Genomic DNA, 144,179 nt, shown 5'->3' on the forward strand with positions numbered 1-144,179 from the left:
AAGTACATCTATAGTCTACAGTTGTCTTCTGGGCAGGCAACACAGAGATGACGTTGGTAAAGTACCCAGCACAGAACAGACTCTCTCCTCAAGAAATGTCAGTTTGCCTTTCTTCCCCCCTTGAATGAACACTTCCTATCCATCCATATATATATATGTGTGTGTGTGTGTGTGTGTGTGTGTGTGTGTGTGTGTGTATGTGTGTGTGTGTGTCTGTGTGTATATATATATGTTTGTGAGTGTATGTATATATGTGTATATATATACACACATTTTTTTAAAATTAAATGAACACAGTTCAGAGAAAAGCAAAAAATCAGGCAGGAACAGATTCCAAAAACCAAAGTCAGAAGATTATTGACCATTTGGATGAGTTCATGGTTTCTAACCTGTGTGATCATCAGAGTCACCTGAGATTTTACAAAAGGTTTCTGGACCATATTCAAGACCTAGAGTAACTGGGGCCCAGGGAAGCAGAATAAGTGACCAGGCCAGGAAGAAGCAGGACTGGACAAGGGCCTGGCCTCCTGCTCAGGTGCTGTGGCCTCCACACACCCACTTGGGCTGCCATGCCACCCCAGTTTTCTCTTCAAGGTACCCCATTGGGTCCAAGAAGTTCCAACCATGTACCTCTTTGGACAGTGCTGAGATTCAGTGCTGGGGCAGGGGGTGCTTCGAGTCCCACAGAGGCCAGCTCAGACTCATCTGCCTGCCCTCGGATTCCCCCAGACCCAGAGGAGCAGTGGAGCACTTTTGTCAGGTGGGCAGCTGCTCGGCTTCCCAAAATGCCCTCCAAAATGTGCCTAGGGGCGTGGGGTGTTGGCACAGGGCTAGAGCCACACAGTCCAGCTGCGTCAATGGCACGGCCAAACTAGTGCTGACGCCTGGTTCCAGCCAACTCTGATTCACATACTTCATCACTCGGACAAGATCCCACCCCCTACCCCCACCTCCTCTCCTCCCTCCAGGTCTCTCTCCCTGCCAGTGGCTGATGGGCTGGTCCAGGCAGCTCCACCCTAGGACACAGATGCCAGGATCCCCAGGTCAGCAAATTCAGTGGTATGTGGTTGCAGAAAATCGAATAGAGCCTTCTCTTAGGCCTGAACAATTCCCCCATCCTCCTGTTCCTATACTTCTATAGCATGGGGCCAAGAAAAATTCTGTTTAGGAGAAGGAATTGGAAATAAAAACAATCTCGCCTTACACTTGCATATCATTTTCTACATACAGGCTCTTTCATATGTAATTTTTCAGAGATTTGAGCCTCACAAGCACTCTTTACTTTTTTTTTGGTGGAGGGCTGGGGGAGCAGTTAACGCTATATTTACTTATTTATTTATTTTAAATTGTTTTTGTTGAAGTATAGGATCAATGATCCACCAGTAGCAGTGAGTGCCCCCTGTGTGCAGATTATGAATTCTAAATACCATTTTCCACCAACAGGAACCAGAGTTCCTAAAAGAGTGCTGGGTTACAGATCCAAGACAGGAAACATACAAGATAAGCCAAAAACATTTTATCATTCTTGAAAGCAAGGAAACTCATGGATTATCTGATTGCAAGGTCCGCTGCCCCTATGGCCTTGGTTCTATGGCAGACTCTCTGCCCAGAATACTCCTCCACAACCTGGTATGTTTGAAGCGATCCTTTGAATCCCAGATCAAATGCCACCTTCTTGTGGAAACTTCCCTGCCCCAGGCTACTAAATTGCCCCCTCCTCTGGGCTCTCAGGGCGCTTTTTCATCTAGTCACTTGTCAACTTCAGGAGTGTCTTCGGGAAAATTCATCTACTTCCCAAATCCTTAGGCAGTGCCTGGCAAGGTCAGATGTCCCACGAACATTTATCTAATTCATTTGGACGGAGAAAAATGTTCCCCAAAACGTTAGACCAGCAGTAAAGACCTTACCTGGGCAAAGAATGGATTTCAAATGAATTTGGGAGTCCTGTGACTCATAACAGAGACCTAGAGACCAGAAGTTTGAGGAACTCCCATTCCAGCTCTACTGTTTTCAAAACTTAAGTTGGATCAAGTGGTAAAGCTCTAGACCCCCAGGGGAGTGGGGGAGTATTTCTTGGGAAAAGTATAGAGAACAGTAGAATGATTCATTTACACCACAAAAGATGCAATACCAGATATGTAAGCTTCAGCTTTTCACCAGCTGAAGACAGAAGGACTGGGGGCTGGATGCTCCATGTCTCTCCACTCTCCTTTAGGACTAATTAGAATTTCAAAACACCTAGATGACTGTATAAAAGCAAAATCCTTACGCCCTTATCTTCTCTCCCCTTCTTTGAAGTAAGGTGTCCGTACTCTTATAACTAACTTCAGAAACACAGAAAACAATTCCTATGTTCTTCTTTGGAAAGAGAAAGTATAATCACTTTCCCTCCCTCTAAATCAGCTAAGCTCAGACATCCAACGGTGTCAGGACATAAATAGAAGATGAGAAGATCCTTATGTTTGGAATGTCATACCTTAGAAGGTATTTTAATGCGCAGAAAAGTGACTTCACCTGCAAGAAGAAATGCAGGTTGTTCCATTCTGGCAGATTTTCAGGACGTGGAGTTTTTGAAGACAGACAGCAGCAAGCTTGATCCTATCCACACAAGGAGAGACGGGAGGGGTAATGATGAGACGTCTCAGAATGGAGATGAGGCCTAGGCTGGGCGATGCTGAGCAAACCACTTGACTTCTGAAGGTCTCAGTTTCCTCATCTGTTTAATGTGCATAATAGCGAAGGGGCCTTAAGGATTAAACAACACTACATCTGGCACTATATATAGGAGGTGCTTAGTAAATGTCTGTTGTTTATTCCCCTGTTTCTGTCTTCAAAAAACTCCATGTCCTAAAAATCTCCCAGAATGGAACAATGTGCATTTCTTCTTGCAGGTGAAATAGCTTCTCTTTGCAACTGGAGAAGCAAATGTAGTCAATTACAAACTCATTGTCTCCATTCCCGGTTGCCTTTAAATAGCCAACCCTCCTCACTTATTTAGGATTTCTGCCATCAAAACGTCTTGGGAGATAAGAGATAAAAGACACAGTCCTTACTCTCTGGGAACGAGTAATTGCTTACAATTTACTTTGAGAAGTGGAAACATACAGGTCATTGCAAAGAACCAGGGAACAGAGAGAAAAAGCAGGTGACTCAGCCTAAAGATGGCTTCCTGGAGATATTTGAGCTAAGTCTTCAAGGATAAGCAGGAGTTGGCCAGGTCAAAGGAAGGGAGGGGACAGGTCTCTTCCCCAGGAGAGAGCAGCTGCTGGGGAGGTTACGGAGGTGACAGGAGACACTTGGTGCTCAAAGGCTGATCTTCAGCTGGGTAAGGAAGGACACCTAACCCTCTCTGTCAATTGAGAATCAAGAAGGGCCAGACGGTCCTGATGCTGGAGGCCCAGTCTCCATCCTTGCCCAAGGCAGCAGAAGAGCCCAGTGAGGCTGAAGGATGAGCAGTAGCAGGAGCTGGGTGGAGCCAGAGCCGTGCACACGCTCTCCGGGCCCAGGTTTCCACTTTGTCCTTCATGGGAGCTTTAGGCTCAGGTCTTCCCAGACCCTTTTTTGGGGTGTGTATGGAGGGAATAGGCACCCTGGGCAGGACCCTGTTCTCTCCCCACCATCCTGAAACTGCACACCCCAGACCGGGACTCAAACTCACAATCTCCCAGCTGAAATTGCACACCTGGTCTGAGGACTTAATGAAGCTCAGGTTCTTTAGTCTTTTCGCAGAAGGAATTCACTGAGAGGTAAAGTGATAAGAAGTAAATTTATCGAGAGATATATACGCTCCATAGACAGAGTGTGGGTCATCTTGGAAGGTGAGAGAGGCCCTGAAACATGGGGTGGTTAGTTTTTTGTCTTTGTTTTTTTTTTGCGGTACGCGGGCCTCTCACTGTTGTGGCCTCTCCCGTTGCGGAGCACAGGCTCCGGACGCGCAGGCTCAGCGGCCATGGCTCACGGGCCCAGCCGCTCCGCGGCATGTGGGATCTTCCCGGACCAGGGCACGAACCCTTGTCCCCCAAATCGGCAGGCGGACTCTCAACCACCGCGCCACCAGGGAAGCCCAGGGTGGTTAGTTTTTCTGGGCTGGGTAATTTCATAGGCTAATGAGTGGGAGGATTATTCCAACTACCTTGAAGAAGGGATAGGAATTTCCAGGAATTGGGCCGATGCCCACTTTTTGGCCTTTTATGGTAGGCCTTGGAATTGTCACAGCGCCCTTGGGTGTGTCACTTAGCATATGCTAATATATTACGATAGCGTATAATGAGGCTCAAGGTCGACTGGAAGTCGAATCTTCTGCCACCTTGTGCCTATTCGGTTCTCAACAGTTTATTCATATGTCATTCTTTTAAGGTTGTGCCCTGCCCACTTCCCTCCTGTCTCAATCCCAGCCCTAGTCAGGCCCTGCCCCTTCCTGGATCTCTCCAGCAAGGCCAAAGGTCGTCACCCCCGCACAACCCCGCCCAGGAAGAGGAGGGATTTCTCCCCCAAAACAGGCCCATTTTCAATCTCTCCAATCAGATCCTTGCAGGTCCTTCCTAAGCCCTGGTTGGGAATCTTGTCTTGTTCTCCAAGTTTGGGGCCTGGTGGGCCTGGGAGGCAGGTCAGTCATGTATGGATGTGTGTATGGGGTGGCAGGGAGGGTGAGGGTAGGCCATTCTGTTTGTGCCTACGACTGGGTAGCTCCCAGTTTGGGGCAGCCTGAAGCTGATACCGTTTGCCAGGAGGCCCTCTTTAGGAAAAGGTGCATAACATTACAAGTACAAAATTAGACACAGACCTTGGAAGGGGGTCTGTGCAAGTGAGGTGACCCTACACATTAAGCATCATTGGTTTCATGGCAAGCCCGCTAAGACACTCACCACATCCTCAACCCACTTGGGGAGTGGGGGTGGGCTACAGAAAGAGTACAGGCCTAGGACCCTGATTCAGTCCAGCCTCTGCCCTGGATAATCAAATCAGGGCATATCTCTGTTCTGGCTGATCTCTAAGGTACTTCCCAGCTTCATGAACAAGGCCACTTAAAAACCATCCAAGTCCCTGTTACCTTTTTTGGAAGCTCCAGCCCATCTTACATTAAATGCAATAAATTTTTTTTTTTGGCCATGCCACGTGGCTTATGGGATCTTAGTTCCCCAACCAAGGATTGAACCCATGCCCCGTGCAGTGGAAGCGCAGAGCCCTAACAACTGGACGTGCAGGAAATTTCCTAAATGCAGTAAAATGTATTTAAACATAAACCCATTAAATATATATTTGGATTTGCTGTAAAATTTGGAAGCTGTTTTTAAACTTCACTTTGGGAAGTGTCATTCATTCAGCAAATATGCATTGCATGCCCACTCTGAGTCAGGCACTGTTCTAGATATTGGGGTACAGAGTTAACAAAAACCCCTGCCCTTATGGAGCCTATGTGGGCTGGGGCCGAAGAAACAGATACAAAAAATAGATAGTGTGGCAGATGGTGATAAGTGCTGTGGAGAAAAATAAAGCAAGAGATTAAAAAAAAAAAAAGGAAAAAATAAATTAGAAAATAAAGCACGGATGGGGATAGGGCTGGCTTATTGCTCATAAAGGCCCTAGACTTTGGTGATCAGTTCTGACCTTTGGCAATGACTGATGAAAGACAATTGGGATTAGTGGTGGCCTCTGATGAGACAAAAGTCAGGGAGGGCTTCCCTGGTGGCGCAGTGGTCGAGAGTCCGCCTGCCGATGCAGGGGACACAGGTTCGTGCCCCGGTCTGGGAAGATCCCACATGCCCTGGAGCGGCTGGGCCCGTGAGCCATGACCGCTGAGCCTGCGCGTCCGGAGCCTGTGCTCCGCAATAGGAGAGGCCACAATGGTGAGAGGCCCGCGTACCACAAAAAAAAAAAAAAAAAAAAAAAGTCAGTGAGACTGGGTGTCTTGCCAGGAATACTCAGGACTCCGGAGCTCAACCTTAATTCAGGGATGGTTCAGCAGCTCTTTGGCTTTGATTAACTTAAATAGTTTACAAATGAGTACAATTTCTCAATAATCAATGCGCATTGCTAACTTAGAAGTTTGAAGTGAAATGTTTCTATGCTAAATCTAAGCATAAGGATGGCAGACTGCTATTACATTTGTAGACAGTAGTTGAACATGTATTTGTGTGCTGGTTTCTATTTGAATTTGGTAGCCCATCCATGCTTTTAAAGGTCTTAGTCATTTTGTCTGCCCTGGGAAAGCTGGCAGGAACTGTCCTGAATGGGTGACCTGCCCTGGTAATGACCTCCTCCCATTGGGGCAGGTGCTCTTTGGTCGTGAAATTGAATAAAGACACAGGCAGGCCCTGGGTGCAGGGCGCCCATTGTTTTTGTTCACATCTACCCTGGCCTTCACATCTCTAAAAGGGAGATTGTATTCATGAACTACCCCATAGGGTAGTTTGAGGTTTCAGCAAGGTCACACCTGGCCCTCACAGAGGCCTGCCAACTCTTTTTTAAAGTTTTTTTTTTTTTTTTGATGTGGACCATTTTTAAAGTCTTTATTGAATTTACTACAATATTGTTTCTGTTTTATGTTTTGGTTTTTTGGCCATGAGGGATCTTAGCTCCCCGACCAGGGATCGAACACACACACCCTGTATTGGAAGGCGAAGCGTTAACCACTGGACCACCAGGGGAGTCTCAGGCCTCCCAGCTCTTGGTGCCTTCATCCCTGTTATCCACAGAGCTCTCTTTGAAAAGCCATCCACCAGCTCCCCTGCTAGATCCTGCAACTCAGCAACCGGCCTCCGACCCCCTCCTGAAAGGCTGACTCCTGGAACTGCTGTCACGAAGCCCCGACCTTCCAGCTTTGTCACCGCGAATTTTCGTTCACTCTCAAACCCTTTCCCTCCTTTCCCTCCTCCTTAGCCAAAGGGGCTCTCCCCTGTCCCATGGGGTCATCTCCCACTGCCATCACACTCCATGGCCATGTAGGGAACTCTGCCTCGTCCCCTGCTGAGACCTCCAGGCCACGAACGCATCACCATCCCCTGCTCCTCCTTTGAAGTTCATCTGTTTCTGGCACTTTCAACTCCAGTGGCTCTGGCACCTGACCTGGTGCGGGGTGCTCGCCTGCCTGGGGATGCCCCCCCTGAGCCCACTCCCACCCTGACATCACCCCTGGGTCCATCTTCAGCAGCACGCAGCACCCCTTCCCCAGGCCACGTCATCACCCTACTCTGTGTCCATCCTCCCGGCCTCACGCTCGGTGGCTTCCCTTTCCTACCATAACCATAACCCACTCCCCTCTCCGCAGACCCCCAGTCACATCACCTGTCCCGTCTCCCCCGCCCACTCCACTTTCATGTCATCTGATTTCCTTCCCCTGAGGGCTGGAGCCCCTCAGCCCTTTGGATGCTGCCCATGCCAATGGCCTCAACTCTTCTCAATTTACCCCTCTGCCCCAGACTGTCCTGTCTTCTCTCTCCTGTCCTGTTCCTTGGCTGGTGGAGAAAGTTATCATTCCATGCTAAATGGACCGACTACGAAATCATTCTAACTCTGCCACTTCTTCGGCAATCTGATCCCTTTTCCAGTAATAGCACGCTTTTCATTACTCCAGGGACTATCTCAACCTTGGCCTTCCGCTCTCAAATTCTTAATACCGCGCCTATTGCCAATTTCTTAAAATTACTTCACCTACCACTTTCTGGAAGCCGATCTTTAAGAGCTTTGTCCTCTTCCCATCTCTGCAGTAAAATGCCTTCCTTGTCTTAGGGGATTAGTTGCCTCTGATTCTCTCCAAGTCCTAACTTCCTGGTCCACATCAAGGACACTCCAGGTATTAAAAACTTGTGAAGGGGGGGACTTGGACTCAAACAGCTCTCAAGGCTGTTTGAGAACTTTGAGAAATCACGGAAAGCAACAGGTCAGAAAACATAGTTCTGATTTTTCAAAGGTCGAAGGCGATTTCCCACAACTATAGGCTTGGTGAGCTTGCCCTCAATCTCCGACAAAATCATGGAAACCAAAAGGCTGCTTTATGCTCTTTAAAACACAGTAGAGGGGCTTCCCTGGTGGCGCAGTGGTTGGGAGTCTGCCTGCCGATGCAGGGGATGCGGGTTCGTGCCCTGGTCCGGGAGGATACCACATGCGGCGGAGCGGCTGGGCCTGTGGGCCATGGCCGCTGAGCCTGCGCATCTGGAGCCTGTGCTCCGCAACTGGAGAGGCCGCAGCAGTGAGAGGCCCGCGTACCGCAAAAACAAAACAAACAAACAAGAAAAAAACACAGTAGAGCAATTACTTGGAGCCAATACACGTTCTCCAAGCCTCATTTTGACAAGTCTGCTGGACTGGTAGATCAGGAAAATGCCATAAATATAGTTTATCTAGATTTCAAGCAAGGTTTTGTGCGGGGGGTTTTAATACTAAAATATAGTTGATTAACAATGTTGTGTTAGTTTCAGGTGTAGAGCAAAGTGATTCAGCTATACATATATATATTCTTTTTTAGATTCTTTTCCAGAATATAGTTCCCTGTGCTATATAGTAGGTCCTTGTTGTTTATCTATTTTATATATAGTAGCAAGGTGTTTTTTGATAATCATGTGAGCAAGCAGGAAAATATCGTCTGAATTCAAGTAAAACTAGGAGAATCAGTTACTGGGTGACTGTGCCCAAAGAGTGCTAAATAATCTATTAATCTCAGTCAGAAGGGATGTTTCTAGAAGTTTGCTGAAGGTACTATCCTGAGATTTACCCATTCAACATTGCCCAAAATTTTTTGGATGATAATATAGAAGGAATGCTTACAAATATGTAGATAATATTTATAAAGGGTTAGAGGAGATAATTAAAGCCCGAATTAACTCAACTCTAACAAGATATCTTTAATAGGGAAGATTAATTAAACACATACTATTGAGTGAAAGAAGCAAGTCATAGAAAAAAATCACAATAAGATTCCTTTTATATAAAGTTCAAAATAGGCAGAACTTAACAGTGTATTGTTTTGGGAAATGCGTGTAGGGGATAAAAACCACAAAGAAAAGCAAGGGAATGATAATCACAGAAGCTAGAAGAGTTGAGAGGGAAGGAAGGGATGTGACTAGGGACAGGAACTAAGGGTCTGTGGGGGGCTACAGGGGTTCTAATTTCTTAGCTTGGGCAACGGAACACAGTATTTATATTATTATTATCCTTGAAAATGAATATATCTTTCCATGCATTCTTTTGAGTGTTTGTTACATTTTACAGTAAAAAAAAAAAAAAAAAAAAAAAGTGAAAGGAATAAATCTAAAGTTCTCTGGTCCAAAAAACTCCCCCAAAATTCCAATAGTCTAATCAACATGATGTGTGGAAAAGACTTAGGGGACTTAGCTGATAATATAAGTCAAAGAGTCAGGTGATCTAGGCTAGGCGTGGAGAATGGTCTTTACCCTGTTCTGTGCGAGCCACTGGGGTCATGGCCAGGAACCGTGCACAGTTGGGGAGTTGCTATTTCCCTGGGAGGAGGGGACTTGACTCAGGTCATATGAGGTGCCATCATCTGTCCTCAGATGCCTGCTTTTCCTGCTAATGGGAGTTTAGGAGGAATCACAGGTGGCAGTTGACAGCTGTCATCAAACCTTTCAAGGCTGTTACATGGAAGAGGAATTCAACTTGCCCGGGGTAGCTGCAGAAGACAGAACGATGTGTAGAAGTTACTGTGAGGCTGACTTCGGCTCAATCAAGTAACTTTCTAATAGTCAAATGGCTTTAAAAATTCACGAGCTTCCCGTCTCTGGATGCATTCACGCGGAGAGTGGAGGAGCTCTGTTATGGGTGGTTGGAAAGGACACAGAAGAGTACGATCGGTTTAAATAATCTTTCAGGTCCCTTCCAACCTCCACGGGCTACGGTTCTATGAAATTCCATGATTCAGTGCAACTTGCACATTATGCCCGGGAAGGAAAGCAAGAGGCTGATTCTGAAACGAGAGATTTGTTTTCAAATATAAGCCTTATGTTTTGACAACTTTTTTTTTTTTTTTTTTTTTTGGCTGCACCACGTGGCATGCGGCATCTCAAACAGGGATTGAACCCGCGTCCCCTGCTGTGGAAGTGTGGAGTCTTAACTATTGGACCACCAGGGAATTCCCCCAGCTTCTTGTTAGATCGATACATGGCATTGGTTTAGAAGGTTCGGGCACCTTCTACTCCGCATTTCTGAGATGTCAATGGCCAAGAGCTCTGAGACCCCACCCCCACCGACAGAAGCATCTCTTTTCCTGATGTGCTTCAAGATTCTTGGCGCTGGAGGGGTCCCTGAGGTCCTGTGTCAACCTCCCATCCAACTGCAGGAATGCAATATGGGCTCAGAGGGACACCCGGAACTACAACCGAACGGAAGCTGACTCATGCTGTTCTCTCCTGCCACCTTCTGGTCCTTCCCTTCATCTCCTGCTTCTTCAGAATGCTGGAGGTGTCGACTCAGGATAAAACATTTCCAGGAGGCCTCTGCCACCCAGAATTCCTAGGGGGTAGGGACCCTTCCTATCAGGGGAAAAGCCTGGAGGACTTCCAGTGGTTCTTACTAAATCTAGGAAAAGCATAAATTCACAGATGATGAGGACTGGAAGAGACCTTAGAACTCTTCTAACCCAGAGCCCTCACACTGATAGCCCATGGGCGACGGACAGCCCATGGACAGGTCTGATTGGATCTGGCAGTGCTGAATGATTTTGAGCTACCATATACACATTTGGAGAGTTGACTTAAAAACCAGATTTGTAATGTAATTTGCTATCAGATATTCGTGAAGTCTCAAAACTGAGAGCAGTACGTAGTTGAGTATATCCACATCCTACCTGCAAGACACACTAATAGCCAGATTACAATAGTGCTTATCCCAAAGGACCCCTCCCATTGGCTCTTGTAAAGGAGGACCAAGTGGTAACCCTCCTTAAACCTACCTTTCTAGCCTCTGCCCCACCCCTAGAGGAGCCAGCTGCTGGGGGGCCAGGGAGAGCTGGAAGAGGCGGAATGAAGAATCAGACCTGAACTAGAAGCTGGGTTGAAGTTTGGAATCCTATTTGTGGTTAAAGTTTGGATTTAAATTATACTGGAATTTTTTATTATTTTTTTATTGAAATATAGTTGAATTACAATGTGTTAATTACTGCTGTTCAGCAAGGCGACTCAGTTATACATACATATTTTCTTTTTCCTATTCTTTTCCATTATGGTTTATCACAGGATATCGAACATAGTTCCCTGTGCTATACAGTAGGACCTTGTTGTTTATCCACGCTATATAAGACTGGAATTTTTAATACATAAAAGGAAACTGTAATTTAAAAATGTAACTGTTCCTATCCTGGGAAGCGGTCAGAAAGTCATGGAATCTGACCTATTCATCCAAGATGTCATCCAAGGGTAGGGAAAGCAGACCATTGTGGAAGGTGAAATTAAAACGCTCTTCTTTTTCCCCTGTCAAGTTCAGCTCCTTCAAGGAATGTTATTCATTGGCTTGTCTTATGGAACTTGATTTCCCTGGAGCAATTCGCAGCTGGAGCTCGGCGGTAGCTGCCCCCTTTAGAAGAGCGACCCACACGTGGTGCGCACACGCTTGCCCACCTCGCCTCACCGGCCCTCATTCCCATCCCTGGCCTGCCCCCCGGTAGCACTGGGATGTATAATCCTCCCTCTAGTCCTATTCCTTTCTCCAGTGGGCAACAGGAGGCCCAGAGGGGACAAGTGACTTGTCGTCAAGTCACACAGTAAAGGAGCTGAGTTACATCCTAAAATGCACACTCCTAAAGGTAAAATCTAGGGTGAAAATGGTGTACGGCTCCTGTTCCTTCATGCTACAGGCATATCCTCACCCACGCCAGATCTTTTCTCCTGTCCTTTCTGCCATAGTAAGAAGAGGCGCTGGGATGCAGGGTGGCTAAGGGAGCAAGCTGGGGGCGGGAGATAGAACCGAAGCGGGGCTGGGGTGCTGACGTCCCGAGTTGCCTGAGGCCAGTGCTGTTCCCACCCGCTCTCCACCCCCAAGCACCAACTGAGATGAAAGTAAGCAGTTTTCTTCTTTTCCTTTGTTCGTTCTCCACTGCGCTCAGATTTTAACTGGAACTCGGGAGTTTACTGAGAGAGAACCCGTCCTGTACCCCCGTGTCCAGACAGAGGTGGTTTCGTGGATGGGGACACCAAGACACCCCTCGTCCTCTCGTTCCTCTCCATTTCTGAACTCCTGAACTTCCCCCCTAAGCCCCAGCGAGGGGTGACTCTGGGAAGGGGCTGGGCATTTTCTCTTGGATTAAATGCCCCACGAGGCAGAAGCATAGAGCAGTCCCCCCACACTCCCCCTTCGCTGAGCCGCTGGTACATCCGGGCTGAGAAGCAGGCCGAATCCCCGAGCTCAGCTGAGTCCAGATCTAGACATTCTGCCTTTAATAAAAAACTGGTACTACTGGTAGCCTCCGAGAAGGGGAACTGGGAACATTTATCACTCTACCCATATTTTCTTTTAAGTAGACTTTATTTTTTAGAGCAGTTTTAGGTTCACTGCAAAATTGGGTGGAAGGTCCAGAGATCCCACGTACCCCCTGCCCCCCTCACGTGCACACAGGCTCCCCACCAACAGCCCTCACGAACGGTACGTCCATTACAGCTGATGGACCTACATGACGCGTCATCATCACCCAGCGTCCACAGTTCGCAGTTGGGTTCACTAGCTGTTGGACATTCTATGAGTTTGGACAAACGTATAATGACACGTACCCACCATCAGAGTATCATCCAGAGTGGTTTCACGGCCCTAAAATACCTGTGCCCTTTTCTACCTTTTAAATTCTGAATTTCTAATCATATAAAGGGAAATAGTTTAAACATTCTTCCCAACTCGGAATCCCTGGAGATCCAGCGGAGTTCACTGGTGCTTGGAGGGAGGAGTCGACACGCTGAAGTGAGGGAAGGTTTGTGGGTTTCCTTTATCCTCTTTAACCCCTGATATACGAGCAGTTGTCTGGACAGATGTGAGGGAGAAAAAGAGTCCTGGTAATCAGTGTATTGACCTGTTCACGAAGCTCTTAACGACAATAAAGCCCTAATCGATCACTGGACTTAAACACGGCAGCGGAACGCTTTCCGCCACGGCAGGAGCGGGACCCCGAAGGGCCTCGCCGAGGGGTGGGGGGCGGGAGGCGGGCAGGGACACAGGTTGCCCTCTCCTTTCTTATTGAAAAAGGAAACATTTTCCAACCCTAGGCACCAGGACAGCTTTTCCTGTGACTCAATGTAAGCCTTGACTATTGCAGACCTTCCATCCTTTTCCTAAGACTCTTCTTAAAGCAATTCTAGTTTGGAAATAAGTTATGTAAGCCTCACTGGGTGCAGAGTACATTAACCAAAGAACAAAAATTTCAGAGTTTTGAAGGGATTAATATAACGAAGCGAGGGGCTTCACAACTGAAGATAATTCTGGCAAGGCTGAGACGGATAAAAGGCCATTGCCTCGAACTGTATTTTTCTCTTTACATTTCTCAGTCTGCCATTTTAACCTGTTGACCTTGAATCTGACTAAGAGCTAAAACGTTTCAAGATCCACAGGATAGCCCTCAACACCTGGAAGATCCCGTTCTCATAAGCGTATCCCAGAAATCATAAGCAAATGTTGACCTTCTCTCTACAAGGCAAACTGCTGAGGCAGAAACCAAAATACCAGCAAACGCAGGCGGCTAAGCCTTCATCTAGGCAGGATGTGAAATGTCAGGCCATTAATCTTATATTTTTAATGCAATGGTTACAGGATGGGGTTGATGTGGGATTGAAAAACAATACTGACTTTGGAGAATTCCTTTTCTTTTTAGCCTTAAACACTGACACCCACTCACCAGGGTTGAGTATCAGCAAAAGCTACATGGGATTCTAGGGTGAGCATTCATTTCCCCGGCCTCTGTTCCTTGGCTGTCAACAAAAGCAGAAAATGCCTAGTCAGAGCCCACTGGCGCATGCCAACACAGAGACCTGTTTCTTATTTCATCTGGCACAGTACAGAACTGCAGTCATAACCACTAAGGTGGAGAGCTTGGTGTTCCTCCAATAATTGACACCATGAAATCAGCAAGACAAAACAAAGCAATCAACTGTGAGAAAATGGAGGTATGTATATTCTAATGGTAAGCCATGGTTAACACAGGGCGTTAGACAGCTATTTGTATTTTCAGTGTACTCCCGAGTCCACCAAGAATATACACGGATCTCTACATTTTTCTATAGGAAAAGTCTGGTTTCAACCTACGTTCCCCAGACAGGTTGATTTACTCAAAACCTTAAACCCCAGGATTCTAGTCGCTAAGGCAGTTAAAACCAAAAGGGCACAGGTATTGCCTTGACTAATGACAAACAGAACCCAGCATCCTCTAATAAACATTTAAGAAGTCAAACATGCTTTTTACAGCTGGGAGCAAAGCCTGACTGTTTCTGTGGTTCTTTCTATCCTGATACCTCCTGCCAACATACTGGGTCACATTAGAATAAGCACTGTCACAGAAGGGGTGACTCTATAAACAGAACGCTGGCCCAGAGATACGACATTCATCAGTGATACCATTCCAGCAAGTCTACATGTTTTGCACCTCATTCCGGGGTCAGGATCTCAGGCAGACCCCTAGGAACTCTAGGGGGGCGGGGAATGAGTTGTAGACTTCAAGTTCTAGGGCTCAAAGATCACGGCCCTCAGGCTCTGAGTTCTTCAGTTCTCTTCCTGGAACTCTTGGGCCATCTTCCCTTTACTGTAATTTGCTCTCTTCTTCCTGCTAAAGGGCAAAGCTGACTGCTCCAAGGGCATCATCTCAGGTAGCCGAGAACCTCCTTCTCCCTACTTGCCTGAAATCATTACACATCCCGTCAGTGAGACTGCGTCATGGAGGAGAAAAGTAAAAGTGAAATCCGCCCCCCACACTTGGTTCTTCTCAAACTATCAGCTTTTATTCTATTTTACATATCACTCATCCAGAACATGATGAATACGTGGGTGGCACCATGCATGGCGTTTGTGAAATGATGTAACGCACACGAGTCTCTTGCCCTGTGCTGGGCCCACATGCACGTGGCAGAGAAGAGCTCTCACGAAGCCCAACTTGAACGTGAGCCTGCTGAAGCACCAGCCGTGCCGTCCTCATTTCCCAGCTGTCACATACTTGCTGGAGTTAGATGGGTCAAGATGGACATTTAGCTTGGAATTTAAGTTTCTAATTTTACACTTCTGAGTACAGCGGGATATTTTCACAGTCTACTTTAAAATCCAAAGGTTGCCCACTCAACTCTACTATGATCATTCTGAGTATGGGATTTATTATTCACAATGCTGTACTTCAAATCAGAGAAAAGAGGCTTCAATACCACAGCTCGGGAAAAACTGGGAAGTGTTCCATTTCTCCATCCTGCTCAGTTTTTCCCATAACCTCTTCCAGCTTGGAAGACGAGTTTCCCGTCTCTGACGGACGCCAATGTGGGAAGAGGAGCTTTGCTCTTAAACAAGAGGCTAGAGCCGAACTCTCCTTCTCTATCTTGCTGTACGTGTAGCTCATACCTTCGTTCCCAAGTGGGGGAAACCAATGGCACTGAAGAGTTAAAAGGTTCACCAAAATTTGGGCTTCCGAAAATGTTAAAAACAGGACAACAGGGCTTCCCTGGTGGCGCGGTGGTTAAGAGTCCGCCTGCCGATGCAGGCGACGTGGGTTTGTGCTCCGGTCCGGGAAGATCCCACATGCTGCGGAGCGGCTGGGCCCGTGAGCCATGGCCGCTGAGCCTGCGCGTCGGGAGCCTGTGCTCCGCAACGGGAGAGGCCACAACAGTGAGAGGCCCGCATACCGCAAATACCCAGCACAACAAAGAGATACTGAAGGGGTTCAACTACAGCTTAGTGCCTACTTTGCTAAGGTCAAAATCTTCTGTGTTTTGGTAAACATCCTAGTCTGTTCCACCACAAGCACTGTGACAAACTTCCCTTGCCCAAAGATCATGACCCTAGGTCAACAAAGGTGGATAAGAAATAAATTCTCAAGCTACAGGAATACAACAGAGTCTGTGTAGTAAATTAAAGGATAATGTGAACCTCACCCGCACGCAGATCAGAGTGGGGAAAACTGAAGGCAGAGCTGGAAAGAGAAGTCCTCTTTATGCATGATTTGATCAAGGACACAGCTCATAAAATTGCCAACAATTTGGAATTTTCCTACAGAAAGTTGAGGAAACATGCCAACAGCAAGAAATGAGATGACTTCAGTGCCAACAGTTTGACCTGTTGGCACTGAACCGATGTCCTCAAAAGAAAAGGACGATGCTTCCTCTGGGACCACAGGAGCTGGGGAGAAAAACCTACCCATCGCACAGGCAGAGGTAGGAGGAGACCACCACAGAGCAGCTAGAAAGGTTTGAGCGCCGGGGATTCAGAAGAGAGGCCTTGACATTTGAAACCAGTGTCAGCTGAGAGTTAGGACATGTGTACGACGTGGACCCCAGGATCTCTCACACTAGAGTAAAAACAGATGTATTCTTCAGAAGCTCTCCCTGTATACATTAAAATGTGCGGTAGAGAGGAGTCCTTCTTAAGCAGCAGAGAGAGCTGAGGTGACAAAGGCGATGTTAGAAGCGAAGGCTCCCCATTCTAGACATTTGCAGCACTTTGCCTACAGTAACCAGGCAGGAGGGCCACCTAACTGAAGCAGCACAGTTACTAATTTACACTCAATCCACAGTGTGTCTGAGAAAGATCATCCACTCTGACCCAGTGGGCATCTGGGGGAGAGACACATTTATCGGTGAGGCAGGAAGATTACCCCGTAGAACCTACCAGTATAAGCCTATATAATAGATGAGGTTTTCACAGCCCGATCACCCTCAAAACTAGTTTGGGGAAGGAAATAACAAGCTAATTCTAAGAATTTATATATCAGTATCCTCCCAAATAAAAAAAACGAGTCTTTATTATTACATTTCCAACTCATAGAACTCCAGGCTGAGTATGATTGGACATATATACACACACAATCACAGATTTCTGGAGTCATCTCCCACACCCCTTCTCACAATGTGGCCGAGTTATGTCTCAGGAAATCTTCCAGTTCAACCCCATACACCAACTTGGGATAAACAGAAACCCCTGAAGTCTTGTGGTTTTACCCGCCACTCCAAAGTGCTGTTACAGGTGGAATATCTGTTGGAGGAGGTATTTTTGCTGGGTTAGCATACAGCTGCAGACTCTGCGTGTGGTTAAAATGCACATCTGCGTGCCTTCTGACCTGCGGCTTTGTGCCTTCCCCTTCCCCCCACACGGGTTGCCTTGCAGGCTGTGATAAAAATATATCTTCTATTCAGAATCATCCTGGAGGGCAGGTGGTGCAGATGGGTAGGACTGCTACATAATAAGTTACTGAGTCTACGATTGAGAAACCTGAACTCTGGGGTTCTAACTCAAAATAAATATTGTTTCAAGGTAAATAAACGACTTGGCTGGCTAGTGAAATGCTTAATCCTTTCTAAAACCATAACTGCCAAGTAGACTTGTGCTTTATGCTACATCCCAAGACAAAAATCAGATAACCTACATCGTCAAAATGATTCACAGAGCATCCCTTCCTATTTCTCCCCTCAGGGCTGAGAAATGACTCTGGAGCCTGAAGTTTAATATACGCAGCTGGGGTTACTTGGTGCTCAGGTAAAAATCGCCATAAGGCCCAACCTTGATTAACACCGATGATTTATTTAAGCCTGATGGTACCTGGATGGAGGCTCTCAATGGGAAAAGGAAGGATGTAGCACGTGGAAGCTTGGACAAGCTGAGAGCTGAGGGCAGCTCTGCTAACAGACTCAGATGGCACAATGGGACATGACCATTGAAGCCAGCAACCTTCTGAAAATATCACTATCACCTTCAAAACCCATGCTTTTTTTTTTTTTCTAATCAGGAAATCGGGGGTGAGAGGAACATTCCAAGAACAAGGGCTGCCAACCTTCATGAGGTACCAGGACATGCTCTGGCAAAAATGTTTTCACTTTCCTAAAGTTATATGCTGTCTTTAAGTCCAACTATATTGTATACGTGTGTGTGTATTTATCTGCTCCTTTTCTGAAAGCAGAAAAGGGAACAATTTTTTTTAACTCCAAAGTTGGTAATATTTGTAGAATATTTTGGTTGGCTGTTGTTTATGAATCAGAACACAGATGAAATCAAAACTTCTGCAACTGTCCCTAAATTCACATCTTTAAAAGGTCCTTTTCTCCATTCACATGAATTCATCTGAATCATTGCCGTCCTGTAGGAAACAAAACAGTGAAACCATAAAAGCCTTCGAAATAAATAACTTGATTAAAAAAATTTACAATTAGTATTAAGTAACAAGCCCCCTTATGCCAAACTGCAGAATTCAGAGTAAAAAGTAAAATAATTAAATTCACTCACTTCTTCTCTATCTTTAATTGCTAGTTGTTTAGAATAGCTAGATTAGCAGCTATATTCTCTAAGGTGTCATTACATGGCCTGGATTGCCCAGCAATAAGATACCAATGATTCCCAAATTATGAAGTAAGGCCCAGTGACTTAGTATAGGATGTAGCAAGAGTGACCAAAAGAAAATGTAACTCTTCCTTCAACACATATACCATAGCATGAAACCAAACAAATACTGCCTCAATGTTTTAATGCCAACAAAGCTGCAAATATGCAAAAATATTTTTGACCTAAATTCTATTACTTTGAGCCTCAGGGTTATCACGTATCTGTTACTTCACAAGATGGCTTCTTTTCTTTTTTCTTTTTTTTGCGGTACGCGGGCCTCTCACTGTTGTGGCCTCTCCCGTTGCGGAGCACAGGCTCCGGACGCGCAGGCTCAGCGGCCATGGCTCACGGGCCCAGCCGCTCCGCGGCATGTGGGATCCTCCCGGACCGGGGCACAAACCCGTGTCCCCTGCATCGGCAGGAGGACTCTCAACCACTGCGCCACCAGGGAAGCCCTTTTCTTTTTTTTTTTTTAACTGAAAAAGTCACCGGGAAACTACAGGCTAGTTATCACATTAGCTGGCTTGCCAAGCTTTTGATGAAAAGAATCTTACATGATGGTGGTATATAGTGTAAACAAGTCCTGAAGATCAAGTACAAAAGTAGAGCCCCAAACTCCTTGCTGAGCTACTGCACACCCTAAGAACACTGCTCTGGACGCCAACATTCACTAATAATGTGACTTCTGGGACATCTGCTTGAAAATGTCATAACTTGAACACAACACTGTTTTGACTCCTCCCTCTTTCCTGCTGCTTTATACCTGACTTGTTAGAGAGGGAGAGGACTTACGCTTATAGGTATGCTAGATGCCTGTCTCCTTAATAACTCGTATTAAAGATGGGCAGGGAAATAGGAGGAACAGGTGGAAAACAGTGATTTCTGTGAAGTCTGGTTTGATCTCTAGTTTCATTCAGCAGGCTTCTCTGTGCTTCTCTTCAATTAGCACAACGAACTGAGGCCACAGTAAAAATGCCTTGGACAATTGTACAAAAAGAAAACTAATGTTTGTAGTCTATCCACGCACCAGAACTCTGACTGCCCGAAAGTTCTAAACTGAAATAACAGCATTAGGGATGTTGAAAGAGTCAGCCTGCAACTTTGAAGGTCAGCTTTAGATGCCAAACACTGAGGATGTTTGTGTCCCCAAAACTCACTAAGATAATGTGGCTTGGGGCCAATCCAAGTGAATTACTCCTTATAAAGGCTGTGAGTTAGATCTGCAGAGTTGCCATGTGTCTGGGGATCTGTGTTTGGGATTAAAGTAACTTTTAAATATATAGCTGCGATCCAAGACTTGACTTGGACAATTTTTGTATTTGAGATTCCCTGTAAGAGTCAACATGTTTTTCAGCGTAGCAAAAGAGGTTTCTTGTCATCCACTTAAAAAGTGATATGCAAATAAAATGTCAAAAGTAACTGCTGATGGTTCCTGATGCCTAATTTAGAAAGATTAGAAAGAAATTATAGATTGAAGAGAATTATTCTACATAGGAGAGCAAAAACTCAAAATTAAAACCAACCTCAGAGTGGAAGACTAATATTTTTCCTGATGAACTTATATAAGCTCAATTAAAAATTAAGTCATATCTTATGTAAACACCAGCCTTTGACTGAAAATCAACTGATCATGCTGCCAAAGTGGATCAAAAAAAGGTCTGCGTCCCCTTAACAGAAGACAGTTACAAGGAGAATGAAAGTCCTTTCTTTTGAAGTATGGGGGAAAGCTGTGTGAGTCCTGCCACCGTGAGAGAGAGAGAGAGAGAGAATGGAAACACCCAATGCAAAACTTCCTCAGAAATTTGAACCCGATTCCAACCTGGGCCTCAGGAACAGAGGTAGCAGCAACGGGGGAGAGAGGAAAGGCAGAAGGGTTAATAATCCTTTGGTCTACAAATCTGACTTCCTAATCCTGGAACTTTTAACATCCGTAGCTATATTATGGTGTTGTTTGTATACATATGTATATTCGCGTGTGCGCGCGCGCGTGTGTTTATTTCTTAATTCCAAAACAACATTCAAACTTTGAAAATCCATGATGAAAATGCCTAAGGTCATAACATAATATACGTGCCAGATTTCTGCTGAAAAGTTGTCTCTAAATAACAGGAGGGCTTCCCTGGTGGCGCAGTGGTTGAGAGTCCGCCTGCCGATGCAGGGGACGAGGGTTCGTGCTCCGGTCCGGGAAGATCCCACATGCCGCGGAGCGGCTGGGCCCGTGAGCCATGGCCGCTGAGCCTGCGCGTCCGGAGCCTGTGCTCCGCAACGGGAGAGGCCACGGCGCTGGGAGGCCCGCGTACCGCAAAAAAATAAAACAAACTAAATAACAGGAAACTTCAATAGCAACAACAATCACAACAAAGACGTTAGATTTGGCTTATGTTAAAGACTTCTGCTCAACTGTTAAACTGTTTTCTAAGAATAGTTTCCAGAAGGGATTAAACACATCTCATCTTTTGATACTGATACTGTGTGTAAATAACAACTAAGGACTACAAGGATAAGAAATAGTAATGACCGTTTATATTGTCTAAGTCAAAGAAGAACTTTCACACACATGACCTTGTTTAAATTTCAGAACAGCCTCAGGAAGTAATATGTCTCCTTTTATTGCTGATGAATACTCCATCTGAGAGGTTAAATAACTTTATTAGTCTTATCCAATTAGTAAATGACAGTTTAAGTGTCTAAATTTCAAATTCAAGGTTCTATTTAATTACATAATGCTACTATGGAATTTTTCAGGAATAAATTATGAAGATACATCTCTGACTCATAAAGGAGACTCATAAATTTAGTTTTTCAAAGAGACAGGAACAAAAATATTGTTCTTATCCATTTTTAGAAGGACATATAGCTATGAACAAGGTGTAAAATCCTATTAACAATTATAATTCATGCACTGAATATGAGGTTTGGCTAGGTAACCCTTAAGGGACCTTCAATTCTGTTATTTCTAAGCATCTAGAGCAGTTCTGTTTAACAGTATTTTTTGCTGTGACGGAAATGTTCTATTTCTACACTGTCCAATATCATAGCCACTAGCCACACATGGCTAGTGTGACTGAGAAACTGAATTTTAAAATTAAATCAAATTAAATGTAATTTAAATAGCCACATGCAATGAGTGCCCGGTGCACTGGACAACACAGATCTAAAGCATCATACATTATACTATTAACATTCAACATAGCAAATATATCCACCTAATTTCAATTTTCTGCAAAGACTGTTTAATAATAGCTAAATTGTACTATCTCTAACACTTCAAAATAAATTTTGGGAAAGACATGTGGATCACCATTTCCCTTTATCGTAGGTCCTGAGGAACATGAAGACAACCAATACTGCTGTTCAGACTACAAATAAGATCTTTTGTTTCACTTAACTGAATTGTCCTCGCTCAATTACAATATAGAATCTAAGGTCACATTAACATAGAACAGTAACAGATAAAGGCACTTTTGCATGCCTGCAACTAGAAAAGAGGGGAATGGGGAATGGGAAAGTCCTATAAATACTAACAGACCTGCGCTTCACAACAGACAAGGTGTAACAATCTCCTTCCATGAGGTGACCTACTTAAAAACAAACACAAGGCAAAGTCCACAGGGAAGTGGGGGGGTGGTCAATGTCTAATAGAACCCACCTGAGTGTATGACTGCTGCCAAACCACGTCAAGCCATCTGCAACATGTGAACCAACACTGGCCAGAGACTCAGTCATTAAAACTTAGTGAATTATTTCAAGGCACAACATTAGAGGAAACAACTTGAACATACCTGATTTGAAGACATGTTCTCAACTTTCATTAGTGATGAATAGCTCCTAGAAGAAAAGACACATTTAAAGTAAGGTTATTTGGCTGCCAAGTATCTCATGAACCTTTACCAGGTATCTAGCAGTGCTGAGGGCCTTTCGAAGAAAATAGAATCCCTGCTGAGCTCAAGGAGACTGCAACATATAAAGGATAAATATCTATGACAATAAATGACATGTGCACTACACTTTATAGTTTACAAACACGCTTGCTCACTCATATCATGTCACTTCCACAATGACGGTGAGGTGGTGGCATTATTCAGATGAGGAACTTCATCTATAGCCAAGAGCAGACATGATTCAGAGCTGAAGTACGCTGTCCAGACTATAGATCTACAGGAATTCAAAAGAAGAAACACATTAGTGTGGAAAGGGCTGTCGGGGTACTCTTCTCAGGTGACGTGTAACCCAAACTGAGCCTGACAAGTAGGGAGGATGACTGAGGAGGGCAGATGCAGAGACTGGCATGAGCAAAGGCAAAGAGATGGTACTTACAATGGCATTTCAAACCAACTCAAGTGGAGTCTGAAAGCCAAGTAGTGGGAAACCAGGCCGGATGTGTGGGGCTGAATTACCTTGTCCTAACCACGTGAGTCAAAGCAGTACGATCAGCAGGAGGCCACAGTACACCATGGAGTAGACAGATGAGATTCAACAAGTATTTATTAAATATCCATGATGTATAAGACCCTGCGCTAAGCCTGGGGAGAAAATGGAATGGGAAGAAACGAGAAAATGATGAATAAGACGAAGCCTAACCCCAAAAAGCTTATCAGGAAAGGAAGTAAGACCTATTCAGTAGTGGCTACATAAAAAGTTCTAGTAAAAATACATAAAGGGACAAAGGAAAGTAAGACCACGTAATACCAGTGTTTTAAAAAGTGTAATCTGGGGACTTCCCTGGTGGTGCAGTGGTTAAGACTCCGTGCTCCCAAGGAAGGGGGCCCGGGTTCGACCCCTGGTTAGGGAACTAGATCCCACATGCATGCCGCAGCTAAGAGTTTGCATGCCACAACTAAGGAGCTGGCGAGCTACCACTGAGAAGCCTGCAAGCCACAACTAAGGAGCCGGAGAGCCACAACCAAGGAGCCCGTGAGCCGCAACTAAGGAGCCCATGTGCCGCAACTAAGGAGCCCACCTGCCGCAACTAAGTAGTCTGCCTGCCACGACTAAGAGCCGGTGCAACCAAATAAATAAATAAATATATTTTAAAAAAAATAAATTAAAAAAAATAGAGTAATCTGTAGCAGAGAGAAGAGAGGGAGAAGGGCAATTAGGACAAGGAGACCAGTTAATGACAAGGGTACTTACCATTTACCAAGGACCCTTTACTTGCTAGGACCTGTATTATGTGCTTCATAAATTACTGCTCATTCCCACAACCACCTCCTAAGGCAAGGGACAGCAGCAGGCCCACTTACACACAGGAGTTACGGAAGCTGTCCAAGGTGTCACAGCGAACAAGTGGGGAGAGAGGTTTTGAACCCAGATCTGACTCCCAAGCTTATAGTCAGGCCATCGTGCTCCAGTCCACCGCAATATCCCACCTCGAGGGCATGAACACAAGGGGTTAACGGCTGTGCCAGTAAGAAGGGATAAATCTGAGAGGAATCAACGATGACACCAAGGCTTCTAGCATGGGTGATCTGAAGGAAATAATGTTACAACTGAGAGAAATGGGAAAATGTTGCAAAGAAGATGTACTTGGTTTAGGACAATGTCCCACCTGAAGCGATGGTGGGACAACCAAGTAAATATGAACTGTAGAAACTGGAAACTGAGGACCAGAGGGAAGGAGACTTGTCACAGACAGAGACAATGAGCTGGGAGACACCCAGAGAGAGGTAGTAATGATGCTTGTAAGAGTCAGTGGTATCAATAAGATATAAATGGACAGATAAGATCAATAAGTTGCATGAGCGGAAAGAGAAAGCCATGTTGATAAAAAAAAAGAGTAGTTAAGAGAGAACCTCACTTCCAACTGTATTTTAAAATCACCTGTGAAGATTAAAATATCTTCAAGTGCCCAGCTGTGGGCATCTACGAGCCAGGTTCACAGGAACCACAGGGTCCGAATTCCCACTCATATGAAAGCAACACACAAATTACCCTTCTTTAGGCCACACGCCTCCTCTGTGCTCCATCCCATTAATCCAGCTGCCTGTCAGACTCTTTCGGGGGATGCCTCAATGACACTTTCAGATTCCTGTGTCCATACCCAACTTTCAGATTCCTGTGTCCATACCCAACTCATGGTCTTCCCCCCAACCAAAACCAGTTGGTTCCTTTCCAGCATTTCCTAGCTCAAAGAGGAGCATCACTATCCCTTCCATTTCACAAGCCAGAATCCCCGCAGTCCTTCTTTTCCCTGCCCTTCCTCTGAATCCAATCTATTTTCAAAGCCTGTAATTTTATCCAGGAAACTATTTCTCACTGGTCCAGTTCTCTTCGCCTCCACATCACCACCACAGCCCAAGCGACTAACTCTGTCACGTGGACAGCTACTGGCCTAGCCACACCCCTACCTGGCACCCTTTCCGATCAGGTCAGTCACATGACCTTTCCAAAACACAAACCTTATCACACGACCCCTGGCTTAACACTCTCCAATGACCTCACAAAACCTTCGGCCTGAAGGCAAACATGACCAACAAGGCCCTGCTGGACTAGCCCTTGATCCCTGGGCTCCTTCACCTCTGCCGCTCCAGATGTTTGGGTCGGCTTTTAGTCCTGTGATGTGGTCTTTGCACACACAGTTCCTTCTGCTTGCGGTACTATTTCCACTGGCCCTGCCCTCTTAACTAGCAAAATAGGTTGGATCTTAGCTCAAGCATCACTGCATCAAGGGAAGCTAATCTCAGTTACTTATTCATCTTTAATGTACTGACAAGTCACTCACTGCATGTGCAAAGCACAGGGTCACATTCAAGGAGATACAGGAACGCAGAAGTGCCTCTTCGAGGGAGCTTATCATTAGGACAAAGACCTATGGCACAACACAGCATTATTTATGGAAGGCAGCAGCAGTAGTGTGTGAGAGAGAAACAACAGGAGGTACAGTGAAAGCAGCCACTTCTACACCTGACCATACCATCCTTTCAGTCACTGGTCTCACCATTACCTCCTTGACACGTCGCCAATAAACGCTTCCGACAAGTATTCTTCTTCCTAATATCCCAGGAAACCTACAGTGGTTCCTTAGCACTTACAGCATGAAATTCTGGACTAAACAAAACCTTTTAAGTCACTCTCCAATGTACCTAATTTTTCATTCTTTTATTTGCCTTTGAATTGCCTTGACTCAGGTCTTGCCAACCTGGGCATTCTTTGCCTCACAAGCAAGCTACAGTAGAAGTGTGGACTTCAGAATTACAGACTTGAGTTTGAATTCCTGTTTTGCCACTGATCAGCTATAACCTTTCACACATTAACCTCCTTGCTAAAGTAATCTCTGCCCCCAAATCAAGTTCATGACAATTCTCAGACTGACAACACGCTTACCTGTGACTTGCCCTCTTACCTGGGTCTTGTACTTTCCTGACTTCAATCACCTGAACCTCAGGTTCCAATTCTGATCTCTGAGACTCCCAAATTTTACATATCCCCACCTCAGGTAAACTTAGGCCCTACCCTTGGTCTTTTCTGATCTGTTATTGACTTGCTTATTTCTTCCGGTTTCAATGTTCAGATGGTGAGCTTGATTTTGATGTTAATAAATATTTGTTACAGTATGACAAAAGCCAAGTAAGTGAATACAAGATTATACCCTGAGAAAACCATAATTCGAAAAGAGACATGTACCACAATGTTCACTGCAGCACTATTTACAACAGCCAGGACATGAAAGCAACCTAAATGCCCATCAACAGATGAATGGATAAAGAAGATGTGGCACATACGTACAATGGAATATTACTCAGCCATAAAAGGAAACAAAATTGAACTATTTGTAGTGAGGTGGACGGACCCAGAGTCGGTCATATAGAGTGAATTAAGTCAGAAAAAGAAAAACAAATACCGTATGCTAGCACATATATACGGAATCTAAAAAAAAAATGGTACTGATGAACCTAGTGGCAGGGCAGGAATAAAGATGCAGACGTAGAGAATGGACTTGAGGATATGGGGGCAGGGGGCAGGGGGGAAGGGGAAGCTGGGAGGAAGTGAGAGAGTAGCAATGACATATATACACTACCAAATGTAAAACAGATAGCTAGTGGGAAGCAGATGCATAGCACAGGGAGATCAGCTCGGTGCTTTGTGACCACCTAGGGGGTGGGATAGGGAGGGTGGGAGTGAGACACAAGAGGGAGGGGATATGGGGATATATGTATATGTATAATGGATTCACTTTGTTGTACAACAGAAACTAGCCCAGCGTTGTGAAGCAATTTTACTCCAATAAAGATGTATTAAAAAAAAAATAAACACAGCAGGTAAGCAGTCTGTAACCATGAATCCAACTACTGAGATGAGACTGCCTAGGACACACTGGAGGGAGCCATGGACACTCTTGCACAGCCCGTGTGGTGTCCCTTCGGAGACTCACAGGTATCTGCCTGAAGGACCGCTCCAAAAACGACATGGAGACCGAGTAGAAGCTGTTCTGCTTCTCTAACTTTCCAGGCAAGGTCACTTCTAAGGCTCTGACTACTTTCAAAACCTACGTAGACTCTCTTTTGCTCCATCCTCTTACTCTATGTATGGCTTACAGTGTAGCAGGTACGGAAAGAACATGCCATGTGAGGCTTCCTCCCTACACCTAACCCTATACAAAGATTCTCTAAACTAAAATCCCATGAGATCCTAGGCTGACAGGGCAAGTGTGAGCTAAAAAGCTGTCTAAAGAGCTAACAAACAAGATGGGTGAGAATTAATACGTGAAGCTTAAATAAGGGGAACTTTTCATTATTGTGTGAATGAATAAAATGGTTAATAAAAGATGTTAATATACTGCTACCATTTAGCCTCCACACTTTGGCATCCTCCCAAACAATCTAAATATTTCTTTAAAAAACTACCTAGAAGGACGATCTTTATGTAGACCTATCTACATTATCAGATCACTGGAATTTCTGCATGCTGAGGACAAGGGTGAAGCACTCATTTGCAAGAACAAGATGGAGTTCTGTCTCCAGGGGCTGCTGCTTTTTTCATCTGAGAAGGAAGTTGGTGCCTTCTGTGTTGTGGGCTTTGCTCTGTTCTGATACCGAGGCTAATGGATATACTCCTGAATAGAGCTCAGAGAACCTGGACTATACAATGACAATTCCATCCACTTTTTTTCTCCTGGTAGAAATTAGAAATGAAAAGCTTACTGCCATTCCTGTTCAGAAAGTTGAAAAAGGAGTCTAGAGTCTAAATAATGGCTTTAGAATTGGAAAGAAGTTGGGTATCTTCTGGGTGTGAGGCTGTTAAGGATTTCTTCCCTGAAATCATCTAGAAGCACTGCGGATACTGTCCAGGATGAGACTATCTTCTCAGTTTATCTGTAGAATCCCCTGAAGACTCAAAAGTCAATTTTCTTCAGCTTATCACAGCAATTAAATTGGACATTCCTTACCAGATGGTCCAAACAAAAGAATCAACTGTTGGTGAAATTTAATGGTATTTTCCTTGTCAGAAAGGCAAGTGAAAGACTTCAGAATGAGAAGATTTTGTAGGCATAGCATTTGGTCTCTCGGGTGGAAGAGTCAAAGACAGAAATTAAAGTGATGCTAGCACTGCAAGTGTATAAAAACAGGTTATAGAACAAGTCCGAAGCTTAGAGCTTTTTGCTGGAGTTTCACAGAAGCTGCGGAATAGACTGATCAGAGGGCAGAAAAGAGTGGTAACAGTGTGTGTGAGCTTGAGAATCAGACCGAGACAAGCTACATGCCTCTGAGTGAGTTACTTAACTGTTCCTCAGTCTGTTTCCTCTTCTACAAAATGCAGATGATCAAAACATTTGCCTCACATGGCTAAATGGATTAAATGAGATAATGCAGTAAAGCACAATACAGTGTTGGGCAGATAACAAGTGTCCAAAAATGTTAGCTAATCTTTCTTATTGAATGTTATAAGTAGGGACTGCCCTGGCGGTCCAGTGGGAAAGACGCTGCACTCCCACTGCACGGGGCCTGGGTCGGATCCCTGGTCTGGGAACGAGATCCCACATGCATGCCACAGCTAAGAGCCCACACGCTGCAACAAAGATCCTGAGGGCCACAACTAAGATCCGATGCAGCCAAATAAATAAATATTAAAAAATAATAATAATAAAATAAAGAGCCTACAAGTGTAAAAAAATGTTGTAAGTAAATTAAGTGACATTATAGTGACATTATATTTCTAACATATAATATTATGTCTCTAAACAACATTACGGTAGAGCTTTAAGAGGCACAAAAAGGCATGTTTTCAATTTTTTCTCCACTCTGCACTAAAAGCAAAAAGAATAAACTAGTCTAAATCCTGTATCACTCAAAATTCCACACGTTTCGAAACTAATGGTGTTGCTAATTTGTCTTTCACTCACAACACAAAATGGACTCACAATTCTACGTCAAATTGAACGTTTAAATCTCTGCATCAGTCTGTCTCATGCTGGCAGCTTATAACTTGGGGTAACACTTCTGGAGTTCTCCATTTGAATATTGTATTGTAAATGCAGTCACTCACCCTGTTTTAGCAGAACCCCCAACAGGGACGCATGCATATGGATAACGAATAAATACCAGTGCTTGATCATAAAACCTCCACTCTGGCCCAATGATCTCTCTAATAATCCAGGGTATTCCAAGGAAACTAGGTCAGGACAGGGCAAGATAGCTCATATTGATCCTATACCCTTCCCAAAGGAATCAATAACTTTTTTTTTTTTGGTATACTTATCACAAATGAAATCTATGGAAAATAGTGGGAAAAAATCTAGGAATTCTGTGACTAGAAGTGGCAAGATTAATTTCCTTCTTTCTCAGAGAAAAACTGAGGCCCCTTCAGGTATAGTACTATGCATCTATAGAGAGTCAGTATAGTAGGCAGAATAATGATCTTACCCAAATGTCTACATCCTAATCTCCAGAACCTGCGAATATGTTACCTCACATGGCAGAAGGGACTTTAATTAAAGACCTTAGATGGGAAGGTGTGGGATAGGGAGGGTGGGAGGGAGGGAGACCCAAGAGGGAAGAGATATGGGAACATATGTATATGTATAACTGATTCACTTTGTTATAAAGCAGAAACTAACACACCATTGTAAAGCAATTATACTCCAATAAGGATGTTTAAAAAAAAAACCCAAAAAACATAAAACTATACAAAAAAAAGCTCGTATCTTCTTTAGACTTCATCCTATGGAAATTTAGAGCTGTAATAAAGAGGAGAAGACTATAAATTGTCATGAAGACTGCTTGACACAGTGAGAATGGAGCTGATAACTTGGCAGTCTCTGAAAAGGCATGGAATCTGACTTGGTGAATAATAATGAGGAATGGAAAAACAGAGTGGATAAGGTAAGATGATGAAAGTACAATGGTTCATTGTGTAATACAAGCAGGAAGAGAAAAGTAGTTCATCTCTAGAAGTTCTTGTGAACCTGAGAGCATTGAGATAAATGACATTTGCAAGGACTTCTGGGAAGATGATGAAATGAAAGTGCCCGGAATGCTGTCCAGCTACTACTCGGCACTATTTTTCTAAAAATCAATAGATTCCAGAATTCATTCCCTTTCTGTTAATAGAGTTCCTGTGATTTCTCTCCATTTGCGTCCGATTCACTTATTTAAATTTAATTTAAAAGAGGTTTGATGTTCAATTTACAAAACTGAATTTTTATCATTTTAAAATAAAATAAAAAGATCTTAGATGGGGAGATTATCACGCAGTATCTGGGTGGGCCCAATGTCATCACATTGGTCCTCAGAAGCAGAGAAGGCTGTGGTCAGAGAGGGGGCCGTGACTACGAAGGGGCAGAGAGATGCACTGCTGCTGGCCTTGAAGATGAGGAAGGAGTCACAGGCCCAGGAGTGTGGGTGGCCTCTAGGAGCTGGAAGGTAAACAGATTCTCTCCTAGAGCTCCAGAAAGAAACACAGCCCCGCAGACACCTTGATTCTAGCTCAGTGAGAACTATTTTGAACTTCTAACATGAAGAACGGTAAGATGATAAATCTATGTCATTTTAAGCCACTAAATTTGTGGTAATTTGTTATAGTAACAACAGAAAACTAATACAATCAGTATTTTCATGGCCTTATACACTAGAATTTCAGGATCCAAGATGTGTTTTAACTACTATTTATTGTTTAAAAATGCTGTGTTTTGGAACAGGCCTCTCCACATTAATTACTTTAAACGTTCGAAATCTATAAAAAAGAGGTTTTAAAAACAGCTTTTAAGAGTTACTAGCACTCGCCTTTAGAGCGGAGACAATTTCATTCAAATACCATAGCTAATGTAAAACACTCAATATAGTATCTCTTCTTTACCTGAAGATGTTTACAAACCAAACTCTAAAGATAACCTACAATGGTTTATCTAAGATTAAAATTAGCTATTTTATTTTGCACACTCTCATATCCTGCCCCTATAAAAGGGCAACTCACTTGACCAACACATTAGCATAAATGCCTTATTCTAACTCATTTAAGGCTTGGAGCTCGTTATATGTCCCTTCATCTACCAGAATACCAGAATACACTTGTCCCTCGGAATCCGTGGGGGATTGGTTCCAGGACCCCCCTCAGATACCAAAACCTGCGGATGCTCAAGTCCCTTATAAAAATGGCATAGTATTTGCATATAACCTACATACATCCTCTCATATACTTTAAATCATCTGTAGATTACTTATAATATCTGACACACTGTAAATGCTATGTAAATAGCCATCATAAAGGTAAATGCTACGTCAATAGTTGCCAGCACAAGGGAAATTCAAGTGTTGCTTTTTGGAACTTTCTGGAATTTTTCCCACCCCCAAACATTTTTGATCCATGGTTGACTGGATCCGGGGATACACAGGGCCCACTGTACCATTCCTAAGGGTTAACCCCTAATTAAATCAGCAGTGAAGACTCTCCAAGCCAACGTCAGTGCCTTAGCTCCAACATACCTAAGTTCGTCCATCTCCCTTTTCTTTTTCATCTCTTCCTTTTCTTTCCTTTTCATCTCCTGAATCTGGGCTTTCTTCTCATTCCTCTCTTCGCGGTCTCTGCATTCTTTCTCTGCCTCTAGGTCTGGGAACCGCTCCATTTTGGTCTTTTCCAATCGGTTCAGGATCTCATTCACTTTCTTCTCTACTGTCACAATTTTCACCTTGAGGGAGATGGAGGGAAAAAAAATACTGAATCTTTATGGCTTTTCTCTTCCCCGCAGAATAGGGCAGGGCTTTCCAGCAGCTTAGCAACCCAGCTTGATTCCCTCTAGGAAAGAGACATCATGCTGAGCCCTCAACAGCAGAGACAGACACCCACTCAGCGCCAGGGCACTGCCACCTCCGGTGATGCTCACACTTACGTCCTTCTGCCTGTGAAAGCCTATCTGTCCCACATCCATGTCGGCCGTTTTCTTCAGGTTAGACCACGGGGTATAAACCACATTGACGTTGTTCATCTTGCAGCCTGCCAAGAGAGACTGTCTTCAACATGTGGGCAGGAGGACGCTGAGCAATGTGTTCCCTCACCCACAATTAAGTCACCATAATCCAACAGAGGAAAAGGCGGAGAATGAACAAGGCACCAAGTGTTTCAAACCACAAAATACTTTTTTTTTTTAAAAAAAAGAAGCCACCCACAAAGGCAAATGGGAAAGCCAACCAACAATTCAAGCTAAAGTATTCTGATGAAAAGCAGGGTCAAGAGATCAGCTTCAGGGATCTTTGAGACTCTAAAATTGAATGCAAATTTTATTGTATGTCTTTTTAAACAGGAAAGGACCAAACAGGTTTCCTCAGATTCTCAAAGGAGCCCTTGATCTAATAAAGGTTAAGCAGCAAGATAAAGTGATTCAAGACACCGGATTCTACCCTGCACTACCACAAACCAGCTGTGTCGCTTTGGGAAAATCCCCATGGCTCCTGGCATCTCGTCTGAAACATGAGGAAACTGGACTAGTTTAGTAGAGCTTTTTGGTTTTTGTTTCTTTAGCTGTGCAACCTCTTTTACCAAAGAAAACATAACGAAGTAATCAAAGCAGAGATGCTCTGGAGGGAAGGGGTGCCAGGTATCCTGCTCACTCCTCCTCCTCCTCTCCCCTCACCACCCCCACTTCGTGTTTCCCCTCCACCCCTGACAGCCTCCCAGGCGGCTCTGAGAATCACAGTTTAATCACTGGTCCAGTGCTCTCTAAGGCCCTTCCAAATTAGATGGCAATACACTTCAATGTTTATTAAATGACCAGGTACGCTGGGGAGATCTGGTGAACACGACCTTACCTAAGCGATCAGTTAACATCGCCAAAAACGAGGCAAACTGGCAGCATGTGCCTCCTGACTGTAAAGCACGAGACTTCACTTACGTAGTATTCCTGCCACAAAATGCGTAATGTGGTCCTACTGAACAGGAAGCATCGGACCAACCCAAAGTGGTCTCCACTCTAAAAGTGTCAACGTCTTGAAAGACAAAGAAGTGGCCAGATTAAAGGAGACCAGCAATACATGACAAGTGAATAGAATGTATGATCCTGGATCAAAAACAAAAAACTGCTATAAAGTGACAGTAGTGGGACAATGGACAAAACTTACATATGTACTCTGTATAACAGTATTGTACCCATGTTACATTTCCTGAGTTTGATCACTGTAATGCAGTTACTTACGACAATATACTTCTTAGGACATGCTGAACGGTCATGATGCCTGTGATTTTCTTTCAAATGCTTCAGCTAAAAAACCATTGAGTGAATTACAGGGAGAAGGCAAACAAATACGGAAGAACTGCTGATTCTAAATTTTCTTGCCACTTTTCTGTAGGTTTGAAATTTTTTTCAAAATTAAGTCAAAAAAAAAATCTCCATGTGCAAGGCACTGTGGGAGATACAAACATGGATCAGATAATGGATCCTGCCTTTGAAGATTAAAGGAAGGCAGATAAGTACATAAATAATTTCAATGAAAATTAGAAGTTATCAAGTGATATTGGAAAGATACAGGTAAAGAGTTACGGGAGTTCCGAGAGGGCAGTGGTCACTCAAAGCTGGAGGAAGGAAGAGGCTCCGTGGGAGAGGTTAAGTTCCTTAATTCTTAATTTCTTAAATTCAGCTTCCTCATCTATAAAATGAAAGTGATATCTTAATTCAGTAGAGCTGATCAATGAACAATTTGTAATGTTCCTGGCACAGTGCCAGGCATGTAATTAACATTCAATGCTAGCTGTTATTACTATTACTATAACTACAGCATAGCCCTTGAACCTGAGCTCGACTCTAGACATGTGATGACTGAGCAGGAGTGTAACACTGAGGGCAGAGGGAACAATACAAGCAAAGGCACAAAGCAGGAAAACAGCAAATATCTGCTTTGGCTGGAGTATGAAATACATGAAGGGAAAAAAAGTCTGTGGTCACATCAGAGATGCTTAAAGGCCAGCTTAGGAAGTTTGGGTTTAACTGTAGAGGCAAGGTGAAGGCTGTCATAGAAAGTGTCTAAGCTTTTAGAAAGTTTAATCTGGCAAGAGATTATAAAATGAATAAAGAAGAGGCTGACCAGATTCTATGACGACAAACAGCGCTGAAGGTGGTCAACCAGGGAGGGAAATATTTTAACACAGTGACGCAAATGTAGTGTACTTAGCAAATCTCACAGCAAAGACAATCTTCTTCACTCCTCAGCATCCTCTGCTATTGACTCCTGAGAGTGAGACGCTTGGGCTTAGCTCCTTATGAGTGAGCTATCCCTGTGGAAGGCTGAAGAGGAGAGAAGAGTGATTCAGTGATTCAATGGCTCTTCCTCTTTTCTGCTTTCTTTAGAGCTAGTAAACTATAAAGGGATTAAGAAGAAAGAGGCCGGGCCAAGAATAACGAGTCCAAAGCTCTTTTAATAAATTCACAATCTGCTAGCCAGGGGCACAAAAACACATTAAAGAGGTTGCAACACACAAGGAAGGAGGATAATGACGTAGTTTCAATTTTCATTATTTTTCTTTCCATAACCAAAGATTTCAACTGGAAATCTGAGGAGCTCTTCTTCTACTCATAAAAATGCAATGTCCTAAAACTAACTGCAATTTAATGACTTATGGAGTTGAAAGTGAATGGCTCTGTAAGACAAGACTTCCAGTTTCTTTGGCTAGGCACCTGATTCAGTAAAGCTGCCGAGTGAGATGCAGGCAACGCGGACTAAGTGATGGGGGAGGGAGCACACTGCCCAGCTCTTCTCCTAGAATCACCAGCTCCCGGGACCTGCTGTCGTCTCTGTGTCTGCCCCATGCTTATCTTCTATGCAAACCACATTTTTTCCGAACCCTCTGGATCACCCCTCAACTTTATATCAAACCAAACTTACCTCTACCTTATCTAGGTCCATGTCCTACAACTAAAATCCAGTCTACTAGCTCATTCCTGGCAGAATACCATCACCCAGCTCCCCTTCATAACTGCCACCTCCACTCCATTAATTGTCCTTCTTGACCTATACTGACTTGACAAATTAAATCTTGTACGTAGAACTAAACCAGCACGAAGGCCAATACTGCAGGTCCTACTTAAAACATGGAGGCCAATTGTCTCAACACTCTTTGCACATTAGAATCACCTGGAGAGCACTGTAAAGATACTGATTCTAATGCATCACCCTAGACATATTATTTAAGATTCTCTGGGAGATAACAAGATCAACGGACTTGACACCTTCACAATTTACAGGGAGAAGAAAGTATGGAAGGAGAGAAGGAAAGAAAGAAAAAGAAGGAAAGAGTAATTGGGAGACTTGGGTTCTAGAATCTAGTAACAAATGATGGAAACAAAGACATCGACCAACATTACAAATAAAGCCATGAGACACATCTCTTGCTTGGCAATTAACATCATGTAATTTCCAAGTCTTTCTACAAGTAACCTTAGGGGTAGGCAGGTCTAGACAATTTTCTTTTTTTTTTTAATTAATTAATTTATTTATTTATTATTTATTTTTGGTTGCATTGGGTCTGTTGCTGTGTACGGGCTTCTCACTGCAGTGGCTTCTCTTGTTGTGGAGCATGGGCTCTAGGTGCACGGGCTTCAGTAGTTGTGGCACACGGGCTTAGGTGCTCCGCGGCATGTGGGATCTTCCCAGACCAGGGCTCAAACCCATGTCCCCTGCATTGGCAGGCGGGTTCTTAACAACTGCGCCACCAGGGAAGCCCTAGACAATTTTCTATTCAAGGTAAAGAAAACTGGGTAAAAAAGACTTGAGATAGGGCCATGAAAATTAGAGGGGCAGGGAGGTTGGCTTTCAGTTCTCTGACAGGTAGTGTAACTGCCATCTTAAAGAACAAAACAGGGGAAAGGCATGTTACATGTCATTCCCTTGACTCAAGCTAAAGTCAGTAATATGTTCTCTAAGATGTAATCATTTCAGACACAGAGAAAGCGGTGTTAATTCTGAAAACACCTCTAGGAAAACTGACCTTGAATGCTATTGGCCTTCACAAGATGGGCACAGTCCATCAGTACTTCCTTTGGAATGTCTTCTATTTTCTCCCCCTGAAACACAAGAATAAACCAAATGGTCCACTACCTTGTTACTGATCAATACTGGAGGACTTTTATAGGGCTTTGCTACCTTACTAGGCACAATTTTATTAAAAGCCAGGGCTCTTCAACTGTATTTCAAAACATTGAAAAATGAAGTCCATTGTGGAAATGTTTAAGAGAAGGCAGTAATATGGAAAATCCTGACTTAATAAGTGGGGAAAAAAACAGGGTATGAAAGAAAACCACTAAAATATTAACTGTATTTATGTCTGAGTCATTTTTCCCTCTTCTCTCTCTTACTTTTAGAAACCTTGTGGAGAAATGGTGCCTATTTTTGGCAATGGGAAGTCTTCTTAGCTGAGGTCCCTACAAACTCCCTCTCAAGAGACATCTTATAGTTTTGGGTCTCCGTGATCTGGTAGGTCATCTACCCTCGGCATTAGTCAGGAACCAAGCTCCTGGTGTGTTAGATGTAACCTTCTACCATAAAAGAGAAAAAATACTGATTCATTCTCTTTACAGATACCGTATCAAAGTCAAAGCTGAATAAGCAAAGCCATTCCAAAAGAACAAAAATATCTGAGGCAAGAGCTAGTGGAAATCAACTCAGCACTTGGCTATTAGGCATGGGATTACTGAAGCACTTCTGTCTGGGAATGAAATGTTTTATCTACCTAAATATTTGAGATAAATTAAGTTTATTCCATTATGGTTTTATTTTTTTCCTTATTTTAAATGTCTCAACATGGAAATCTCAATTACCTAAATGTTGACCAAAAAATACGTGATTTAAGTTTGTCACTACTTTAACGCCATATCTCATCCTGTGAGATCCCCTGACCACTTAAATAGAGGATTCTGAATTTACCATCTTGATAACACAATGTCATCATCATGAATATCAACCTTTACACTAGGCTGTAATACAGTGATAGTGATGCCTTCAGGGGCATCTAAAATACACAGAAGCTGACTGACCCTATACTAAATAAGTCAAATAAATAATTAAAAAACAAAACAATAGCTACCACTTTTTGAATATCTGCTTTTTTTTTTTTTTTTTTTTTTTTTTTGCCGTATGCGGGCTTCTCACTGCTGTGGCCTCTCCCGTTGCAGAGCACAGGCTCCGAATGCGCAGGCTCAGCGGCCATGGCGCACGGACCCAGCCGCTCCGCGGCATGTGGGATCTTCCCGGACCGGGGCACGAACCCGTGTCCCCTGCATCGGCAGGCGGACTCTCAACCACTGCGCCACCAGGGAAGCCCTGAATATCTGCTTTTTGAGTGCTAGGTACACTAAATAAATGGCCATATAAAATGGATAGTACTACGCTCGCTTTGCCAATGAAGAAGATGAAGCTTAGCGAGGTTAAGCAACCAGGCCAAGCTCCCAGTATCTAGTAAGTGACAGAGCTGAGGGGTGAACCCAGGACTAACTAAAGCCATGCTCTAACAACTGGCCCCCGAGTGTGGTGCTTATGGAGTTTTTGTGGAAACGTACAGCTTCTTGGTGCTTGATATTAGGCTATGTCACAACATCCCTTCTTGCTACCTGTCCCTATTGCTATTCCTGAAGCAATAGCCTCTTCTTGTTTTGCTACTTCTAATATAATATGAGCAGACCAAATAAAATAAAATAAAATAATTCAGCTTAGCATTATGCATAAAGTCAGAGTAAACAAACTCTGCATGGAGAGTGTAAGGTACTCTCCATATGTAAAGGCCAGAATTTTGACTGTGGGCTTTGTGCCATCTGTGTTAATGAGATAAGCAACCTCTTGATAAGGGAGATTTTTCTATAGGTTTCCAAAAATCAAATAAGCCTAGGAAAAAAACACTTGTTGAATATCCATGATCTTCAAGGCTTGGGTTGAATTCACCTGAATTTGACAAAGAAAGAACGAACACACACAGCGCTTAGCATGTCCCGAGCATTATTATAAATGCTTCAGTTATGCTAGCTCATTTAATTCTCACAACAACCCAGTAAGACAGGGACTGTTAGCTCCCTTTTACAGATGAGGAAACAGGCACAGCTGAATAACTTGCTCAGAGTCGCACAGCTGATAAGCAGCAAGGCCAGGATACAAAGCTGGCAGTCTGGCTCCAGAGTTTGGGTTCTGAACTACTTATACCTAGTCTCACTGCATCTCCAACACTTACTTGGTACCTACTAAGTGCAAAGGGCTATGTTGTTTACTGCAGGAGTTTAACCAGGTAAAAGTTCCTTAAGGAGCACATATTTTTATCTAGCACATTATGTGCTTCTTTTTTCCAAAAGAAAATGAAATCAAACTCCTGTTCAAACAAGTTCTAACTGGTGGCAAGGTGAACCTGGGACTACCCACCGTTATTTCCACTTTCTGATGCAGCAGAACCCAAAGGAAAAAATTTAATCTGAACCAAAAGGAAAGTTGGGAACACCATACTTTATTTTCTCTAGACTTAAAATAGTTCCAAAATGGCAAGAAGTTGCCTAGGAAAATTCAGAATTTTGTTCCAGCAAAGAGTTCACAATCTTCCTCTTTTTTTTTTTTTTTTTTTTTACAACACAGTTCTCAAAAATATAAATAGAATAAGTAAAAATGTGGTAGAATGTTTTACCTTGTTAGTAAATAAAGGAGTAAATATTATAAGCATAATGAAGTAGCATCTTGTAATTATTAAATTGGTCAAAAGGCTGCTATTTTTCTGAAGTTATAAAACCCCAAAAAGTTTTTGGAAAACCTATATATATCAGGTAGCATTTTAAACCAGCATAATATTTTCAAAGGGCAATCTGGCATAAAAGGAGTTATCAAAATGTTTATATCTTTTGACCCAGTAATTTCATTTCTGAGAACTACTCTAAAAAAAGAAAAGAAAAGAAAAATAGAAAATAGTTCATTAAAAAAATATTTCTTGTTGGGGATTCATAATGCTGAAAACTGTAAACAACTTATATTCTGACAAGGGAGCTTTCAAATTAACTGTGGCATATTATCAACTCAAAGCAGCCAGTCAAAACAATAAATATGAAAATAATGCAGTAACATGAAAAAGTTTGTAAACTGTCACTTTAAAAGTAATACAATCTTTTTGATATCGAGCTCCATGAGCTGTTCGTGTATTTTGGAGATTAATCCTTTGTCCGTTGTTTCATTTGTAAATATTTTCTCTGAGGGTTGTCTTTTCGTCTTGTTTATGGTTTCCTTTGCTTAAAAGCAAAAGCTTTTAAGTTTAATTAGGTCCCATTTGTCTATTTTTGTTTTTATTTTCATTACTCTAGGAGGTGGGTCAAAAAAGATCTTGCTGTGGTTTATGTCAAAGAGTGTTTTTTCTATGTTTTCCTCTAAGAGTTTTACAGTGTCTGGTCTTACATTTAGGTCTTTAATCCATTTTGAGAAAACCGTAATTCAAAAAGAGACATGTACCAGTGTTCAATGCAGCACTATTTACAATAGCCAGGACATGGAAGAAACTTAAATGTCCATTGACAGATGAATGGATAAAGAAGATGTGGCACATATATACAATGGAATATTACTCAGCCATAAAGAGAAATGAAATTGACTTATTTGTAGTGAGGTGGGTGGACCTAGAGTCTGTCATACAGAGTGAAGTAAGTCAGAAAGAGAAAAACAAATACCATATGCTAACACATATATATGGACTCCAAAAAAAAAAAATGGTTCTGAAGAACCTAGGGGCAGGACAGGAATAAAGACGTAGAAAAGATGTAGAAAAGACGTAGAAAATGGACTTGAGGATACAGGGAGGGGGAAGGGTAAGCTGGGATGAAGTGAGAGAGTGGCATGGACATATATACACTACCAAATGTAAAATAGATAGCTAGTGGGAAGCAGCCGCATAGCACAGGGAGATCAGCTCGGTGCTTTGTGACCACCTAGAGGGGTGGGATAGGGAGGGCGGGAGGGAGGCTCAAGAGGGAGGGGATGAGGGGATATGGGGATATGTGTATGCATATGGCTGATTCATTTTGTTGTACAACAGAAACTAACACAGCATTGTGAAGCAATTATACTCCAATAAAAATGTATTAAAAAAAAGTAATACAATCAACCAGGGGAAGCCAAGGTGGAATGCAGACTGAGACAAAAGAACCTAAGTGTGTGACAGACATCACTGAAAGGCATGAGGTGGGGAGGACGGGGAGCAGCTGACAAGTAACTGTGACAAACAGCATTTTGAATGGAAACTGTAACTGCACTGTACTTCAGTTGATAAAGTTGTTTCTTATGGGGATACAGGCTAACAAACCTGAAACCACTTCCATATATACTGGATTCAAATAAGCAAATGATGGTGGATGGTGGGAGCCAGGCTTCCCACTGTCTGAGAAGGAAGGAATAGATAAGCAAGGAAGGAATGTGAGAAAGGCCCCTGTAGTAACGGGTTCATCAGAGACACCAGTCATGGTTAGCTTACTGTAGATACAGAAAAAATTATGCATACGAATGACTAACACGGGTTAGTATACATACATCTATTTCCTAGCTCTGTCACATGAGAGGGCCTAGAAGCAATGATACTCTAGTAGCAGTGAGCACACCCAGAGTCCAGATCTTGATTTCTAAATACCATTTCCCAATAAAAGAAACCAAAGTTCCTCAGAGAAATGGCTGATCCTAGAGCTGGAGCAGGGAAAATACAAGATGAGCCTGGAGCATCCTGAGTGTCAGAAAGTAAGGAAGTGCTCAAAAAGTAAAATGACAGGAGCATGTCCAGGGAACACAAGAGCCAAGCTGGCAGAGTGAAAGCAGGGACAATTTTAGCAACAAAATGACACAGTACTGGATTATAACCCAAAGTGAAAAGTAAATGTGTGAGTCCGTACTGATATAAGTAAATGACTGAATTAAATACATGGGAGAGAAGAGATGAATCTTCCTTACAGAAGAATTCCAAACAATATATGCAGGTACTCCCCACGTGGAGCTCTCCCCCTTGAGTACAGGCTGGACTTAGTGACTTGCTTCCAAATAATAAAGTATGCAGGGAGAAGAGCAACTCTCTAGTGAAGAAACCTGACAGACATTACCCTGGCCAGGAGGTCAAGGTTAACACCATCAGTGGTAAGTCCTGTCAATGCATATACCCCTGACATGATGGGATAAGAGCACTTCACCTCTGTGCTAGTGTTCCCCCAAACCTGTAACTCCAGTCTAGTCATGACCTGGTCAGTACTTCTCCAACTGTCAAGGTCATGACAAGCAGGGAAAGAGTGACAAACTGTCACAGACCAGAGGCTAGGCAGACATGACAACTAAAATGCAATGTGTGACGCTGGACCAGATCCTGGAACAGAAAAAGGACAATAATGGAAAAACTGGAGAAATCCAAATAGAGTCCAGAGCTTAGTTAATAGTGATGCATCAGTTCCGGTTTCTCAGTTCAGACAAATCTACCACGGTAACGTTAAGATGTTAGCAACAGGGAAAACTGGACATGGGGTATACAGGAACCTGTACTGCCTTTGCAACTTTCCTGTGAATCTAAAATCATTCCAAAATAAATATTAAAAAAAATACACATAATTATCCACACCCTATGATTCAACTACACAAAATACAACAGATGGATATAAAGACAGATTGGAAAAACAGTGGTTTTAGGTGACTAGGGAACATTAAATCTTTTCCCTTTACTACAATAATGCTGTTTTAAACCTCCCAAAGCAGCCCCTGATAACTAGGAACATATATGCCCTTGGTGAGGCAGGAGAATCACATGAGTCTGAGAAAAAGGAACTACAACATGATCTTCCTAGAAGAAGACAAAGTCCAGTAGTGTCAACTGAAATGACAGGGAGAGAGAGCAGAGGTGACACACAGCACACCTCAGCTGGAAGGACAAGGCAGTGCTTCTATCTGGGAAATATGTGCTATGTCCCCTTCCAAGCCTCAAAAATCACCAGAATTGCCCTTAGTGATTTCCTGGGTTGGGGGAAGACATCTCTTCATTTGCTAATTTGTAGATTTTGTACATATTTATTACTCTAAACAATTTATTTGCCAAAAAAAAAAAGGACAGAGGACAAGATAGGATGCTCATCACTACAGAAAAAGTCACGAATCCATGTTTAAATCCAGTTACCTTATGTAATCGAAGGTATACATGAGCCGAAGAGAGTTTGTCCACATGAAACCTACAAAGAATGAAAACCACTTTTAGCAAGAGGTACAAGATAACCATCTCCTCAGGCCACCTGCATTTAAAGCATTCCACTCCAAAAATATTAATCCAGTGCCTACTGCACACTGAGCACTGTGGGGGGCAGAAAACAGTCACCGCCTCCAAAGAGCTCACTATCAACTGGGAGAGGTGAGAAAAACATGGAATGTTCTGCAGCTGTGTGAGGCTAAGTCCCAAGATGAGTACAGGAGGCAATGAATGTTAAAAGCCCAGGGAAGGGTGATTTTTCAAGTGAGAAGGAGCTATCAGTGACCCAAGGCTTCACTGATGAACTGAGACTTGGTGGGTCCCAAGCTGAACCACGGGACTTAGAGCAAACACGGGGAAGGAATTTTAGGGGAGAAGAGAAGGGAATGAAAGAAGTCAGCAAGACTCCAGGGTTTCCAAGCCTGGGAGACTCACAGGACCACTGACAGTAACATCTTACAGTTGGAGAGGGAGCCAGTTTGGCAGAAAGATGACAGGTTTGGTTTGGGAAATCCTGAGTTTCAAGCAATGGCAAAACAATCCAAAGCAAATGTCAATCACAGAGATGGAAGAGTCAGGTGAGGACTGAAGCAGTAAGCAGACCACATCACCAAATGGGTCAGACCAACAATTCATCCAGCTGAATTACCTCTGACAATGACACTAATATGTGCCTCCTGGGAAAGCATGGTGATTGCCCTTTATGACGCTGTCCTAAAAATATTCAGAATGCCCTCTCACCCCAGTATCCTAAATTTACCTTTCATTAAGGCTCTATCATTCACCAATTTAATTAAATCTTTTAAAACTTACTTCTTTTTTCACCTAGTCCAACATTTGGGGATTTTAAGTTTTTCCTATTTACAATTCACCAAATGAAGGTGACCGCTCTCTCCAACACCCAGAGAGGCCTCCAGAATGCTAGCCAACGATGTAACATACGACTGTCACCTCGTGATTTCTGTTAACTTTTCTCTTCCTTAGTCCTTTCCTTTCCAGACTGAGGAATGTTCAGTAAAATCCTGAGGAGGCAACGTCACATCCCATTATGTATTTCTTTAGACATTTTCTTAGCATTAATGGATTTTTTAGAGCTGAAAATGGTTACACACTCATACCTGGTCCAAGACGTAGGCCGTGTGATTCTATATAAAGGTCAAGATTTGCTGTTTCTCATGCCCTCTTTAAAAAGGTTAAGCATCTTGCTAGTCACTTTGGATAAAGAAAATTTTTACACATTTTTGGCAGTCTATGATGACTCTCGGTTTTATTCCTAACCATTAGTGATAGCCAGAAATGAATATAACATCTTAGTTTGATTTATTTTTCTTCTGCTGGTTCATTTACTTATTTGCATTCCCACGTAAGAGATTGCTACTGATTATCATCTTCAGCTTGGCATTTTCCAGCCAGAAAATGTGTTTTTTGAAAATCTGGAAATTATACCTCACTACTCTGTTTCAGAGTCTTAGGAAAATACCCCATTAGTAAGCAGGCTCAACTGAGAAAACTTCTCCCATTCCAATTTGTTTTAAGTTCTCTATTTATAACAACTCTTTTCTACATACCCATAGTAGCCTGATTGTATTCTGATTTTCCTTAGAGGTCTCTGATGTGGAATTTTATCAAAAGACATACACAAGTAGTTTAATGTATATACACACTGGGTTCATACATAGGCAGTCAAAGTACTAAAACACACCCGGGAATATCACTGCTGATCTACACCAACTTCAGGCTTGTAGGTACACCTCTACAAAGTGCAAGGGGAATGCATGTCCCAACGGCGCTTTGGTTGAAATGTAAAACGAACAAAAAAGTCAGTTCTGTAAACAAACTATTTTGAGCGAGTTTCCTTAAAAAACCTTCCAAACCTCCCAAAATGCTCACTCCAAGTTTAAATTATGCCCACTAGTTCCCTAGTTCCCTCTCTTCCTTGTTACCTTCCTCTCCCTGCTTAATCACTATTACTCTTTATTGAATGCAGAGACTAGAAACATGAGCATTCCTGACCTGAGAATGCAGAGATGCACGGGACCCCAAGCTTGGTCGTTTAACTCCTTAAAGTGGGGTCTCTGGAAATACTACTCATTAGGGGGTTGGGAAGCAGTGAACGCACACTCTTTATATTTTCCTTTGTTTGAAATGAATTTAGTTCCATTTTCATTTAATCCTAGAAAAATTCTTTGCTTAAAAGCACCTTAGGAGGTTTCCTGGTATAAACTTAGATGCTGACATTCCCAGAGGTTAAGCTCCAGGTTGAAAATCTGCCCTGGAATGTAGATCAACTGATTCATTCTTTGCACACCCAGGAATGTTTCCAGGATTGACAGTTTATTAACCGTAACAGGTCTTGAAATTTAGGGCTCTGCCAGCTCAAACCTGACCTAGAATAGCTTCTGGAAGTAAAAGTCAGTCACTTCCGACAACAGACATTAAATCTCAAGATTAAAGAGTGTCGAAATGGCTATCGGGAAGCTATAGACACCAGTCTGATAAGTGCCTTCCAGAAGTCTACCTTAACGAAACGAAAAACCCAAGTCATAATACATGAGGTGTAGGTTGTAAATTGGAAATTTCTCTTCCACTTAATTTTTTTTTTAATGTCAATTAAAAGGCTGTAGTGAACTGACTTTCACGGTGCATCTGAGTATGTAACCTTTCCTATGCAGGTACTTTTGCCCCAAACCTTACAGCAGGTAACTGCGTAACAGGTGTGATCATCCTTATCTATTGTGTGACAGATCTGGAGATCTTTGGGGCCCTAAGGACAACTGAAATAATCCAGCCAAGGGTGACAGGTGCTCAAAATGGAGATGACCAGAATGCAGTTACTGTGAAGACATGTCCAGCAGAGATCATTTCCAGACAGGCAGAGAGCTAGTCAATTAGAAAGTCTACATCTATTGAACACTTACTATGTGCCAGGTCCTACGCTAGGTAGTGGGACAGAGTAGTAAACAAACCGGGTGGATCACTGTCCTGGGCTGGGCGGGGGAGGCAGGAGAGCAGAGCCTATAGTCAAGGGTCCTAGGAAGGTAAGCGGCACCCAATGCAGAAGCCCTGAGCAGTGCGACCTGCCCACCTGAGGTATGGGGGCACCAAGCAGTGTCCACCTTGATGACATATTTGAGTTCAGAAGATGGGCTGCTGTGCTGGAACAGGGGGCTGATAAAAAAAAGCCTTTAAACTTCCTCAGGTTTCTAGTGCCTCTTGGTTCCTGGAGTGTGGACTTCAGAGAGGGCAGACAGACAGGGAAGCACTTCCACGAGGTTAGGAGGCAGCTCCTTCCCAATGAGGTAGGCTGGAGCCAGAGAGGCGCCCTTCAGTGGGCTCCTGCAGGTAGGCCCGGGGGTTCCGAGAATGGCTACATCTAGGGAGTAGCTTAAGTTAGTCTCTGGGCAATATCTTTCCTACCAGATATCCAATGTTGCATACCTTATGGAAAATCAGTCAACTCTTCTAAAAAGTGGCAGCCTAAGCTCTGTCACTATAGGGAATTAAGTGAAGGATCTGGGCCCAAACAGCCTGAGGGAAGACAGAAACAGGGATCTAGAACCTGAGCTGGCTGGGGGCCAGCAACGACCCGAGTGGATCTGTTCAGTTTCCCTTAGCCTGAGTTTCCTCATCTGAAAAATGGGCATGATATTGGTAACTATTTCACAGGGTTGTAGTGAAATGAAATGTATTAGTGGAGGTAAACACTCAACAGGATCTGGCCTACAGTTTATGTGTTTGGTAAGTGTCCATTACTACTATCATTAAAGCCAACAGGATCCGAGTGCTTCTCCTCAGGGACGGCATTTGGTAGGGGGGTGTTAGGAGTTATAGAGACCATATCCCGCTCTATAGTAGGTCGAGTTAGGCTCCAGGAGAGAGACATCACAAGGGTCAGAGGGAGTGGTAGAAGCTGCAGCTAGAAAAAGAAAGCAAACTGAGTATGAGAGCATTACATGAAAGAAAAAGAAAGTAGCAGGAATCCATGAACTCCTCACAGGTTTTGGGTTTGAGTTGTAGAAAAGCCCATATAGCATCCCAAGGCAGTTAGAAAAAGAAAAGAATTCAACTAAAATGAAGGGTTTTTTTTTCTGCATTTGTTTTGTTGTTTTTTTAGACTGGGTTTGGTGAGCAGCAAAATAAAATTATCTTGGAAGGAGGCTAAGAAAGAATATATTATAATTTTTGAAATTTCCATAAATTCTTTTAGAAAGAGGGGGTAGGGGCTGGGTCAAGCCAGGGTTAAACTCTTTGTTGAGAAGACAAAGGGAAGCCAGGCTGTGTTTTCTCTAAAGCTGGACCTGGTCAGATGCTCCACCTATTCCACCAACATGGAAGCTTGAATCTATTTTCTTCACTGCTTCTTGTGAAGCCTGCATCCATCCACTCAGAAAGAGGGGTCTGAGTGTGTTAAGTGCAGTGGTCTCAGTAACCGACTATGAGGAGACACACAGGAGGTAAAAGCCTATGTTCCTGAGACCTTTGCAGTGAGGCCCGAGATCTAGCCCTAAGACCTCATTCCCAGTTAATGTGGTAATTATAAATGAAGGGAGCTGGCAGTCAGCTATTTACCACTGAATATTCATAGCCAAAACGCAAAGCATGAGTTCTAGTTTTAATCATAGGAGTCAGATGGTTGGTCAAGTCTAAGAAAGTAAATAATGATCCATAAAAAGCAGCACCAAAATTGCTACTTACCAAATATCTTCAGGCCAGCCATACTTTATCAGATCTTCATCTGCAGAGAGACAGAACAAAGAAAAGGAAAAAAAAGAGAAATGAGTCTTAAGGGATACAAACTACTATGTATAAAATAAACAAGCAACAAGGATATATTGTACAGCACAGAGAAATAAAGCCATTATTTTGTAACAACTTTAAATGGACTACAATCTATAAAAATACTGAATCAGTATGTTGTACACTGAAACTAATACAATATTTTATTTATTTATTTTTAAAATTTTAATTCAGTTTTAAAAGTATTCTTTGGTTCTTTTATTTATCTATTTATTGGCCGTGCTGCACAGCTTGAGGGATCTTAGTTCCCCGACCAAGGACTGAACCTGGGCCACGGCAGTGAAAGCGCCAAATCCTAACCACCAGACCACCAGGGAACTCCTACATATGTATATTTTTAAGGTTAATAATATATATCTCCACAGAAAGGTTATCTCAATATATACCTCTAATAGCCATATTAATAATTAGTAATACAGAAGCATTACTTAAATTATTAAACCTAAAGTTAAAAATTGTAAGGTAAAGTGATTCACATATGATGGTTTAAAATGTACTCAAGTATAATCTAACTTGAATGAAGTATTTATTTTCCAGAAAAGCAAAAAGATGATAGAGTACCCTCTTGGATGAGGGTACTCTAAGCAACTGCAGACACCTTGAGTTTTCTGAAGGGTTTTCTACTAGCTTAAGTAAGAAGCTGAGCAAATAGCCGACAAGTAATCAGAAAAATCAGAAAAGGGGAATTATAAAAACCTCTTTTCCTCATCTGGGCAATGTTTGGCTCCCTGGTGACACCTGCTGGCTAATAAAAAGAACACACCTGAAAGCTTTTTAGAGAACGTGACTCATTCAACTTAAAATTCATTTATGTTCCATCCACCCCTTAGCCTGAAGTCATCAAGGCTATTAGAAGTAAACGTGATGTGCTAGGAGCACTAGAGAACAGGCAACTTAAAAATGTAATACCGTTCTTACAAAGCAGACTAAGAGAGTTGGATAACTCTAAGAGTGCCTGGGGAAAAGTATTCTACGTACAGATTTTTTTTTCCTACATATACTTTAAGGAGAGCAAAACACCACTCCAGTGGGCTCCAGACAGAATCTAAATTTACATCTGCAGACATAAACTCTGTATCTAGATTTGTATCTGTAGAGAGAAACTCCTAGGTTTAAAGGATTCATTCTAGCCCATCCTAACCCACTCTTCCACGAAGCCTTCTCAGCTCTCCCTAACCACATTTACTCTCTGCTCCCTCTACTTCTACAGTGTTTGCTATTACTATTACTTCATTTTGCCCATACTTTTGTTTAATAGACTTTATTTTTTAGAGCAGTTTTATATTCACAGCAAAACTGACCGCTCTTTGGTTTTGTATGTGCCTCCACCTGAATGAACACTGTGAAGACACAGACTTAGAGGCTCAGAGGCTGGCACATGGCCTCACACAGATCAGCCCCAGCAAATAGGAAACTACAATGGAAGGGAAAAGAGACACGGTGGGAATGTTCCTGGCACAGCTGCCTGCGTCGGCAGCACTAGGAGCCCATCAGTGTGCACCGGAATCAAAGCAGCCCTTCGCTGTAAGACATACATAAAGCTGTCCCCGCCCCGCCAGGGCTGCACAGTGCAAAACCCGCACGATCTCGGCTTTAGGTGCCTCTCAGGAACCTGAGTCTTGGGTTCACACCCTTCGTGTGCTAGAAGGGAAAGTAGATTTGGTCAGGTTTGGATCCATATCTACTATAGATAACTAGGACTCCTATAACTGTGCCTTATTGTTCAATGTAATATAGGGAGACAGTATCCCCTCCCCAGCTATGTTCATCAGCAGGACGCTATGAGAAAACTTATCCATGACAATTCACGGGTTACTAGGAGAAATATAAAACTCAAGTATTAATATGCTGCAGACAGCTTCTCCATTAAGTCACAACCAGAGTCAATGGCATAAATTCATTATAAGGAAAAAAACGTTTAAAAATTAGTTATTTTATGCTATTGGTTTTTTCTCTTGGCTAGGATGTGATACCCTTGCTTATACTGATTCTGCTTATGGTTATAGCAGGGTTTGAAACTGTTATATAGATCTGATTTATAATTATATAGTTATATAACTATATCACATTATCGTATTTGTAACATTATATATATTTTATGTGATGTATGTGTATATACACCAAGTACATATACTTAGCATGTATAACTATATATATACATACAACTATATGTTTTTATAAAACTATATGCATAGTTATATCTAAGTTATATATAACTTATCACTGTTCTTTGACATCTTTTAATTTGGGGCCTTATTTCATTAATCAAGTGTCTCATACTAAAGAATGTTATACTTGTCTCTTTTAAAGGATCAAGTTTAAACTGTCAGTTACAAACTGCACCTAGAACAGACACTGATGGTTTTAGAAAAGGAAAAAAAAAAAGCAATGCCTGAGGGTTAAAGAAAAGTAACTGAAGTGAATCAGGCAGCTCTCAGACTACTGAGGCAGTCACCCAGGCCTGGAGTATTCCCAGGGGAGAAAGGAGGCAGCTTTGGGGAGCTCCAGAGCGAATCACCAGTTACTGAGCGCCCACCGTGGGCCAGGCACTCCCCCCAGGCTCTTTCATTTAACCTTCACAGCCCTGTAAGGCCGATACCGTCCCAGGATCCTCTTCTTACATCTAAGAACCCTGAGGTTCTAAGGGGTTAAGAAACTATGGCTAGTTTGCTGAAGAGCTGGGATTTTAACCCAGACTGGCCAGACTTCAGAGCTGTCTTTTCCAGAACATGATGCTACCCTCAAGAGAAGAGCAACTGTGCTTTTCAAGCTTGGAGAAGAGGAATTCTGTCACCTTCTCCAAGCTCCCTTGTTGCAGTTCTTTCCTCCCTCTTCAGTGTCCCACATCCTGAGGGTCAGTGCTGTCACCTCCCTGCTCTCTCTCTCTCTTTTTTTAAAATAAATTTATTTATTTTTATTTTTGGCTGTGTCGCGTCTTCATTGCTGTGCGAAGGCTTTCTCTAGTTGCAGAGAGCGGGGGCTACTCTTCATTGAGGTGCACAGGCTTCTCACTGTGGTGTCTTCTCTTGTTGCCGAGCACGGGCTCCAGGCGTGCAAGCTCAGTAGTTGTGGCTCGCGGGCTCTAGAGTGCAGGCTCAGTAGTTGTGGCGCACGGGCTTAGTTGCTCTGCGGTGTGTTGGATCTTCTTGGGCCAGGGCTCAAACCTGTGTTCCCTGCACTGGCTGGCGGATTCTTAACCACTGCGCCACCAGGGAAGCCCTCCTCCCTGCTCTCTTGATCAAGAAAGCTACAGTTCCCTTTCGGCGCCCCCCGCCACTCGTGCAGTCAAAAAGGCAATCCCTAAATCAGTGTTTTTCTTGTAAACTTTAGATCAAATGCATTAGTGAGTCAGAAAATTAATTTAGCAGGTTAAGACTACTTTTTTTAAAATGAGATACAACAGAAAATAGTATGGGTATTTTTTGGTAAATTTTTGTTTTAGTTAGGTGAATGTTTGTATCATTTAGTCATAGGAATGTGCATGGTATGAGATAACGTGTTTCATTCTGAGAGTGGTCAAGAAAGCACTGTTAACATTTCAACTCAAAAAGAACCATCTTCTGCCTCAAAACAACCAAGATATGTTTCTTTTTTTTTTTTTTTGCTGTACGCAGGCCTCTCACTGTTGTGGCCTCTCCCGTTGCGGAGCACAGGCTCCGGACGCGCAGGCCCAGCAGCCATGGCTCACGGGCCCAGCCGCTCCGCGGCATGTGGGATCTTCCTGGGGCACGAACCCGTGTCCGCTGCATCGGCAGGCGGACTCTCAACCACTGTGCCACCAGGGAAGCCCAAGATATGTTTCTTAAATGAGGTAAAAATGTACAGAAAATGATCTTTTCAAGCCACAGATTATTTTTATTTGATGAAAACCAGCACAAGTTAACCTCTAATTCCTGTCACCCCTAAATCAAATGATACCACAAAACTCTTTGTAAAGTAAGATTCTAATCAGCCACAGGTGGTCCAATTAGCTCAACTATTATCTGATATAATGAAAGTCTAAGAAAGTTAATCCTTTGGAATTCCTTATAACAGGTTAGTTAGTAGTTAACTGAAAACTCATATCCTACTGGGAGAAAAGGCAATTAACACTTACCTGCTGGAAATTTCAAAATCAAATGCTTTTGAAAACTTACTTTCATATTTATCCTTTCCCATGTAAATAGTGTAAGCAGATGAGTTAACTAAGACAAAACAAAAATAAGAATAGTTAGATAACTTCAACACCGACACAACTGTTTGATGGGAAAAACAAGTGACAAATGCTTATTAGGGGTCGGCAAAACATTCTTGGCCTGTAGGCCAAATCCAGCCCTGTTTTGGGACAGCCCTTGAGCTAAGAATGATTTTTACATTTTTAAAGGGTTGAAAAAAGCAAAATGAAGAAGAATAAGCTAGAGAGACCGTATGTGGCTTACAAACTCTAAAATACTGACCATCTGGAGAAGGTTTACCAGCCCTCATTAAAAATGGCTACTTTCCTACTTTCTCAGGGATTTAGTTCAACGCAATTCCAGTTCAGTCCTATACTTCTGCCTTCTTCAAAATAGTTTTAAAAAAACGACCAAAACTCTTCACCTCAACCATTTAAAAATAGGTTCCTATACTTAGGCAAGTTTTATTTTTCATAATTTGATTTAGCTATGTCCTAGGTGTGCTGCAAATTATAATAAGCTCCCTATTACAACGGCTCCCTATTACAAGGGGAAACAACGGCTCTCAAGCTTCTTCTAATCAGTGGCTCTGAACCCTGTTTACACGTTAGAATCACCTAATTTTGCCCCAGCTCCACCTAAGACCAACCAAATCCAAATCTCTGGGGATTGGGGTTTTGCAAAAGATCTCTTTTTACAGTGATTCTAATGTGAAGTCAGCATTAGGGACCACTACTCTAAATCAAAAAGAATATTCTGGGTATGGTTTACCTTAGAAATGACATTTGTTTTCCTGAGCTAGTGTGTTTTGATGTGGGCATCCTCCATCTGGAATCAGTTAGGTTTTGTAATTGAAATTCTAACTGGGTCCTGGTTTTCCGAGCTAGTCTACCAAAACCTGTTAGACCCCGTTTGGACCTAGACTCCTGAATTAACAGCCACTGAGCCTCTGCCTACAAAGCCTGGCAGACAGGTACAAGCTTGGGCCAGGCAGTCTGCTAGCTGTCGCTCCAGAGGACTACCGCGTGAGTGGAGCTCTGAAGGCTGGGAAGCAGCACTCTTCCATCTACAGATCCCTAAATTCAGGATTGCCTGCACATTCAGAATGAGAAGCTCCTTAAATGATCAACCATAGTTGCCTCTCTTGGGGACAGAAAACTCCCAATTCCTTCAGTTAGCAGTTATGATGACTATAGTCCATAATTACTTGGAAATAGTTGAGAAAAATAACTTGAAAGAAGAGAATTTTGCACTGACCAGTTGACAGAAATACTTGTCTATAACAGAGCATTATATTAGCTTGATAAGCCCTTTGCATAGCATATAACAAATGCCAAGTGCAGGAATACAACTAAAAAGTGTTTCAGATCCTCTCTGTACATTGTTATATGGGTACACCCTTTTGAGCCTATAAATGTCACCACTAGGAGTATATATCCTACTAATTAATACTCCGTCAAGCAGTGATGTTCTTTTTACAACTTAAACACTCATTAGTTAAGACTGGTTATACACACTATAGGATATCCATAAACAAAATACCATGTACCCATTAAAAAGAAAGGACAGGTGAAGAAATTAAACAGCCGAACAGTATTTTTGTGTATCTATATACAGTAATATTCAATTTGTAAAAAATAAGTAACTGTGTATACATAAACATGTTTACATATATATTTTTAATACACGCACCCATTTTCTTTATACTGTGGAAGGATATACATTTAATTGTTAACAATAGTTACCTTGTCTACTTGCTTATAAAATGTATAGATGGTTTTTGTAATCAGAACAAAGGTAATTTTTTTAAATGATCGAAATAAACAAAGCTGTCTCTGCAGGACAAGCTATCTAAATTACAGCCAAGAGAAGGACAGATGGTTCTTTGGATGGTTGACCTATAAAGTGAGGTGATTAAGAACATAACTGCTACAAGCCCAGACTGAGGGGCATTCTTCAACTGACAGTGTCCGTGTGAGAGACAAAGACTGAGCAATGCTCCAGATCAGAAGACGCTAAAGAGTAACGAATGACAGCGGAACGCAACAATGATTTGTAATTTTCCTTTGTTATAAATTCATCACTAGGACACTGATAAAAACTGAATAAAAGCTGCTGATTACACACTAGTATTGCTGCAATGTTAATTTCCTGATTTTGATAATGAAGAATGTCTTCTGATAAGAGAAGATCCTTGATTTTAGGAAAAACACCCTGAAATATTTAGAGGTAAAATGCAACTTACTAACAAACGGTTCAGAAAAAAAAAAAATCTGTGTGTGTGTGGAGAGAGAGAGTTGGAGGGGAGGGGAGCTGGAAAAAGAAAGGGGAAAAGAAGGAGATAAGGTATATGTGGTAAAATGTGAAAATTTGGGGAATCTGAGAGAGGCTATAAAGGAAATCTTTTACTATTCTTATAACTTTTCTGAAATACTGAAATTATATCAAAATAGAAAATTAAAAAGGAGCATGACTGCTGAGTAAGAAATCTGAATTAAGCTCCCATCCATGTTAGAGGGATAAAGGAAAAGTAAATTGAATTATTCTAGTATTTTTGTTACTCTCACCCAAATATTAAGGTTGATTAGTATGGGAACTAGTTATCTTGAAGATACCTGATACAGGTGTAGCAACCAGGCCAACTTTAGAGGTACTGGGGTAAGTTCATAATTTACAGAACAATCTATCTTGAGCCAGATGCTAGTAAAAGGTACTAAAAGTACAAGTGAAGTTAATGAGCCATGTGCAGGTAATTTGTGGGTCCACAAATCAGAGGGGCTTAAATGTGACACTGGAAATATAGCAAGGCTAATGTTTCATTATTCTATTATGAGGGCATGAAAGAATAAAACTAAGCAGATTTTAGTTAGAGATACTAATTTTAAAAGGGAAGGCAAAAACTTTCTATTGAGATTTTCAACCCATTTTTTAAAAAAGTTTTCTTGCAGTAAACCATCAGTTGCTTGAAAAGCTTGGCTATCTATACGAAGTCATTTCCTGCAGATTCTGTGTGTTCAACTTGTTTTCTGTACTAGGATATATAAAGTTTTACTACTAACTTACTGGAAGTTATAATTTTTCCATTAACTTTGCAATTTTAAAAGCTGCACAAGTGCAGGTTTATTAGACTTTGAGGCCAAATATTTTTCTGACAGGAAGCAACTGTGATGTTATAATGGAAGCCAATGAGAAAAACATGATCCACAAATCAACTGAAGCAGTCTGCTCTATTAAGGGCACCTGCGTGTGTATGACTAGCGCTCAAGGAATTTAGAATCACTTTAAGGAGAATAAAGCAGCCAGCATAAAATACATGTAGTACCTATATGGCCTGCCTATAGTTTTCATTGCATTGCTGGACTTGTACGGGTAACTATGGTGTCAGGGGCTCTCATGAGAGGCTACGAAGAGACGCTCCAGTTATCTGGAGGGGCAGGACAGGGCAGAGAGAGGATGAAAATGCTATTCGGGGCCTATAATGCTTTTTCAGGCTAGTGTGAATTTTGTTTCTAGTAATTTTAATAATATGGGTAAGACAAAACTAAGCCTATAGAGACAGAGAAATAGCTTATGGCACCCCGTGGAAGCCTAAACTACTGAGAAAAATGAGATGTGATAGTATGATGGAGTAGCGGGGGGAGGGAGTCTGTGAGTGAGAACTTCCCTGGGCTTCAACGTTCTCATCTCTAAAGAGCAAGTACCACTCTATTCAAACCCACACAAACACTGCGCAGCTAGTTTCACTTAAATCTCACCTTTAACAAGTAGGCAGAGACAGGAGCAACAGAATAGAGTGTGCTAGAAGTCAAAAAATATCATTCATCGATTCAATAAGTATTTATCGAGTAACTATCATGAGCCAGGCACTACACTAGAGAAACCAGGAGATCCTCACCCTGCCCTCAAGGGGCTTACACTCTATCTCAAGCAGACAGAGTTTAATATCATATGACAAGTGCAATGCCAAAGGCATACATGGGTGTTAAGGGGATCCCCGAAGAGTTATATTCTAAGCAATCCTGGGGTGGCGACAAGGCGGGAAAGGCATCTGGAAAAGATAGGTGAGGGCTGTCTCAGGGGAGAAGCAGCTAACTGGGGGATTGATTGTAGGCAAAGGGAACACCATAAGCAGAGAAATGAAGACAACAATATTTCCTGGGAACTAAACACACCCTTTCCTTGCCTGCCAAAGACAAATCAGAAACATTATCATGTCACTTTTCAAGATCTGGGACATCAACTCTGCCCAGTGAGTGGCTGTATCGCTATTCCAGAGTCTTTTTATGGCTTTCGGTAACATCCAGGCCCTATAACCCTTTCCTAGAAGGCTAAGGCGCACTTCCGGTAAGGCAGAGTTGTTGGCAGATGTCTCCTTTCTTTCTCTATGCGGGTAATTACCAGGGCGCAGCAAGATTAAACGTTACGGGGGTGGGTGGGGAAGGGAAGACTTGGGGTTGGGGTGCGAAGAAGTCCACAAACTGTCCAATTCCAGGTAGCGACAGGTCTTTCTGATTGAGAGAAAAGAACAACTCCCGGAGGCAAAGACAGCAAGGGGGATGGTGCCTCTACGCGCCCCCAGGCCCTGACAAGGGGGCGCACGGGGGGGACTGGGACGGACACGGTGGGGGGACCATGAGGACGCGAAGAGGCACCCACTGCCGAGGAGGCGCTCAAGGACCAGGCTCAGCGGCGGCCTGGGGGTCTCGGCTTCGGAGCCCCGCGGTCGAGCAGGGACCCGGGAGGTCTCGGCGCCCACTCACCGCTGCTGCTAGTGAAGTAGAACACCATGATCCCGGCGGCGTCACGGCGACTGCAGCGCCGAGCGGCGGCACTCAGCCCTGGAAGCTCAAGATACCGGAAGCGCGGAGGCCGCGTCCCCCGGAACTCCTCCGCGCACTTCCGGCGGACGTCGGGCAGTGTCATAAGGTCGGCTGCCGGCGCCGTTTTCAATCCTGGCGGGCTGCCCCATCGGCGCGCTGAGAGCTCAGTTTACTGGGGGGTTGAGGGGAAAGAGGATGGAGCCAGGACAATAGGTGATTGGAAAACTGCGGGGAAACTCCGTCTTCCTAAGAGAAAAATGTCATTCACTGACTTTATTTTCAGAACCTCCACCCCGTGAGCGGTCAAATCTTGAGGCTTAGCTCTTGGTCTTATCTGCTTCCTTTCACTCGCATCTGGCCTGCCTGAGAGTAGAAACCTTTTGTCTTCTTCACAGCTAGGCGTTCACTGAGCCAGTTACGGTACTTGGCACTTAGTAGGAGCTCATTAAATTTTGAGTGAACCCCAGTTCCTCCACTATTCTCATTCTAGGTCCATCACCTACTGGGCACATTTGGTGCTGCACTTAACCTTAGCTGTAAAATGAAGATGAATAGAGCTGCTAATTCACAGGCTATTTTGCCAGGGTTAAATAAGTTAATGGGCATAAAATGTTTAGGACATAGTAAATTGTGATATTCCCCGGAGGCAATATGCCTCTCTGCGTAAGGTCTGCCATCTATTATTACCTGTGAGACTGGGCAAATCTCTGAACCTCAGATATCTTCCAGATGTAAAGTGGGAATGATCTGACTCAAGGAAAGTTCCCACAGCACTTAGTTTTGACCTATTTCTCTTAACTTCATCTGACCGACTTCATTCTATGAAGTTAAGCACATCACTTAACGAAATTTATTTAGAACTAAGAAAGTGCCAGAGACTGTACCAGGAGCTGGTACACAAAGATAACAACAGTAGCTAATAATCAGTGAGTGCTTTAGGAATCTTTGGGCTTTGCAAAGGAAGAACCTAGCTCTGTCCTATAAATAGTCATTGTTTTCAGGCCCTCAGTTTTATTCTCTGTAAAATGGGAATGATGATACATATCTCATAGACTGTGGTGAAGAGTAAATGAAATAAAACACATGAAACGTGCAAGAATGCCTGGCGCATAGATGTTACTGTCATGATTTTTTAATTTAACTTGAAAAATGAGCTGGAAACCTAACGTATTACTAGTAAAAAAAAAAAAAAAAAGGTAATCTAACAGTAAAGCTTCAAATGTGAAAAAGAACTGCCTCGAAATCTTAGAGAGGCTACTTTACAAAAACATCTTACACTAAGTGACCTTAGAATGTGCCTGGAGTTCCGGAGGGCCTCAGTTTTATTCTGCTAAAAACTACAATTCCCAGAATGCATCTTAGATAAGGCCTCCGGAATGGAGCCCGGCGCGCCGCAAGGGATTGTGGAAGACTTGGTTTCTGAGAGAAGAGAGCTTTTAGCCTTGCAAGGGCGGGAGAATCTTGGAGACCGCCTTTCGGGTGGGCGGGGCAAACGTTAGTGCACAGCCAATCATCGAGACAGCCCCTGGACGCGCTTGGAAGCGGCCAATCGGAACTCACCTACTTCCGCCTGGACTGGCGCGCGAGAATTTGAATACAGTGGGGACCCCTGGCTCTGCTGAGGAGAGGTTGCCTGTCCGAGGGGCAGGTAAGTCCTGTGGAGGGTCGAGGCGTGGGGTGGAAGAGCCAGGAGACCGGGAGGTTCTGTGGAACGTGGAGGTGAATGTCAAGGAAAAAGAGCTTCTGCTCGGTGCTTGGCGCGTTCGCGGCTGGAGACCGAAGCCAGCGAGCGGGTGTCCGCACTTCCAGGTCACCGGGTTTCCATCTTTCTGACGCCGAGTTTTCTCGTCTTTTTGCCCTGACAGCGTTTGGGGACAGAGGCGCTTTTCTCTCCTACCTTTCCTCATTCAACCCCGGAAAGGTCTTCCCTTAAGCCGCAGCTCGACACGAATTCCCAGAGACCCAGGTCTTTCTGTTTGTTTGAAGTCAAGCTTGTGTAATTTTTTTTTTAAATACTTGATCCGAAGGAAAGGGAAGGGAAAACGCTTATTGAGCAACATACCATCTGCCCAAGAGTTAACATGCGTGATTGTGTTTACCCTCAGCCTTAGGAGGTCAGAGTATTTTGTAAATAAGGAAACAAGCGGCTCCTCGACTAGAAAAATGAGAGAGGATTATGCTTCCCCGTTTTCTTGCTTCTGATGAAAAAGCTAGAGACGGTCTCTGCCTTCTTTGAACATGCAGGCTGTTGAGAAAGACAGTCAAACGAACAACAAGAAAATGTGCTAAACGGATACCAAGGAGGTGCAGGATGGAATGGAAGCCTAGGGCAAGAGCATCTAACAGCGGGAGGGGTAGGGGTGAGGGCAGTGGCAAGGACAGCTGCCCAGAATATAAAGTGATTAAACTTGGTAGGGATTCATCAGGCTAATTGAGGGGAAAGTGTGTCCTGAAATGGGGTAAAATCCTTCCTCCTTGGTAGGATCATTTTCCGGCTTGAAACATGTACTATTCCTGCTTAATTAGTTAATTAAATTGTACTGTCCCTGCTGAATTAGTTGCTACTGTGATGTAGTGTTTTTCCTTTTCTTTTTTTTTTTTTTTAACCTTCATGGTTTAAACCTTTATTAAAGTGATTTGCTTTTTAAACCCATCCCCCCCTTTTTTGGATCTTTATGGACCATTACCCATCTGAGAATTCTTTCAGACTTATAAAGTATAATTTTGATTTACTGATTTTTATACACATTGGATTAGTTTGGTTATTATATTGTTCTGTTGCTTTTAGGAGTTCAGTTAAGAAGATGTCAACTTTAACTCCAAGGAAAAGGAAGCAGCATTCTTTGAACTGTGATAAGTGAGTCTCATCCTATGAGTAGAAACTGTTAAAAAAAAGAAAAAGTCACCATCTTGCATTTTTTATCTCCACTCTTCTATCTCTAAATATTTCCATTCTTCCATTCACCTACTCCTTATGGCTACAGTAATACTTTATAATCTAATTCTAGTCTGGAAATACTGTAAGCTTTCATAATTAATTCTTTAAGGCCTTTGGAGGGAATCAGAGAAAGGGCTGTTTCCTATGGCTTGGAAATGTGGGTCAGATCTTTTATTACCTTGCTCCTTTCTGCTCTCTTATGTAATATTTAACATACTGTTTTGCATATAGTAGATACTCATCCGTAAGCAATCCTATAAAGCTCTATACTCCATGTATGTCATACCAGAGATATATATTCTAGAACAGCCCTAAGTGGTCAGTTTATTACATAAAATTAATCATTTTAGGGAAATTATAGCAGGTATATAGCCAAAGCTTAGAAATAGGTTTTAAAATACACACACACACACACACACACACACACACACACACACATATACATATATATGCATCTCAAAGCTTCTTTGTAAACAGTGTTTGTTTTTACAAACATTGGAATCTTAGTTTTGAAAAATATTCAGATGCTTTGTTTGGTAAAGACAGAATTTGAGAATCCTGCTGTTAAACTACTAATGTATATATATGGATGGATGTTTGGTGGAGAAGATGCATTTTTAATATGCCTCACAGGTAGAGTTGTTTATTGCTTAGCAGTAAATTGACATAGAAATGGAAGCAAAATAACTATATTTATCAATGGACTGTGTTTCTTTTCATAGCCTATTATCAGAAATTCCATCAAAGAAATTAATTTTGGACTTCGCTGAAAATGTATTTCCATCACCTAATAAAAAGCACATTTGCCAAAGCAGTGATAAAAATGAAGAAGAGATTCATTGCTCTCCACAAGGCCATTTCATTTCAAGTCCACTCAAAACGACTAAAAATAGATTGCCATCTGCAAATCAAGGTTCACCATTTAAATCTGCTGTGTCTACCATATCCTTTTACAACAAAGATAAGTGGTACCTCAATCCACTGGAGAGAAAGCTGATAAAAGAGAGTAGATCTATTTGTCTAAAAACTAAAAATGAAGATAGATCATATCCCAGTGTGACAGAAAAAATGCAGGGAAAACCAGCCTGCTCCAAGAAGATGAACAAAAAACCACAGAAGAGTTTAACTGCTAAGTGTCAACCAGGATATAAGTACATCAAGCCTGTGTCAAAGAATTCTAAAAATTCCAAGCAAAATCGAGTGGCCTATAAGCCAATTGTGGAGAAAGAGAATAATTGTTACTCAGCTGAAAATAATCTGAATGCTCCTCGAGTTCTAAGCCAAAAGGTCAAACCACAAGTTACCCTCCAGGGAGGAGCGGCTTTTTTTGTTAGTAGGAAAAAACCCTCCCTGAGAAAATTGTCCCTGGAAGATAAGCCATTACTGGGACTCACCCAAAAGAATAAATCAGAAGTTATTGAAGAGTCTGATGTGGAAACTGTCAATGAAAGAAGTTTTGAGACAAGGCAAGTGCCAAAGTGTTTGTTAGCAGAAAAAGAACTGAACACTGAGCTGCTGAGTGAAAGAAGTAAAAATGATGAGAAATTAATAAAGGTAAATGTAAATATATCAATTTAAAAACTAAGCTGGCTATATAACAGAGCTTCAGTATACATTGTATATACGTAACTTTGAACAAAATTTTTCTTTTTTTTTTTTTAACAAATTTATTTTATTTTTAGCTGCGTTGGGCCTTCCTTGCTGCACGCGGGCTTTCTCTAGTTGTGAGCTGGGCTACTCTTCGTTGCGGTGCACGGGCTTCTCATTGTGGTGGCTTCTCTTGTGGAGCACGGGCCTCAGTAGTTGTGGCTTGCGGGTTCCAGAGCACAGTAGCTGTGCACGGGCTTAGTTGCTCCACAGCATGTGGGATCTTCCCAGACCAGGGCTCGAACCCATGTCCCTTGCATTGGCAGGCAGATTCTTAACCACTGTGCCACCAGGGAAGCCCAGAATTTTGTTATCTTTACAGTCTGTAGGACTGCTTTTATGAAGCCAAATAGTATCATCACTCTAAAGAATTTAGAGACAGGGTAGAAAGATGGGCTTTTCCTCCCTTTTTTGGCTTACGGAAGCCTACCAACATTTTCTTGGCATTAAGGTTTACATCTCATTAAGTTCCCTCATGACTGTGGTCCAGAGAAACTTAACTTTTACTTGGTAGTCAGTGTTTTTAGAAAGTAGAAATAACAAAATTCAGGTAGTAGATTTCCAGAGAACGAGCATATTTTTGTTTGTTTCAGCTCATTATTTAAAGTACTAACTTATTTTAGAAAATTTAGAGAATACAGAGAATATAAAAAATATGTATCTTCTGTAATCCCACTACTTGAGATGATCACTGAATGTATAGTTGGGTTTTTGTTTATTTTACATAGTATGTTTTCGTGGGTGCCATTCCATGCTTTTTTTTTTTTTGCTTTTTTTTTTTTGCGCGCTGTACGCGACCCTCTCGCCGCTGTGGCCTCTCCCGTTGCGGAGCACAGACTCCGGGCGCGCAGGCTCAGCGGCCATGGCTCACGGGCCCAGCCGCTCCGCGGCATGTGGGATCTTCCCAGACCGGGGCACGAACCCGTGTCCCCTGCATCGGCAGGCGGACTCCCAACCACTGCGCCACCAGGGAAGCCCTCTATGCTTTTTTGATTGTGCTCCTGTTTGTCACAGCTGGCCTAGACTAGTGCTGTCTGATAGAATACCAATACATGTAATTTAAAATCTTCTAGTGGCTACATTAAGATAGTTTCTAAAAAGTTTAACCCAATATGTTTTAAATGTTACTGTTCTTATGTCATCAATATAAAAAGTTATTAATGAGATATTTTGCATTATTTTTTTGTACCAAGTCCTTGAAATCCATGTTTATTTCCACTTGCAGCATGTATCACTTGGGACTAGCCATGTAGCAAGTTCTCATTAGCTGCTTGTGGCTGGTGGCTACCATAATAGACAATGCAGGTCTATACCTTCTATTGTTGCCCTCTTGTCAGTAAGGAGAGAAAGGTGGTTTTCTTCCATGTAGCCACGTGCAGAAAGTAGTTGAGGCAACAGGCCTTAAGAAGGGCTCCCAGTTTGGTGACTTCCATGTCTGTGGTGACTTGTTTATATTCATCACAACCCTTGCAGCTGTAGGCTTTCACATACACTCTGAGGCTCATATACTGCTGAGCAATTCACACTCTCTCTGTAGTCATTTCCCTCCTCACCTCCTCTTACTGTTCTCATTGCCTCCTCCCAAATCCAACCCCAGTTCCTACCTCTTGTCGTCACCTACATTTCAGATCTCAATGGCAAAGATTATAATTGGTGGCCAGTGGACCAAGTCCAGCCCATGGATGTTTGCTTGGCCTATGTAATGTTTAGAGCCAGCATTTTTTTTTTTAAATGTAAGGTAACAGATTTCTGGTGTTTCATGAAAAATTGAACTCTGGCAAAGCTAAGCCCACATTCCTGCATGGCAGTAATCTCCTGGAACAGAGTATCAGGCTACCATTTGACAGGTATGGGCTCTTCATTTCCTTCCACTGAATCAACGTATGGATACATATCTAGATCAGTCCAGTTTTGCTGCTAATTTCATTTACCTGCTGCCCTTGTAAGCATTTCTATCAAGTATTGCCAAGTATATTGTTAAATGGAGCATGTTCTTGCTTGCCTCAGCCATAACAGCAATTCTACTAATTCTTCATCTTGTTTCTGACAAAAAAACAAAACAAAACACCCCTATATCTTGATAGGGGTTTTGGGTTTGGGTTACATGATATATAAGTTTATGAAAAATTCATCAAACTCTACTTTATATCTGTACATGTCACTGCATATAAATATAACTCAGTTTTTGAAAATCTAGGGCACAACTCAAGCTAAAATTAACTCTCAATCCAATGAAGCAAAGTGCGTGTACAGGAGGGGTCCTGATTGGTATTCTCCATATCCATTTGATAATGAAGAGACAGGCTTGTTACAATGACATGATGATTTCTCTGCAGTACTCTTCTGACTTTTTTTTCTGAGCTTCATTTTAAGGGGTCAGGTTTTGGGTTCTACCTAGTTTTTAGTAGTTTGAGAAGCTGGGCTTTTTGTGAATCTTAAATTTGTGGAACTGGGCTCTGTTCTCTACCTAAGGTTTTGTTAAATACCCGCTACTAGTATTCATCTCTGCTAGATGAGGGTGAATCCCATTTTCATTAGAGGGTGCATAACTTTCCCCCAACTCCTTATGGACCCCTGAGAAGTGGCAAACTGATGGGTTGTCTTACCTTTTCTGAGATGTTATGATGTTGAATGAGTTCCTCTTTAATCAAAAGTTTTTTCCTTTTCCCCCAAGCTATATATTCTGAGTCTCACCAAATAAGTAGTGTTAGTCCCTGCTACTGCCCAAAAAGTGGGAGTTTAGAAGCCTCTCCAACTACCCCAGAATGTTTTTTTTCTTTCCTTGGCTCCCTGATTTTAAAGCTTGTGACAAAAGGTTGTTCCTTTTCAGTTTTGCAGCTGCTGGGGAAATTTTTGCTCTTTTCACTAATTTTTTTGTTGTTGTTCAATTCATTTTTGTAGAAGGGATGTTCTATAATCTTCATTCTGTCATCTTTGTCAGGAAATAATACATTTTTGACAGGATGACAAATTATAGACTTAAATATGTACACTCTGTCTTTTAAAATATTACATTTAGTAGATATAAAAGGAATTTTCCTTAAAATAGACTGAAAATTGAGAATTTAAAGTCATTATGAAATATAATTCATAATAAACTATATACTCTGTTTTAGAAGCAGATCTATTGGGATTCATTCACTAAATAGAAAATGATTAAGAATTATAGGTTTCCTTAATTTTACTTATTCATTATTTTCAGGATGCATCAGATAGAGTCATTTCTTCAAGGGAATGTAAAACCGATGAAAATAAGAGTTTTTCTTCAGAGGAGTCTTTCAGTGAGAACAAGGCAGGTAAGTAAGAGAAAAGTTTTCTTCTCAAAATGAGTTTATTTGCTTGTAATAATGCTTCATTACATGTGTCAATATAAAATTATATACAATAATATTTTGGGTTTTTTAAATATTCAGTATCTGTGAGCTGTATCTTTGTGTTTATCTTGGTAACACTGTTTTCTATGATAAGCAGTGCAGTGCATTTTATGGAGGAGACAAAGAGACCTTAGGCTGGAACTTAAGACAAAATACTGATGATTAATTGGTCTGTGAGATGTGGCCAAGTTACTTAAGCTCCCTAGGGCCAGGTGTTCTTATCATACATACCCTACCTACCTTTTACCCCAAATAATAGGAGGGAGTGAAAACAATTTGTTATATATCTATGATCAAAGCCCAGTTGTAAGCAGAATTTAAAAGGCCATAAAAGGGCACTGAATTGGGCATCAGGAACCTTGGGGTTTTGTCCAGGTCTGCCACTAATTAACTGTGTGATCTAGGGAAGAGATCTCTAAAGTAAGGGGTTAGTCTTCATTTTTAAATTTCTCTTAGTCCTGAAATCCTATTATTAACTTATGATGGCACTGTTCACTTAAACAGTATTTACTAAACTATGAATATATAAAGAGGTTGATTAACATTCTACTTACCAGCCAGATTCTTTGTAACTTTAACTTGTTCATTATATCTATAAATTTGGAAATAAATTAAAATTCTAGAAGTAGATATGTAGACTATAGTGAGAAACTGTAGCTCACAGGAAGAAAACAAAGATAAAACTAAAAGCAAAATGGCCCTTAAGAGGATCTAATGACATAAGGATATATAGAATGATGATTCATAATGGTTATTCTGAGATATACTGTTAATAACTAGTACTTATTAGCTGCTGAATATGTACCAGGCAGTGCTAAATGTTTAGTATGCTTTCTGTTTTCCATGGGTTGTGCTATCCCTGATACGACAGAACATGTAGCAGAAAAATAATAACGGCTTTTCATTTACAATAGTTATAAAATTTTATTTAAAAATAAATTTATTTTAGTACACTAAGTCCATTTAAGGAAAAATATTTAATAAATAAAATATAATACAGATGGTACAAGGGACTTCCCTGGCGGTCCAGTGGTTAAGACTCCGTGCTTCCACTGCAGGGGGCACAGGTTCAATCTCTGGTTGGGGAACTAAGATTCTGCATGCCACTCTGCATGACCAAACAAACAAACAAACAAAAGAACAGATGGTACAAGCATATGGCAAAATTCATAAAGGTAGTAAACAAATGATAAAATCTTATTACTTAATAACTAATTTATCATTTAATTCTTACAACAACCCTAGGAAATAAGTTTGTATGCCCATTTTATAGATGAGGAAACAGACTTAAAGTTAAGTAACTTACCCATAGCAGGTCAGATTCTCAACTGTCTTGGCCTTGTTTCTAGAGAATGCACTCTAATTATTTTTCAGTGCAAAGTTAAAAGTTTGCTCTTTTACTAAATAGCACACTTTCAATGTACTATTTTTCTCTAATCAATTACTATTTAACTTTTTTCTTTCTTTTCCTTTTTTTTTTTTGGCCATGCCACGCGGCTTGTGGGATCTCAGTTCCTGGACCAGGGATTACACCTGGGCAGTGAAAGCTCCAAGTCCTAACCACCAGGGAACTCACACCTTTTTTCTTTTTTTTAATAAGCTTTTTATTTTGTAGTAATTTTAGATTTACAGAAAAGTTGTAAAGATAATACAGAGAGTTCCTGTATTACCCTATTTCCCCCCTTGTTAGCATCTTAAATTACTGTGGTACCTTTGTCAAAACTAAGAAACTTACATCATTGGTATGTTCCTATGAACTAAGCTCTAGACTGTATTTGGATTTGATCAATTTTTCCATTAATGTCCCCTTTCTGTTCTACGATCCACCCTGGGGCTCGTATTGCATTTAGCTGTCCTGTCTCCCTAGTCTCCTCTGGTCTGTGATATTTTCTCAGTCTTTTCTTTGTTTCCATGTTTTTCATGACCTTGACATTCTTAAGGAGTCCTGGCCAGCTATCTTATCCGGATATTCCTGAACCTGGGTTTGTCTGATCATCATTAGACTGGGGTTATGGGTTTGGGGGAAGAATGCCACTGAGGTGAACTGCCCGTCTCACCACATCGTGTTGGGTGCTGATGTCCACATGACATTACAGATGACGTTAACCCCTGTCGCTTGGTGAAGGTCAGGCTTGCCCTATTTCTCCACTGTAAAAGTTACCCTTTTTCCTTTCCCAAACTCTGTTCTTTGGAAGTAAGTCACTAAGTCTGGCCTGCCCTTTCAGGGAGGGGTGGGGATTAAGTTTCATCTCCTAGAGAGGAAGATTTTTCATATATTATTTGGATTCCTTCTTTTTTTTTTAAACAATGTTCCCTTGTTTTATTTTTAAAAATAATCCTTTATTTTTTTTTCTAGATTTATTTTTATTTATTTAATTTTGGCTGCATTGGGTCTTCGTTGCTGTGCATGGGCTTTCTAGCTGCGGTGAGCGGGGGCTGCTCTTCATTGCAGTGCACGGGCTTCTCATTGCGGCGGCTTCTCTTGTTGCAGAGCATGGGCTCTAGGCGCGTGGGCTTCAGTAGTTGTGGCTCGCGGGCTCTAGAGCGCAGGCTCAGTAGTTGTGGTGCACAGGCTTAGTTGCTCTGTGGCATGTGGGATCTTCCTGGACCAGGGCTCAAACCCGTGTCCCCCTGCATTGGCAGGCGGATTCTTAACCACTGAACCACGAGGGAAGCCCAATTTGGATTCCTTCTGTAAGGAAGAGTTGTCTTTATTTTATTTTTTTGGCCACGTCAGGTCATAGTTATGGCACGCAGGATCTTCATCGCGGCATGTAGAATCTTTTGTTGCAGTGCACGGGCTCTTCGTTGTGGCGTGTGGGCTTCTCTCTAGTTGTGGTGTGTGGGTTTTGTCTCTCTAGTTGTGGTGCACAGGCTCCAGAGTGTGTGGGCTCTGTAGTTTCTGGCATGCGGGCTCTCTAGTTGAGGCGCACAGGCTCAGTAGTTGTGGCGTGCAGGCTTAGTTGCACCGCGGCATGTGGGATCTTAGCTCCTCGACCAGGGATTGAACCCTTATCCCCTGCACTGGAAGGTGGATTCTTTACCATTGGACTACCAGGGTAGTCCCTATTTATTCAATCTTTAAATAAATAAATGGACTCCTGGATATTCATCAGTGTGCACTCATGAATATTTTATATTTTGGTTAAAATTTAATACATTATTTATGTATTCTGTTGCTCATATTGTTCCAGCTTTGACCACTGGGAGATATTTTCAGGTCAGTTCTCTTTGACCTGTCCCCTTCTTTTGCTTTTTGAGCACTTCCTTCTTACTTTCTGTCACTACAAGATGCTCCCGGCTCACCTAGCGTTTGCCTTGACGCAGTCCTAGACTCGGCCACTTCTCCAAGGAACCCTAGTTCCTTCTGTTGGGGAATATAATTTAGAAACCAAGTTCTGGACTTGGTGTGCTTGTTGCTACTTGAGTGTCATAGCTCCTAGGCCCTCTCAGCAGACAGAGCTAGAAAATATCAATATATGTATGTATCCTAATCCATGTATATGCACACATCTATAATTGTTTGTGTATCTCTCCATGTGTACATATGCTAAAGAAACATAAGTTCAAACTTGATGTCTTTGACTAATCCAGTCCCCCAGGGGTTATCACTCCCTTCCTTCTTTGTTTATCTGTAGCTTCTCTCAGACAGTGAGAGACCTGGCTCCTCCCGGTCACTGTGCACCTGCTCAATTACGTACAGTCTCAATATACCTGCAGGACAGTTTCAGTATTAACTCATTCTGTGAGAAACAGATTTACCAGTGTATACCATTTAAGTACAGTCCTTTTGTCTTTAGCCTTCTAATTTCTAGTCAAAATGTTGTTTTGTAAAGTTGCTTAGGTCGTCTTTCCTTTCTTCCACTGTCTCCTTCAGTGCAGTTCTCCATGCAGTTCTAATGCAGTTAGATTCATTTGTCACAGTCTGCATTCCATCTTGGGATCCCTCAACATCATGGTTGATTTTTTTTTAATATATACATTCAATTTTACTCTTTGTTATATATAGTTCTATGGATTTTGCAAGTGCATAGAGCCGTGAATCAACCCCTCCACTACCCTACAGAACAGTTCTCTCACCCTAAAATTTCCCTTGTGTGTATCCTTTGTAGTCACATATTCCACCCTTCTTCATCCCCCTGGCAACCGTTAATCTGTTTTCTGTCCCCATGGTTTTACCTTTTCCGGTCAAAATGTCACACAAATGCAGTCGTGCAATAGGTAGACTTTGGGGTCTGACTTCTTTCACTTAGTAAAATGCGTTTAAGGTTCATGTGTGTTGTTGCATGTATTATAGTTCATTCCCTTTTTTTTGCTGAACTATGGAATTACCATACATAGTCTGTTTATCCATTCCTCCATTAAAGGACATCTTGGTTGCTTTCAGTTTTTAGCATTTATGAATAAAGCTGCTATAAACATTTGTGTACATGTTATTCTGTGGACATAAGATTTCATAACACTTGGGTTAACACCTACAAGCATGATTGCTGGGTTATGTGGCAAATCTATGTTAAACTTTATTTAAAAAACTGCCAAAATGTTCCATAGCAACTGTGCCATTTTGCATTCCCACCTGCAATGAATGGGAGTCCCTGTTACTCCCCATTCCCTCCAGCATTGTCAGTTTTTTGGATGTTAGCCATTCTAATAGGTGTGTAGTAATAGCTCATTGTGCTTTTTTTTTTTTTTTTTTTTTTTTGCCGTACGCGGGCCTCTCACCGTTGTGGCCCCTCCCGCTGCGGAGCACAGGCTCCAGATGCGCAGGCACAGCGGCCATGGCCCACGGGCCCAGCAGCTGCGCAGTACGTGGGATCCTCCTGGACCGGGGCACGAACCCGTGTTCCCTGCATCGGCAGGCGGACTCCCAACCACTGCGCCACCAGGGAAGCCCACTCATTGTGCTTTTAATCTGCATTTCCCTAATGACAAATGATGCAGAACATCTTTTCATGTGTTTATTTGCCATCTGTATGTCTTTGGAGGAGGGTCTGTTCAGATCTTTTGCCCATTTTTAATTGGACTTTTTTTATTATTATTGAGTTTTAAGAGTTCTTTTTATATTCTGTATACAAATCTTTGATCAGAAATATGATTGAAAGTATTTACTCCCTAGCCTGTGGCTTGTCTTTTTATTCTCTTAACAGTTTTTGCAGAGCAAAACACTTAAATTTGATAAAGTCTAACTCATTTAATTTTTCTTTCATGTATTGTGCTTTTGGTGTTGTATGTAAAAAATTATTACCAAACCCAAGTTCATGTGGATTTTTCTACTAGAAGTTTTTTTTTTTTTCTTTTTTATGGTTTATTTATTTATTTATTTATTTTTAGTTTCTGCTTTATAACAAAGTGAATCAGTCATACATATATATCTGTTCCCACATCCCTTCCCTCATGCATCTCCCTCCCTCCCACCCTCCCCATCCCACCCCTCCAGGCGGTCACAAAGCACCGAGCTGATCTCCCTGTGTTCTGCGGCTGCTTCCCACTATCTATCTACCTTACGTTTCGTAGTGTATATATGTCCATGCCTCTCTTTCGCTTTGTCACAGCTTACCCTTCCCCCTCCCCATATCCTCAAGTCCATTCTCAAGTAGGTCTGTGTCTTTATTCCCGTTTTACCCCTAGGTTCTTCATGACATTTTTTTTTTAATTCCATATATATGTGTTAGCATACGGTATTTGTCTTTCTCTTTCTGACTTACTTCACTCTGTATGACAGACTCTAGGTCTATCCACCTCATTACAAATAGCTCAGTTTCGTTTCTTTTTATGGCTGAGTAATATTCCATTGTATATATGTGCCACATCTTCTTTATCCATTCATCTGATGATGGACACTTAGGTTGTTTCCAGCTCCGGGCTATTGTGAATAGAGCTGCAATGAACATTTTGGTACATGTCTCTTTTTGAATTATGGTTTTCTCAGGGTATATGCCTAGTAGTGGGATTGCTGGGTCATATGGTAGTTCTATTTTTAGTTTTTTTTTTTTTTTTTTTTTTTTGCGGTACGCGGGCCTCTCACTGTTGTGGCCTCTCCCGTTGCGGAGCACAGGCTCTGGATGCGCAGGCTCAGCGGCCATGGCTCACGGGCCCAGCCGCTCCGCGGCATATGGGATCCTCCCAGACCGGGGCACGAACCCGTATCCCCTGCATCAGCAGGCGGACTCTCAACCACTGCGCCACCAGGGAGGCCCTATTTTTAGTTTTTTAAGGAACCTCCATACTGTTCTCCATTGTGGCTGTTCTACTAGAAGTTTTATAGTTCTACATTTTGCATTTAGATCTGTGATCCGTTTTGAGTTAATTTTTATGTGAGTGTTGTCATTTTTTTGAATGTGGATGTCAAATTGTTCCAGCACCATTTGATGACTGTCTTTTCTCTGTTGAATTAATTTATGTCTTTTTGTCAAAAATCAGTTGACTGTATCTGCGTGGGTGTTTCCGGTCTCTCTATTTTGTTCCATTGATCTATTTGTCTATCCCTTTGTCAATACCGTACTGTCTTGATTACTTTTAAGTCTTGAAATCAAGTAATGTGAGTATTTTGGTTTTATTAACCTTTAAACTCTTATGCTTTAAAGCTTTAAGTTTATTCTGTGATACAAATTATTGTCACCTTTTTCCCTACAAGTTTCTCCTGAGACCCTTGTCTATCCCATCTTCACCGTGTCTTCAGTCAACACAAAAAGGTAAGTGTCACTCTTATTTTAATGTTCAAGGTTTAATTGTGAGTCCACTGGGTCTCTTTTTCTTTCTTACACTATTTAATTTGGAGAACACTGTTTTTTTTCCCCATTAAAGAGATATTGAGAATAGGAGATGAAATCAGATCCTCTCATAGAAACTTCATAAGAACTTGAAGAGTTGAGAGAAGGAAAAGACCTTTGTGGACTTGAATAGTAATAATTGCTACATTTTTGTATAGTACCTGACCCATAATAAGTAGTTTATATCCATTATTTCACTTATCCCCACAACAACCTAGAAGATTGATGCTATTATTACCATTTTCAGCTGGGAAAACTGTTTGTAATTCAGCCACAGTTGCACAGCTATTAGTTGGCAGAGCCAGGACTAGAATCCATATTTTAACCAAAGCCCATTAGGCTGTATTGCCACCCCTGTGTGACAACATATTGATAATAGTTCATGTTCAATGGGCGTTTACAACCTCATGGTGTAGATACCATCATTACCCCATCTTATAGATGAGGAGACTCTGGCCAGAGGAGTAAGTAACTTGCAGCAGCTTTATGCTGTTATAAATCCCAGCTGAAGCTATCACTATCCTGGTCACAACTAAAACTGGAAGTGCGGGAGGCATGCGTACATGTGAGCATAAAGTGGAAAAGCTCTGAAAAAGAAGTTTCTTATAGTCTGAACGTCTCATCTAGCTAAGCAGCTTTGGTTCTTTTCTCCCTATTTGATGATAAACAACTAAAGGTATTGAGCAAGGTACTTCCTAGGTAAGTTCTCCTACTCTTAGGGCATCTCACCCTAAATTGCCTTGGAGATTGGGTTGGGTGGGCAACTTTTCCCCTTCAAAGGCCATATTCCTAGTTTTTTTCACCCTTCCCTTTTCTCATCTGTCTTCTTTCATGACAATCTATTGAGGATTGAAACCTACCACAATTAGCTAATAACAGTATATAAACTAACTTAACCTAGCATAAGGAGATATTAGGTGACTGTTGGTTGAATCATTTGAAATTTGTTCATTATGTAGGACCTAAAAAATCAGATATCATCAATTTCTTATGGTTTAATCTATGAGTTTTACTTTAGGTAGGTTACAGATTCTTTGGATTTGTGGTCTCACGTTTGGCATAGAGTATAGAGTATAGAGTACCATGTGGTATTGAACTACACCGTGTTTTGGAGATGGGAAGGTAAATAACACATGGTCCTGCTATCAAGGAAGTTATGGTTAGAAGAGGACAGGCATTTAAACAAATACGTATAATAAACTTAAAATTGCTAGGATAGAAGTAAAGTGATTGCAGTCACGCATGCAGAGGTGGGAAGAGCTGAGGTACTTAGCAAACGTTGTATAAGGGGTGGAGGGGGTCAGCGACCTAGACAAGTGTTTTTTATATTACAGGCATTAGTAGTTTATCAAATCAGTTTAAGGGCATCACATCTAGCATTTTTAAAAAATGGAATAATGCATCTCTCATGTAGTAAGTGTATTTAGTGAATCCTTTTTTTTTCAGTTATATATATATGTATCTGTATTGGTCATCACGTGAAATATATTTCTCACCATAGGTTTGTCAAGTCAGTTTGAAAGCCATTTTCTAGTCAGATACTAGCAAGACACCTTGGGTTAGCATAAAGCATTAGATAGGGTTTTTTTTCCGGTTTTTTTTCCAGTTTTTTTTCATTTGTCAGTGTCAGCTTCTATTTGAACCCCTTGCTTTGGGTACTTGGTTTTTTTCCTTGCCTCTACTCTCTAGAGATTTCTATTTCTTTGATCCTTGGAAAAAGGTCATTTCATTATAAGGCAAGGGTTACAAACTCAGTGCCTACAGAGCCAGCCAGGCTGGGCAGAGACTGGAGCCAACTGGAGAAGCATGCCCCACCTAAAAGAGCATGTGCTGTGTAGCTCCAACTAGTAGATTCTTCGATGAAACAGAGGTCTAATGATCTTACAGTGTCTCTTGCAATGTTGGAAATACACATTTTTAAGTGGACTCTCTAGTTTTTAAAATATTGGTAGCTACTCCAAAGTTTTAAACTCTGTGCGAGTTGATCAAAACATTTGCTAGCTGGTTTTGGCCAAAGGGCTCCTGTTTGCAATCTCTATAAGCCAGTCCCGGCGTTCTCTCCTAATGTGAAAAGGTTGCCTCAACAACATCTATCCAGCCAATTTTTTTATTTTTCTCTAAAAATTTGGGAATAGTAGGGTGCTGCTTTAGGCGTGAGGACTAGCGAGTGTATTAGCCTTACTCACTGCCCCAGTAAAAAGTTGTTGGATCATAATGTGCTGGTGACTGACTTCCTGTGGGTCTGTGAGATTCAGTATTAGAGTCTACGTATCTGCTATGGTATTCCAGGAGTTTCTTTATGCCTACATGGGTAAATATTGCCCTAAGGTTTGATAAAGCAAGAAAAGATTAAATTTTAAGGGTGACATCAACTTACAAAGAAATCCTGCACATATGCAGATGATACTGTAGATGAAATCCCTTCGATGTGGTATTAGAAGACAGGGATTTGAGTCTTTCTGCCATTCTTCACTAGTTACTTTACCTTGAGTAGTTTACTGATCCTGTCTGAGTGGGCCTCAGGTTTCTCATTGTTTCTAGCCCTATTACTTCATCAAGTTATGTCGATAGGGGCTTCCCTGGTGGCGCAGTGTTTGAGAATCCGCCTGCCAAGGGGACACGGGTTCGAGCCCTGGTCTGGGAAGATCCCACATGCCGCGGAGCAACAAAGCCCGTGAGCCACAACTACTGAGCCTGCGCGTCTGGAGCCTGTGCTCCACAACGGGAGAGGCCGTGACAGTGAGAGGCCCGCGCACCGCGATGAAGAGTGGCCTCCTCTCTCCACAACTGGGGAAAGCCCTCGCACAGAAACGAAGACCCAACACAGCCAAAAATAAATTTAAAAAAAAAAAAAAAAAAAAAGTTATGTCGATAGAAAGCCCTAAAAACTGCAAAGTCCTCTGCAAGTGTTATATACATTTCTTTTCTTTTCATTATAATTTGTCAAATATTTTTAAATTATTAAATAATACTTACCAACTTTCTACTTCAAGATCTCTAGTTGAAGAACAGTCTTCTGTGGGATGCATCACGTCTACTAACTTCTTGAAACAAATCAATACACAGAAAAATACTAATACCAGAGATGCAAATAAAGAAACAAAAGACCAGCTCGTCATTGTGAGTAAACTTAAAACAAAGCTCCTCCTGTACATGGCTCTCACATACAGAACCTGAAGTCTGACGTGTTGTCTAAGCATAGTTACCGGAGGATATAGATATTCTGAGTTTGTAAACGCTACCTTTGCTGTAGTGGCAGCATTTAAAGCTAGTCAGGTACATTTTTGAACTGACGGTGTTGGGCAGTCCTAGCAACGTAGTAGAATGCTGATGAATGAGTTGCCTCTGGATAAGGAAAATTATTGTTGATCTATAAAAGACTTAATGAGAATGGCAACATTGCATTAGACCTGGGTTTGGCAGACTATGGCTGTGGGCCAAATCTGGACCATGGCCTATGAGCTAAAAATGGCTTTTATATTTTTAAAGGGTTGGAAAAAAAGAATATGTGTGTTCTTCAAAGCCTAAAATGTTTACTTTCTGGTCCTTGGTAGAAAGTTTGCAAACACCTATATAGACAATTCAAAATTTGGTATTTTTCAGTAGCATTAAGCAAAGCCTTATGTGATACAATGAGATGATAAGCCTTGACATTGAATATCCTTGAATTCTCTATATTCATTAATTTATCTGTGCTTTTCCTGAACTTCTACTATGTATTTTACTTATTTTTTATCAACTCTTGGGGAAAAGACTTTCAGACTCCTAACCACTTAAGGAAAAAATACTATATAATGAATGTATAAGTCCTGAAATTTTTGCCCTGCCTCTTTGAAATGAGGCTTTTTTAGGCCTCTAGTATAAGAGCTTAATAAGGAAATTCCATTGTTCATCTTAGCTATAATATTTATGATTTAATCTTATTGCTTCCTAGAACTATGGGTCCAGCTAAAGAATCTTGATTTTTTTTTCCACTGTCCAAAGAGGCAGTTTCACTTCTTTCATCACTATTGCATGTTTAGGGCTCTTCTCATTCCATTTTGTTTGTGCAGAGAGAGAAGATAGAGTAACCAGACTTTCATTTAGTATTTCACCTGTGCAGCATAAAAACAAAAAGTGAGGACAAATTTGAATGAATGGACAAATTTACATGAACTAAATGTAGAGCTAACCTGTGATGTGTTTAGATAGGTTTTTTTTTTTTCTCTTCCAATTGTAGGACGCTGGTCAGAAACATTTTGGAGCCACCATGTGTAAGTCTTGTGGCATGATCTACACTGCTTCCAACCCCGAGGATGAACTGCAGCATGCTCAGCATCACCACAGATTTCTGGAGGGAATCAAATATGCAGTAAGTAAAAAAATGAGTCGTTTCCATTTGTTCTAAAAAGTGAAGTTGGGCTTCCCTGGTGGCGCAGTGGTTGAGAGTCCGCCTGCCAAAGCAGGGGACACGGGTTCGTGCCCCGGTCCGGGAAGATCCCACATGCCGCGGAGTGGCTGGGCCCGTGAGCCATGGCCACTGAGCCTGCGCGTCCGGAGCCTGTGCTCCACAACGGGAGAGGCCACAGCAGTGAGAGGCCCGCATACCGCAAAAAAAAATTTTTTTAAAAAAAGTGAAGCTGCTTTAAAAGATACATTTCTTTTGCCTAAATATGGAAAGATCTATGTGTCCAAAAATATTTCATCCTCTGCAATTTTGTTGTCCTTAATATTTGAGACTGATGGTATTTAAAAGTTAAGTTTTAGTAAAAATGCCACTTCAAACCTCCTGTCCTAATGTAAGAGAAGCTATTGTTCTAGGCTGAGTGAACATCCTGCATCCTTACCTCTAGCTTTCAGAGCTGAGCAGTCAAGATACAAAACTCAAAGACTTGAGGAGTTTCTCCTTTCCTCACTTTAGTTTCTTCTTTATCGATAACCTTAGAAAAACGGCTTTTCTACGACCTCTCTAGGCTTTTTCTTTACTGAGAAGAGAGGTCCCACCTCTTCATCAAGCAGCCTCCTACTCCAAATACATCCTATTGTTGGCCTTGTCTTTATGACTACACCTGCTACTCAGATGCACTCCCTTTGTTCCCTATTTTTATTGCTGTAGTTCATGCCTTCATAATATTTTTAGCCTTATTTATTAAAACTCTGCTTGGTGACTTCCCTGGCAGTCGAGCAGTTAAGACTCTGTGCTGCCAGTGAGGGGGTGCAGGTTCGATCCCTGGTCAGGGAACTAAGACCCCACTTGCCACTGGTGCGACCCCCCCAAAAAAAAAACCCTCTGCTTATCCCACCCCTCCCCCACCTTCACACCCCTAATAATTCATTGTTTTTTCTTTATATTCTTATGAAGGGCTCTTATTTGACTTCAACTTATTTTATAATAGATTGTTTACATGTCTCCTGATAGGGTGTCAGCCCCTGGACGGCAGACACTTTGTTTTAGGCATCTTTTATTTCCCTTACCACATTCCTGTAGTTGGGTTTTATCTTTTTTATATCATTCATTGTCCATCTTTTTGTTCTCTCCAGACCATATTAATTTTTTTCCCTCTTCAGATTAAACTGTGACTTTCTTTTTCCTTTGGCAGGGCTGGAAAAGAGAACGTGTTGTAGCAGAATTTTGGGATGGGAAAATTGTGTTGGTCCTGTCACATGATCCGAGTTATGCTATCAGAAAGGTGTGGAACATTAGTTTTTCTTTTCTTTTTTTAATTGAAGTGTAGTTGATTTATAGTCTTACTTTCCCAATCTTTGTTTTCCTCCTACTGTCCCCATTCGCTACCAAGAAATCAACCTATGTTGAACTGTAAAATACTTTTGCTTATAGATAATCCGCTGTACTTTGGTACAGTTGTAAGGAGGACTTTCATAGTACGTCATACAAAATTAAACTTACAGTTACAAGACAAAGGAGTGTCAGGGGGAGATTAAAGAAAACAGATAAGGCTCTATAGCTTATCTTTTACCTACATCTTCAATTTGTGAGAGAGAAACTAAACTTTTTAATACTGAGAAATTAATGGCTCCAGAGTCTAATTCTTATGTTGGTGTTGCCTTTGTCTCTTGGGCTGGATGTTTAGCCCCAGTGAACCATGAATAAAGCTGAAATAAAATCATCCTACTCCTTATCCCTCCCAAGGGTCTGAATTTCTGTCTGCTGAAAGCAATCTTTAAAATAGTTTCTTAAAACCCTGTTTCCAAAGTGGCAGAAACATGCATCAATAGTGAAATAATTTTGGAATTGTGTACATTTAGGAAGTAGAGATAAAAGAGGCTAAACTTGGTAATGGTAATCATACTTTTTGTGTATATAAATATGTATATTTTCTATTATACTTTCTAAAACAAATTCACATCTTTTGGTTTTTAACATCATTAGGTGGAAGATGTCCAGGAACTTGTCGATTATGAATTGGGCTTCCAGCAAGTTGTTCCCAGACATCCAGACAGAATCAAAACTTTTCTCTTTATTTCTGATGAAAAGAAAGTAGTTGGGTGTTTAATTGCAGAGCCCATCAAACAGGTATCGTATATGTCTAATAAGTTGCTGGTATAATTTGTGAGCAAAATAAAGTAGTTCGGAGAAGTCTCAAGCATTTAAGAATGCTACCATTAATGAATTTTTCCTTCTAAAATATCCTTGACCATATAGATCATTGAAGTCATTTTTTTCTATTATATCTGGTATTTTGCCTTATACAAGCAGGATAAGTCAGTCTTAAGTTCATGTTGTCTTTTATATACCTGGACTATAAAGTATAGTATTTTTTTTTTGTTTTGCGGTACGCGGGCCTCTCACTGTTGTGGCCTCTCCCGTTGCGGAGCACAGGCTCCGGACGCGCAGGCTCAGCGGCCATGGCTCACGGGCCCAGCCGCTCCGCAGCATGTGGGATCTTCCCGGACCGGGGCACGAACCCGCGTCCCCTGCATCGGCAGGCGGACTCTCAACCACTGCGCCACCAGGGAAGCCCTAAAGTATAGTATTTTAAATAAGCTCAGCTATTGAACATGTGGCTTAGTGCAGGTTAATATGTTTGGCAAAATAGTCCTTACTTGTGCCTTAATTAGAATCTACTTTGGATACTAATTAGCAGTGTTCTAGCAGAGGAGCAAACAGTAGCCCATGGGCCAAGTGTGGCCCTCCACCTGTTTTGGTAAATAAAGTTTTATTGACACACAACCATGCTCATTCATTTCCATATTAATCTGTGGTTGCTTTTGTGCTACAAAGGTAGGGTTGAGTAGGTGCAAAAGAGACCATGTGGCCCAAAGAGTCTAAAGTATTTACAATTTGACCCCATACAGAAAAAGGTTGCCAACCCTTGTTCTACAATAGAGCTATATAGTTTTTGCCTTTCAAGGAGCTTTCAGGGTAATCTTTAGCTAGGAAGATGTATAGTTCAAATGTGTTCTTTAAACCTGACTTTATAATGTCCCACACTTATGTCTCCTTCCTTTTAAAAATACTTATCTGTCTCAATACATCTTGAAATGATGCTTAGTCCTTTTTATTTTATTATTTGAATTTTATTTTTTTTATACAGCAGGTTCTTATTAGTTATCTATTTTATACATATTAGTGTATATACGTCCATCCCCATCTCCCAATTCATCCCACCACCAACCTCCCCCCACCCCCGCTTTCCCCCCTTGGTATCCATACGTTTGTTCCCTACATCTGTGTCTCTATTTCTGCCTTGTAAACCAGTTCATCTGTACCATTTTTATAGATTTCACATATATGCGTTAATATACGATATTTGTTTTTCTCTTTCTGACTTACTTCACTCTGTATGACAGTCTCTAGGTGCATCCACATCTCTACAAATGACCCAATTTCGTTCCTTTTATGGCTGAGTAATATTCCATTGTATATATGTACCACATCTTCTTTATCCATTCGTCTGTCGATGGGCATTTAGGTTGCTTCCATGACCTGGCTGTTGTAAATAGTGCTGCAATGAACATTGGGGTGCATGTGTCTTTTTGAATTATGGTTTTCTCTGGGTATATGCCCAGTAGTGGGATTGCTGGATCATGTGGTAGTTCTGTTTTTAGTTTTTTAAGGAACATCCATACTGTTCTCCATAGTGGCTGTATCAATTTACATTCCCACCAGCAGTGCAAGAGGGTTCCCTTTTCTCCACACCCTTTCCAGCATTTTTTGTTTGTACATTTTCTGAATGTGAAGTGATACATGCCCATTCTAACTGGTATGAGGTGATACCTCATTGTAGTTTTGATTTGCATTTCTCTAATAATTAGTGATGTTGAGCAGCTTTTCATGTGCCTCTTGGCCATCTGTATATCTTCTTTGGAAAAATGTCTATTTAGGTCTTCTGCCCATTTTTTAATTGGGTTGTTTGTTTTTTTAATATTGAGCTACATGAGCTGTTTATATATTTTGGAGATTACTCCTTTGTCTGTTGATTCGTTTGCAAATTTTTTCTCCCATTCTGAGGGGTGTCTTTTCGTCTTGTTTATAGTTTCCTTTGCTGTGCAAAAGCTTTTAAGTTTCATTAGGCCCCATTTGTTTATTTTTGTTTTTATTTCCATTTCTCTAGGAGGTGGGTCAGAAAAGATCTTGCTGTGATTTATGTCAAAGGGTGTTCTTCCTATGTTTTCCTCTAAGAGTTTTATAGTGTCCAGTCTTACGTTTAGGTTTTTAGAGTTTATTTTTGTGTATGGTGTTAGAGAGTGTTCTAATTTCATTCTTTTATATGTAGCTGTCCAGTTTTCCCAGCACCACTTATTGAAGAGACTGTCTTTTCTCCATTGTATATCCTTGCCTCCTTTGTCAAAGATAAGTTGAACATCGGTGCATGGGTTTATCTCTGGTCTTTCTATCCTGTTCCATTGATCTTTATTTCTGTTTTTGTGCCAGTACCATATTGTCTTCATTACTGTAGCTTTGTATCTTACTCCTTTTTATACGTGCCTTCCCTTTTTTCTCTCATTTCTACCATCTTTCTTATTTTCCTTTTTTCTGCTTTTCATCTCATATATATATATTTATACACACACATACACATATACATATATAGTCTCTTGTGTGTTTATCAGACAGTAGAGAGAGAAAAGCAGTTGGTTTGTACTATGGGCTGTAAAAGTGATTAACTTGACCTTTTCTTTCTTTGATCTTTTTCTTTTTTTAAAAATAAATTTATTTATTTAATTATTTTTGGCTGTGTTGGGTCTTCGTTGCTGTTTGTGGGCTTTTCTCTGGTTGCGGTGAGCAGGGACTACTCTTCATTGCGGTGCGCAGGCTCTCATTGTGTTGGCTTGTCTTGTTGCAGAGCACGGGCTCTAGACGCACAGGCTTCAGTAGTTGTGGCGCACGGGCTTGGTTGCCCAGCAGCATGTGGGATCTTCCCAGACCAGGGCTTGAACTCGTGTCCCCTGCATTGGCAGGCAGATTCTTAACCACTGCGCCAGCAGGGAAGCCCAAAATCTACATTTACCGGACGTAATCCCTCAAAAGTTGAGGAAGATCTCTATAGCCAACTAACTCATACATATACTCTTCTATTCATTCTCATTTCAGAAGCAAAGTTTTCTCAGTGGGAGTTAAAACTTAATATACACGTATCAAAACAGCTATAATAGAAAATAGTGACAATAGCAAATGCTGGTGTGGATGCAGGGAAACTAGATTTCTCATACATTGTTGGAGGAATGTAAAATGTTACAGCCCCTCTGGAAAAAGTTTGGCAGTTTCTTAAAAAACTAATCATACATTTACCATATGACCCAGCAATCATACTCCTGGGCATTTATCCCAGAAATGAAAACTTATGTCTACACAAAAACCCACACCTGAATGTTTATAGCAGCTTTATTTTTAATAGCCAAAACCTGGAAATAACCAAAGTGTCCTTCAGTAGGTGCGTGATTAAACAAACTGGTACATCCATACATGGAATATTATTTAGCAATAAAAAGAAGCAGACTGTTGATATATGCAACAACTTGGACAGGTATCAAGGGCATTGTGCTGAGTGAAAAAGAGCCATTCTCCAGAAACAGAGACACAAACGTAGAGAACAAACGTATGGACACCAAGCAGGGAAAGTGGTGGGTGGGATGAATTGGGAGATTGGGATTGACATATATACACTAATATGTATAAAATAGATAACTAATAAGAACCTGCTGTATAAAAAAATAAAATTAAAAAAAAAGCCATTCTCAAAGGGTCACATTCTGTATGAGTCCATTTGTATGATATCCTCAGAATGTCAGAATTTTAGAGACAGAGAACAGATTGTGGTTGCCAGGGCTTAGGGATGGTGGGGGGCAGGGAAATGGGTGGGATTATAAAGAGGTGGCAAGAGGAAGAGCTTCGTGATGATGCAGTAGCTCTGTATTTTGATTGTGGTGATGGTTAAATCAGTATTCAGGTATGATGAATTGTCATGGAACTATACACACACATTGCACCCATGTTAATTTCTTGCTTTTGGTGTTGTACTATAGTTATGGAAGATGTAACTATTGGGGGAAATTGGGCGAAGGATACATGTCCTCTTTGTACTATTTGTCAACTTCCTCTGAATCTATAATTATTCAAAATAAGAAGTTTAAAGAAAAATTTAAATACCCAATTTCATAGTTTATGTGCAAAAACCTTCTTTAATGTTATTAGTTTTTTAGAATATAAAATGTACATTTTAGGACGGAGAGAATTACACTAGGATGTGGGAATATCTCAACACCACTAGTAATTTTTAAGCATTGTGTGACTGTAAATGGGCAAGAATTCAAGAAATAGCAAAGAATTTTAACATTTTTGTGAAAGTAGGATAAGATTAATTTTAGATACTTAAATTTTGTTTAAAGAATGGTTTTTAAAAAGAAATGTGAACTCAGCTGTATTGTTAGCTCTAGATGCTTCTGTGTATCATTGCAGGCCTTCCGTGTCCTGTCTGAACCAACTGGTCCAGAATCCCCAAGCTCTAAAGAATGTCATAGGGCTTGGCAATGTTCAGATGTACCAGAACCTGCAATCTGTGGGATAAGTAGAATCTGGGTCTTCAGACTGAAGAGAAGAAAGCGCATTGCAAGACGACTGGTAGATACTCTCAGGTAAGAAATAAAATAAAATGGATTAGATCCAGCTTAGCTTTCCCAGAACCTTTCTCGGCTCATGAGCCAAAGGGAATGATGTTGGTAAGACACTTCTATATAAATACTACCAAAGTCAGGCTAAGGCAATGCTGGCATTGAAAAAAAAAAAAAGAACTAGATATACTCAATTTCGGGCACAACATTCCAAGTCTGAAACATTCTAGCCCAGTGCTTTTCAAACTACCTGTGGTCAAAGACTGGATTTTGTTACAGACCAACACATTAATAAAATAAAGTAAAGATAAATTGCTAGGAAACAAACAAATGGAAAAATGGAGGCCCAAATTTTTATTAGCTTCAACACATGTAAAATTACATTTAAATAAATCTATAAAAACAAAATATAAGTTAAAAAAAAGAATTTTGGGGACTTCCCTGGTGGTCCAGTGGTAAAGAATCTGCTTTCCAATGCAGGGGACGTGGGTTTGATCCCTGGTCAGGGAACTAAGATCCCACATGCCACGGGGCAACTAAGCCTGTGCACCACAACTATTGAGCTCATGCGCCTCAACTAGAGAGCCCGCGTGCTGCAAACTACAGAGCCCATGCGCTCTGGAGCCCACGCACCACAACTAGAGAGAGAAAACCCAAACGCCGCAACTAGAGAGAGAAAACCCATGCACCTCAACAAACAGCCCACATGCTGCAACTAAGACCCAATGCAGCCTAAATAAATAAATTAATTAAAAAAATAATTTTAGAAATTGTACATTAAAAATAAATATTTAAAAAAAAAGAATTTTAGAAATTGTACATATTTATTGACCGTGTGTGACTAGGTAATTAATAAAGACTTACTGCAACTCACAAGTGTAACTAAATGTAAAAGTAAATTAGCAAGACAGCCCACAGAATGAGAGAAAATATTTGCAAACCATTTATCTAATAAGAGTATAGTATATCCAACGTATATAGAAGAACTCTTACAACACGCAAAAAGACAACACAATTTAAAAATAGGCAAAGGATTTCAATGTATTCTATTTTCTTCCAAAGCAGAAATACAAATGGCTGATAAGCATGTGAAGCTATGCTCAACATCCTTAGCTATAAAGGAAATCACAAATCAAAACCATCATGAGATACCACTTCACAGCCACTCGGATGACTAAATGAAAACAAAGGGAAAATAACAAGTGTTGGTGAGGATGTGGAGGAAACTGTAATCCTTGTATGCTGTTGGTAGGAATGTAAAATGCTACAGCTGCTGTGGAATCTAGTCTGGCAGTTTGTCAAGAAATTAAACTGTTACCATATGACCCAGCAATTCTGCTCCTACAAGTATACTCGAGAAATGGAAGCATAGGTCCACACAAAAACTTATACATGAAGGTTCATAGCAGCATGATTCATAATAGCCAAAAAAAACCTGTAAACAACCAAATTCATGATTAATGGATAAACACAATGTGGTATGTACATAAAACACTACAATAGGATATTCAGCCACAAAAAGGAATGAAGTTCTGATACGTGCTAAAACATGGATGAACCTTGAAAATATTATGCTAACTAAAAAAAGACACTCACAAAATACCCCATATTATTATATGATTCTGTTTATAGAAAACATCCAGAATAGGCAAATCCATAGATAGAAGTAGACTAGCAGTTTCCAGGGACTGAGGGAAGGGTGAATGGAGAGTGACTGCTAATGGCTACAGGGTTTCTTTGGGTGATGAAATGTTCTTGAATTTTGTGCAATTTTTGAATATACTAAAACCACTGAACTGTGTATTTCTAAATGGTGAGTCTTTGGTATATGAATTCTCCATTTTAAAACTACAGTATGCACACTTTGTACTAACACTGTATGTTGGTACTTAGTTGATAATGGGACAAATGAGTTTGCTTCTTTCTTGCTTGTTAATTACCTAATCTAGGTTAGATAGATGAGTTTCACAACACTTACTCTCTCAACCTCTATCTTTTTTTTTTTTTTTTTTTTTTTTTTTTTTTTTTTTTGTGGTACGCGGGCCTCTCACTGTTGTGGCCTCTCCCGTTGCGGAGCACAGGCTCCGGAAGCGCAGGCTCAGCGGCCATGGCTCACGGGCCCAGCCGCTCCGCGGCATGTGGGATCTTCCCGGACCGGGGCACGAACCCGTGTCCCCTGCATCGGCAGGCGGACTCTCAACCACTGCGCCACCAGGGAAGCCCCTCAACCTCTATCTTTAAGATAACAGATTACAAACCAATGACTCCACTTTGACAAAACCAAGGACCACACTTTGAGTAGCACTCTTCTAGCCTTTGGGTTCCATACACTTCTTAAGAAAGGACACCAAGACCATGGCAGGGCTGCAGTCCTAGGCCTCAATCCTAGTCCCCCACCATACCTTACAAAGGGGAGCAGTGAGAGAAGTTGGTGTCTGTAAAGATTTTGTTTCATAGTTAATTGTGAAATACCTCCATTTTCTATATTTTATGTTGAGATACATAAACTTGGTATGGAGAATACCAGTATATAACCTAGTATGTATTTCTTAATAACAAGGATATTCTCTTATATAAGGACAGATCAGATATCAAATTTGGGGTATTTAATATCCCAATATAATGCTATACTATCTAATGTATAGTCGATATTTCAGTTTTGTCATTTGTCTCAAATGCTCTTCATAGCATTTTTTTTCCTGTTCAGGATTACATATTGCATTTAGTCATAATATCTCTTTAGTCTTCATCTTCCTTAACCTGGAACAGTTTCTTAGCCTTTCTTTGTCTTTCAGGACATTGAAGAATTTGAAGAGTACAGGCCAGTTATTTCATAGACTATCCCTCAGTTTTGTTGAATTCTTTCAGCTATTTCATTTTATTGCTTTTAATCATAATTGAGCTGGATCAAGGAGAGTTGTAGTCAAAATGCAGATTAGTTTTTGCCTTCTTAAAGCTCTGAGTGTGTGATGTAGTTGAAAAGAATATAGTTATTGGTTAAAATAATTATTTTTTTGTTGTTATAACTATCTGTGGCTTTTAACTAGCAATATTGTCTCATATTAGTTGCTTACTATCACGGATCACCTAGAGTCAACCGGATGGTTTGTGTGGCTCCCTTTGCCTCTCAGCAGAACTTTTTCTGGGCCTTAGTTTTCTCATCTGTGAAATGATATCATTAGACTTCCACCTGTAAAATACAAGGCACTGAGTCATTTTACCACTTAATAAAATAATGTTGGTTTTAATCAAGAATATGTAAAGAGATTGAAATTTTTTAATTGGATTGCTTTAAAATATTGATATAATTGTGCTTATGTTTAATCAAAATTTTAAGTTGTTTCCATTGTTAAATTATCTTTTTCTCTTTTTTAGGAATTGCTTCATGTTTGGCTGTTTTCTCAGCACGAATGAAATAGCATTTTCTGACCCAACACCAGATGGCAAGTTATTTGCAACCAAGTACTGCAACACCCCTAATTTCCTTGTATACAATTTTAATACTTAAAGCCAATTTCAACTATAGAACACTTACTATATGGATGAGTTCAGACAGCCCATTATCATAAAATACAAACTGTTTAACAAATATCAAAATAAAAATACTAAGACACACACACATATACAGAAACCTGCCTCAGTTTTGTTCCTTATAAATTGAAAAGTCAGAGGTAAATTCGTTGAAAATTATCTAGGGATGCAAAGAAAGGAAAAATCTTTGGATGATGTATACTGACTAGCACTCTGAATCCTTAATTATGAAACTTGGTAGCTATAGCTGGAAGATACTTGCCTTCTATGTAAGAACATTGACAAAGCAAGGTGGTTTTCCACACAAATGTGACCACTTATCATTTATAAAGCACACCTTGGGGCCAGAATTTTCTCGTGCCTGATCAGAAGCAAAGAGAAAAATTTAAAGACAGGCAAATAATTTCCATCCCCATTTTTTTTAAAGGTAATTCCTGAATTTGTACACAAAATTCTCACTTTATAGGCACTTGGCTGTAGCAACTCAGTTTGAGTATATTTATTTTGAGTTTCTAATTTGTACCAGGGAAAGATGATAAAGAATAAGATTTCCGTATCCTTTTTGTATAGAACAGAATTCTAGAGCTTAATATTTTTATCTTTTTAAAAATCATTAATCAAAACACACTTGTCATCAGATTTAATTAAACTTAGTAATTGCACTATTGTCATTTCATTAATTTTTGGTGTTTGAAAATGCTAATTGTGTTACTTTTCTTTAGTGAACTTACTGCTGGTGATTGATGTCTAACAAAATGAATACCCAGTTGGATTAGATGATTCATATGATTACATTTTAAATGTATACTAACAGAACCAAGGTTAGTAAATAAATATATCGAGGCTGATGGGCCACAGAACATGACGACATTATGTAAATACACCTAAATATGCACACATTTTTCTGGTATAATTCTTGGATACTTACTTTGAAAAGCAAAGAATTATTCAGGGTTTTTTTTTTATTCTAAAAAACTCATGTCATAACTTCTCTCTGGCAATAAGACTCTAGGGAAGTAGTGTCCAGGTTGTAACTCTATGTAGTATCTGTTCCTCTACATTTTTTTATTTGCCTTTAATGGTTCAAAAATTTAAAAGCCTGGGTTCCACAAAGACTGTGGAAGTGTTAAAATGTGTGTAATTTTACAAACATTTTAATGCTATTTTCTGCACTGCTGTGTTTAAAAATTGTCTTAAATATTTTATTTTAAAAATTTTATTAACGTTATTTTGCTCAATGCCTTTATGAATCAATTAAAGTTCTTTTCAATATTTTATTCAGTTGAATGTACTGATTTTCATTTTAAATTAGTTTGTGGTTATAAAAATAGTACATGCTCTTTATGAAAAACAATCATTGAAAACTATATCCACACAAAAACCTGCACACGGATATTTATAGCAGCTGTTGACATAAAACAAATAGACTGCCAGTTATTTCTCCATCAGAAATGGGTTTAATCGAGATTAGCAAAGAATTACAATTCAGGGTCTGTAACCAAGTTGACCATGTTCAAGTCCTCACCAAAAAATGGAGGGAACTCTTACAGAGAGGAAGAGGAAGGTGAGAGGGCAATGGTAAACAAAGAGTCCAGCACTTATTGGCTGAGTTGTGACAGTCTCTTGTTGGCTGAGCTCTAGCCAGGCAAGAAAAGGTCAGCTTCCTCTTGTGCTCTGCTATCTTCATAGGGCAGAGAGCTCCCCCTTCTGGCCTCCCAACTTTATTTTTTTATAATTTTATTTTGATTAGAGGTCTGTTTCTAAAATATAATTTCTATTTATTTTTGCCACACAAAAGTATCACTGGTCTCTGCAATATGAAAAAAAATTCTAAAATAATCTACATGTTGACCACTTCTCGTTACTTTTTTTAAAACCTTTCTTTTCCCATTTTATTTATTTTAAGTATAGTTGATTTACAATGTTTCAGGTATATAGCAAAGTGATTCATTCAGTTTATACACACACACACACACATATATATATTCAGTCACATATTCTTTTTCAGGTTCTTTTCCATTATAGACTATTACAAGATATTGAATATAGTTCCCTGTGCTATACATTAGGTCCTTGTTGTTTATTTTATATATAGGAATATGTATCTGTTAATCCCAAATTTCTAATTTATCCCCCCACCTTTCCCCTTTGGTAACTATAAATTTGTATGCTATGTAAGTCTGTTTCTGTTTTGTAACATTTGTTCATTTGTATCATTTTTTAGATTCCACATATAAATGATATATTTGTCATTGTCTGACTTATTTCACTTAGTATGATAATCTCAAGGTCCATCCATGTTGCTGCAAATGGGATTATTTCATTCTTTTTTTATGGCTGAGATGTACCACATCTTCTTTATCCATTCATCTGTTGATGGACATTTAGGTTGCTTCCATGTCTTGGCTATTGTAAGTAGTACTGCAATGAACATTAGGGTGCATGCATCTTTTTGAATTAGAGTTTTTGTCTTTTCTGGATATATGCCCAGGCATGCGACTGCTGGATCATGTGGTAACTCTACTTTCAGTTTTTTAAGGATGCTCCACACTGTTCTCCATAGTGGCTGCACCAATTTACATTCCCACCTACAGTGTAGGAGGGTTCCCTTTTCTCCACACCCTTTCCAGCATTTATTATTCATAAACTTTTTGATGATGGCCATCCTGAACGGTGAGGTAATACCTCATTGTAGTTTTGATTTGCATTTCTCTGATAATCAGCAATGTTGAGCATCTTTTCACGTGCCTGTTGGCCATCAATGAAGAAACCATCAATGAAAAAAACTGGAACCTACCAGAATAGATCTAAAACTAAAGACATAAAGAAGGAGCCACAACAAGTTGGGTAGGAGGGGCAGACTCGCAGTACAATCAAACCCCACACCCCGTGGGTGGGCGACGCACAAAATGGAGAAGAATACTACTAGCAAGGTTTTCCCACAGACGTGGCAGTTTTGAGCCCCAAGTCAAGCTCCCCAGCCCAGAGATCCGGCACTGGGAAGACAAGCCTCCAGAGCAGGTGGCTTTGAAGGGCAGCAGGGCTTAACTGCAGGAGTCCCATGGGACTGGGGGAAATGGAGGCTTCAAGCTTAAAGGGTGCAAACAAAATCTCAGGCACACCGGGACCCGGGGTGAAAGCAGTAATTTGATAGGAGCCTCGGCCAGACCTACCTGCTGGTCTCGGAGAGTCTCCTGGGGTTGGGGGGGTGGGGCCGCAGCTCATGCTGGGGACATAGACACTGGTGGCAGACATGGGGGAACCGCCAACCTTGGGGACGCACCTGGTGGCTGCCATATTGACTCACTAGCAACAAGACCTGACCCCGCACAAAGGCCTGCAGGCTCCAGTGCTGGGAGCCTCAGGCCAAACTAACTGGGTGGAGTCACAGCCCCAGGCTGCCTAAAGACTAAAGAGCACACAGCCTCCTGCAGACACCTCCCCCCAGATAGGTCCCAGCTCACCAGAGGAACAATACCCAGCTTTAGCCACCAGTGGGCAGGCACTGGCCCCTCCCACCAGGAAGCCTGTACAAGCCGCTAGATAAGCCTCACCCACTGGTCTGTGGCCATCATCAAAAAGTACAAACAATAAATGCTGGAGAGGGTGTGGAGAAAAGGGAATGCTCCTACACTGCTGGTGGGAATGTAAGTTAGTACAGCCACTATGGAAAGCTGTATGGAGGTTCCTTAAAAAACTAAAAACAGGGCTTCCCTGGTGGCGCAGTAGTTGCGAGTCCGCCTGCCGATGCAGGGGACACGGGTTCGTGCCCCGGTCCGGGAAGATCCCACATGCCGCGGAGCAGCTGGGCCCGTGAGCCATGGCCGCTGAGCCTGCGCATCCGGAGCCTGTGCTCCGCAACGGGAGAGGCCACAACAGTGAGAGGCCCGCGTACCGACAAAAAAAAAAAAAAAAAAAAACCCTAAAAACAGAGGTACCAAATAATCCTGCAATCCCATTCCTGGGCGTATATCTGGAGAAAACTAATTCGAAAAGACACATGCACCCCAATATTCACTGCAGCACTCTACAATAGCCAAGAGATGGAAGCAACTTAATTTCCATCGACAGATGAATGGATAAAGATGTGGTGTGTATATATACAATGAAATATTACTCAGCCGTAAAAGAAAGAAATAATGTCATTTTCAGCAACATGGATGGACCTAGTGATTATCATACTAAGTGAAGTAAGGCAGAGGAAAACAAGTAAGTCAGATAGAGGAAGACAAGTACCATATGATATCACTTATATGTGGAATCTAAAATACGATACAAATGAACTTATTTACAAAATAGAAATAGACTCACAGAACACAAACTTACGGTTACCAAAGGGGAAAGCAGTGGGGATGGGGATAAATTAGGAGTTTTGGATTAGCAGATACACACGACTATATAAAAAATAGGTAACCAAGGACTTACTGTATAGCACAGGGAACTATACTCAATATTTGTAAAAATTAAATCTGAATGAAGTATGGACCTGTTAATAGTAATGTATCAATATTGTTTAGTAATTGTGATAAATATACCAATGTTAAGATTTTGACAATAGGGGAAACTAGGTGTGGGGTTTATAGGAGTTGTCTTTGCAACTTTTCTGTAAATCTAAGACTTCTTTATAAGTTCATTTTTAAAAATGTACAGTTCAATGAGTTATCACAAACACCTTCATAACTACTACCCAGATAAGACATTTTTCACAAGGAATCTCAGCTTGAACTTTTTAAGAAAGTTCTCAAGGCCAACAAAGCCACACCAAGGGTGTGTCATAGATTCTGTCTGTGAGATCTATAGATTTGGGTGATAGAGATTTGGGCAAATTTCTCTCTTCTTGAGATCCCGCCAAATTTCTTGAGATCCCTGCATCCATTAGGAGGTGGTCTTCCTTATTTACCAGATAAAGCTGCTGGAAACCTAACAGTTTCCAAATTCTGAAGGGATCAGGTAGAGAGAAAAGGTAAAAATTTCAAATCTACCAACAGAAGTGTAATTTAAAGGCTTCCTTATATCTGGAAAACAGATTAAAACCCAGTAATATTTCAGATAAAAACCAAAAATTATAACCATACTCATAAGTTCGCTCAGTCCTATGTGATTTCCTTGATCTTAATCTTCTGTTAACAGTTTTATGAAGCCATCAGGTTTTCCAGTAGAATTCTTTAATTTCTTACCCAGTTCAGCAGTATGATCTGAAGGTTATCAGAAACCTGTACTTGTCAAAAAGTCCTTTCTATGAATCTTCTTGAAGATGAAGCATTTTTGCAAAAACACCGGAGTAAAATAACTGTCTTAAATGACAAAAAACTTTCATTGAAAAGTCAAGGTTAAAGACCTGATTACAATGCAGCTGACAAATAAACTGGGGTACCTCTGTGACATACAACAATTTAAGATAATAACTAGAATTATGACTGATATCACTTACCAGGACATACCAGAAGTTTAGGAGTGCCATATTAATTTCTAGAATATCTATATTAATAACATTTACCCATACAATACAACCTAAGAAGTTTTATCACCACTCATTTGACAACACTTAATGTAATATAACATACTAAAAAAGCCAATTCATTTATTCCTCTCCCTGAGATGGAGAGAAAAATACTTTTAGGTGTTCCAGGGACCCTTTGGAAAACCCCAAAGTTAGCTAGAGTTCAAATGAACTTCATTTAGAATTTATCTTTGGGAATTTTGTCAAAAATACCAAAAAGCTTCAAAACACCTGGTCAAATAGGATCATACATCACTGTGAAACAATACCCATTCACAGCCAAAACCCAGATTGGGACTTGAACCCACTGTCTTTTAACTGAGATCACACACCTGGTCTCAGGACTTAATGAAGCTCAGGTTCTTGATGTCTCATCGCAGAAAGAATTCAGTGAGAGACAAAGTGATAGGTAAGAAGTAGATTTGTCTAGAGAGAAACACACTCCACAGACAGAGTGTGGGCCATCTCAGAAGGCGAGAGCCGCACCAGGGTCTGGGGTTGTCAGTTTTTATAGGGGTGGGTAATTTCATAGGCTAATGAGTGGGAGTATTCCAGCTATTTGGGGGCAAGGGGTGGGGATTTCCATGAATTGGACCACTGCCCACCTCTTGACCTTTATGGTCAGCCTTGGAACTGTCATGGCACCTGTGGGTATGTCATTTAGCTTGCTGATGTGTTACAACGAGCATATACTGAGGCTCAAGGTCTAGTGGAAGTCGACTCTGCCATCTTGGACCTATATGGTTATGGTTCTAGTCAGTTTATGTCGTGTCCTCAAGCTATGTCATTCTTTTAAAGGTTGTGCCCTGCCCTCTTCCCTCCTGTTTCACTTCCATAACTTTCTGCATCCATAGTACTCTGTCCGTCACTTTCTTTTTCATTCAGAAACAGCTAGCTCTAGAAAACCATCCTTTTTTCTTTTAACAAAATGCATCTCCATTCCTCATACCTTCTTTTACTGAAAACATGCTTCCCATTTTCCTTGAATACTGAAATATTTCCCTTATAAATCGTAACCTTAAAACCTTAATCTATAGCGAAAACCAAGAAGTAAGTAATTGTGTACTGTTTGTCATACCAGCACTTCCTGATTGGAAAACTTTTGCAAGATATGTGTTAAACAAACCTAAACATCTTCAGTTTCCCTCTCAAAAGAAGACAAAAGTAGGTAATCTTAGACCTGCCCAGCAGTTAAAGTTCCAGTATTTTATCCTATTTGAAATGACCCAGAGAGTGAATGAATTATCATAGTTTAACTTAGTTTAGTTTCAAATAATCAAAATCTGGATATACTATCCTTAAAACAGATATTCCCAAAACACAATTATTCCTAAAGAGTTTACCTAGAAGCCCTTATCTCATTTACCTTATTTACTTAAAAATTTCATTATATTATTTTTCTTGTTGACAAACTTTCTAACAGGAATACAGTCTTGATTTCTAGCCAAGCTAGGTACAATAAAAGTATTATACTTAATGTTGATGACTTGAAAGACATGTCTATATTAATGAAACTGAAACCCAGCAGGATCCAGTGGGGCCTTCCCGGGTACAAATCCTTTCCATGTCCCCTGTTTCTTGTTTGTAGGAAATAGGCTTCATTCAGCCTCTGTGACCTTCCTTGAGTTCCAAAGGGCAGATTCAAATAGTTGCTTATGAGAAAAGGGAGGGAATGCAGAAACAAAGGAGGAGCAGTCAAGAAACAATAATGCAAGGTCCTGGTTCCAACTCAAGGAATATACATAATAATATACCTTTGAGTTCTTCTGTAAGAACTAAGGCACCACCCAGGCAGAGGATGGTAACTTCAGGCTGAACACAAGATTCCTGGAACACTGCCCTGTTACCTCACCACCAACCAATCAGAAGAGTCTGCACACAGTGGATGATAACAACGATTCTGACCCCTTCCCCAAATGATTCCCCCTTTAAATTTTAAACTTTCATGGTGGAGCAGTCTTAGAAGCTGGTTTCTGGACAGGAGTCCACCTTCTCCCCAGGTTGCTGCCTCCTGAATAAAGCAACCTTTCTTTTCCAACCAACCCTTGTCTCTCGAGTATTGGTTTTTGAGCTCAAACAGCCAAACGTGAGCTTGGCAACAAAACCAACAAGCTTAAGCTAGCTTCAATATCAGATATCGATTCAGTACTATTTCCCAGATCACGTGACCCTGAAATTCATTCTGGCCAGTTTCTTTTATATTTCTGAGTATACAAGTGCTTGATTTCCTTTAAGCCAATTAAATAGAGTTCTTTTAAAAATTAATTTTGGCAATACCACACATCTACAACACACATATACAGATAGGCACAAACACACAAACAGACCTCATAGTTGCCATTCCAAAATTTCAGCCAAGAGTCAGGTGCAGCAATATAAAACTCATCAGTTACAAAAGAGGTTGAATTCAAACTGGTGGGTTTCTGGCTGATGGAACAAACCAAGGTCACCTGTCTAGATGCCTAAACACTGTTATTAATATTTATGGAGATGATACAAGATTTCTATTTGACCTTGACAACTCAAGTCCCAAATTACCTATCCCCCTTTCCTGAAATTTGCATTTTGAAAAGATGGCGGACATAAGGGTTCCTGGAGAAAACCAGGTAGAATATTTGCATCTCAAAGATATAGGAGGAGAAAGGGAAGTTCCTCCTTGGATGACTTTGTTCCCTTAAGGCCAGAAAAAAGATTTTTTTTTCAATACTTACAAGTCTCTTAAGATAAATAGAGGAGATTTGGGGAGTGGTAAAAGGATTTACCACTTTTAGATTATTTCTGGAGCCACACCTCTGGTCCTGTAAAGACTAGATTTGTAAAACAAGTACAGTTGCTTTTAATTCCTCAGAGAACTGAGTGGCCACCTCAGTGATAGCAAAGGACTGACATATCCATTCACCTATGTTGGGATGTTTTACTTTCCCTCATTTAGCTTAGGGGAGAAGCACCCGCACCCCCCAAAATAAAATTCCTGTCAGGCTCTGAACGTCAGCTATGGTCAGTTTAGTCAGACCTGTGGCCTCCTATTTTGGTAATCCATTTACAAACAGTTGAGGATCCTCCCTGGGTTTAAGAAATTCTTTAACTATGGCCCTCAGTTCAGCTTTCTATCTGAAGAGACTGCCTACAGCCTCAGGTGGTCCGATTTTTCTTTTTTTTACATATATATACATTCTTTTTCCTATCCTTTTCCATTATGGTTTACCAGGTGGTCCCATTTCTAAAGGTAACCATTTAATACTGTCTTCAGAGTGGAGAGGCAATTCAGACAGATTTCTAGAATGAGTACTCAAAGAAGGATAGAGAGGAGCAATAAAGTTTTAGGTACCTTTTTTTTTTCCGACAGTACTGCGCAGCATGTGGGATCTTAGTTCCCAGACCAGGAATCGAACCTCTGCCCCTGCAGTGGAAGCATGGATTTTTTTTTTTTAATAAATTTATTATTTATTTATTTTTGGCTGCGTTGGGTCTTCATTGCTGCACGCAGGCTCTCTCTAGTTGCAGTGAACGGGGGCTACTCTTCGTTGTGATGCACAGACTTCTCACTGCGGTGGCTTCTCTTGTTGCGGAGCACAGGCTCTAGGCGTGTGGGCTTCAGTAGTTGTGGCACGTGGGCCTCAGTAGTTGTGGTGCATGGGCTTAGTTTCTCTGCGGCATGTGGGATCTTCCCGGACCAGGGCTCAAACCCATGTCCCCTGCATTGGTAGGTGGATTCTTAACCACTGTGCCACCAGGGAAGTCCCTTAGGTACCTTTTATGTCATTAATCTTTCATCAGCCTTATACAACGAATCTTTCAATGAGGACATTTTGGAATGTTGAAGCCTTTGGGGACTTCCACATACCAATTAAAATAGTTTAAAATAATTGAAATCATTTAAGATGAGAGCTCTCTAAAATTTTAACAATTTAGAAGTTTCTCCAATTCAAAAGATCCAAGGAGCTAGCCTAACAAATTTTTCCCTGCTAATCTAATTTTAGAAAAGAGAAAAACACTTACCACTGTTGTTTCCAGTAGACCCTGCAGGCACAGATCCAGAAGACTGCTGGCTCTAACTGTGTACTCAAAATTGTTTTGGAGTGCTAGCAGAACCCCAGCTTGGCCATTTCAGGGCCCCATATCCTTTAGCTCCCATTTAAGCACTTGCAAGCATACATAAACCCAGCTGGTATTCCCATAGGTGGCTGTTTGCATGGGATCTGTTTGGCCATTGAAGCACAATTCCCACTATTAATTTGGTAACCTAATTCAGATATGAGATATGAGATATAATTTGAACAACTTTCTGAGGACACTGTGCTTCTGAGTCTAGCTCCCCAAGGAATTACCCTTGGGTCAGTTTGACTTCTTTTATGTGGCTTGGTTTCTCCCTGTGACAGTCTAAAACCATCCTCTGTCACGTCCCCCGGACGAGCAGTATTCATTTAATGGTTGTAGTGGTCTTCCTCATTCTTCAGATGACTAATTCAGTCTCTCATTTCACTAGGAAAAGTTTTGTTCAGACCATATATCAACTCATTTTTTTCGATTTAAGCTAAATTTAACAAAAACCCAGCCACCTATGTTTCCCTGGGCCTCTTGCCCAGAGCCTCTGTGTCCTGCCTAGGAAATGCACTGGTGCCCCATAAGGCCCAAGGCCTAAGTGAAACAGCTCAAATAAAATTCTCAGGATCCTCACTCAAACAATAATATCCAGATATCAGGAGAACTCACTGGAACACCTGAGGAGAACCGAGAAGTCTGTGGGGCTCAATGGGCCCATGCTGGTACCGAGCACTGGTACCGGGTAGACTCCAGGTGCCCTCTGATGGGTATCTCTGATATCCTGCCAGCTATGCCGGGCATGTAGACAAAGTTAATCAGTCGATCTAAGAAAGAAATGGAAAACTTTATTGGACCCAAACTGAGGATTATAACCCTGGGAACAGCATCTCAGAAAGCTCCAAGAACTGTTACATCTGTTAGAAGTCAAAACACAGTTATAAAAGTTTTTTCAGACAGAGGTCTCTACATTAAATGACATATTACTGACAGTTTACAAAATCCAGATCTAAGTGTCCTCGTGGCCACTTACAAGATTAAGAAGGAATTTATCTTTTAAGGAGTTGTCTTGTTGATGCTGGGAGAATGTTGCTCTTTATGGTTGAGCAGGTATTTCTGCTGATGGGGGAGGTTTGGTCGATGCATAATGTAGGTACACAGTGCGCAGTGGAGGGGAGAGAGGAGGCCAAAGGGCAGAGAACTCTTTTTTATGTTTAAATTTTTGTCTTGCCATAAAATATGAATTTTATTTCACATCTCTAAGGGCACGATTCCCATTCATGAGGGTCACCCTCATGGCCTAATCACCTTCCAAAGGCCCCACTTCCAGATACCATCACAGTGGGGATTAGGCTTCAATATATGACTTTCGGTGGAACACAAACTTTCACTTGATCTTAGCCAAAAGGCCGAGAAGCGATCAGCGGAACACAAACTTTCAATCCATAGCTACTATAAAATGATGTTTACTATAGCTTCCTTGCTAGATATGGACACCCTTTCTTACATTAAGGAAGTTCCTCTCTAGTCCCAGTTTTCTAAGATGCTTTTAAACATCTTGAAGTGATACTGGATTCTATCAACATTTTTATTCTATCTTTTGATTTTTCTTGTGTTAACATGGGGATTACATTGTACTTTAAATGTTAAATCAACCTAGCCTTCCTGAAATAGACCCAACTTGGTCTTGAGGAAGTTTTTCCTTTTTATGTTACTGGTTTTGGTTTACTAATATTTTGTTTGGGAATGTTCATGTGTTCATGAGTGAGGCTGGATATCTACAGGATCTGCAGTGATGTTTCCTTTTTAATTTATGACATGTCTTTCTTGCTTTCTATATAAGTCTTGCTAGGGCTTATCAATTTTATTTATATTTTCAAAGACCCAACTTTTGGCATTGTTGATCCTATTATATGTTTGTTTTCTATTTTCTATGATAGGTTTTGCTTTGTTTTAAAATTTTTGCTCATTTATTTCTTTCTATTGGAAGGGAGCCTTACTTTGTTTTTCCTAGATTCTTAGCTGATTTTTCAGCCTTTCTTTTCTAATATAGCATTTAAGACTATAAATTTCTCTAAGGACAACTTCAGCTGCATGCCACAAGTGTTTATATATAGTATTTTTGTTGTTTAAAAGTCAGTTCTAATTTTATTTTAATCAACAAATTGTAGACTAAGTAGGTACCGTGAGGCATGAAAGAACAGTCCTCTACATTGCGTAAGCAAGTGCTTATCATCTCTGTTTTATAGAGGTACAAACAGGTTCCTGGAGGCCTTTGTCTGGGAGGTGAGAAAGCTACTTCAGAGAAGCCTGTTTTGATTTGCCAGTTATAATTAATTCAGCCAAAAGATTAGTATTGCTATATCCTCAACCCAGTCACACGTAAATCTTTCCTGAGAATGAAGCAAATGACCAAAAAAAGAAGGTAACTTAAGAAGAGACTTCAAGAGCAAGTTCTAGAACAAGAATTTTAAAAGTTTTCTTGCCATTGGTAGTAAAATCTCTGCAACCTTGTGTTGAGGGTCTCAAGGCCCTATCCAGACTCAAAGGAAAAAGCAGGCTGGGATCACTTTGTAACGTCTGCCATAGACAAGTGCTATGAATCTGCCGGCCCAGTCCTTGGGTGTTTGTTTGTTTCCATTTAGATATTCCAACTATAGGCACTGGAAACAATTATTCAAGGAAAAGTATTTGTTTATGTATTCAAAAGAACGTTGCAGTTCATGAGAACAGGCTACGAGAGAGAAACTCCTTTGTCAGCTTGGCAGACCTAGTGAGAAGCAACACACAACATATAAGTTAGTCAGGATAACTGATGTCAGGATGCAAAAGTGTACATAAGTAAAATTTTTCCATAAATCAGTTGGTTTTCCATTTACTTTCTTGGCACTTTAATGTTATTTTGATAGAAGATAAGCCCTTAATGATCTGTATAGTACTGCTTGGTACAATCTCATACTAAAAGGAACCCTTCATTGAATTCCAGAATTGTTTAAATCTCAGAGAGCAGTGGTTCTTAATCTAAGATCCCCCATGTGACAGTAATTTTTAGTCTACGCATACCACCTAGATTCACAAGCACAATTCAATAACTGAAAAATCTCAGGGAGCTGTGGCTCACAGGTAGAAACTAACGATTCTAATCACCCTCATTTTACAGATTAACAAAATAAGGCCAAGAAAGAGAAAGAAGCCTACTCACTTTCACTCAGTAAGTTTAATGACAACATTCAAAACAATGGAGTACCAAATAAGATAATACACCTTCTGGCAACTAAAGTCCTTTACTCTATATTGTTCTATTAGAGTTTTATTATTTTTACACCAATACTGTGATATGCTTAAGTACAGATTAGTAAATTTAAAAAATTTTAAAGATACAAGTACAGAAAATACATTTAATAAATTAAAGCAAAACCCAAAGATATGCCTGGAGCCAAGAGAGCAAGAAAAGCCTTAACCAAAAATGTTTAGAAATATCCAAGGAGCTACTCTTTTGAGCCATATCCCAGGTCTCTGGTCTCAGTGACCTTATTTAATAAGCACATCAGCCAAGAAAGGCCAGCAAAAGCTTTAATATTTTAAAAGATAAGCAAATGTAGATCTATTTTGTAATACACAAAGTGCTAATTTCAATAGATCCATTAAAATAGAGAATATCTAAGAAAGATCATTAATAAAAGTAATAGTCACTCAATCCAAATTAATGTTAGAGTTTACAGCACTTTATTTTAAATCTGTATAAACAAGCTCAAATACTTGAGTAACTAGTTTCTTAAACTTTATAGAAAACCCTCTACAATCTCAAATGTTTATTAGCATAAGCATACACGAAATACCTTTATAATAGAAAGTCGTTCAAATGTTAAAAAGGTGCTATCTATGGTCCTAAAATAGGCCACTTCTGAAAAGTCTAATAATTATTTAACTATATAAATGCATTATGGTAAACAGAACAGCTATACACACAAGCTATACTTGAAGCTCCGGTAGTCATGAGTATGAGGTGATCACAGGACATCCATTTCCAAAGCGTCAACTACGTGCACAGCAGAAGGACGATCTTTAGGGTCTTCATTAGTGCATACAGAGAAGAGCTCAATTACTTTCTGGTACGATTCATCCAGTTCTTCCATATTAACAGGTGGCCTGGTTCCCAAAGCTGCACAGTATGCTTCATCATCAAAGTCACTTTCATCAAAGGTGTTATCTGCTCATGAAGGAGTTGGAGATTGAAACAAAATCACTTTAAATCATGGAAAAGCTTAGCGACTGCTCAAATTCACTCTCCTGAAATAAGAATTCATCATCCAATACGCTTTTCATTTTACACAGGCAGTCTCTTCAATTGTCCTGCCATGGTGTAGATTAGCTACTGTCAGGGAATTTTTTTGGCCGCACACGTGGCATGTGGGATCTTAGTTCCCCGACCAGGAATCTAACCTGTGCCCTCTGCAGTGGAAGCACAGAGTCTTAACCACTGGACATCCAGGGAAGTCACTGTCAGGGATTTAAAGGTTACTGACCCCAACCCTCTTACTATTGTAGCTTTCCAATCATTTTCTCAGGCAAGGGGAGTTTTTAAGGTAACTTTTTGCTCCTCTGGATTTTCTCAATTTACCTCCCTGTTCTCATTTACTCTACATCTCATTTGTATGAGATTAAACCAGGATGGTACCAAATTAATCATCAGTATTAATATAACCTACATCTTATGCCACTAAATCAAACTAATTGCTCTTTTAAATTTTAACTTAATAAGAGAAAATATAATTTTATAAGCTATTCTTTAGTTCAAACTGAAGAGATTGGGATTTATGTTAAAAATATGCAGTTATACCTTCATCATCATCATCATCTGGAAGACTAATGTGTGGAATAGATAAAGTCATCATTTCCCACAGAGTAAGGCCAAAGGCAAATATGTCTGCCTTGTCAGTAATAATACCATTCTCCTCCAGAGCTTCCTTAGGTTTCCAAGGCTCAGTGCCAATATAACAGGCCTCAGGGTCAGTCACTGAAACAAGTAAAATACAGGCAAGATGGTCATAAGGGCAAGCACCAGAAACCACTAAGAAAGGCAAACAACCCAAAGAACAATGAGCAAGTTATTTAACAGGTTTTTAAAGGTTAATAAATATAACCAGTAAACATGAAAAATACACTTAACCTTGTAAAAAGAGTCTTTCCCTATCAGATTGTTAAATATTCAAAAAGCTAGTCAGTTGGCAAGGGTGTAGAGAAACAGCAATTCTCTTAGAAAGGGGTAGGAACATAGATTGTGGATGTCTGGAGGTACAGACTCTGGAGCCAGATTGCCTTGCCCGGGTCCAAAGACATGTGCAAGCTGTGTGACCTTGAGCAGATCACAATCTCTGTGCCTCAGTTTCTTCATTTTTCAAACCATGCTGTCTTTCAGCTGAGAAAATTACCACGTCTTTGCTTCTATGATTGCTAAATCAGGGAAAAGGGAGAGTGGAATCACACAGTGGCTCTTAAAGCTTCTCTGCCCAGGAATGACATAGGTCCACTCACATTTCCATTTAAATGTTAGAGTCAGCTTGTCAATTTCAATGAAAAGGCCAACTAGAATTTTGATTGGGATTGGACTGAATCTCTAGATCAGTTTGGGAAGAATTAATATCTAAACAGTATTGTGTCTGTCAATCCACAATCATGATCTCTCCATTTACTTAACATCTTATTTAATTCTCTCAGTGAAGCTTTATGGTGTTCGATAAAGAGGTCTTGGACTTTTTGCTAAACTTATTCTTGAATATTTTATGCTTTTTGGTACAGCAGTCTCCCCTCATACCTGGGGGATACATTCCAAGATCCCCAGTGGATGCCTGAAAACCATGGATAGTACTGAACCATATATATACTATTTTTTTTCCTATACATACACACCTATGATAAAGTTTAATTCATAAATTAGGCACTGTAAGAGATTAACAACAACATAATAAAATAGAACAATTATAACAATAAACTGTCATAAAAGTTATGTGAATGTCTCTCCTTCTGTCTCAAAATTATCTTATTGTACAAATTTGATGCCTTTTTATTCTTAACTATGCACTTATCACACACTATGGCCATAACTTCTGCAGTTTGAGGTGTAACAGCAAAACTAGTATAAATTTCTTTTTTCTTCTTCACACTTTCATGGAAAGAAGATTCGTCCTTACTGTAGATCTCAGCAACCTCGGCATATGATTTTTTTTTCTTTCTTTATTAAATCGAGAACTTTCACCTTTTCACTTAAAAGAAGCACTTTATGGCTTCTCTTCGGCATATCTGAATTGCCAGCATCACTACTCTCTCACTTTGGGGCCATTATTAAGTAAAATAAGGTTCACTTGGACTCGAGCACTGCCATACTGGCAACAGTCATCTGATAACCGAGATGGCTACAGAGTGACTAACGGGCAAGATATGCTGGACAAAGGGATGATTCACTTCCCAGGTGGGATGGCAGGATTTCATCACGTTACTCAGAACAGCAAGCAATTTAAAACTTATGAATTATTTATTTCTGGAATTTTCTATTTAATATTTTCGGACTGCAGGTAACTGAAACTGGAAAGCAAACCTGTGGAAACTGGAGGACAGCTATATTTGTAAATAGAAATCTTAAATTTTTCTTTTTTTCATTATTTATTTTGAATATATAGAAATATAATAGCTAACTTCATTTATTGGTTGTAGTAGTTATTCTGTAGATTCCTTGAGTTTTTCTACCTAAACAATTTCATTTCCTCCTCAATCTTGATGCCTTTTACTTTTTTCTTGCCTTATGTTAATGGTAGGACTATAAGACAGTGTTTAACACTGGTGAGAGCAGGCACATAAGCCTTGTTCTGTAAGTACGATGCTGCTGAAGGTTTTTCTGTTAGATACCCTTTCTGAGGCTAAGTTCCCTTCTTTGTCTAGTTAGCAATTTTTATCATGAACGCAAGTTGGATTTTGTTCAATGCTTTTTCTGCTTCAATTGAGATGCTTACAAATCTCAAAACAGTTTTCAAATTTGTTAATATGGTGGCTAGCATAAACTTCTGAATATTAAAATAACTTTTCTTTCCTGGGATAAACTCTTGTTGGTCAGATGTACTATCCTTTTTATATACTGTTAGATTCAATTTGCTAATATTTTGTCAAGGATTTTTGCACCTATGTGAGTTGGTGATTTTCTTTTTTCATGAGTATTTGTCAGGTTTTGATATCAGAGTTATGCTGGCCTCAGAACAAATTGGTCAGTGGTCCCTACTCCTCTATTTTCTGAAAAATTTATGTAAAATCGGTGTCATTTCTTCCTTGAATGTTTGATAGAAATCAGCAGTGAAAACATCTGGGTGTTGGGCTTTCTATGGGGGAATGTTTAATAGATATAGGGCTACTTGGACTTCCTATTACTTCCTATACCAATTTTGGTAAATTGTATTTCTCAAGGAAATTGTTTTCTTCATTTAAGTTGTCAAATTTGTTGGCATTACGTTGTCTGTAATGGCCTATTAATCTTTAAATGTGTGCAGGATCTGTAGTGATAACCTTTCTTTCATTCCTGATGTTGGAGATTTGTGTTTTTTCTTAATCAATCCAGCTAAGGATCTGTCAATTTTATTATCTTTCAGAGAAGCAGCTTTTGGCTTTATTAATATTTTCTCGTGTTTATTTTTTATTTCACTGATTTCTGCTCATATATTTATTATTTCTTTCCTTTGACTTACTCTGGACCTGTCTTGCTCTTTTTTTTCTAGCTTAAGATGGAACATAAGTTATTCATTCAGATCCCTTCTTTTTTCTACTATAATCACGTACACAGCTACAAATTTCCCTCTAAGCCCTGCTTTAGCTATATCTCACACATTTTTGATATGTACTGCTTTCCTTTTTATTCAATTCAAAATATTTTCTAATTTCCCTTGTCATTTTCTTTGACACATAGGTTATTTGAATTTCCAAATACTTGGGGTTTTCCTAGACATCTTATTGTTACTGGTTTCTAACTTAATTCCATTGTAGTCAACAAAGATACTCTATAATTTCTTCCATAATTTTATACATGTTCCTTTTCATATTTAAAAATCTTTACTTCTGCTATGACTAGGATAAACTCAAACACAAATAGAACATTCACTTCAGAGTATATTGTACTAAAAATGGAATTCTTCAGTACTTGATTGCTATAATCGCCATTTCCTCACAAATAAGGTTAGAGTGAAAACAAACTGAATTAATATAATTCACTTTCACACAGGAAGTAGAAAAAAAAAACACAGGAAGCCTGTTCAATGAAAGAAGCTTCTCTTCAGAACTAAAGGAAAGTCTGCCTTGAGGGTCTCAAGAAATTTACAAAGAAAGGGGAGAAAGAAGGAAACTAACATTTAGAGAACTAAAGGGGCAGACCAAGAAGGAAGAAATGAAAACACAAAAGTCAGGAAATTGAAGATTCCAGCCAACAAGCACTCATTCATTCATTCAGCATTTTGAGGAAATCTGCCTAAGAAGTAAGTGGGCTCTATCTGAAGATGAAGTGAGAACAATGATGCCAGACTAGAACAGTACCCAGCACTGGGTGGCCAGAACAAAATATGTGTCTGTGACAGCCTTTTTACTTAACCCAGCTTTAGGAGATAAAGTTTGGAAGGCAGTCATGTCCAGTATAAGCTGCTTGAAGTTTTCCCCCATATCACCTCACATCTAAGAGGCCCTAATGGAATGCATGACAGGGTAAAGAGTCTACAGACATGGTCCACATGGGCAGTGACACTGTGGCAATAAGGAAGGATTCATATCCCATTCTAAATAGGTCAAATTCCTACAGGGATCCGCCATGCTAAAGAGTAGCTTTCTAGAAGTCTGGGTCTAATATATCAGTTCCAATTGGAGACTCCAGCCAACCACAAGTGTACTTCCTATATGTCCACTTAACACATTTCTCCAAGTCTGTGCTTAGACTTTAAACATAATAGAAGTGGCTCCCCCACATACGTTACTAATGAAGTTTACTTCTCTGTGAAGATAAATTCTTCTGACAAAAGTCTGATGAGATCATAAGTCAATGGTTCAGTCATTCCTTCTTGTCAACACAGAAACAACTTAAATATTTTATTGCCCTTTAGTACTTTCAAAGAGTTTAAGCGGACATTACCTTTTTCCGTTCTCACGGACACAAACTGAAAACTGATGAAACTGGAGGTTCTGCTCATCCTTCAAGTCTCAGCTTAAACATTAATTATTTAGGGGGGCCTTTCTCAACATCTAGGCTGAGCTGTGGCACTGTCATGTTTACAAAATTCCTTACATCATATTGGTCATTGTACTTTAGTATTAGTTATTCAAGGACTGCTTTCCATCTAGATTATAAGCCCTAAAAGGGTAAGGACTGTGTCTATCCTTTTTTCCTCTATATTTATAGTTCCTAGCATAACGCCTGACTGTACTTAGTATTAAAAATATTTGCTAAATAAATAATCAACCTGGAATTTACCACTGTTAAGATTTGGGCTTTTTAAAAAATACCCTGTGTATATTATAGTTATGAAATATGTGACTATGTTACCTATTAAAACACAAAACTTTTAAAAATTTAGTATTTTTTAAACTTCTCTTAATGGGTAGGTAAACACATACTTTAGGTGCTATTTTATCATCTGTTCATCTCACTTAACATATTTAGACATATTTCCATGCCAACAAATGTAAACCTATATAATTTTAATGGATATATGGTATTCTATTGTGTGGTGGTACAATAAATAACACCATCCCTTCCTTATTGATGGACATTCTCTTACATTCTTGCAAAATCTATTCTGGTACAATGTGTATTTTTCTAACACAAATTAGCTCATACACAACTAGTAAAAAAGATTAATTATGTGACTTTTTTTCCCAGTATGTTAATGTTATCTTTTAAGTAATTAGGAGTAAACTTCCTCACAAAGAAAAAGCCTTAGCCCGCAGAAACGCCTTCCCTCAGAGCACTGCTTTAAGAACTGCTGTGCTGACTATAACACTAAACTATCTGGTGAAGCTGAGAGTGCAGGTAAAAGAGCTGCCAAGACATTTCCCCCAAGCTTGTAAATACTTTTTTGTTATTATTATAATTTTTTATTGAGGTATAGTTGATGTACGATATTATATAAATTTCAGGTACACAACATAGTGATTCACAATATTTAAAGGTTATATTCCATTTATAGTTAATTATAAAATATTGGCTATACTTCCTGTGTGTACAACACATCCTTGTAGCTTATTTATTTCATACATAGTAGTCTGTATCTCTTAATTCCCTACCCTTATCTTGCCTCTCCTCCCTTCCCTCTCCCCACTGGTAACCACTAGTTTGTTCTCTATATCTGTGAGTCTGTTCCTTTTTTTGTGATATTCACTAGTTTATTGTTTAGATTCCACATGTAAGTGATATGATACTTTTTTATTGAAAAAGCCAGATCAAATTTTTAATTTTAATGAAAAGTATATATCGAAAATAAACACCCTCACATTTACCTTCAAGGAAGCACAAACCCAGGATTCGTGGCTACACAACACTGAATGATACTGGGTGCCAGTGAAGATTTAAGGTGTTAGTATTTTTACTAGGATTGTTACTGTTTTGGGTATTGCTTTGTTTTCAAGGTTGCATGGGTTTTGATTCTTCTGTTCCAACTCTATTTCTGCTATAAGCCTAGTTCTAGCTTTTGACTTTTCCAGAAATTAATATACCAGGTTATTGTAAAAAAAATACCTGCACTGCCCCATTATTTCTTTGGAATGTGTTCTTGGAAATGAAATTACAGGATCGAAGGGCATAAACATTTTTCAGGGTTTTGTTTTTTAGAGAAATACATATTTCCAACTGCCCTCTGAAAAGGCTACAGCACTGTGGTAGTTACTAGTGCTGTACGTCAAGCAGTTCATGCTCTCCACTTTCTACACGCACAGAAGGACCACCTTCTCGACACACAGAAGGACCACACTTTCTGGCCTGTCATGGCTGGGTGAAGCCATTTGACTAGTTCCAGTCAGTGACTTGTGAAAGAAGTGACCTGTGTCATTTCTAAGCTGGAGCATTTAATTGTTAGTGCAAGACTTTCTAGGGTGGCACTGTCCAACAGAACTTTCTGTGATGATAAAAATGTTCTGTAACTGTTAGTGGTAGCCACTAACCACACGTAGCTACTGAGTACTTGAAATGTGCCTAAAGTGGCTGAGAAAATGAATTTTAAAAATTTTTAAATATTAATTAATTTAAACAGCCATACATAGCTAGTGGCTACTGTAGTGGACAGTGCAGCTCTAGAGTTTTTTTTTTACCTTCCACACAACAATGGCAGTATTCCATAGAGTGGATGTCCTAGCAGCTTAGGTCCTAACGTGCGAATGACATGGAACACAGCCCTAATGGACATGTAGCTTGAATAATAAGCCTTGGTTTAAGGCACTGAGGTTTTTGAGGGTCTATGTTACCATAGCAAAACTTACCTTAACCTGAATGATACACCAATTGCAACTTCTACGTAGTGTATGAGAGTATATTAATCTATACTGTTGCTCATACTAACATACAGAAATTTTTCAAAGAATTTTCAGTAGTCATGACTTTTTTTTAAAAAATGCTTTCTACCTCTGGTGTCCTTCTTAAGCCCAACATTAAGGAAATATTCACCAACAATTTTTTCTGCTTTTTTTTTTAAACCTTTGATCTACAGGGATTAGAGTGTGAGGACAGAAAACAACTTTCTCTAAAATGACCAGACACCATCATTTACTGACTCAACTACCTCTTTCTCACTAATACAAAAATGTCACCTTTATCATATAACAAATTTTATATATTTGGGAACTATCTCTTGACTCTTATGTTAAAATTTTCTGCCTAGTTTGGCATGAGTATCACGGCTTTAATTACTATAGCTTTATAATACTTAACATCTGGTCAGGAAAATTCCTACTAACACTCTTTCACAGAATTTTCCTGGCTGTGTTTGAACATGTATCCTCAAGGATAAACTTTACATTCTCTTTGAAATGTTCTACAATAACATAGAACATATTGGGATATTATAGAATTTATAGATTCTCTCATTCATTAATTTCTTTCTTTTAGGGCTTCATTTTTTTCTGATTTCAGTTGAATACTCAATTTCATAAAGGTTAAAGAATGAAAATGTTTTCCTTTGAGTACTTTTGACCATATCAAATAGGTTTTGATTCGTTCTTACGTTCTCATTATTTTCTAAATAGCGTGTAACTGGAATTTCACTTCTTTTGGCCAAGAACTATACACAATTATATTAAATTCCTGAATTTTTGTTTCCAATTGTACTACCAATTTCTATATTTATAGCACTGAGGATAATGAATGTTAACCTTTAGTCTATTTTTACTTTTTGTAATCTGAGATTTTCTTTTGTAACCTAACTAGTATATGGTCAATTTTGATAAATATTCTAATGCATAGAGATTGAACTTATTATTTACTCTGATCTTTTACATCTTAGTTTTGTCTATTAGATCTATTAAGGATTGAGAAAATTATGCTAAAAAATCTTATTTTTATTCTTTTTGACAATTTCTCCTTTTATTTGCTGAAGTTTCAACCTTGTACCAGTTAATTAGCCTAAGGGTTCAGGCCATTTCTATCTTTATTAATGATTACAGACATCATTATAAAGTCAATCTATTTATCTTGGCTTTTTCCTTCAATTCAACTTGTAGACTTTAACTAGAAATTAAGATGTACATAAGTTCGAAACAGTATCATTAGCCTTCCCTCTACCTTATATTTATATAAAGAGGTAAATTTAAATATTATTTATTAAATAATATGTTGAAAGCAGAGGCTTTCTCTTTAAGCCTTTTGCTTTTTGTTTTTGTTTCTCATCAAGAACATATCTTAGGGCTTCCCTGGTGGTGCAGTGGTTGAGAGTCCGCCTGCCGATGCAGGGGACACGGGTTCGTGCCCCGGTCCGGGAAGACCCCACATGCCGCGGAGCGGCTGGGCCCGTGAGCCATGGCCGCTGAGCCTGCGTGTCCGGAGCCTGTGCTCCGCAACGGGAGAGGCCACAACAGTGAGAGGCCCGCGTAGCGCAAAAAAAAAAAAAAAAAGAACATATCTTAAATTCCCTACAGTCTCTTCAGCAAGTGGTATTGGGGAAGCTGTACAGCCGCACCCCGTCACACCCGCTCACCATTCACAAAGCCACTCAAAATGGCTTAAAGACTTAAACATAAGACCAGACACCATAAAACTCCTAGAAGAGATCATAGGCAAGACATTCTATGACATAAATCGTACCAATGTTTTCTTAGGTCAGTCTCCCAAGGCAACAGAAATAAAAATAAAAATAAATGGGACCTAATCAAACTTACAAGCTTTTGTACAGCAAAGGAAACCATAAACAAAACAAAAAGATAACCTACAGAATGGGAGAAAATATTTGCAAATGATGTGAATGACAAGGGATTAGATTCCAAAATATACAAACGGCTCATACAACTCAACAACAATAAAACAAACAACTCAATAGAAAAATGGGCAGAAGATCTAAATAGACATTACTCCAAAGAAGAACTACAGATGGCCAATAGGTACATGAAAAGATGCTCAACATTGGTAATTATTAGAGAAATGCAAATCAAAACTGCAATGAGATACCACCTCACACTGGTCAGAATGGCCATCATTAAAAAGTGTACAAATAAATGCTGGAGAAGGTGTGGAGAAAATGGAACCCTCCTACACTGTTGGTGGGAATGTAAGTTGGTGCAGCCACTGTGGAAAACAGTATGGTGGTTCCTCAGAAAAGTAAAAATAAAATTACCGTTAGGATCCAGCAATCCCACTTCTGGGTGTATATCCAGACAAAACTATAATTCAAAAAGATGCATGCACCCCTATGTTCACAGCAGCACTATTCACAATAGCCAAGACATGGAAACAACCTAAATGTCCATCAACAGATGAATGGATAAAGAAGATGTGGTACATATATACAATGGAATACTACTCAGTCATGAAAAAGAATGAAATAATGTCATTTGCAGCAACATGGATGCAACTAGAGATTATCATACTAAGTGAAGTAAGTCAGAAAGAGAAAGACAAATACCATATGATATCACTTATATGTGGAAACTAAAATGAGACAAACGAACCTATCTATGAAACAGAATCATGGACATAGAGAACAGACTGGTGGTTGCCAAGGGGGAGGGGCTTCGGGGAGGGATGGAGTGGGAGTTTGGGGTTAGCAGACGTAAGCTTTTATATAGAGGATGGATAAACAACAAGGTCCTCCTGTATAGCACAGGGAACTATATTCAATATCCTATGATAAACCATAATGGAAAACAATATTCAAAGAAGGTATTAAAAAAAAAAAGAAAGAACATATCTTAAATTCCCTGAGAAGAGAATGGTCAGTATTCACAATAAAGAGAGAAGAATGAGGTGCGGTGGGCCAAGGGGCAAAAAGCAGAAGACGGGCCTTAATTAGCACCCTTCTTTCCTACTCCCACTCCAGTTTCTTCTAGCAGTTTCCCAAATCTTGTCACTATGCTGATGCTAAATGAATTCCTTTACAAAACCTTATAAAACTTTTGTTTTCTATTCCCAGATCTTTTACCACTTAAAAATCTCAATCCAGGTTAGAAATAGTTCCCCACATTTCTTCAATTAAAATATATGCTAATGAGAAACCAATAATTTATATTGTGTGTGTGGCAAGAAAGGGGGCTAGAGGCTGAGTAGAAGAGAGACATAAAAGAAGGGATTTTTTTTTATTGTACACTTTTTATTCATTGTTTTTGATTTTTGAAGAATGTGAACTTATTACCTTTTTAAATATGTAAAAATTAGAAATTTAAATACTGTATAAAAGCAATTTTAAAAATTAGAATTCTTGGGACTTCCCTGGTGGCGCAGTGGTTAGGAATCTGCCTGCCAACGCAGGGAACATGGGTTCGAACCATGCTCCGGGAAGACCCCACATGCCGCAGAGCAACTGAGCCCCTGCGCCACAACTACTGAAGCCCCTGCACCTAGAGCCTGTGCTCCGCAACGAGAAGCCATCGCAATGAGAAGCCTGCACACCGCAACGAAGAGCAGCCCCTGCTCGCCGCAACTAGAGAAAGCCCACATGCAGCAACAAAGACCCAATGCAGCCAAAAATAAAAATAAATAAATAAATTTATTTTAAGAAAAGAATTAGAATTCTACTTACCGGTCATATTTTCATCCAACGGTAGAGAGACTCCTACATCACAGATTTTAATTGTTTCAAAATCACCTTTAATAACAACATTTGAAGACTTTATATCTCCATGAAGCAGTTTCTTGTCTTGGTGCAAATACTAAAAGAGTGGAAAATTAAACACATCTGAGCAAAAAATACAAACTAATTAAAAAAATATGATAACTCTCAAACAAAAATAACAACTTGAATGCCCTTCCTAACCTACAGGCTTATATCTGTCCATCATTTCAAGTTATTCGAAGCTAGAGAAGGGACCATCCCAAGCTATCTTGGTCTGCTATACTGACCAGAAATCTGAAAGATTCCTTGGAAACTGATGTCTATTTATAGATAAGCTAACTTTTAATTTTCAAACCCACCTCACATACTTTTACATCAAAGATGCTACTGCAGATTTCAAAATATACTACAATTTTACTTGAGGCTAGTAACTTTTAGAAATAATTTTGTAATCTTCACAATGACACAGGGTTTCCTCAAACAAATTGTTGAGATAATGCTACAAATAATTCACAAGCAGAAGATGAAGGAGTAATGTAATCTAAGACTATATTTTGTTTTACACATTAACTCTTTCTTAGAATTGACAAGTGATGATATTCATCCATAATCAAAAGCGTCCTGCAAAACTGTTATTTTTTCACTCATCAGCATTTGGGCCTCTACTGTGAGCTGGGCCTGAAAATGATGCAGAAACAATTCTTGGTATTAAACTTGGAACACTTACTGTGCTTAATTTAAATGTTGCTGACCATAAATTGAATATGCTCAAATATATTTATAATGTAATTTATTAATTCCATTATACACATTTAAAATAATTATTTATTAAATAATTCAAATTATTAATTTAGTTCATCCTACCTATTTAAAATCAGTTTTTCTATACACATATTAAAATATATTTAGAAATATTGCCTTTTTCCAGTTTCACATTTCATGAAACAACTTTATTTGAATTCTTAACATGCAACTCTGACATCAGTATCATTACATAATCTGTTTTTTGAGTCATCCAACAATTTTCTGGAGCCATAATTACTTAAGTTATTTAGGATAAAGAATTCTTTTTATCTCTTACTTATTTCTTACAGTATGTCTACTCAAAGGCACAATAATTTGTTTGCATAACATTGAGAGCACTTTTTTCACTTGACCTATAGATGTATATTCACCATGTCCAAAACTTAGTATCCTACAAAAAAATCTTTGAAAGGCTTGTTTATAGCAACAGAGGGTTAGAGTACACCCCCAGGAATAATGACTAAATTTGTTTTAAATATATTAGTCCATTTAACTAAATCTAACACGCAATCTCTATAAGCAAAACTTCCTGACTTGGGTTATTTAAGGCTATGTGAAGGTGTGAAGGCCTCTAACAATACTTTGCTGATCAAAATAAATAAACAGTGCACTCTTCAATGTGAGAGATTCTATAAAGATTTTAACTTAAAGCAACTCACTCTTTGGGAAAAAAATTCCACCTTGGAATTAGGTATATTAGTATCTGTTCATCGACAGATGAATGGATAAAGAAGACGTGTACATAAACACACACACACACACACACACACACACACACAGTGAAATATTACTTAGCCATTAAAAAGAATGAAATAATGCCATTTGTAGCAACATGGATGGACCTAGAGATTATCATACTAGGTAAGTCAGAAAGAGAAGGACAAATACCATATGATTATCACTTATATGTGGAATCTAAAATATTACACAAATGAACTTATTTACAAAGTAGACACAGACTCACAAATATAGAGAGCAGACTTGTGGTTGCCAAGGCGGAGGCTGGGTAGGGGAGGGAAGGATTGGGAGTTTGGGATTAGCAGATGCAAACTACTATATATAGGATAGATAAATAACAAGGTTCTACTGTATAGCACAGGGAACTATATTCAATATCCTATGATAAACCATAATGAAAAAGAATATATAAGTATAACTGAGTCACTTTGATGTACAGCAGAAATTAAACACAACATTTCAAATAATAAATATATAAAGTATTTAGTTTCTTCAGGTCCCACAAAAGTCATTTAAAATATAATAGCATGGGATTCCCCTGGTCATCCAGTGGTGAAGAATCCGCCTTACAATGCAGGGGACGCAGGTTCAATCCCTGGTCAGGGAACTAAGATCTCACATGCTGCGGGGCAACTAGGTCAGCATGCCACAACTACTGAGCTCACGCCTCAACCAGAGCCCACATGCCACAACCTACAGAGCCCACGTGCCCTGGAGCCCACATGCCACAACTAGAGAAGAGAAAACCCGCATGCCACAACTAGAGAGAAGGCCACCCGCTGCAATGAAAGATCCTGCATGCCTCAACAAAGATCTCGTGTGCCACAACGAAGACCTGACGCAGCCAAAAATAAATAAATAGATAATAAATAAATCTTAAAATATATATATATAATAGCATAGTTACCTTTAACCCTCTTGCCATATTCAAAGCAACTTTTAAAATTATGGCTGCTGGAAAAGGATCTCGGCTATCTCTATTTCGTTCTTCTATTAAGTCATTCAGAGACTTTTCACCTCCGTATTCCATAGCAAGACACAGACTACCATCGCTAGCTTTAGTGAAAGCACGGTAACCTTAAAGAAAACACGACATTTTGTTACTGGAATAGGGAAGAACAACAGTATTTAAGTTTTTTACAGTAATGTGACCGAATACAGATCTGGATTAACACTGTCAAATATAAAATGAAATAACTATTATTTACAAAACTCATTCAGTAGATCTAATTTAAAATGCCTTCAGTGTTTGCCAATAGTATCACAAATTGAGATATTTTTTAATACTCAATGCCTTCCTAAATATAATGGTTTCACCAGCCCTACTTACACTAAAAATGAAAATAAGGAAATTATGTAAATGAATATCATATTACACTCCTGAATTCTCCATAGTACCAGCACCATAAATGACTATATGTACTCCCATGAAGTTTTAAATATATACTTAAGCATCTAAAAATATATACCAATTTTTTTTTTTTTGGCCAAGCCATGCGGCTTGCAGGATTTTAGTTCCCAGACCAGGGAGTGAACCAGTGCCCCCTGCAGTGGAAGCACAGGGTCCTAACCACTGGATCACCAGGGAATTCCCACTAATTTTTATTTTAGAATGTTCACATTAATTTGATTCTTGCCAAACTCCATCACTACCCTCTTCATTTTTATTTATGAAACCAGTTAAGATATTATATAAACCATTTCTGGATAAACAGAATACTACACCAGATACTGTTACCAAATAAATCTAAACTTACCTATAATGTTTGGATGATTAAGGCTTTTCAAAATCTTAGCTTCATCAGTTAGTCTCTTTTGATACATACTCTGATAATCATCATTACATCTAGGATTAATCTTTTTCACAGCCCAAGGAGAATGAGACAAACCTCTTGGAGATCTTAAAAAATAATTAATCAAAAATGCACAGAAAGATTAATAACCATAATACATTTCAAATGACTAATAAGAACTTCCAAATTTTGAAAAGGACTTAATAATAATTTGTTGTTTTTTTAAAAAAATTAGTTAAAATATTTTAGACTATCAACACTTCTGTTATACATCCTCTTTAATTGGGTACTTATACCTGATAAATCTATAGATTACGAGAGAAGTCTGATATCTATTACTGAAGGGAAGGGTTAAAAAGAGAAAACTAAAAGGAAAAAGATGAAATGTTATAAATTTTAAACTTCAAAATTACTATAGTATTTTCTAATTTTTTCATTCAAGCATGCCAAACTACCAACTACTCAAAAAGCATTTAACTCTATGTACAAAATATGAGTTACAGAATGTTAAAGTAATAAACACTAATACCTAAGAAACAATCTAAAGAAGATATACATTTGGCTCATATATAACCATGCAAAGAATAACAGACTGTTCTTCACCTACAAATACTGTGCCTCTAACAGACTTAGCAATTCATCTTATATACCTCTCACCATATACATGTGTTTAAGGAGATAATAATAAACATAAAAATAAGAAAAAAATGTAAATTTCTATTTTCTAGGAAGATTCAGCTGTTTTAAGAATATTTAAGGTATAAATGTTTCGAGGCCTAAATAAACAAACAGGTAAAACGAAGTCAGGGAAAGGTTTGTTCACCTGGTAAGGTAGGCGTTTATGAGTATGGCAAATTACAAAGGACAAAGTATATGCAGCATATGGGCACAAAAGCTAGTCAAAGAGCCTCAAAAGTTAAAGATTAAAAGTTCAACCATAAGAAGGTAAAACAACAGATTGAACCAAGAGCCCATTTAGCTCTGTACTACCTCATGAGCACAGCTCTATGATTGCAGGACCTCTGTTTAAAATAAAAAAACATGTATTCAAAGGATCACTAGATTTCTTAATTCATATATATCTATCATGCATAAGTTTATCTAAATTATTCTTAAACCTCCAGTTTTAGATAACAATAGCATTTATACCTCTTCCATCTCATTTAATATGAAAAATATATTTTTCAAGTTTCAAGGAGTACCCCATAGCTCTCGATTATTTAGAATTCAGTGAGCAAGTCCATCTTCACCTTTTCCATAACATATCCTAACCTACAGAATGACAAGAATGTATTTACAAAATCTGAATAAAACTTTTCCAAGTTAAAAGTTGGTTCACTAAAATACTAATAAAACAGGCAAATTTCTGTTGAGACTGCACAAGGAAAAAAACAAAAGGAGACACAAATATTGCAAACAAAAATGGGGACATATTCAGCAGAGATTAAAAAATATATAAGTGAATAAATACTAAAACTTTTAAGGCCAATATATTTAAAAGACAAAATGGACAAATTTGTTTTAAAAATCTAAGAAAACTAATAAAAGAAGAAATGTAATCAAGAGTTTAAAATTTTCCCTCAAGAAACACAAAACCTAGATAATTTTATAGGTGAGTTTACTAAATTTTAAAGGAACACATTATTCAATCCCATACAAACTGTTCCAGGGAATAGAATGAAAAGGGACTATGAGTCTAATATAACCTTAATAAAAAAATCAAACAGGGACAAGGAAAATCACAAGGAAAAAGGAAAGGAAAAGGAAAAATCACAAGCTAATTTTACTTATATCAGAGATGCAAATATTCCAAACAAATAGTAAAATGAATCCATCCATTTATTAAAAAATAATAATGCATCACAACTATGTTGGGTTTTATCTAGCAATGCAAATTTCACAGTAAAAAATGTAGACTTCTGAATTGAAATGATAGCCTGAACATACACATATAATTTTGATCCCTCTCAGGCACCTCTAAAATAAAAACAAATGAATATTTTAAGACATACACCGACCGACAAAAATGGAAATAATGAAGAGGAGACAACAGCAACAAAGTCTCAGAAGCTTGAAAAGCAGTTGAAAGTAACTGACTTAACAGGCCCAATGAACTTCTTGAAAGTTGTTTTAAAAGCAGGTGCATTCCTAGATACGATCCTCGATTCTGTATCAGCAGGCAGTTGCCCATCCTCTATCCCCCAGCTTCTGAAGATGGAAGACTGGCTTTGAAAGGGGAAAAAGCAGAGGGTCTTTAGCCTAAGGTTGACTGACATAGTTGAGAACCTGTGAACCATACAGGAAAAGAGTAATTCACGACCAAATGCACCCTAAATGCTCAGTGAGTTTTCACACGTGTATATACCTGTGTTATCAACATCCAGATCAAGATATACAACATGTCTAGCATCCCCACAAGACTAAGGATGCCATTTTAAAAAGGAAAACTTTCAGATAATTAATTAAAAACAAGATAGACAAAAATGAAAAACTCAATGGAAGTATCAGAAGATGAAGTTGGGGAAATCTCCCAGAAAATAGAACAAAAAGAGAAAGAGAAAATAGAAAAACAGACCAAAAAAATAAATAAAATAAAGGTAGATCAGAGATCAGTCCAGTAAATCCAACATCCAAATAATAGGAGTTCCAAGACAGAGAACAGAAAAACAGGGGTGATGGGATTTCCCTAGTGGCACAGTGGTTAAGAATCTGCCTGCCGGTGCAGGGGATGCGGGTTCGAGCCCTGGTCTGGGAAGACCCCACATGCTGTTGAGCAACTGAGCCCGTGGCCACAACTACTGAGCCTGTGCTTTAGAGCCTGTGCGCCACAACTACTGAGCCTGCACTCCAGAGCCTGCGCACCACATACTGAGCCCACATGCCACAACTACTGAAGCCCGCGTGCCTAGAGCCCATGCTCCACAACGAGAAGCCACCGCAATGAGAAGCCCACACACCACAACGAAGAGTAGCCCCCGCTCACCGCAACTAGAGAAAGCCTGCACGGAGCAATGAAGACCCAACGCAGCCATTAATTCATTAATTGACTTTAAAAAAAAAAAGAAAAACGGGTAAAATGATCAGCAAAGTAATTAAAAAAATAATTTCTCAAAAATTTCAGAACAGGAATTTTCAGTTTCCAAGAGGCCCACACCCATGCATGTCATTGTGAAATTACAGTGGGAGGAACAGATAACATAGAACAGATATATAAAAAGAATCAGTAGTCAGAAGGGCTTCAGAATTCTCAACAGCAACACTTGAACAATGTCCTCAAAATTCTGGAGGAAAAGTACTTCTGAATGAGAATTATAACCCAGAAAAACAAAAAAGGCCATTCAAGTATGAGGGTAAAATGAGAACGTTTTTAGAAATGCAAATTCTCAAAAATGTATCTTCTGTGCATCTTTTCATGGGGTGCTACCAAATGTCCTCAACCAAAATGAGATGTAAACCAAGAAATACTAAGACATGAGATACAGAAAAACAGAGGATCCAGTTCACCAGAGAAGCAAAGGAAATCTCTAGGCTACAGGTAAAGGAAAATCCCAAGCTAACAGGGCCACCCTGAAGACTGGGAGGCTCAGGCAGGAACTGCTGTTTCAATCAGTCACCTGAAGCTTCCTAATTAAGTCACATACAGTATAACTTTGTTAACAACACACTTCACTTTATAAAAATATTTTTTAAAAGGGAGAAAAATGAGACTAGCCATGAACCTGTGAGAAATTTTTTCTTTCAAAATAACTTAGACAAGAGTTTTAGACATTAAAAAATGAAAGTTCACAAAACTTATAGCATACAAACACACAAAGGGGGTGTTTAAACTGCAAAAATGCTTCAAGAATACCCACTTATATATAACTGCTATGCTATTCTCAATTCATTAGCTTTTTATTACGGTATTTCTATTCGGAAACAATATAAACCTAGAGAAGCTAATGATGTGCTGGGTTGGACTAGTCAGGGTGATTCCGAGAACACATTAAGCAATACGTAATGGCTTAATCGTCTGCCACTTAATAAACATGCAACTAGGTACAGAGTAATGAATAAAACAAACAACTTTTAATAAAATGTGTTTGTTGTCATGTGTAATATTATTAGCTATTAGCCCCTATTCTATTTCATTTTTCTTTTAATACGATTTTCCTACTTTAAAATCACATATTTGTCCTTCTTACTTAACAATGATGACATAAGAAATAAAACAACTTTTACTTCTTTAGAAGAGAGTATCTTGAGAAGGCAACTCTCCAGACAGAAGGGATTAATAACCACTGATATCCCCCAACACTGGCATCACACAGGAACCCCTCTCCCCTGTCCTCTTCCCTTCTTAAACAAGCCAAGGAAAAATTACAAGGTAAATTACTTCTCCTTTAATAATCCATCAGGAGGAAGCTAGGAGAAAAGTATACCAGGCAGAGCTCTGGCAAAGTTATGAACATACCCCAAATCTAAATATTTGAATTTTCATATTCCTTTTTGTCTCCAAGTACAGTGGAACTATGGTTCCACATAAAAACATTCATCTGAAATCTTATACTCACCTTTTCATGAGGTAGACATTTACCCCAGTACCAAAGCCAAGCTTCTGCATAAACGGAGAGGCAGGAATATTTATGCATGGAGTTAAACACAATGCTAAACGTCAGAAAGAGAAATAAAAGATAAAATTAGTATTTGAAAAGACGTCTACAAATGCACCCTAACATTCTCAACATATTATTCTTAAAGAGTATTAACTGGCAAAGTCTTGGAAAGCAATTTGACACTATCTATCCTAATTTTAAATGGATACCCTTTGACCAAGTCTACTTTTAGAGCTCGATCTGACAGTAACACTAAAGCAGGGGTCAGTAAACGGCCTGTTTTTGTATGGCCCACAAGCTAAGCATCGAGTTTTACATTTTAAAAGCCTTGTTAAAAAATAGATAAAGAAGGTCTCTTGGTCAAATCCTTAGACTTCATGACTCTCTTCCAACATGTCCCAAGACAACTCTCCAAACAACACCATGGCAACGAAGTGCAGACACAGCTGCACCAAATTCACAGACGACCAACTGAAAATCCTCATCAATGCTTTCAACCAAAAAACTTATCCAGGTTATGCTACCAAACGAAGACTTGCCTTTAATAACACTGAAGAGTCTAGAATACAGATTTGGTTTCAGAATCGAAGAGCTAGGAACTGATTCCAGAAAAGATCAGAACCTGAGTAGGACTTAGAATCAAGCCAAGACCAAGATCACCCTGAAAGAAGATTCAAAGTAGAAAAGACAGACAGTGTCATATCAGCTACACTCCTCTCAATTACACACCCTCATCAAGGCATTTATGGACAACCGTTATTGTGGGATTGATTCCAGAGAGCAACTTGCTAAAGAAACCAGGGTTCTAGAGTCAATAGTTCAATTCTGGTTTCAAAATCGAAGATCTAGATTCCATGTCCAGGAAAAAAGAGAAATTGAGGAGGCCTTAGAATAAAGACAAAACCAGGGACAAGATCTCTGAGTTGAGAAAATTCAAAGTATAGAAAGTAACTACACAGAATGGCACCAATCTCACTAGTGACTGTCTTATTTCTCTGGAGCCAAAACAGGGGAAACAGAGAGATAGATTCAGTGTACTAGATTGTCATCAGTCTGGACTCCAAATCTCTCTCTCTTCCTGGGAACATACCCTTCTAAACACACCTCCAGCTTCTCCAGGAGCTGAGCCTTTCGGAGACGGTAAACAGGACTTCAGGAAGCAGTGACAGATATAAGGCACCACGCAGCCCTACTGACTTAACCTGGATCCAGAGTTCAACAGATTTCGAGGACAATAAAATAAACTTTTTAATATCATTTTTCAGCCATCATAGTAATGACTGATTCAGGCAAAAAATCATTAAAAAAAAGAAGAATATAACAATAGGGTTCCTATGTGGCCCACAAAGCCTAAACTATTTACTATCATATATGCATGCATATACATGTGAATATTGGAATGTGATTTGTGGTTGCAAAAAGACAAAACAGCCTAAGTATTCATCGTTAGAGTCATAATTATAGTATATCTATATTACAGAGTATTATACAGTCGTTAAAAAAGATGAGATAGAGGAGTCCTACTTTTGCTAAATGAACAATTAACTGCTCCTGGAATTGCCATCTTGTCATGACAACTAGAAAGTTTGACAAGATATAATGGTTTTCAGATACTTGACAATTGGCAGAGCAGGACTGTAAACTCTGAGAGAAGAGAAACAAATGAGGTGAGTCATATCACTGACCTAACTTACTGCTTGAAGGCAGTTTCCAGGCTGCAGTGCAAAGAAACACAGCAGAGGCCTTGTCAAATTGAGGAGATGGAGATTAGAGGTCAACAAGATTTAAGTAGCTAGAATTTGTGGAATAGAGAACTAAAGAGGGAGCCAAAAGGTGGGAGAAAAAGCTCAAGAGATCTGAAAAGAGGTCTCTCTTTGAGTGTCTGGCTAAGTACTTACCTGCACATACAATGGACAGAACCCCCCAAAGCTGAGGAAAGCACCAAACGCAAGCAATAGGTTAAACAATTACCAGAGATTATACAGGTCTAGGAATAGTTCAATTACCATCAGCCAGAGCATGGTAACTCTCACAGAGTATTGAGTAAAGTCCTCTAAAGAGTCACACTTAGTGGTACAGCTACATTTTAGCCCATAGAAAAAGTTTAGAACAAAGCTTACAAGCAAGCCTCAAAAGAAACAAGCTAATGTGCAGGTAACCTAACTGGACCATAACAAAGCCACACACCCTTCAAAGGAATAACAAAATCCAGCACTCAACAATATTAAATGACCAGCAGCCATAAAAAATTACTAGGCATGAAAAAAGCAAGAAAATATGGCCCATCTCATGAGAAAAATAAACCAACAGAAACATACCACAAAATGGCAGTGATGTAGAATTAGCAGATAAGAACCTGAAGACATAATCTCCAAAATATGCTCAATAATGTAAAGGAAAATGTGAGCATAACAAGGAAAGAAAAAGATGTAAAAAAAGATCCAAATGAAACTTCAAGGAATGAAAAATACAACGAATAAGAACACCACCTTAGAGAAGCAGAAGAAAAAGTAACTAAATTTTAAGATGAAGCAACAGAAACTACCAAAAATGAAGCACTGAGAAAAAGATCAGGAAAAAAATAATCATCAGTGAGCTATGGGACAAGAGCAAAATAGTAGGTTTAAATCCAACCATACAGAATTACATTAAATGTAAATGGTCTGAACAGTGTTGTCCAATAGAACTTTCTGTCTTGATGAAAATGTTCTATATCTGTGTTGTCCAGGAAGGGAACCACTAGTCACATGTGGTTACTGAGCGCTTGAAATGTGCCTAGTAAAACTGAGGAACTAAATTTGTAATTTAATTTTATTTCATTTGAACCTAAATTTAAATTGCCACATGTTGCTAGTGCCTAAACATTCCAATTAAAGACAGAAATTGTCAGAATGGATTAAAACAAAACAACACATAACTACATGCTGTCTATAATAAACTCACTTTAAATATAAAGATATAAATATGGTAAAAGTAAAAGGTTGGAAAACATATACCATCAAAACACTAATCAAAATAAAACTGGGTGGCTCTATTGATACCACATAAAGTGGACTATGAACAGAGAGTACAACAATAACCATCCTAAATGTATATGGTACCTAATAACAAGTTTCAAAATACGTAAAGCAACAACTGATAGGATTGGAAAAAAGACACATCCACAATTGTAGTTGGAGACACTCCTCTCTCAGTAATAGAATAAGTAAACAGAAAAATCAGTAAGGATACAGAAGACTTGAACAAAACAACATAAACAAGTCAACCGGCTTGACCTAACTGACACTTATGGAACACTGCACCCAACAACAGCAGAAAACATCTTTTCAAGTGCATGAAACATCCACCAAGATAGATAAACCTCTAGTCAGACTGATCAAGAAAGAAAGAAAGAAAATATAAAATACCAGTACCAGAAATGAAAAAAGAGATAGCACTACAAATCCTACCAACATTAGCAGGGTAATAAGAGTGTATCACAAATAACTTTATGCCAATAACTTTGACAACTTAGAATAGACAAACTCCTTGAAAAAACACTAACAAAGCTTACATAGGAAGAAATAGATAACCTGTAGAGCCCTACATCTATTAACTGTGAAGTCACAGTTAAAATCTTTCAACTAAGAAAACTCCAGGCCCACATGGTTTTCCTGGTAAATTCTACCAGTTAAGAAATACTGTCATTTCTACAAATACTCTTCAAGAAAAAGAAGAAAACACTTCCCATCTTACTTTATGAATACAGAACACCCTGATACCAAAGCTAGACAAACACTCCATACAGTCAATATCTCTCATGAACATAGAAAATATTAGCAAATTGAATCAAGCAATACATAAAATACATTATGGCCAAATTGGCTTTACCCCAGGAATGAAAGGTTGGTTTGAGATTTAAAAATTAACATAATTTACCACATGAACAGTTTAAAAAGGAAAACTTTATCTTAACAGATACTGAAAAAGCACTTGACAAAGTTCAATACCCATTCATGATAATAACCAGGAATAAAAGGAAAATTCCTCAACCTGATTAAGGGCATCTGGGAAAAACCTACATCTAACATAATACTTCATTAGGAACAAGGCAAATATGTCTTCTCATACCTCTTTATTCAAAAATATACTGGAGACAGTGCCGTAAGGAAAGAAAAGAGCAATAAAGTAACACAGACCAGGAAAAAAAGGAAAACTGTCTTTATTCATCTACATTACCAACTATGTACAATATCCTAAGCAATCTACAAAAAAGCTAATAGAATAAGTGAGTTTGGTATGGTTGCAGGACACAAAGTCAATATATAAAAATCTATATACTAAGAGCACAAAACATTTTCTCCTATGTTATCTTCTAGAAATTTTATAATTTTGGCCATTTTTGCATATGATGTGAGCTAAGGGTTGATTTGCATATGGATATCCAATTGTTTTTATTTATTGAAAAGATTACCCTTTGTCCATTGAACTGCCTTGGAAAATAACTTTCCATGTATGAGAGGCGGAAAGGTAAAATAGTTCCTTAATGGTCCAAGTTAAGTTGGTTCTTCACCAGGGAGAACCTACAAATCTGTTAGAATGTCAATAAAATTAACTCAAAGATGACCAAACTCTGGCCTATAAAAGAAGTCTTATTTCTTAAGATCAACGTTATAAAGACGACTTATGCTAAAATTGTTCATGTGTGATAGATAATAATTAAAGGATCAAACTATAATAATACAAAGACATTTCTGATAGCAATAACAAAGAAGAAAGGTTTATATCTTACCAGATTTCCTTTTTTCAGATAATCTGCTTGGTGTCTTGAAATCACTGGTTTCTTCCATTGTAATAATCACTCAAGGTCCTATGATGAAAATAAAGAGAAAGTTACACTTCAGTTATAAAGAATACATCTTTCATTCATGAAGAAAAAATTCCTGTAATACTATCACTCATTTACATAAAATTTGAGAACTGAAAAAGACCATGACAAATATTTAGTCTGATTTTATTTACAATGAGAAAACTGAAACCCAGAGAAGTACAATCACATACCCAACGTCATGCTATTACTGACAGTGGGTTTTTTGTTTTAGTTAAAAAATAATAGATGCACACAGTTAAAAAACAAAATCACCTAGTACCCTCCCACACTTCCTGGGGGTAGTTATTAACAGGTCTTTTACGTCCTTTTAAGAGATTGGCTATGTAAGCAGCATTATTCATAATAGCCAAAAAGAGGAAACAGAAATAGCTATCAGATGATGAACGGATAAACAAAATGTGGTATACAATACACACAATAGAATATTATTCAACAGAGTACATAGTCTGATATGGAATATTATTCAGTCATAAAAAGGAATGTAGTACTAATATACACTAAAACATGAAAGAAACTTGAAAACATTATGCTAAGTGAAAGAAGCCAGACACAAGAGGCCACATATATGATTGCTTTTATACAAAATGTCCAGAAAAGGCAACTCCATAGACAGAAGATAAATTAGTAGTTGCTATGGGCTAAGGGGAAGAGTGACTGCGAGTGGATGTGTGCTTTCTTTTCTGGAGTGACGAAAATGTTCTAAAATTAGGTAGTGGTTTAATATATTCAATTCTACTCCAAAAACCACTGAATTGTACACTTTCAATGAGTGAATTTTATGATATGTGAATTGTATCTTAATAAGCTATTATTTTAAAATTGTTTTTGAAAATAAAATGTACATACTGCATACACAAGCAAGTTAATCCAAGCTTTTTATTTCTTCTGTAACATATTTCTTAAAAAATTTAAGTTCATTTTTTTTTTAAAAAGTTAGGTTCCATATTAGATTTACCATAAAGCAAACTGTTCCTACATGTCTATAAGCTTGTTTGGATTGTCTGTAAAAAACTGGCAGGTAGAGAGAACATTTGCTTAAATGTTGCACAGAGTCCTTAATATCCCTTAATAGATAGCATCTTTAAAAACTCTGTGCTAATAAAAAAAAATCGCTCAAAGGCCCTGCTTTGTCTATTAATATGAAGCCTATTCATTTTTTTAAATGTAGCTACAATCACCACTGTCTTCAGATTTGCCTGAATTCAGAACACCAACAATCCCTTTTTCATGCCAAATATACTAATTTAATCAAGGGACGTTCAACTACAAGGAAGGAACAAGTTTTTCTGGAACAAGTTTCACATCTTTGGGAAAGGATAAACTATTTTTAACAGAGTGGGTTCAGGAGGTATTTCTACCTTGGAAATAATTTCCCCCATGAGATTCCGATTCCCCTTTTTTCATCTCCATCTTTCCTCGCAGGAAGTTGTGAGGGAGCATCTCAATGAGTTTCTAAGACTTCTCTCTACCTGTGGGAAGCTAATCTTCATTCATTCAGTCAACTTATACTTATGTAGCATGTACCATGCACCAGGTACTGTTCTAGATACTGGAGACACAGCAGAGAACAAGACCCAAACCAACAGTAAGATAAATATATAAGATGATGATATATAGTCAGGGGAAACATACACCAAGTGAAGGGAGACAAAAGGGCTTGAAATCTGTGTTAGGGTAGTCAAGGGAGGTCTCCTTGAGGAGGTGTCATTTGAAGGCAGTGAGGGAGCTAGCCCAAGCAAATACCTAGGGGAAGCCTGCCGGACAGAGGAAGTAATGAACCCAAAGGTCCTGAGGCAGAAATGTTCAAGGAAAAGCTAAGTGGGCAGAGCTAGCAAGAGGGAGAAGGAAATGAAGTCAAAGTTTGGGGATGGAAGGTGGCAAATCAAGTAGAGCATTGTGGCCATAACATCCTTGGCTTTTATTTAGAGAGCTTTAGTCACAATAAGGATTTCAGCTTTTAGTGAGAAACAGGAAGCTATTAGAGGGTTTTGAGCAGAGGAGGAGAAGTGATATACTCCATCTTGTGTTTCACCAGGATCACTATGGCTTGTGGTTATTAACTGAAGAGAACAAGGGCAGAGGCAATCGGACCAGTAAGATGGCTATTTCAATAATCAGGAGAGATAATGGTGTCTTGGATCAGGATAGCAGCAGTAGAGATGGTGAGAAACGGCTGGGTTCTGGCTGTTCTGAATCTGGAACCAGTAGGATTTCCTAATGCTTGGTTTGTTGTTAGGAATGAGAGAAAAGTCAAAGATAGCTCCAGGTTTTCAGACTGAGCAACTGAAAGAACAGAGGTGCCACTACTGAGATCAGAAAACCAATTCTGAATGCCTGAGTCTGACGTCCAAGTAGAAATGTGAAATAGACAGCTGGATATTGGTCTGGAATCCAAGCTGAAGATGTGTATTTGTGGGATATCAGCATGTATATGGTATTAAAGCCAAGAGGCTGGATAAAATCACCTAGGAAGTATGTATAGATAGAAAACTGAGAGCTCTGAGGAATCTCAACTTGAGAAATGAAAAACAAACAAAGTAGCCTGAGAAGGGGCCAGAAAAGCAGGATGCAAATAAGGCCGGCAAGAATGGTATCCCGGAAATCTTACTGCCTTCTATGTCTCACTGCCTTTCCCCCCTCAGCATAAGGCAGATTTGATATTGAGATGGACTGGGACCTCGGATCTTTTACCGGAGTGCTTGCACTTGCACCTGGTACAATTATGACCAATAAGATACCAAAAGGCCACAAACCAACTGCCACTTCTGAGGTGCCAAGAGCAAAAGCAGGGTACTGTGCATGATCCCTGCACACAGCACCGCCAAGGGGGTGGGCGGACCACCTAAGCCACGCCTCTGGCCCCACCCACCCATCCGCCCCCAAGCTCATCCTATTTAAGGAACCAGCCCACCCTCCCCAGGGAGCGAGCAGGGGCCCCTGTTACTTGTTTTTGCTCCCTCATGCTACAGCATGAGTCCCAATAAAGCCTTGTCTGAATTCCTTATCTGGCCTCTTATCAATTTCTATTGATAAAAGAATTCAAGGACCCGAGTCGGTAACAATAGTTAGAAGCAGCACGAGTGTTAAAAATAAAACCTCCCTTCAATTAAAGACACCTGAGTTGGACTTCCCTGGTGGTGCAGTGGTTAAGAATCCGCCTACCAATGCAGGGGACACAGGTTCGAGCCTCGGGCTGGGGAGATCCCACATGCCGCAGGGCAACTAAGCCCGCGAGCCACAACTACTGAAGCCCGCGTGCCACAACTACTGAAGCCTGTGCGCCTAGAGCCCGTGCTCCGCAACAAGAGAAGCCACCGCAATGAGAAGCCCGCGCACCACAACAAAGAGTAGCCCCCGCTTGCCGCAACTAGAGAGAGCCCGCACGCAGGAATGAAGACCCAACGCAGCCAAAAATAAATAATTAAAACTTTTTTAAAAACCTAAGTTTAAACAGAATCCTTTTAACATTCCATTACATTCTAGGTTACTCTAGGACTCAGTCCCACCTTCTACTCCAACCTACTTGCACCTAAATATATCCTATCCATTCCACAGATGTCTGAGGCAACTTTTTTCACTACTACACAGTTTAGGCTTTACTCTACTGATAAATGGCTTCTGGCCACTGGCCCTAACTCTGTTTTAAATTCTGTATATATTGTATGTACACATTATATATAAACTGCTAAATTACCATACTAATCTAAATCAAAAAGTTCTTAGGAAGCATAAAATTGTAAACATTTTAGATGATGATACATTAGAAATGCGAGTAATATGACTGTTGGCAGAACTTCATAGTTTGTCGAACACCTATAGGGTATTTTTTAAAAGTCAAGGACTGTTTGAGAAGCAATACTAAAAAGTGGACAGCAAGCTAATCAACAGGTCTACTGGATCAGATGTCAGTAACTTTTGGACCGTAGGACTAAACAAAAATACTGGATAAGATAATTCCCAGTTCAACGCCATATTCCCAACGTCTTCCACATGACTTCCAGGCCCCCAGCTGTCAGGAAAGCAAACGCAGAGGCCTCGGCTCGGGGTGGGGCGACCCCCGTCCAGGCCCACGCGCGGAAGGGGCCCGCAAAAGCTCTCCTTACCGGAGCCGCGCGGTGGGACGAGACGTCCAAGCCAAGGCTGTCTTGAAAATTGGTTCCGAGTGGCCTCCGACAACACGCCGCGACCGCCTGGACTGCCCACCTGCTAACACGGGCCCTCAGTAACTGTCGTTGCGATGGGAACCCGCCCGGCTTTCAAAAGCGCGCGCACCGCGCTTACGTCTGCCGAGAACTACGGGGTGCCGCGAAGGACATACCAAGCCGTATTCGCCGTTACTTTTTTTTTTTTTTTTTTTTTTTTTTTTTTTTTTTTTTTGCTCTTTCCATTTTGCTTAGCGATCCCTTTTACTACCTAATTGGGATGATTTGAAGCCAAATTAAAGGAAGAGAAGCGCAGCAAAGGACAAACTGATTTTTACAGTCACTGTCAGCCCTTCAGAGGGACAACTCTAGTTAAAAAGAAAACATATGCCTGTACTTAGGCTGAACTTCTTCCCCAATTACGAACACTGCGCCCAGAATGTGTAATGGTTATTACATGCTTTTTTTTTTTTTTTTTGCGGTACGCGGGCCTCTCACTGCTCTGCCCTCTCCCGTTGTGGAGCACAGGCTCCGGACGCGCAGGCTCAGAGGCCATGGCTCACGGGCCCAGCCGCTCCGCGGCATGTGGGATCTTCCCGGACCGGGGCACGAACCCGTGTCCCCTGCATCGGCAGGCGGACTCTCAACCATTGCGCCACCGGGGAAGCCCCTACATGCATTTTTTTAAAAGAAGATGTTGGGGGTAGGAGTTTATTAATTAATTTATTTATTTTTGCTGTGTTGGGTCTTCGTTTCTGTGCGAGGGCTTGCTCTAGTTGTGGCAAGCGGGGGCCACTCTTCATCGCGGTGCGCGGGCCTCTCACTATCGCGGCCTCTCTTGTTGCGGAGCACAGGCTCCAGACGCGCAGGCTCAGTAGTTGTGGCTCACGGGCCTAGTTGCTCCGCGGCATGTGGGGTCCTCCCAGACAAGGGCTCGAACCCGTGTCCCCTGCATTAGCAGGCAGATTCTCAACCACTGCACCACCAAGGAAGCCCTTACATGCATTTTTATTACAGATTTATATGGCCTCTAAACACTGTACCTAAAAATTGATTAGCCTCGAGTAGCAATCCTTTTTGGCTGAGATGAAAAACAGATATTCAGAAATTTTGCTAACTTATAATCACCACATTCATTTCACAACAAATATTTAGAGAGCATCTACTATATGCCAGGTGTGTGTTGAATGCCCACTGTAGAGGATATACTACAGTAGTCACTAAAAGAGACACACAAGACGATCAAGTCACAGAAACCCCTCCTGCTCAGGAGGATCTTAGAATCTATGCGGTGGGGGAATGGGGGAAGGGCGGGGAAGTACCCTAAGAAAGAAACACACATACAAATCAACACAATACAAAACAGACTATGATGTAGGTTACTATGATCGTAAACCACATTGTTATTTCAAATGAGGAAACTATGGCCCAGAGAGGTTAAGTAATTTGCCTAAAGTCACAGAGCTAATGAATGGTTGAGCCAGGACTTGAACCCATGTTAAACTTGGACTTCCTCTTTAACAAATGTGTTCAAAACGTCTTCCTCCTTACACACACATACACACCCCTCCACCTCCAGGGCCTTCCCATTTTTGGCCACTGTCTCCTAAGCAGAGATGGTCTCATTGCACCTTCCCTCTATTCTCATTCTAATTTTTTTTTTTTTTGCGGAGACATAATATAGACCTCATCGTCTTTTTTAAAAAAATACCTATGGGCTTCCCTGGTGGCGCAGTGGTTGAGAGTCCGCCTGCCGATGCAGGGGACACAGGTTCGTGCCCCGGTCCGGGAAGATCCCACATGCCGCGGAGCGGCTGGGCCCGTGAACCATGGCCGCTGAGCCTGCGCGTCCGGAGCCTGTGCTCCGCAACGGGAGAGGCCACAACAGTGAGAGGCCCGCGTACTGCAAAAAAAAAAAAAAAAAAAAAAAAAATACCTATAATTTTTTATGCTTTTTATTAAGTTTTACATTTTTACAAGCCCTCTGTTTTCTATTTTTATGGCTAATAAAGTCCTGCCTAAAGCCAGAGGCTTAGAGCTTCTTAATTAACCGCTGCCTGTGCAAAGTTAACTCTAGGGAGATGAGGATATTGACACAGGTGTAAGATGAGGCAGAAAATATTCACAGGAATGAAGGCCCTTGGGTAAAGGCTTATAACCATCCTGTTCCCAATCTTGTAACTACAAAAGTACCTCCAGAGATTATCTGAAGAAACATCTGAACTTCACAAGCTTAATGTTATTGCCTATGAAATGTAACCACTAATCTCAAAATCTTGCACACCAGTCAGTTGTCATGGGAAACAGCTTCCAACATGAACGGGTTATTTCTCCCAGTGAGTAAATAGCCTGGATTTCCTGGCTTAGGCAAAAGAGACCCAAACTCTGTGTTTGACTGTTGGCTGGTTATGCCCAAAGGAACATCTGCATCCTCACCTTTTTATGGCGTAAACTCCAACTTCTGCTCCATTCAGGGCCTCCCCTTTTGAGCCGAGTTTAAAGGAGAAAAAAAAAGGATATTAACTTTTTTTTCCTCTTTTCTACTGCTGATACATTTCAATTCTCTTTGAGGCCATATGGATGCTGGTGATTGGCTAGAAGAATGGTGGGAACGTTTAGGGAATAGGAAGAAAAAAGTGAACATTTCAAAATTTCATCTTGTTACCTCTGTCTATCCAACAAGTCAACATGTGCCTAGGGTGCTGCTCTGGCATCCTGAAGCCACTGGGTCCACAGCTGAGGCCACCTGAGTGCCCCCCCGCAAATATGGTGCTTCTCTTCTGGGTCCCAGTTTTAGTGAATGGTGCCTCCATCTATCCCCACATCCTGAGCCAGGAGCTTCCCTTTCCCTTAACCCATCCAAGTTCTGACAAGTCTTCCTTGTGCATCTCTTAAATCTCTTTCCTCCTCCCCATTCCACCTTCCTCCACCTTGGACTATAAATTCTTATTTCTCTCCACTGATGACCCCAACAACCTCCTAATTTGCGCCCCCTGAGTCCAGTCACTCCTTTCCTCCAGTTGATTTCCACATTGCTGCCTGGTTAATCTTCCTGAAATGTAGATCTGTAGATTGGAGAAGGTAGACAATAAATGAGTGATTAAAGCACTTGCAGATGGTGGTCAAGACTGTGGAGAGTGCATGCAGGCTGCCGTGATAGAGAATGATGGGTGGTAATGTAGAGGAGTCCACTCTCATAGAATAGTCAGAGAAGCTTTATCTGAGCAGCTGACTTTAAACTGAGATTTCAGGGATCAGAAGGAGCCAGTCGCATGAGGAGCCAGGGGAAGAACCTTCCAAACAGAGGGAAAGGCAAGTGCAAAGACATTGGAGTGTTTGGGGGACCAAGAAGAAGGTAGGGTGGCTGGGACATCGTGGGAGGTGGGTGAAAGTGACCCAGGATGAAGCTGGAGAGGTAGGTGTCCTCTTAGTGCAAGAATAAGCTATTGAAGAATTTAAACAGGAGAATGACATGGTCTGATTTTTAGTTTAGGAGGATCACTCTGGCTGGAACATTTCTTTAAAATGATGCTGGAGAAGTTGGACATCCATAGGCAAAAGAAAAAAAAAGGGAAAAGGAAAAAAGAAGAATCTTTACCTAAACCTCACCTTATTAAAAAAATTAACTGAAAACAACATTATCTACACCTAGATATATATACAACTGAAATGCACATATGTGCACCAAAAGACATGCACATAATTGTGTATAGCAGCATTATCTGTAATAGCCAAACTGGGAAATCACCTAAATGTCCATCAAGAGAAGAAAGGCTAAATAAATGGTATTATATTCATGCAGTGGAATACCATATACAGCAATGTCACTGTCTGCACCAACTGGGGTTAACCTCACGGTGTTGAGCAAAGAAGCTAGATACAAAAATATAATACTTCATAATTTCATTTATAGAATGCTCAAAAACAGGTACTATGAAACCATACTATTTACAAGTTTAAACTGGGAAAAAAAATTTTTTTAAAAAACCACCGAAGTGATGACCATAAAAGTCAGGTTTGTTGTCACTTAGGAGGAAGGGGGTGAAAAGTGACTGGGAGGAGAACAGGAAGTGCTCCAGGAGTGCTAACATTCCAGCTCTCTATCTGGGTGATGCTACAGGAGGGTTTGCTTTGATAAATCATTGAGCTGAATGCTTTGTTTTGAGTGCTTTCTGTATTTTTGTCATATTTTACAACAAAGCAGCTTTAAAAAAAAAAAAAGGAAAGGAAGGAGAAGAAAGTGCATGATGGAAGATGAGACTGGGAAGTTTGGCTGTACATTGGACATAGTAAGTGGGCTCTGGTGGTAAATTTGAAATTGCCAGTGAGATGTACTCAATGCAATTTGGAAGACCGAAGTGGGACAGAACCCCTTTCCTGCCCTTTCACCTATGTCCCCTGGCAAGCAGAGTTGTGGGGCTTGGGGTTTCAGTAGGTGTGTTCTAGTGCCTGGTCACTTACTCTGTGGATGCTGAAAGACACCTGCAGTGGCAGTGGTGGTCTCTTGACCCCTGGGTCACAGCTATGGTGAATATCCTTGAACATGACATTCCCAGCCTCAGCTTCCTGCCTGGAAATAGGCACAGATATATAATCCTCATAAAGGGAAGAGGGAGAGTGAATAACATGAACAGTAATACAGTCCACCACGGTATCCTAGAAATCTTCGTAACTGTGTAATAAAGTCCATCATGGCAAAGAGCTGGGAAAACATGGACTCACATGTAAAATACAAAACATAAAACTTTTAGAAAAAAATGTAAAACACAAAACTATAAAACATAAAAATGTAAAACATATAACTATAAAACTTTTAGAAAAAAGTATAAAACATAAAACTATAAAAATTTAGAAATGCACTGGTGATACTTGAAGAAAAATTTCAGAACAAAGGGCTAGGTGAAGAGTTTATAGACTTGACACTAAAGGCATGGTCTATAAAAAGAAAAATTGATAAATTGAACCTCATCACAATGAAAAACTTTAGTTCTGCAAAAGACCCCATGAAGAGGGTTAAAAAACAAAACAAAACAAAACAGGGCTTCCCTGGTGGTGCAGTGGTTGAGAGTCCGCCTGCCGAGGCAGGGGACGCGGGTTCGTGCCCCGGTCCGGGAAGATCCCACATGCCGTGGAGTGGCTGGGTCCGTGAGCCATGGCCACTGAGCCTGCGCGTCCGGAGTCTGTGTTCCGCAACGGGAGAGGCCACAACAGCGAGAGGCCCGCGTAACGCAAAAAACAAAAACAAAAACAAAACAAACAAACAAAAACAAGCTACAGAATTGGAGAAAATATTTGTGAACCACATGTCTGCAAAGGATTTGTATCTCAGCTCTTGTATAAAGAACTCCCAAAATTCAACAGTAGAGAAAACAAACAGTCCAGACTGAAAATGGGCAAAAGACATTGTAATAGGCTGAATGGTAGCCCCCAAAGATATGAGGTTCTAATCTCTGGAACCTGTACATGTTAGCTCATTTGGAAATAGAGTCTTTGCAGATGTGATCAAGTTAAAGGATGCTGGGATGAGGAGATTATCCTGGATTATCCAGTGGGACCTAAATGCAATCACATGTGTGTCCTTATAAGAGGAAGCAGAGGAGATAGACACAGACACACAGAAGAGAAGGCAGTGTGAAGTTGGAGCAGAGGGAGATTTGAGGGTGTTGATCTTAAAGATGTGGCCTTGTGGCCACGAACCAAGTCATGCCGACAGTCACCAGAAGCTGGAAGAGGCAAAGGACAGATTATCCCCTAGTCACCTCACTCATACACTTCATTCCACAGGGATCTGAACACCTGCTAAGGCCTGCTGCTGCCTCTTAGATGATGTTTCCAACTCTCGTGTTTTCCCTTTCCACTTAATCTCAAGGAGAAACCACTTTTGCTTTAATTTTTGTCATCTGCTTCCTGAATCCACCTGTGGAAGTAGGGAAGTGGTAAAACACTGGGCAAATATGACACCTTATTATAGTTTAATTGCTTTTGGTTTCCTACTTTGCTCCCTTCCCCCAAAGGACAGTGAAAGGGTGTGTCCGTTCAGACGCATGGGGATGGCAAGATGGAAACACTTAAGGATAGAAAAGAGAAAACAGGGACGGGAGTATCGGCGAACTCTTAAAAGGTAATCTGCTTGTCTGGAGCATCTCTTCCTAACATGAGATCTGAGACAGGGGTGCAGCTGCAAGCTTGGAGCAGAGAAAGAGCTGGGAAGCCCTCCACACAGCTGCCTGTGAGGAAGACTGGACTCCTCTAGCTTTTGCTCATCCTCAATGGCTAAAGATTTCCACTTTCAGCTCTGACTTTTCCTACCGCCCAGCAAGAAATGAAACTTTGCTTGTTCTGGGAATATGGGGCTTGAAAAACAAGAAGTGCTTTGGAAGATGTGCTGGGATCTGAGTGGCTTATAATTGATGATTTCCTTCCTCCACTGTGGTCCAGCAAACCGGGAAGATATAACAGGGAATTCTAACCCTCCCTCAGGGAAGACGCCTACTTAATACCTAACGAAGATCAGTATTCCATCCTCTGTGATTGTGTAAGACCTCTGGGCTGGTTCTGACATCTGGCCACAATTTCGGCACCCTGACTTTGTTTTTGCTCTAAGATGTTCTTTGCTTTCTAATTCAGCCAGAAAACATTTTCTTGATTTTCAGCTTCTTAGGGTGAATCAATACAGTGAATAACAGGAAAGAGGTTTTGGTGGTTTACATTTCAACGACTCAGTACCTACCTGGAATGCATAGAGAGTTTAGAGGAAATGGCAGTCCTTCTGCTTACTGCATGTTGTTGGAAATTATCCTGCCAATAGGGCAACAGCATATACTAAACAGATTGAGTGAAGAGAAATAAACCAGATGTACTCAAGACATAAGAAAATGATAGGTTCAGGCCCTTTCTTCTGGGGATGGAGTTAAATGGAGAAGCTGGTCGGGCTGTACACACATACCACATATTAAAACCCATGAAGCAGAGCCATAAAAACAAGCCCAGAGCTTGTTACCACCAGGCTGCCCTTAACCAGAAAACACTTTTCCAGCAATATGATACACCCATTTTTTAAAAAATGGTTGCTTCTCAGGTGAAGAGCTAGGTGATTATCAGAAGGGAAGGGCCCCCCAAGACCTCAACACCTATAGGCCTTCGTGTATACCTATTAATATTCTCAGCACAAATTCAGCAATCCTGAGTCAGAGAACAGTCCTAAGCTAGGTATATAGCTTATTAAAATGGCTGCTGTAGTGAACAGGACAGAGGGAGGGAGGGAGGGAGCTAGCTTTTATTTATTTACTTATTTGTTTGTTTGTTTATATATTTAGACTGTAAGCTTGAACTAAGTGGACTTTGATGAGGCTCTTCCCTGGAAGTGGTCAAATTCCAGAAGTGGGTCAACTCCTTCATTCACTTATTCATCGAACAAATGATCCTGAGCCAGGTGCTGGAGGTTAAAAAATTGAAAAAAAATTAAAACCCACCCTGCCCGCAGGGAGCATATAGATTAGTGAACAAACAGATACAGTAGAATTGTGATAAGTACATAATGCGAGTCTGACTCTACTTAAGGTGTAGGAAGATTTCACTGATGTGGGTCTTGAAAAGTAAGAAGTTTGCATGGCCATCCTGATTGGTGGGCAGAAGGGGAGTGTCTGGGATCTCCAGGCAGAGGACAGACCATGTGGAGGCATAAGAAAGGATGCATAGTCTTAGAGCAATAAATAGCAAGGAAAAGTGAGTAGGAAAACAGGTAGAGGCCAGATCCTGGGCTTTTCTGATGGTAGGATTTGGATTTTGTTTTGTAGGTATTAGAGAGTCATACAAGGCTTTGAAACAGGAGGGTTATATGGTCAGATGTTAGATGGAGAAATCTCCTTGGTACATATTGGAGAGGGGCAGACAATGGGAGATTGTTGTCAAAGTCCAGATGAGAAATTAAGAAGGGTTAAACTGGCCGGTGGCAGTGGGCTGGAAGGGACAAAATTAATCAGGGCAGTGTATGGAGTAGAAGAATCAACTTGTAGGAACTGTGAGGACTTTAGAGGCCTATCACCAAAACAAAAGGAAGTTAGTCCCTCAAGCAGAGTATCAGAACATGTTCAAAGGAGAAAAAGGCCAAAAGGGCTTCCCCAGAAATTACTCCTCTGTGATGGGGGGACAGGCAGGGAGCTGGGAGGAAAGGAAGCTAGCAGAGGTATCCACTAAGCTGAATTGACATCACCTTGAGTTCACATTGTTGTTTAGGCCTAAAAATCCAATAGAATACAGTTAAAAATTCCAGGCCAGATCAAGACTGAAGACATTTTTTGTTTTTTGTTTGTTTCTTTGTTTCTTTGCATCTTCTGCAAGTTCCTTTGTAAAAAAAGACTACTTTGGGCTTCCCTGGTGGCGCTGTGGTTGAGAATCTGCCTGCTGATGCAGGGGACACGAGTTCGAGCCCTGGTCTTGGAAGATCCCACATGCCACGGAGCAACGAGGCCCGTGAGCTGCAACTACTGAGCTTGCACGTCTGGAGCTTGTGCTCCGCAACAAGAGAGGCCACGGCAGTGAGAGGCCCGCGCACCGTGATGGAGAGTGGCCCCCGCTCGCCGCAACTAGAGAAAGCCTTCGCACAGAAATGAAGACCCAACACAGCCAAAAACAAACAAACAAATAAATAAATAAATAAGCTTTCATTAAAAAAAATAATAAAAAGTAAAAAAGACTACTTTTAAAAATGTATTTAGTTTAATGTGTGTTGAATCAAAATTCACATACAGTGAAATGCATAGGTTTTTATGTACACTATTGATAAATTTCACTTATTTCACACACAATACACAAATGTATACATCTGGGTAATAAACACTGCAGTCAAAATAATACATTATTTCGGTCACCCAAAAAGTTCTCTCTTGCCCCCTTCCTGATAATCTCTACCACCCATAGATAACAATTGTTCCGATTTCCATCAACTAATTAGTTTTACTTGTCCTTGAATTTCATATAAAATAAGTCAGACAGTATGTACTTTTTCTTAGCTGAATGGATATCTCACAATTTCTTTCTCCCATCTTCTGTTGATGGATATTAGAGCTGTTTCTATTTGGGGGCTATTGTGACTATAACTGATATAAATATTATTGTACAAGTCTTTTTGTGGATATATGTTTTCATTAGTCTTGGGTAAATACTAAAAGTGGAATTTCTAGGTCATGGGGCATGGGTATATTTAACTTTATAAGGAACTACCAAACCATTTTTCCAAAATTGTACCATTTTACACTCCCACTAACAATGTATGCTTTTATTTCTAGTGCAAAGTGGTATTCCATTGTTCTTTTTAATTTATATTTCCCTGAAGACTAATAATGTTGAACATCCTTTCACATGCCTGTTGATCATATTGCTTCTTTTTTAAACTGTCTGTTGAAGTGTTTAGCCCATTTTTCCATTGGGTTGGTTGTCTTTTTATTATTGAGTTGTACAAGTTATTTATATACTCTGAACACAAACCTTTCATTGACTGTATGTAATGCAAATATTTACTCCCAGTCTTTGACTTGTCTTTTGATTTTCTAGACATCTTTCAATGAACAGATTTTAAAATCTTTTATGAAATCCAATTTAACAATTTTTCATGGTTAGTGCTTTTTATGTCCTTTCTAAGAAGACTTTGCCTCATCCAAGTTTGCAAAGATATTCTCCTAAGTTTTCTTCTAGAAGCTTTATAGTTTTAGCTTTTTTTTTTTTTTTTGGTCACACTGTATGGCACGCGGGATCTTAGTTCCCTGACCAGGGATCGAACCTGCGCCCCCTGCAGTGGAAGGGCAAAGTCTCAACCACTGGACCGCCAGGAAGTCCCTATAGTTTTCACTTTTAATTTGGGTTTATGGTCATCTCAACTTTTGTGTATGGCAGGAGATAGGGGTCAAAGTTCACTTTTCCTGCATACATGTCCCATTCTTCCAGCACTGTTTATTGAAAAGACTTTCCTCTTAGTGACTTTGTCGAAACTCAATTGATAGTATATATGTAGGTATATTTCTGAATTTTCTAATATGTTCTTTTGATCTAGTTGTTTGTTCTTATGCCAAAATCATTCTGGCTTGATTAACATAATATTATCCCAAGTCTTCAAATCAGGTAGTAGAAGTCTTCCAACTGTGTTTTTATTATTGTTTTGACTATTCTAAGTGCTTTGATTTTCCACATAAATTTCAGAATTGTCAGTTTAGACAAAAAACTCTGTTGATATTTTGATTGGATTGCATTGAATCCATAGAGCAATTTGACCTCTGAGGAATATTGAGTGTTCATGTACACAAACAAAGTGTACCTCTCATTTTTTTAGGTCTTCTTAGCAATGCTTTATGGTTTTTGTGTGTAGAGGTTTTGCATGTCTTTTGTTAAACATATTCCACAGTAGTCTATTTTTTTTGATGCTATCATAAATGACCTTGTTTTCCACTTTAATTTCCATTTTTTGTTGCTAGTATAAACAATAATACAAATACAAACATACAATTTTTGTATGTTGAGCTTATATCCTGCTATTAACTTAACTTATTTACTAGTTTTAGTAGATTTTTTGAGATTTTTTAAATATACATAATTGTGCATATATATTTTCTTAATTTAATTTTCCTTTTTTTTTTTTTTTTTTTTTTTGCAGTATGCGGGCCTCTCACTGTTGTGGCCTCTCCCATTGCGGAGCACAGGCTCCGGACACACAGGCTCAGCAGCCATGGCTCACAGGCCTAGCCACTCCGCGGCATGTGGGATCCTCCCAGACCGGGTCACGAACCCGTGTCCCCTGCATCGGCAGGTGGACTCTCAACCACTGCACCACCAGGGAAGCCCCCCAATATTTTATTAAGGATTTTTCTATCTATATTCATGAAAAATATTAGCCTGTAATTTTCTTTTCTCATAACATCCCTGTTAGGTTTTGATATCCAGGTTATGATGACTTTGTGAAATACTGGGAAGGTATTCCTCCTTCTCTATTTTCTGAAAGAGCTTAAGATTAGTATTTATTTCTTACTTAAATATTTGATAGAATTCATCAAATTTCTAATTTACAAATTAAAAACTTAACTACTTGAACAGATATGAGCTATTCAGATTTTCTATTTCTTTCTGAGTTATGATTGGTAAGGGCATCCTTCAAGGAATTTGTCTATTTCATCTAAGTCCTCAAATTAATTGGTACAAAGTTGTTCATAATATTTCCTTACTATCATTTTATTATCTGTAGTATCTATAGTGATGTCCCTCTTTCCTGACTTTAATAGTCTGTGTTTTCCCTCCTTTTTTTGGATCAGTTTTGCGAAGAGATAATAAATTTTATTAATGTTTTCCAAAGAATAAACTTTTCGCTTTGTTTGTTTTCTCTGTTGTTTGTCTATCTTGTTTCATTAATTACCACTCTTACCTTTTTTATTTCTTTCCTTCTAGTTGATTTAGATTTAATTTTCTTTTTATTTTATTTTATTTTATTTTATTTTATTTTTTTTATTTTTTATTTTTTTTTATTTTTTATTTTTATTTTTTATTTTTTTATTAGTTTTTTTATTTTATTTTTTCCCCTAGCTTCTTAAGGTAGAGATTTAGATAATTGATTTTAAACATTTTTTTCTTCTGTAATGTAAGTATTTAAAGTTATACATTTCCTCTAAGCATTGTTTTAGCTGCATTACCTAGATGTTGACACATTGCATTTTCATTGTATTTTGGTTCAAAATACTTTCTAATTTCCCTAGTAATTTATTCTTTAATGCAGAGTTATTTAGAAGTTTGACTTTTAATTTCCAAACATTTCAAGGTTTTTTTTTATATCTCAGTATTATTGATTAATAATTTAATTCCATTTGGTCAGAGAACATATTCAGTAAGATTTTTTTGAAATTTATTGATACTTATTTTTAATGACCCATAACTTGGTCTACATTAGAGAAATTTCCATGTGCTTGTATAGAAATGGTATATTCTGCAGTTTGGAGTGGATTACCCTATAAATGTCCATTAGATCAAGTTGGTTGACAGAGTTGTCCTACAAATAGGACAGCATATATTCTATGTATATAGTGTCTATTCTTATTGATTTTCTCTCTCCTTGTTCTATCAGTTATTTAGAGAAGGGTGCTAAAATCTTGAATTATGATTGTAGATCTGTCTCTTTTTTTTTAGTTCTGTTAGTTTTTGCTTCATGTGTATTAAACCATAGTGGTGGCATGTTTTTTTTCATCAGGAGGCACATATGTCTGGTTGTCTCTCTTTTTATGATGTTAGTAGTTACTGATGGTTAATCCTTTGATCCATTAATTTATTGAAGGTTACAAAATGGTGATATTTTAATTCTCTCAGTTCTTTTTCATTTAGTAGTTGCTTCTCAAACTACTATTTTGTTAATCAGTTATACTACTTATATAACTGCTCATTCTTTCCATTTATACACCAGTTTTCAAAATAATGAATTGGTTGCCAATCATCTTTCTAAGGTGACCACTTATGGTTTTTAAAAAATACTATTATAGGGCTTCCCTGGTGGTGCAGTGGTTGAGAGTCCGCCTGCCGATGCAGAGGACACGGGTTCATGCCCTGGTCCGGGAAGATCCCACATGCCGCGGAGCAGCTAGGCCTGTGAGCCATGGCCGCTGAGCCTGCACGTCCAGAGCCTGTACTCCGCAATGGGAGAGGCCACAACAGTGAGAGGCCCGCGTACCACAAAAAAAAACAAAAAAAACAAACAAAAAACACCATTATAAATACATGGATTTGAACAGATTTGATGGATTTTAATTCATTTCAACTATAGTCCTTACTGACACACTGTAACATCTTTTGCCAGTGGAAGACTTTCCCAGTTGGCTCCTGATTCTTGTTTACATGACTTTAATAGTTTTTGATAGTTTCATTTTCAGTTGATATGACAAGACGTTTCAGACCCATCTTGTACACTTCTCACCCCAGACTTGGTATCAGCCATTTCTTCAAGAAGCATCCATGTTTTTCTTTTTAAAGTGGGATATTTCAATACCACAATCTGGGTGCTAGGGATGAATCTTGCTTTTGGTTTGGTCACTGTTTCTAGGTCTGTTTCTTAAACAGAGTTGCAACCAATTTTCTAACTTTAGCCACACATTCACCCCCACTTTCAAAAGTCATTACTGCCACTGTGTCCTAAGCTTTTTGGGAATTCCGTAGCCTTCTCCAATCATGGTTATCATTCAGCCTTTTCATGTCTGTTAAGTCATTCACTTCTTGTCCATCAGCTTCCCAGTTTGCTATTGCTTTTGTCTCCCCTCCTGTTAACCCATTCTTGTAGGTTTATGCCTGCAATAGACAAAGTCGCTTTATTCTTATTTCATAAGGGCATTAGGAGGAAGTGAAAGAAAGGACATGTGTCCACTTTCTCATTTTTAGCTCTGAAACTCTCCTTGACCTTTGTATTCATTGTTCAAGTACAGCCTTCATTACTACTTAGTAAACATTTGTAGAAGAAAACTGTCCTCTCTTGGGCTTGCTTTGTGACAAGATGGGTCAGTCCAGGACATGCTGGATGAGTTGCTCCTAGACACTTTCCATTTCTCCTCATTCCCGGACTTTGCCTTGCATATTCCCTGGCAATCGCCTCATTATTTAAGTTTTAGATCCTGAACTTGCGTTCCCCTGAATTTCAACACACATCTGGTTGATCTGGACTTTCTGCTTCTGTCATGCTTAGAGCTCCTTCTTGCTTATTAACCTTGCTATTGACTGACTAGTCACCAAAGCTTAATCCGGAGCTCAGATTCCCAGGTGATGCTACTGGTCAACGGTAAGCTGCAACAGAAACCCTTTAGCTGAGTAAGACCTGAACATGCTGAGTTTTAAGGCGGGTAGGTCTGCCCAAACAGGAAGAAAGCTTTAGGAAAGAACCATTCTCATCCGTCTATAAAACATGGAATGTTATCAACCCAGAGCTCCTTTGGCTTAAAGAAAGTTGAGCTTACTCCCCACCCTAAAGCCCAGGGAGGAGACTTTTTGCCAGAATTATTATTTATTTCAAAACATTTTATGTTCTGAGGAAGAGAAAAAAAATTTTACATTTTTTGGTTTGGAAGTTATTTTGCTTTGCCCGAGTTACTCCTCATCTTCCAAATAATTTGTGGGATGAGGGGATTACCTGATATCTCATGTGAAAAGGAAAAAAGGAAGAGGAGAATAACTCTCCTAATTCTCTGGGGAAGCAACATGGAGTTAGAATTGGAAAAGGAGGCACCAGTGACACATTCCAGTTACCTGCAGTAAACACTATGTAGAGGACGCCTTGACCACAGAATCCACAATGCCAGAAATGAATGCTGACTCCTTTTCTCAAATGTGACATATTTTCTTCAGAATTTCATTCTGATCTTTGCTATGACTGCCCCTGGTCACTCAGTTACTGGAAACCTACAATGCCAGTTCTTTGCTAAGTGTCTTTGGCAAGGCCTTTGCTAGTGTTTAATCACAGTAAGAAGGTTCCAGAGACTTTATTAGCTCTATAAAGAATTATAGAGATATTAGCCTAAGTTGGATGAAGCCCAGAGCAGCTGTACTGCTCTTCAAGTTCAGGAGAATTTCTCAGAGATACATTATGCTAACAGAAAAATATCCTGGGATTTAACCCTTAAATTATGTTACCAATGAACATAAGTGTTCCTCGTTTTACAAAACAGCTGTATTCCTGAAAATGGTTGTGTAAATCTCACATCTCATACCTACTCTTACTTCCCCTTTCAATACATTGTAATTTCCAGAACGCTTAATCTCCATTTATGGCTGAATGTCAATGTACATACTGTTATCTTTCAATTCCTCTGCTTCTCCAAGTTTCTTTGACAAGTACTTGAATATAAAAAATGTAAATATACTCTGATAGCTATGTATTTAGGAGGTGTTTATTAAATGTTTTGGTAAAGTGAATATTCACTCAGTATATTTTGATTTTTACATATGGATAGGAATTAAGTCTAGGCTTTATCCAAAATGTATGACTAGGGAAGGGGTGCCTTGCAAAAACAACGGAGCCCACTAAGTTTGCCATTTTTATTTGTTTGGCTTGCAAATTTCGACGGTTCCCAAATGCCAATTTTCCAATCAGTTTGTAACAAAGCTTCCACAGGACTACCATTAAAAGAGTAAAAAGGGGGCTTCCCTGGTGGCACAGTGGTAGAGTCCGCCTGCCAATGCAGGGGACATGGGTTCGTGCCCCGGTCCGGGAGGATCCCACATGCTGCGGAGCAGCTGGGCCCGTGAGCCATGGCCGCTGAGCCTGCGCGTCCGGAGCCTGTGCTCCGCAACGGGAGAGGCCACAACAGTGAGAGGCCCGCGTACCGCAAAAAAAAAAAAAAAAAGAGTAAAAAGGGGGAATAAGTGACATTTTAGAAGGCTAAATGCATTCCGTTTCAAAGATTATTCCTCATAATCCTGAGATTATGACCTCCTTTCCTTATTGATGCTCAAATGCCCTCTCAGATCTGAAATGGTGATGGTTTGTATAGATGGTTTTTCAAAGATGTCCTTATATGGCAAATATTAAAAGGGGGCAACCCTACAACAGCCTCCCAATATGTTTTGGAAATTAACTGATCAGTGAAACTCAGAAGTATGGAATCTGCTGGTTTACTTAACCTTCTGAAATGTATTTGCCTGTAATTAATATATACTGGCATGAGGTACTGGGAGTGCTTTGGCTATGCATAATTTATGGAAGGAGACAAATATGCTCTTCCTTTTGAAATTAAAAATATTCCACTGTTGAGGGCTTCCCTGGTGGCGCAGTGGTTGAGAATCTGCCTGCTGATGCAGGGGACACGGGTTCGAGCCCTGGTCTGGGAAGATCCCACATGCCGCAGAGCAACTAGACCCATGAGCTACAACTACTGAGCCTGCGCATCTGGAGCCTGTGCTCCGCAACAAGAGAGGCCGCGATAGTGAGAGGCCCGCGCACCGCGATGAAGAGTGGCCCCCACATCAATGTATTTTCCATTAATCATTAAATATCATCCTTTTCAAATTAATCTAATTTTCCATTTATTCCAGTGCTTGATTAGCCAACAACACTGCTTCTCAGAGTAAATTTTGTAAGAGCACTAGTTCCCTGTGTAACAGTTTTCCATGCTGCATGACAAATTACCACAATCTTAGCAGCTTTAAACAACAAACATTTAGATTTCCACCTCTAGGATGACAGTGTTGAGAGCTCTGCAGTCTCCAGCAAAACAAGCATAACTAGTGAAAATTATTTCTTAAATCCTAATATTTAAAGTCTCTGGAAATCGTCCTTAGGGTATAGAGCAAATGAAGAAATACTTATTCAAGAAAACCTAGTAAAACTTGGGGAGAACAGCAAAAGTCTGTAGTATTTGAACCATGACTCATCCCCTCCCTCCCTCCTCCCAGCTCAATGGGACAAAAACTCTATTCCAGGTAGGTGATGCCAAGAACACAGGGCTCCCTCTTCTCCCATCTCTCACTTACGGGATACGGTATCTTCCTGGCAGAGGCAGACCATTGGAAGTTCTCATCAGCTCCAGCTACGCGTTGGTAAGGAGGTTGAGATATCGGAAACCTCATACACGGCTGGTAGAAATACTGCCTTGGAAAACAGTTTGGCAGTTCCTCAAAAGTTTAATCATAGAGTTACCATATGACCCACCAATTCCACTCCTGTACATATATCCAGGAGAAATGAAAATATATGCCCCCCAAAAAACTTGCACACAAACATTCATAGCAGCATTATTCATAAGAGCCAAGAGGTAGAAAAAACAAACACTCATCAGTTGATAGTCAAATGTGGTATATCCACCCAATGGCATATTATTCAGCAATTTTTAAAAAATGAAATACTCATACATGCCACAACATGGATAAACCTTGAAAACATTGGGCTAAGTGAAAGAAGCCAGTCACAAGAGACCACATATTGTATGACTCCATTTATATGAAATGTCTAGAATAAACAAATTTATAGAGACAGGAAGGAGGTTAGCGGTAGCCTAGGGCTGAGGGAATAGAAGAATGGTGGGTGACTACTAAAAAATATGGGCTTGCTTTTGGGAGTACTGAAAATATTATGAAACTGATTATGGTGATGGTTTCACAATGCTGTGAAGAGAATAAAAACCAATGAATTGTATGCTTTAAGTGGGCAAATTGTATTGCATGTGAATAAAAGTGTTAACAGAAAAAATCTACTTGACCCAACATTTATTAG

General features: G+C 40.1%; 3 protein-coding genes across 7 annotated transcripts; 1 reads left to right on the plus strand and 2 right to left on the minus strand.

Moving 5' to 3' along the window:
• Window positions 1–16,903: 16,903 nt before the first annotated feature.
• CCDC25 (coiled-coil domain containing 25) lies at window positions 16,904–55,928 on the minus strand. 5 transcript variants are annotated; one of them, XM_079706902.1, is made up of 9 exons: window positions 55,838–55,920; window positions 51,060–51,107; window positions 46,822–46,861; window positions 42,061–42,112; window positions 35,899–35,974; window positions 31,814–31,917; window positions 31,410–31,612; window positions 22,275–22,320; window positions 16,904–18,250 (listed from the first exon to the last, which is right to left on the minus strand). In XM_079706902.1, exons 1-9 carry the CDS (start codon window positions 55,863–55,865, stop codon window positions 18,221–18,223), a joined length of 627 nt encoding a protein of 208 aa, XP_079563028.1. In that variant the 5' UTR covers window positions 55,866–55,920; the 3' UTR covers window positions 16,904–18,220. The 5 variants fall into 5 exon arrangements, 2 of the variants coding, with proteins under 2 accessions (XP_079563028.1, XP_079563027.1); XR_013810961.1 differs by lacking the exons at window positions 16,904–18,250; window positions 22,275–22,320 and adding exons at window positions 33,113–33,178; window positions 34,096–34,198 and having other exon boundaries at window positions 31,576–31,612; window positions 55,838–55,928; XM_079706901.1 differs by lacking the exons at window positions 16,904–18,250; window positions 22,275–22,320 and adding an exon at window positions 22,516–22,647 and having other exon boundaries at window positions 55,838–55,928.
• A 1,339-nt stretch (window positions 55,929–57,267) lies between these two features.
• ESCO2 (establishment of sister chromatid cohesion N-acetyltransferase 2) lies at window positions 57,268–85,186 on the plus strand (the record flags this gene model as incomplete). Its single annotated transcript, XM_079706990.1, has 11 exons — window positions 57,268–57,549; window positions 58,694–58,754; window positions 59,558–60,389; window positions 63,685–63,778; window positions 70,491–70,548; window positions 73,620–73,746; window positions 74,846–74,977; window positions 76,206–76,295; window positions 76,997–77,140; window positions 81,527–81,702; window positions 85,054–85,186. Exons 2-11 carry the CDS (start codon window positions 58,702–58,704, stop codon window positions 85,184–85,186), a joined length of 1,839 nt encoding a protein of 612 aa, XP_079563116.1. The 5' UTR covers window positions 57,268–57,549; window positions 58,694–58,701.
• A 13,574-nt stretch (window positions 85,187–98,760) lies between these two features.
• PBK (PDZ binding kinase) lies at window positions 98,761–122,781 on the minus strand (the record flags this gene model as incomplete). Its single annotated transcript, XM_079705946.1, has 7 exons — window positions 122,721–122,781; window positions 117,908–118,001; window positions 113,319–113,461; window positions 112,469–112,638; window positions 109,987–110,116; window positions 99,591–99,767; window positions 98,761–98,960 (listed from the first exon to the last, which is right to left on the minus strand). Exons 1-7 carry the CDS (start codon window positions 122,776–122,778, stop codon window positions 98,761–98,763), a joined length of 972 nt encoding a protein of 323 aa, XP_079562072.1. The 5' UTR covers window positions 122,779–122,781.
• Window positions 122,782–144,179: the final 21,398 nt, after the last annotated feature.

The sequence above is a fragment of the Hyperoodon ampullatus genome (genome assembly GCF_949752795.1).
Source record: "Hyperoodon ampullatus genome assembly, chromosome: 6".
Lineage (NCBI taxonomy): Eukaryota > Metazoa > Chordata > Mammalia > Artiodactyla > Ziphiidae > Hyperoodon > Hyperoodon ampullatus.

Bases quoted from the DNA above. Each gene is read 5' to 3' on its own strand.
- CCDC25 (XM_079706901.1), bottom strand. From the start codon at position 55,865: ATGGTGTTCTACTTCACTAGCAGCAGCG. The intron at 46,862-51,059 runs GTAAGTTTTCAA...GTCTCTCTGCAG, and splicing joins GGGAAAGGATAAATATGAAA to ATGAAGATCTGATAAAGTAT. The intron at 31,613-31,813 runs GTAAGTGTGAGC...ATCTCCCTCAAG, and splicing joins GCTTTCACAGGCAGAAGGAC to GTGAAAATTGTGACAGTAGA.